General features: G+C 40.8%; 3 protein-coding genes across 7 annotated transcripts in view; 2 read left to right on the top strand and 1 right to left on the bottom strand.

Annotated features, from left to right (window-relative positions):
• Positions 1 to 5,803, top strand: part of LOC134224198 (fatty acid synthase) — a 7,937-nt gene extending 2,134 nt beyond the window's left edge. Inside the window, exons 2-5 of the mRNA XM_062703486.1 lie at positions 1 to 790; positions 856 to 1,276; positions 1,333 to 3,833; positions 3,892 to 5,803. The exon at positions 1 to 790 is cut by the window's left edge and continues 1,417 nt beyond it. Coding sequence (XP_062559470.1) covers positions 1 to 790; positions 856 to 1,276; positions 1,333 to 3,833; positions 3,892 to 5,650 — 5,471 coding nt within the window. The 3' untranslated portion in view covers positions 5,651 to 5,803. The remainder of the gene's footprint in view (positions 791 to 855; positions 1,277 to 1,332; positions 3,834 to 3,891) is intronic.
• Positions 5,804 to 21,294: 15,491 nt separating this feature from the next.
• LOC134227201 (arrestin domain-containing protein 17) lies at positions 21,295 to 40,555 on the top strand. Of its 3 annotated transcripts, none has more exons than XM_062708542.1 (4): positions 21,295 to 21,421; positions 21,510 to 21,702; positions 37,583 to 38,560; positions 39,136 to 40,555. In XM_062708542.1, the coding sequence occupies exons 2-4, from the start codon at positions 21,588 to 21,590 to the stop codon at positions 39,285 to 39,287; spliced, it is 1,245 nt and encodes a 414-aa protein (XP_062564526.1). In that variant the 5' UTR covers positions 21,295 to 21,421; positions 21,510 to 21,587; the 3' UTR covers positions 39,288 to 40,555. The 3 variants fall into 3 exon arrangements, with proteins under 3 accessions (XP_062564526.1, XP_062564527.1, XP_062564528.1); XM_062708543.1 differs by having other exon boundaries at positions 21,300 to 21,421; positions 21,492 to 21,702; XM_062708544.1 differs by having other exon boundaries at positions 21,318 to 21,338.
• Positions 40,556 to 58,629: 18,074 nt separating this feature from the next.
• Positions 58,630 to 139,582, bottom strand: LOC134221244 (jmjC domain-containing histone demethylation protein 1). Of its 3 annotated transcripts, none has more exons than XM_062700429.1 (5): positions 139,366 to 139,582; positions 137,435 to 138,073; positions 88,881 to 89,041; positions 72,864 to 74,799; positions 58,630 to 60,733 (listed from the first exon to the last, which is right to left on the bottom strand). In XM_062700429.1, the coding sequence occupies exons 2-5, from the start codon at positions 137,480 to 137,482 to the stop codon at positions 59,186 to 59,188; spliced, it is 3,693 nt and encodes a 1,230-aa protein (XP_062556413.1). In that variant the 5' UTR covers positions 137,483 to 138,073; positions 139,366 to 139,582; the 3' UTR covers positions 58,630 to 59,185. The 3 variants fall into 3 exon arrangements, with proteins under 3 accessions (XP_062556413.1, XP_062556414.1, XP_062556415.1); XM_062700430.1 differs by having other exon boundaries at positions 137,435 to 138,013; XM_062700431.1 differs by having other exon boundaries at positions 137,435 to 137,766.
• Positions 139,583 to 144,179: the final 4,597 nt, after the last annotated feature.

The raw sequence follows: 144,179 nt of genomic DNA, 5'->3' as shown, positions 1-144,179 counted from the left end.
TTCTTACATCCAAGGAGTGCAAATATGAGAACATTCTTCACTCGTTTGTGGGAATTGCAGCCGTACAAATCGGCATAGTAGATGTTCTTCGTTCCCTAGATATTGAACCTGACTTTGTCATTGGGCATTCAGTCGGAGAACTGGGTTGCGCCTACGCAGACGGATGCTTCACGGCTGAACAAATGATTCTATCTGCATATTCACGAGGTATGGCCAGTTTGGAGACAAAAACCGTATTTGGCTCAATGGCCGCTGTTGGAATGGGTTATCGCAAAATCCGTACAATGATTCCTCCGGGTATTGAAGTAGCCTGCCACAACGGACCGGACTCATGTACCATTTCTGGACCCAAAGAGAACGTAGAAGCCTTCGTGAAAGAATTGACCGGTAAGGGTATATTTGCGAAGGAGGTCCCATGCTCCAACATTCCTTATCACAGTAAATACATCGCTGAAATGGGGCCTAGGCTGTTGGCTCGACTCAATGAAGTTATTCCGGAACCGAAAAAGCGATCTGCTAAATGGTTGAGCTCTTCTGTACCCAAAATTCGTTGGGATCAAACGGAAAGCCAGTACTCCTCGGCTCACTATCATACAAATAATTTGCTAAGTTCGGTACTGTTTGAGGAAACTTCCGCACTATTACCAAATAATGCGATAACCATCGAAGTTGCGCCCCATGGATTGTTGCAAGCGATCTTGAAAAAATCTATGCCCAATGCTATTCACATTGGCTTGACCAAGCGTGGAAATAAGGACAACGTCCAATACATGTTCAACGCTCTAGGAAAGTAAGTTTTTTTTTCTAAAGGCTTTTACATTTCGCAAAAATAACCTCTTTCTCTAACCCGATCAGACTGTACGTGAACGGTTTGGACATCCCGGTATCCCGTCTTTATCCTCAGGTGGAATATCCCGTCTCACGAGGCACGCCACTTATTTCGCACTTGGTGCGTTGGGATCACAGCGAAGATTGGTTCGTAACGAAATTCGAAATGCAGAAGTCCTCGAAGAGTGGCGAACGTCGCGTGAAGATCAAGCTTAGCGATCAGGACTTCAGCTACATCTCCGGTCACGTAATCGATGGTCGCGTTTTATTCCCCGCTACGGCGTACCTTCATCTGGCTTGGGAAACTCTCGCCATGGTTAAGGGCCCAATGTACTTCGACTTGGAAGTTGAGTTTGAAGATGTGAAGTTCCTGCGAGCTACATCGATTGCCAAAGATCAGGAAATCGAGTTCACCGTCATGCTTCAACCAGGAACCGGACGATTTGAAGTAAGTTCATCATCTAATGTACCCTTTCTATGCCTAACCTTCATACTTATCAACAGATTACGGAAGGATCTGCCGCAGTCGTTACGGGTTACGTCAAGCACGTTGAAAACATCCAGCTGTCCGAGATTCCGGATCCACCGGAAAGTGATTTCCCTGTGTTAACCGCTCGTGATTTCTATAAGGAGCTGCGTCTGCGTGGTTACCACTACAACGGTGCCTTCCGAGCAGTGCAGGAAGCTCGAGCTGATGCTCGTTGCGGAAAGGTGAACTGGGATCTGAACTGGGTTTCGTTCCTCGATTGTTTACTTCAGTGCTGTATCGTCGGCAAGGATACCCGTTCTCTGATGATCCCAACTGGAATCGAGCGCTTACGCATCGATCCGAAAATGCATCTGGCTATTGCCAACACCATGGAGGAAGGAGAGCAAGTGTTCGATTTCAAATACTCGGACGTTCTGAACACGATTCGATGCGGTGGAATTGAAGTAATTGGACTGCAGGCCAGTACAGTCGGACGCAGGAAGCCTCCAGGTTATCCAGTGCTGGAATCGTATCAGTTTATTCCTCATCTCCCAGCACCGAAAATGTCCAAGGCCGATGCCGTACGGGTGTGTGTTCAACTTGCATTGGAAAATATTCCTGTACCGAAGGTGAAGGCAGTGGAAACGGACTTCCATAACGATGTGCCTATCACGCCACTGTTTGCTGAAGCCTTGGGAGATCTTCCATTGGTCACTGCCGATTTGATGTTCCTATCCCAACAGCAACTATCGTTGGCTGGAGTGCACGTAGAAGATGGTAAACTGTCAACTCAATCGAGCTGCCTGTTCTTGATATCAGTTAACTGTCTGGGTCGTCCAGAGTTGATCGAAGAAGCTGCAAACAGCTTGCACGACAGCGGTTTTATTCTATCTCGAGAAACGGCAAATCTTGCCTTAGATAGCGTTGTGGCTCCGGCTGGATACCAACTGATATCGCTGATTCCTGTTGAGGATGAAACTTTCGTCCTTCTACAACGCATTAAGCGCAAGTACATGGGAAGCCCGACTATTGTGTACATTCCTAATGATGATAAATTTGAATGGGTCGCACAGCTGCGTGAAGCGATGAAGCAAGGCTCTGTTATTGCGGTGGCTCAAGGCGACAGCATGTCAGGAATTCTTGGGCTTGTTAATTGTATTCGCAAGGAACCTGATGGTGGCATGATGAGCTGTGTGTTCGTCGATGACTCTAAGGCACCTGCGTTCGAGCTTGATCATCCCATTTATAAGTCACATTTGAAACTTGGCCTTGCGTTGAACGTCTATCGCAATGGTCGCTGGGGTTCGTATCGTCATCTGCAGCTGCTTCAACCAATTGTGACAAAACCGAGACGCGACCATTGCTATGCCAATGCTTTAACCAAGGGTGATTTGTCATCGATGACCTGGCTTGGTGGGGCTTACAATCAGCGCAGACCGACACGTGAACTGGTCAAGGTGTGCTACAGTTCGTTGAACTTCCGTGACGTGATGTTTGCTTCGGGAAAACTTACAGCAGACTTTGCCAATTTGTCGCGGCTTGAGCAGCAATGTGATCTAGGTTTCGAGTATTCTGGAGTCACCGAAAGCGGAAAACGTTTGATGGGTATGCTGACAACTGGTGCAATGGCAACTCATGTTGAAAATGATGAATCGTTGACGTGGATTGTTCCCGATAACTGGACTTTGGAGGAGGCGGCTACAGTTCCGGTAGTCTATGGTACCGTCTACACTGCATTGTTCCTGAACGCAAATATTCAGAAGGGGCAATCTATTTTGATCCACGCTGGCAGTGGAGGCGTAGGTCTGGCAGCCATCAATGTATGTCAAGCATATGGACTGGAAGTATACACAACAGTCGGTACGCAAGCGAAGCGAGACTTCCTGCTACAAACCTTCCCAAAATTGAAGCCAGAGAACATCGGAAACTCTCGTGATACCTCATTTGAGAAAATGATTATGCTTCGCACAAATGGCATGGGCGTAGACTACGTACTGAATTCACTGTCAGATGACAAACTGCAGGCTTCGTTGCGCTGCTTGGGAAAATACGGAAAATTCTTGGAAATCGGAAAATACGACATGGCCAATGACAGCAAATTGGGTCTGCACAGATTCCTGCGAGCTCTTTCGTTCACCGCAATTTTGGTAGATTTCCTGTTTACAGCTCCCTTGGAGGAAAAGCAAGTCCTCCGTGATCTGGTGGATAAGGATATCAAGGCCGGAGTCGTAAAGCCTCTGAAGACCAATGTTTTCCCTGCCAGTGAGATTGAGAACGCCTTCCGATATCTGGCAAGCGGAAAGCACGTCGGAAAGGTCCTGCTGAAAATACGAGAAAACCCCAGCGACGTAGATTCGGTGCCGATCGCCTATCTTCCACGAATGTACTGCAACCCGGACCATGCGTACATCATCGCCGGCGGCTTGGGTGGATTTGGGTTGGAGCTTGCTGATTGGCTCGTACTACGTGGATGCCGTAAGCTAGTGATGAGTTCAAGCCGGGGCATTACTAAGCCATACCAAGCATATAGGATTAAGTAAGTTAATTTGGAAAAAAGTTGGTGAGTAATAACTAATTTAAATTTCATTTCACAGAATGTGGGAGCAATACGGAGTTAAGGTACTAGTGAATACCGAGGACATTACAACCAAGAAGGGATGCGAGGCACTAATTTTGGCAGCCATCAAATTAGGCCCAGTCGGTGGTATCTACAACCTGGCAGTACAGTTGCGCGATGGCATCTTCGAAAACCAGAGTGTTCAAAAGTTCATCGAAAGTATGGGTCCGAAGGCAATGGCAACCAAGCACTTGGATGAGCTTAGTCGCAAACTTTGCCCCAGCCTTTCGTACTTCGTGGTATTCTCAAGTGTTTCTTGCGGTCGTGGAAATGCTGGCCAGAGCAATTACGGAATGGCAAACTCTGTAATGGAACGTATCATCGAACACCGACATGCTAACGGACTGCCGGCCAAGGCAGTTCAATGGGGAGCCGTTGGTGAAGTGGGTTTGGTGGCGGACATGCAGGAAGATAAACTTGACATGGAAATCGGTGGTACTCTACAGCAAAGAATATCTTCCTGTCTTCAGGAGTTAGACCCTCTGCTAACAACTCCGGACCCAATCGTTGCCAGTATGGTTGTCGCAGAGAAGCGTGTCAGAAGCACCGGAAAGGACAACATCATTGAATCTGTCATGAATATTATGAGCATCCGTGATATCAAATCCGTATCGATGGATACTACGCTGTCTGAGCTCGGAATGGACTCCCTGATGGCCGTGGAAATCAAACAGACCCTCGAACGCGAATATGAATTGTTCCTTACGCCCCAGGATCTACGGTCACTGACATTCTTGAAGCTTCAAGAGCTTACCGAAGCGAAAGCATCTTCCGATGACAACGTCAAACTCAAGTTGGCCAATGAAAAGACACCAACTGGTGTTGCCATGCTGTTACGTAACTTGGGCGATGAATTCAACAGTGAGCACACGATCTTGCGCCTACAGTCGGAGAACGATTCGAAGAAGTACAACGCCTGCGTGCTTCTAACGCCTGGAATTGAAGGCGTTGCTGGTAATGCCTGGCACAGCATCGCTTCACAGTTGACCCTGCCTACATTCATCACTCAATTAACCAAGACAATCAACATAGGCAGCATACCAGAAATTTGTCAATTTTTGGCGCAAGATGTTATTGAAAATGTATTCAAGGGTACTGAACACTTCTACCTTGTTGGTTATTCGTTCGGTGCATTCATCACTTTGGAGCTGGCACGATTGCTAGAAGAGTCAGGCAAACGAGGAAAGATTTTGCTGATTGATGGAGCACCCAAGTTCTTGCACAAATTGGCTTTGGATCAAATGTCTGATAACTGGACTGAAGAAACTGTGCAAATTGTATTGTTCGCTGGTATTCTGAACACCATATACCCCGACGAGACCACAGATGTGCTACCCATCATTAGCGGATGCCCCTCGTTCGAAGCGCGAATGGATAAACTTCTGGAGCTTACAAAGGATCAGAATATCTACTCCGAATCCTACCTGAGAATGATGACGAAAGCTTTGTTCAACCGTATAAAGATTACCCTGCTGTACGACGTCAACAAGATCACCCCACTGGAATCCCCAATCACCTTGGTGCGCCCAACGGAAGTGTCCGTCGTAGACATCGAAGAGGACTACGGGCTGTCCGAGTACACAAAGGGCACGGTCAGTCTCAAGTTCTTGGAGGGCAACCACATCACCATGCTGGAGAATCCCAAGCTGACGCAAATCATTACCGAGTCCGATCCGGTGCTTGAGTCGGATCGCTGCTTCCAGAAGTACCTTCAAAGCAATGTGATTGCCGAGTAAACACAGCCAGAAGACCAATACCAAAAAACACGACCACTTAACCCTTCCGATACGTTGTTGTTTGACAGCCCAGGCACATTAGAAAAGAAAACGATCACCATGTAATGAGCACAATCCGAGAAACGATAATAAAAGAAAACTTAATTTATAAAATGTTTAATGTTTGTAACTATAGATTTCCCATTTGCATTGATAAGATAGATTGACAATTAATTTGAAGTTATCATGCATAGATTTTTCCAATATTCAGAAAGCTCCATTCCAGTCATGGATATTTAAATTTGCAAAAAAATGTATTAAGTATTTCTCCAGGCATTCGCATCCCATCCATGTTAGGTCACTATCGAGGTTGACTATAATCGGAACACTTGACTTCGAGCCAACAAGCGTTACATGTATCAGCCCCATCAGTTTCGTCCGAAAACCATATTGGAAACCGGCTTTTAATCACTCGTCTCTCGAAGCTTAGGGGTAGTTCAGAAATGACATCCATAGTTTTAGGGAGGGAAGGGGTCCAAAATTTTGTGTTTCACATACAAAAAGCGCGACAGATGGGGGTCATATCTGTATCTTCCCCTTAGCGGTTAAACACCCTAGATACTAGGGGTTACCTCTAATACAGTTTTTTTTAAATAAAATCCTCAACATGTTATCGACTCCTGTTATTGAACGACGAGATACTCGAGATCTTTAAGCAATTTCTATGTAATAGCACGTAAAAGGCACACTCTCGTCTGCGTTTTTCTTGCAGATCAGCATAACCTTTTTAAGTAATGCGTACCATTGGTACTTCGCTATCTTCGTACTATCTGAAGGAAGAATATTTATCTCATCTCGTTGAGTGGCTTTTGTCCTGTAGCTCAGAGCAAATTCTATCCCTATATCTCCATGATACCAGCCGAGCGAGCTGCGCATTCTTCAAAAAGAGTTCAATACATATGTAACCAGGTAAAGGATTGAGGAGCGAAGAGTGTTGGAATATCAGGTAGTGTGCGACGCTTCGCTGTAGATCGAAGATGGATAAGAAGCGGGCGCCGGTTAGTTGTAGTTGCTCTTTGGTATAGATTAAGGAGGTTTGTTATGGATTATTGTATATACCTATTGCAGAATAAAGAGAACTGCAGCTGCTGGCAGAAGTATCAGTCAGTAGCCTGCCGTGGTGTAGAGAGGGAACTCTAGTTTTGTTTGTTCTTCGTGAGGGGGTTCCCTTGTCTTCGGCCAACAGGTTATGGGCCCAGGAACGATTCCCGTACTCCATCTTAGTGGGATGTTATTGCAGTCCACGTTATCGCAGTGGGATCATGGATCGGCCGCATAAGTCGCGTGGCGCAGTTGGATCATGGATCCCTCCGGATGGAATTCATCAGGAGGGTGGAACGTCCGGTAGGATGCTGGATGGTCAGCAGGAGGAGCTTTGGATCGGAACATTCAGGAGCTGGTCGGCAGAACATCGAGAAGCGCTGTGCAAGCTTCGGAGTCGGGCCACTTGTGCAGACGCATGTGCTGATGTACGATGGAGAGGTTGTCGTACAAATATCGGCCATTCGTACGGGCAACGGATTTGGACCAGGAGGAATTGTTCCGGCGAGGAGGAGCTCTGGACGGGAGGCTCGGTGTTAGAAAGAGCGAGGCGTGCACACTAAGGAGGAGTGTTGGAATATCAGGTAGTGTGCGACGCTTCGCTGTAGATCGAAAATGGATAAGAAGCGGGCGCCGGTTAGTTGTAGTTGCTCTTTGGTATAGATTAAGGAAGTTTGTTATGGATTATTGTATATACTTATTGCTGAATAAAGAGAACTGCAGCTGCTGGCAGAAGTATCAGTCAGTAGCCTGCCGTGGTGTAGAGAGGGGAACTCTAGTTGTTATTCTTTGTGAGGGGGTTCCCTTCTCATAGCCAACAAAGAGGATCAAAGGGCGTGATAGACAGGGCAAGAACCAGAGTAGCCAAGTACGAGCTCTGCTAACGGTATTCGGCTCTAAAGAAGAAAATTAAACGCTGCCGTAGAAGGGATAAGCGAGCGTCTGTGGACTCCCTGGGGACTCCTTACACCATGATATCTGCAAAAATCCCTTTTTCGGTCGACTGGGCGGAATGCATCTTCCATGTCAATGACGAATTAGTCTGCTAGATGCCTGGATGAACAATGTAACTATTTGACGATTAGCGAAAGAATGTACTGCGGGCTTTAGTGAAGGTCCCAAAAAAGGAGATCTGAACTGCATTGCACAGTGGTTCGCTCCAGAACAAAGGTTGGCCAAAACCTCAAAATGTCCCTAAAAATATTCCTTATGTTTATATTATGGTATTTAGATGGTTATTGTTACATACAAACTTGAACATGGGTGTTGGAAGCACTACTTTGGCAATATACAGCCGTTTTAGGCATCTCTGTGAATAGTAAATACTTTCATTTTACTGCTAAATTCGTATTTTGAAAACAGATTGACTTGCAACAAAGACGATCTCACTTGCCATAAAACTAGCTAATACTATTCCATTTAATTCTATTACTTGATTGTTACTTCATAGTTACGTATTTCGACTTCAACAGTAAGGCCGTCTTTGGTTTTCTTACTTGACTCAAGTGGTGGTATTAAATGGGATAGTACAAACTCGTCTTATGAAAAGTGAAAAAAGCTATAAATAATTTTCGTATCAAAAAACTTGCTTGCTAAATACTGGCTGTGCATGTACTAAGACAAATAAGTTTATTTGGAACATCCACAATTATGGAATATTTTTGACAATAAGTTGTATTTTGAAAAGAATCAATTAATTTAAATGACAAACGAACAACTTTTACTACAGCTGTGTACTTACATTTGTATTCTTCATAATCTTAGCTCGAAACAGGGTTTTCCTTGCTCATTAATCTGTCTTTTCTATAAGAGAATAGTTAGAATAATATATTTCCACAAATATGAGACAGTTCAGCTTTTCAGTTCAAATCTCAGTACCCACATTCACTATTGCTGGCAAGAAGAGTGTGTTACATTTTAGCTCGAGCTCAAACATTAGAACTTGAAACCTTTGATATATATTGTAGAATCATGTTGATGGCAAAGTATTGAACAATACCAATTTCCAATACTAAGAATAAGAAACTTTGTGTGTGGTATCTTCTAGTCGTTTGGGACTACCCAATAATTACACTTAAAACAGCAATAAAAATATTCAAATAAAGTATATCGATGACTCCGTCATTGAATAATTATGCTACGAGATCATTTCATTTTTCAGCATTCATATAATGCTTTCATTACATATGTTTTAAGTATTTTATAATTATATCGAACGTTTCAGCTTCAATCTTGTGGGAGGTTGGAATTCTGCTTGCAGCCGGAAGCTGCTGACTTGACACGTCGGTGTGCTTCGACCGTCGAGCGATGAGAGAGGAGGAGTCATGGCTTACTATTGGCTGATGGACGACCGTTGTTGAGTCCTTCATAATGCAGCCGTTCAACGGGAGGATGAACTCGTATGTATTCATTTATGAACATGCTGAGGGTTGAACCTATAAGCACATGCTAAATATAATTTACCTAAACCCCACATTCCCCTTCTTCTCCCATTAAAAAGGAAAAAAATACCTTCAGCACGGGTTCAGCTACCGGAAACAATGTGTCAATGTGCTTCTCATAGATGTCAACACGAACAACGCCTCCAACTTTACAGTAGCCGGACAAGCAGTGGAGAAGGTCAAAAACTTTAGATATCTTGGGAACCAGCTAGTGTCGTACGGCGGAATCAAGATCGAAATAGGATCATGGATCAAAGAGGCTAGGGTTGCTTTGGCGAGTTTTCGAAATATTTGAGTATTCAATCAGATAAGTCAACGCACCAAATATCGAAAATTCAACTCTAACGTGTAATCTTTGTTGTTACGCCAGTGAGACTTCATGTGTATCAGCAGAGATCACATAGCTTCAACAAATAAATAGGAAATCGAAAGCAATCTGACCTGGGCCCACAAAGAGGCTAAAGCGAATATCCGCTCATTACGGCCAAAATAATTTATTGGATTCATGCTGTATCCTTCTAGATTGAGCTTCACGCATGGTCATTGTGTACCACATGAAATTACATCCTTTTTTAACTATTTTGGCACATGTATCTGTCTAAGTTACTTAGTCCAAAACTCTTTAAATAGCATGCATTTCTCCATAAGCGGTTGTCCATTCGACAACCAACTGCGTCTTCTTGTAACCCAATTGTTCCAATACATGATCATTCTGAATTGCATGCAAATCGTTCAAGTCGAAGAAAACGCAAATTCCACTCCATACCAGACATCTTGCACGCGTGCAAAAAAAGAATGAGATTGAGCGAAGATTGCTACGCGCATATAAAATTTAGTGCATACGAGTCTCACGAAGCTTGTGCTCCTCACATTAACATTGGTGAGTCGCATTGAGACATCTCAATGCGATCAGCTCATGCGCTGTTTGCCATGGCAAACCTTTGCAAACAACGTCGAAGGTGCGTAAAACTACTTGAGCGGGAAATTTCCATTCAATAAAATCGACGCCTAAGTAACGCCAGCTATGCATTTCTAGCGCATGAAATGAGTCTCATGAGACATACATTGAGACACGCTCACTCAGTTATTTTTTTATTTTTGCGCGCGCAAGCTTCTCTCATCACACCGAATCGATACTACGTGAGCATCCGTTGCTCATGACATACTGTCTCAACGATGTATACACGAGAATTAAGCAACTCTACTCCATACAAGACCAAATCATTGCAATGCATATACACATTCGATTTTTTTGAAGAATAAATCACTTCAATTCATGGTTGACCCGAGCAACATGCAACCCGATCAAGCGTGATCATCTTCAAAAACACGCAAATTCGACTCTCTCCAGACCAAATAAGTTCAATGCACGTTCGTCCTGAACAATATTCAAACAGTTCATGCGTAGTCATTCCTAGTTACAAGCAAATTCGTCTTTCTAAAAGACCGAACCAGATGAATGCATGGTCGTCCCGAACAACATGCACATGTTTCAAGACCGGTCATACCGAAAAACATGCAAACTTGTCTTTATACAATATCTAATCACACCAAAGCATGGTCGTCCCGAACAACATGCTTGTGCTTCACGTGGTCATCCCAAACAACACGCAAATTCGTCTCCAGACCGAATTATTTCAACGCATGGTCGTCCCGAACAACATGCAAAGCTTCAGGCGTGGTTGTCCCGAACAACACGCAGATTTATCTCTCTTAAAGATCGAATCTTTTCAAAACATGATCATCCTGAACAACACGGAAACTTTCCACGCGTGGTCATCCCGAGCAACACGCAGACTTGTTTATGAAATCTGATTTCTGCAAAGCATGGTCGTCCCGAACATCATGCAAACCGTACAAGCGTGGTCATCGCGAGCATCACGCCGATTCGTCTCCCATGAAGACCCAATGATTTCATTGCATGGTCGTCCCGAACAACATGCGATTATTGTGCATTGCTTTCATCTCTTTTAAAATCCAGATGCCTCGATTCTCATTTTAATAGCCATTCATTTAATAGTCTTGCATTTTCAGAATCACCAAATAAATTATTAATAAATCACCTCTCAAACTGTTCTCACACATTTTTGAAACGCACAATGACAATAGCAATAGCAGTAAAACAACCATTTTATGACGTTACAAGTGCAACCTTTTCTTATTTCGCATTTAACATTTGAAGAAAGAAAATAAATTCAATCACTTTCAGTAGATTTAACTTAAATCCAAAACACTTCGTTCCCAATCTATTAAAAAAAAATTTCACTTACCATTGGGATTAGTGGCCAAGCGATTCCCATCAATTTTCTTTTGATCTGCTTTATTTTGTTGCACCTGATTGCAACAAAACCTGGCAGGATCGCCAATGTGGGAGGTTGGAATTCTGCTTGCAGCCGGAAGCTGCTGACTTGACACGTCGGTGTGCTTCGACCGTCGAGCGATGAGAGAGGAGGAGTCATGGCTTGCTATTGGCTGATGGACGACCGTTGTTGAGTCCTTCATAATGCAGCCGTTCAACGGGAGGATGAACTCGTATGTATTCATTTATGAACATGCTGAGGGTTGAACCTATAAGCACATGCTAAATATAATTTACCTAAACCCCACAAATCTAATAATTTAAAAAAAAAGGCATTTCTAAGGTTCTTGTGAAAAAAAATACGCATTTGTAAAGTTTCAGTTAAAAACAGATAAAAAAATACTATGCACATTTCAAACTAAAACGTTAAAAAACAGCTTATCGCAACTTTTCGCAAAACAAAATAGTGATTAAAAGAAAGCTATTGCTTTTAGCTTTGTAATGAGCATAGAATCATTACGGGCACTCAACGGCACCTATACTTCTGGAGCAGTTCAATCTCAAAATTGTTAGTATTTAAACTAATTTTGTATTCAAAGTTAACTAAAATTGAGTTCTGTCACCAATATTTGACATAGACATACTATTTAAGATCCTGACAATGCAGTATTGAAATAATATTGAAGTTAGCGATGTAATTGAAGACGTACGATGCTGATCTAAACGCCTTGCCAAACAGCGTTTTTATTCGAAAATCATCATTTATGTTCAATTCAAAATGACGTAACAAAGTCAAAACTCAACAGAACTACTTCAAATTTTGAATTTGAATCACGTAAGTATTCTATAAAATTAGAAAAATATAATTCTGACGGAAACACGAATTTTGATTTTTGAGGTTTTGGCTGCTCTCGAACCATTGTGCATTGTTCTCAAAATGTTGTCCAAAGTTATCCTAAATCGAATACAGGAGGAGATAGACACAACTCTCCAGCAGAAGCAGGCAAAATTCCGCTCCAACTCCAAGTGAACCATATTGTTACGCTCCGCATCATCCTGGAACAGGAATTTAAAGGGTCCTTCAATTTGGTATTCATTGATTACGAAGTAGTTTTCGTTAATCAGCGGGGGGTAATGGCGTATCACTGGAAAGCCTCATAGCAACTATCGACCTAATCCAGTCACCTAGCGGTGAGAGGTTGAACTAGGCACAGATGAGTCTTCCTGGTTGCACCAATCTGACTCTTAACACGCAAGTGTCCACTCTCAACCCTCGCATAGTCTCTCTCCATGCTTACATGTATAGATTACCATGGGATCACGTTCAGAATTTCGTGGATATGCTTGAATATTCTAGCACTTCAAACTATCGAGAGGTGTGTGGGGTTTGAGTAAAATGCATTCAGCGTGTGTTAATAGATTCACACATCAGCGTGTCAATCGGCGAGCAGCAAGCCATGGCTTGGCTTTTTCAGTCAGACCTCCGCAAAGCAGACACGCAACGTGAACAAGCAGACACGCACACACGCTCACAGCAACACGTACGGACGTGTTTTTTGCTCGCGCATTTTTTCGAAGTGTATTTTCTCGTTCTTTCGCTGTTTACGTTTTCGCCTGTCGCGTTGGCGTTATTTTCTCCCGGACCCGTCATGGGAGACTCGGTGGCCGATTCGGTCGCTGGAAAAGTGCCTAAGCGCACTGCTCTTGGAGGCGCGGGTAACCCCTCCAAGCAGCTTTTGCAGAGCAACGTGTTTTCGCCGTTGCCGCTTGATGACGCCGGCAATCCGCCGAAAAAGAGGAAGAAGCAGCAATCGCAGCTGCCGCAGGTGCAACCGGAGCGGAAGGAGAAGTGCCCGCCCGTGTTTGTGAAGGGCGATCCGCCGGATTTACGCCCAAAATTCGCCAGCTGATCGCTAAGGGGCTGAAATGTACTTTTCGGCTCTGCAGCGAGGGCGTGAAAGTGATGCCGGCCAACAGGGACCATCATCAATCCGTCGTGGAGTTCCTCGAGGTCCACAAGTATGAGTACTACACTCATGACCACCCCGGCACGAAGCCGCTCAAGGCTTTGCTGCGAGGACTTCACGACATGAAGGAGGAAGAGCTCCAAGCAGAGCTTGAAAGTTGCGGACTGAAGCCAGTAGCCGTCCACAAGATCGCTCGTCACGACAAGGCGAGGAAATATCGCGACCAGCTTTACCTGATCCATCTGGAGCACGGCTCCACTACCTGGAAGGACCTGAAGCTGGTTGGCGTTATAAATTACACCGTCGTTGACTGGGAGCGATATCGGCCAGTGCACCGCGATGTCACGCAATGCACCAACTGCTTCAATTTCGGGCACGGCACCAGGAACTGCCGCATGAAGCCGCGCTGCAACAAGTGTGGCGAACCCCATCCGACGGACGAGTGCGACAAAATGGAGGTGGCCGATCCCAAGTGCGCCAACTGTGGCGACAAACATCGGGCCACCACAAAGGGCTGCCCAAAGCGAGCCGAGTTCCTGGAAATCCGGAAGAAGGCTTCCACCAGGACCATTCCGAAGAAGAACCGTGTTCCTGTAATCAACGAGGTGAACTTTCCAGCCATCCCGGCTCCCCGTCGTGTGATTCCAATACTCCCACCGCTACAGCCGCACAAGCGACTGGCAGCGGCAGCTGCATCGGTCCAAGCTCCAGCATCGTCGGCACCATCCACCAGCGAATGGCCCCGCTTCCTCCTCCTGGGTTCCGTCGGCAGTCGGAGAACGAAGCCGTCCCACCGGAAGAATCTGCCCCGCTGTACACTCCGGAGCAACTGATGCCGATCTTCGCGCAGCTCGCCACTCGACTGCGCGGCTGCAAAACCCGATTCGACCAGGTCTTCACACTTGGCATGTTCATCATTGAAAATGGCTGCTAGGGTGGGCCTGGTCAACTGGAACGCTTGCTCGCTAAAGAGCAAATCAATCGAGCTGAAGGATTTCCTTGAGGAGAAGGAAATAGACGTGGCGTTCATCACCGAAACGCACCTAAAACCGGAGGTTAACGTCAACATCCCGGACTTCCGCATCGTGCGACTCGACCGGCCGACCAGGGAGGTGGTGTGGCCATCGCTCTTCGCTACAACATCAACTGTCGTCTGCTTCCAAGCTTCCAGCTCAGTGTCATCGAGGCCATCGGTGTCGAAATCACCACTTCGGTCGGCACAATCGCGCTCATCGCGGCGTACTGTCCAACGCAGGCCAAAGCCGGCGATGGATCATCGGCTGCCCTTCGGAGGGACATCGTCAAGCTGACGCGGAGGCAAGGCCAGTATATCATTGCCGGCGACTTGAATGCCAAACATCAAGCCTGGGGCAACAGTCGCGGAAATCGAAACGGCACCATCTGGAGCAACGACATGGAGGAAGGCCACTACACGATCCTGAGCCCGGATTCCCCCACTCGGCTGAGTCGGTCCGGTGCCCACGCAACGCTCGACCTCTACGTAACAAACCTGAGTGACCACGTCTCGCAGCCGGTTGTATACCAGGAGCTCAGTTCGGATCACTATCCGGTGGTGGCGGAACTGGGCTCCTCGGTCAATCGGCACCAGCAGTTACGGCGGAACTACCACCGAGTGAACTGGCAGCGTTACCAGCAGTGCGTCGATAACACCGTCGACTACGAGGTGCGTCCGTAGACGCCGGAAAGTATCGACCGCCAGCTGTGCGCTATCGAGGAGGCGATCACGGCGGCCCGAGAGCAACACGTACCGACGGCTCGGCAGGTAAGCAACTCCTTAAACATCGATACACTCACCAAAGATTTGATTCGATTGCGGAATGTCACTCGCAGGCAGTTTCAGCGTACTGGACTGCCTGAGCTTAAGGCACGCTGCAATCGAATCTCAAAAATTATCAAGGCCAGAATGGTGGACCTCAGAAATAACGACTTCTCGAATAAGATCCGCACTCTCCCAGATTATGCTAAGCCGTTCTGGAAAATGACCAAAATTCTAAAATCCAAGCCTCGGCCCATTCCACCTTTGATCCCACTAGACAATAATGGCTCTAAGGATCGCTTGATAACTCCTGCAGAGAAGGTCGCTGAAATAGGTCGTCACTTCGTCAGCTCACACAATCTTGGGCAGAACATCGTCAGTCCACACGAAGCAGCCGTCAACGAGCATGCTAACAACATCCATTTGATTCCCAACGACTTCTCGGAGGAGTTGGAGATCTCAGCTGACGAATTGACGGCCTATATCAAATCGTCGAAGAACATGAAGGCCCCAGGCTTCGACAGCATCCTGAATCTCGAGCTCAAACACATGAGTGCTCCGTTCTTTGAGCACCTCTCGCTTATCTTTAATCAGTGTCTCCGGCTTAGCTACTTCCCATCGTCCTGGAAGTCAGCGAAAGTCATCCCCATCCGGAAGCCTGGGAAGGATCCTTCCTCCCCAAAAGTTATCGACCCATCAGCCTTCTCTCAGGGTTATCCAAGCTATTCGAAAAGCTATTCATCATCGGTTACTTGAGTCTGCCGAAAATCTCAACATCTTGCTCGAGGAACAGTTTGGTTTCCGACGCGGTCGGTCAACTGTACACCAACTGACCCGAGTTACCAACGTCCTCAGACGGAACAAGTTTGTCTCGAAAACATCCGCCATGGCCTTACTCGATGTCGAGAAGGCATTTGACAATGTATGGCATGATGGCCTGGTGTACAAACTACAACGCTACAATCTTCCCAGCTACCTGATGAAAATCATCAACAATTACCTGTCGGTAAGGACATTCCGGGTCTTAATCAGCGGAGCGAGTTCCCATGCGCACAACATCGTCGCAGGCGTCCCCCACGGCAGTATCCTCAGGCCCCTGCTTTTCAACTTGCTCACCTCCGACATGTAAGAACCTCCAGAAGGCGGCATTTTGTCTCTGTTCGCAGATGACACCTCCATCGTCTACAACGGTAGAGTGATCAGAGCGCTAGTGGCAAAACTCCAACGAGGCCTGGATGCCCTGACAGAGTACCTCACCAGCTGGAAGATCTGTATCAACGCGGCGAAGACCCAGGTCATCATTTTCCCCCACTCCAAATCCCCTAAACTTGTTCCGCCTGGGGACTGTAAAATCATCCTCAATGGCACGACCGTGGAATGGGCCAACGAGGCCGGCTACCTTGGCTTGACCCTCGACAGCAAGCTTATTTTCAGGCAACAGGTTGACAAAACGGTGACAAAGTGTAACGTCTTGTTGAAACTACTGTACCCTTTGATCAACCGCCGGTCGTCATTGTCCCTGAAAAATAAGCTTGCTGTCTACAAGCAAATCATCCTCCCTGTGATCGAATATGGCATGCCGGTCTGGGAGAGCTGCGCTAAAACCCACCACCTCAAACTTCAACGGGTCCAAAACAAATTCCTGAGGATGATCCTCAACACCCCAGGACAAGAACATCCGAGGTCCACCGTCTGGCCGGAATAAAAACCTTACATGAACGCTTTGGTGAGTGTAAAGAAAAGTTTAGGGTCCGTTGCTTACATTCGGATCAGGCTCCAATTAGGGCGCTAGTTCCAATCTAGGTTATCAAATTTCTTATTGTAAATATTAGTGTACATAGTAGTTAGGTTATCAAATTTAAAAAAACACCTCAGCGCCTCCTAAAGGCCGTCATGATATATCATATTAACACTTAAATAACAATGTAAACATAAAAATTTAAAATTGAAGTTGGAGGGCCAAGCCGGCCGAGCACTGTACATGTAAAAAATAATTGTAGAACAGAAAATGAAACAATAAAGAAGAATTTTACTACTACTAGTCAGACCTCCGCGGCGTGCACACGCATCCACGGAGAGTCGCTGTCATAAGTTCGTTCCGGCCATTTAGGGCCACACATTTTGGCGATCCTGCCAGTCTATTTTTTGGATCCTGTAGCTGATTTTATTAGGTGAGTTGAATTCAAGTGGCTAAATTGTGACGAGTGATATATTTCTGTTCGCAAAATCACAAGGTGCGTCTCCAAGACCGTCGGAAAATGGTTTGTGGTTTGCTAAATCACAAGACGCGTCTCGAGAACCGTCGAAAAATGGTTTGTGGTTTGCTAAATCGCAAGACGCGTGTTGAAGACCGTCGGAAAATGGTTTGTGGTTTGCTAAATCACAAGACGCGTGTTGAAGACCGTCGGAAAATGGTTTGTGGTTTGCTGAATCACAACCCAACAAACAACGACAAGCTACAAATAAGCATCTAGGTTGAATTATTGTTTATTAGTGATCTTCATAGCTGAATAAAATGGATGCTGAATAATTTGCTAGACAGGTTTCATTTCAGCATTTAATCAAACTAATATTCGACATGGCCTATTTATTTGTTTACTACCTTTATTTGAAGTCGAACTTACGTTTTCGTTTTATCACATTTCAGCACATTGGGGAAGTTTAACAATGTACTGAACTAATGATTTTTAAAGTTCTCTGTTCGACTATGATGTGATGCTCTGAAAGGGTGGTCGAATTGAGTTTGAATAGTAAGTTAATAAGCAGGCATTAGACATCCTTCTTAACCTTTGTCCTTCTTAACCATTGGATTTCACATTTATCTGATCTATCGCACAGTGGGAAAAAAAACATGCTTTTTCAGTTTGAGAGAAAATCTGGATTCTAGATTTGGGAAATTTGATTTATAGAAAAATAAAGATTTATTTTCAAGACATGCTTTTTATTTTCGTGATTTATTAAAGTGTCGGAGATTATAACGAACAAAACTGCTGGAGCAATAAAAAAATCATGCTGAACTAATTTTTTACTAACTAACGAAATTTACTAAAAGCCGGACATAACGCCGTTGAATAACATCGGGAAATTATTGAATCTTTGATGTGTGGAATCCCAATATTATCGCATGGATGTTGATCTTTATTGCGGCGAAATTGGAATAATCTTAGCATTTGACAATCATATCGCAACCGATTATCAAGAGATTCTGAGGAAGGCCGAATATACATTGATTTTATTTTCATAAATTCATAAATAGCATTGGGGACGGATTTTATTTTATCGTTTATCGACATTATTTTTACGTATTTTCCCTAGTGTGCGATGGTTATGACTGGCTGAACAATGGTTAAAATAAAAATCTTGTACAGTTATTAACAAACTGTAGTTTGACAGATCGACTTATTGAATAAGAGTCCAATTATGATTCATATTCAGCAATAAGATTATTTATGTTATGCATTAATTGAGCCATATCTAACAAATCAAGGATGGCGCGGATGACAACGTTACCGGCGGATGATCAAATGACAGCAGTTCGAGACCCGATTTAGGAAAATTTTAAAATGATTATATGAAAATAACAATTGCTTCAAAATACGTTCATTGGAGTTCTTACTGATGTTACCTTCTATGCGTTATTATTTTCGAAGAATTCACATGTAGCTGAATTGAGGCTTAGTAAAATGCTTATTAAAGGTTTAACGAATCAGTTAATAAAGTTGTTTTTCAAAATGAGATGTTATAGTTGTATAACTTCGCCAAAATTGTGTGAACAAAGCTTGAACAGAAATTGTGATAAGAAATAGTACAGACATAATTCAACACTGAATTAAATCATCACACTGATGTTAGTTCAACTAGTGAATGTTTGTTGGGAAGACACATCTCGAAGACCGTCGGAAAATGGTTTGTAATTTGCTAAATCATAAGACGCGTCTCGAAGACCGTCGGAAAATGGTTTGTGGTTTGCTAAATCACAAGACGCGTCTCGAGGACCGTCGAAAAATGGTTTATGGTGGCGCCTCTGAAAGACTGCTGGAAGAATGGTTTGTGGTTTGAAGAACATCAAAGCCTCGCCTGGAACACCGTAAGAAATTGGTTTGCAAAATTACAATGCACGCCTGGAAGATCGGTGGAAATGGTTGTGGTTTAAAACTATAAGGCGTGTCTGAAAGGTGGCCGAAAAAATGTATTGTAGTGTGTGAAACTCCTCAAAAAGTGCATTTCGCAAAGATTTAGGCCCAAAAAATTGGAAAAATATTTGTAAGGCTGTAATACATTTGTTAAATTAAGTTGAAAAATGCAGTTGAGCTATGATATAACGGAATCTGAGAGAAATGGAGAAATATTAAGTGCTGTACTGTTTGAAACTGTTCGGAAAGCCAAAAATATTATCTAGAAATTTATCTTGGAATGTTCTGACTTGGCCTTCAAGACATCGGCATAGCTTTTATCGTCAGACTTGACAATGATCGCTTCGCCTCTGCCTTTCCGCTTACCATTGCCATTGGAAGGCGCACCCTTTGCAACACGGGCTCTACCCTTCTTAGCAGATGTGAGCTGTGTTCCAGCTGCCTCCTTGCCTGCGGCTTCTTTCGCTCGTCGCTTCGTCTTCTTAGGATTTACAACCACAGTCCAAAGTTGTTCACCGTCCCGGCGAACTTCAGTTGCCCTCCTAGGTGGAGGCACTGACTTCCTCTGTTTCTTAGGATCCGCAATTTGCACGATCCTCTCCCGGCGTGATACAGTTTCCACAGAGAACTCAAAAAAAATTTCGTTAAAAACGTGTGTAAAGATTTAAATCGCACCTCAGAGCCGCCAACGCAGCCTGCCCGACATAAAAACTCAATATCACTAAGTGATGGCGTTGGCCAGTGGCGTAGCCAGGAAATTGGTCTGGGGGGGGGGGGGGGGGTTTCTGAATATTTTTTTTAATTCGAGAATGTTCGGGAAAAAAAATTTCTTCTAAAAATGTTGTCTCTGGGGGGGGGGGTTATGTCCAAAACCACCCTCGCGGCTACGCCACTGGCGTTGGCATATACTACATAAATAATGCAGTGCTGCCACCTAGGAGTGAGCTTAGGAGCAATCCGGAATGAACTCTAGCGCTAAAAAGTAAAACACGGCAAATTTTAACCAAATTTATCAGCACACTAGCACCGCGCAACGGGGGCATAACGACATACTTAAAAATAACCAGTACAAACTTTTACACAAGCACGCGAATGAAGATGAACGTCTGTTCTCTGTGCAGTTTCCTTCCTTGGTGGAGGAACTGGTTTCGATTTAGCTTCATTCAGGTCGGCCTGCACGACCTTACTTAGCTTCGGAGTTGCTCCGCTAGCGGCCATGCGTTTTTAAAGTTCTGCGGTATGGCTCTCGGCCAACCGCTTTTCATCAGTGAGGCGACGAATCTTTGATTCAGTTTCCTCACTAACCTTCGCCGCCTGGCGTATCGCCAACTCCTTTTCCTCAGTAAGAAGGCGAATCTTCCGCCTGTGCCTCCTTACTGGCGTCTAGTAGGGACCTCCACTCCGACTTCGCCTCTACCACCACCGAGCAGAGGGTTAGTACGGCCTGTATGAAGTCCAGTACGGCCTGTTTGAAGTCCCTACTATATCTGCAACGGTTGTCCAGAAAAGACATAATCACGTCCGTAATCACCTCAATTTTCTGGTCACCGCCTTCCTCGTGGCTGGTCATCAACGACTTGATGACCCGGGTTAGAGTAGGGCCGTCCATTTTTACCTCAACCGGCACATCCCACCGTGACTCCCGCTTACCAACAGTCAAAATAAACTCCACAAATATATACCCGTTGGAAACAATAACGAGCTCTGCGGAGACGTTTTATTTTTATTCCATATATTCATACCCGAGTTCATACCGATTTACAAATAGGAGCGCTGTACGCATGTACATTGAATCACCACATGACGTCAAACAAACGATGAATACAAACAGCTCAGGGCTGCTCACCCTCACATTCTATAACGGTTCCGAAACTGTCTGTCTGATGATGAACGTGATGATGACAACAGCGCACAATGACGGTGGACTCGACTGCTCATCATCATCATGCTTCGTCAGTTCTGCTCAACCAGTCACACGGCAGGGAGTTTACGTACGGAAGACGATTCCGGGAACCATATTCTCCTATAAGAAACATAATTCGTTACCATTTGAGGAATTAAAGTGCTAAGAGAGGTATTTATCTGCCTTTTCGCTAGAAAAGTTATGATAAATGCCTGTAGACAGTGGTGCTACACGTGAATAGTGTCCTCTTGCTTTCTAGTCCGTAGAGAAGAATCTCAAGTGCTCAATTGCAATAAAGTTAAACTGGTGGTGAGAGAAAACCAAGTGCTACCGAAGGATGGGCCTGAAGGACTGTCAAATAGAACTGGATAATCCCTGGAATACATATTATGCCGGCCAGACGGTAAATGGGAAGGTCACATTTACATTCGACTCGCCGAAAAAGATTCGAGGTAAATTGGTGATGTACGCTATGAACTGCATTAGGTAGCCAGAGTGTGTACCATAAATAGCATGCTGATGACATCATCCGAATGCCGATGATGGAAATCTGATAGACAGATTCGCCACCGTCGTTATTCGGATTGATGTGCAACGATGCGAGGATCTGGTTGAGTGGGTTCATAAGATCCTTTGGTGGGCAATGAAGGATGTAGTCAGCAGACTTGCTATCGATAGTCGAATAGGCTGAGGATGGTTCGCAGTGTAAACCACAGGAACCTTTTTTATGTAGGACGCCTGTTTCAAAAATCAAATACCTGTTTGCATTTTAATGCGTAATTTACGCATTGAATAACATGTTACAAGGCTCTATTTTAAACATAGTAGAACCAACGAAACCTGCAAAAAAAAAATTAAAAACAGGGATTCAATATTATTGTAACAATATCCCTAAACATTAACCCATGTAGTGGGAGATCTAACTGTGTTGTGGTACTTAAGATCGCAAAATAGGGTGGTACTAAATTGATTTGAACCAGTATAAAACTTGTGCGAAATTCAACGCTTTCGTTCTAAGGAAAATTGAAGACTACAATGAATAACAGGTCCACGTATAGTTAATGAATTACAGTTACAATAAACAAAAGCTCATTTTTTTCTACTACTACATATGTCACCGTCAATCCAAACGCGAAGGAACATTCATCAGACTGGAACCTTTAGTTTGATAATTATTTCCGCTGTCCTCAGTACTACCCAAATTCATGCAATATGTTTCTGAAAATTGAAAAATCAAAGAGAAATTAATGGTAAACATTTTAAATGAGCTCAAAGCTGAGAAAATGTAAATCGGGTAAAAACAAAATTCTGTGTAGTCTGTTGCACCTGATTCTGCTTTTTACACGATTTTTTTTGCAATTTGAACTGGAAACTTTACGTATCCCCCGGGACCCGAGTTACTAAATATTATTGTGTTGGACAGTCGGACAACACGAATAATATTAATCTGTTGTGACTATGTTGAATCAGTTTATGTAATGATTGATAAAAGATATGGGGTTTTTATGCCTCATTCAGTACAGCACTTCGCTATCTTAAAGAAGCTTTTCCCCATCCTCATTTCATTAAAACAATTTCTGTCAGATGAAATTAAATAAACAAAATAAATAAATAAATATAAAATTAACATACACATGCTGCAGCACCAGCAAGAGTGAAAGTGATATGATTTTTTTTAAGTTTTACGAGAAAGGCAAAAATAAAAGAAAGATTGCTAAAATGTACAAATTTGTTTTTAGTGTTTCAAGAAAATGGAATAAACCATCACACTCAATGAAGACATTTCTTCATTGAACTTCGTTAAGTAACTACACAAAACCGAACCACCCTAAGGCCTAAACCTAATGGTGTATTTAATCAAAGCCGCATTGCCTATGAAGTGAATCAGCCCGTTGCAAAGCGTTGCGTGTTTGTGCTGATAATCAACCAAATAAAATAATAAATCTGTAAAACTGGTGTCCAAACTCAACAACTTGAGATGACACACCGTCCGATTGGCTGACCCACTCCCATAATTCGACAGTGCATAGGTTACGGAGATCAAATGAATCGATTTACAGCACTACTAACCAGTTGGGTGTGTGATTCAAGTGTTCACAACTCCCCTCAGCTCGCACACTTTGTGTTCAAAAGAAGCACGCTACACTAACTGTTGGCAGTCTTAGGTGACGAACGGAATGATAATTATTTTTATAAATAGGACCCGGCTACCCTCGCAGTAACGAAAAACAACAGCCAGCGCTGGCTCAAAACGCACTACAGATTTAGATGTTTTAGATAGATTGGTTATGTGCAATCGTAGACAGAGCGGGAGGTGCATTGTGGTGATGGCGCTAGCAATGGAATTCAAGCGTGGTGTGATTGCAGGTGGTTGAAACTAACGGTGCTGAAACCAACATGCATGACGGGGTCGGGAAGGATTTAATTTGAATCCTTTATCTACTCACACAGTAACACATTGTTCAAATCACCGTCCTTGCTGTGCCAATCTCGTTATAACAATATAAACCTAACCTCAGCTAAAGGAGGGAAGTTCCAAGTTAAATGAATACTTAGTGCTAGTAATGGACCCCGTGCGTATAATGAACCCCCTGAACAAATTGAACGATCATTTTCTGCAAACTTCCGACGGGTGGAGTTGCTTCATGTAACAGGACAGCAGTTCCATACATTTGTTATGGACAAGGAAGCAGGAATTTGGTTATACAGGCCGGACTCGATTATCCGGAGTGTTGAAAAAAATTTCACTCCGGATAATCGAACCCTCCGGATAATCGAGCCATTTTTTTGTTGTTGCTGAAAATTTAACTTTTGCTCAAATAATCTTTATTTTGGTTATATAACATCTAATAAAATATCCCGTTGGTCCGTTCATGGATTCTGACTACCGTTAGAGGTCAGCGCCGATCCGAAAATTGTCGGCGGCAACGTTTGTCATAATTTTGGTCCGCGATGGCTCGGCGATTTTTTATTACGTTCGTAACGTAAAGTTTTTTCTCAGGATATTTTAAGATATTAACGGGAGAATCCTTTTTAATTTCCCCGGAAAAATCTATTGAGCTGTCCCAGGAGATTCTTCCAAGTGTTTCGAATTTTCAACAGGAATTGCTCTAAAGTTTTCACGGGAAATTGTTTAGAAGTTTGCCTATGAAACCGGGCATGCATGCTTCGAATTTAACCGAATTTCCTTGTGTTTTTTTGAAGTTTCACAAAACTTGTTTCCAACAAAATTTCAACTGGATTTTTTACGGAATTGCTTTGGATTTCTACGTGAAATTCCTTATGTTGTCTATTAGTAATTCTTCGGAAATTCTACGAGAAAATTATCAAAAGACGAAGGGTCGTTTGATAGAAAGTCATTTGACCGAATACCACATGGCTGAATAATACGTTAGGCCGAAAGCTATCTAGCCAAATTCCATTTGTCCGATACGGTTATTATGTGGAAAATGGTTTAGCGGTACGACCAAACTAGTCATTTAGCCATTTGACCGAAACGGTAGTTTAGTAGGAATGGCAATTTACAGGGTGACCACTTATCTTCCATTTTAAAATTCCCGCATTTCCCGACTTTTTCCCGATATTTTTGAAAAATTCCCGATATAATTTTGAAGATTTAAAATAGAAATTTCTATTCTAATTTAAAAAAAAAATCGTGAGTGATTATATTTTATTTTAAAAGTGCTTTTAATTTCTTTTGATTCTTTTGATTCTTTGGCTAATTTAGGTAAATTTTTGAAACCTCTTACTATATTTAAAATTAATAGTTCTAGACCAACATTTGAAAAAGGTGTAACAGCCAAAGTTTATTCTTTACAGTTCTTTGTCCATGTATGTAGACGAGGAACCGGGAAGAATAAATTTTGGCTGTTACGCCCTTTTCAAGTGTTGGTCTTTAGCTAATTTTAAATATATTGAAGCATTCTTTGAGAGAATTTTGCGTCTGCCAATATTTTGACATCCATCTTCTCCAACACTTTCAAACTTCAGAGATGAGCCTACATGCCCGTTTCAAATCAATCAGAGACGTGTAGGGTTGCAAATCCTTTTTTTATCTTTATTATAGAGATTCATCTCTTAAACTGCTGCAAATCACTTTAATAAAAATAACCTTCATGTTCTTCATTCCTTGTTACCAATCTCTATTTTTTTCCTCAATCTATTTTCAGTTCATGAGAATTATTTTACCTTGACCAGTGATGTATTATTGATATGATTATTTCCACTATTGCTACACATCCCGATCTCATTGTGGCATCAGAATTTATTATTTATGCCAATCCTTCCATCATCCTTAAGCTGGTGTACGATCTAACACTGTTCATCGATCTAAAGCACTTCTTCTGTCAGTGTTGGTAGAATCATACTCAAATCTCAATCATCGAGGCTTCACGCACGAGTTAACCCGCTTGCGATTTTGTAGGGAGCGCATTGCGCTTGAGTTTCTCGGACAGAACCGCATCGCTCTAAAAAGCGTCAAAACGCAATCGAGGCGTATGTTTTGTTTACATAAGGATTTATTTGCCATTGTTGTAAGCGAAAATAAATAATTCAATACATTTAACAATGAAGAACACGTAAAAATCATGCAATGATGCAAATCGCGATTCGAATCATGAGCGATTCACTGGGCAATGATTCTGATGGGATTTGAGTCACGCATGATTCGAAATGTGGCAAAATTAAGATATTAACAAAGAATGACTAGAGATTCTTGAGATGTGTGGAATTGAACATAATTGGATATACTCGAAACTGTCGACAAGTCTCCCGACAAAACTCGAGTCGCTTTCAAGAGAATATCGATCAATCATCTTCTTTATGAATTCACAAGCTGCAACGAAATGCTAATAAGCTTTTTCATGGACTCTCGGAGATATCTTTGGTCTCATAAACCTGCCAAAGCGTAGGTGACATGTTGCTTTCCATCATCACTACACCCAACCAGAGAATGCATGATTTTATGACAATCGTGCATGAATTCCATGCACAGATTGCATGAGTCTGAGGCCCATGCACAGATTGCATTAAGTCAATATAGCAAGCCATTGCATTAGGTATCTGGTCACGAGAAAAAGGAACTAGGTTTGTGTTAGTGTCTACATAGAATCTATTTTAAAACTTCCGTCGAGGAACGAATTCTTTACACATACTTCGCTTACAAAAAAATTTGACCGAAATCGAGAATTGAACCTATGCCGTCCACCAAGCCTAGCGCTATCCGGCTGACGCGCTTGCCATCTGGGCTATACACTAGCTGAGAGAAGCAGTGATAGAAGACTATTATAATCCTCGTTCTATACTATGTGAATGAAGTAGAAGGGTAATAGAGATAGCAAAGGGCGATGAAAATGGAATTGGCTCTGCGTCCTTGTCCACCATCAAGTTGAACGGAGTCGGGAAGATTGTGTGAGTCGAAGCTATGCTGATGTACACGATGCATATATTTGTTGCTGGAGGAGCTAAAGAGAGTCGTTTAGATGTGTTGGTCGAAACCAAATAAACCGATTTAATGCAATGAGTTGACGTAACAAGTATAACATTCTGTGAGTGGTTTGCATGCGAGATTTGATACAAAATGATTAATGCAAAGAATGTCACAACTTTTTGTTTTGCGTGTACCAATAACAGCTCTAGATATTGAAGAATTCTGGTTTCAATATCATTTTCATTATACAATAGCAGACCCGACGAACTTTGTTTCGTCTAGAATTGATTTATTCTCTGATTAGTTCTCGAGTTATGCAGAAATTTCTGTTTCTGTTTTAAACCACCACCGAAACATATCTTCCCTTCCAAAACCAGCCAGATTTGCTTCCATTTGCTTGATTAATTCTTGAGTTATGAAGAAATTGGTGTTTCATTTGTATGGGAGCCTTCCTTTACAAAGGGGGCAGAGTCTCGAACCATCTTAAGAATCTTTCCCGACCCCAAAAACCTCTGCAGTCTGCATACAAATTTTCACGCCGATCGGTTCAGTAGTTTCCGAGTCTATAAGGGCCAGACAGAAAGAAATTCGTTTTTATGTAAATAGATTTGACAAAGCCGGATACCTCAAATTCTTTAATGTTTCAAACGTTACGTGGAAAAACATATGCATTTAAAACAGTAAATATTTTTTTTCATGTTTTACACTAGAATAGTTATACATGATTTAATGAAAAGAACAACTGATGACTTTTTTCCCGATTTTTTGTATAATTTCAAGAAATTCCCGACTTTTTCCCGCATTTCCCGCATGGACTTTCAATTCCCGCATATTTCCCGCATTTCCCGATTTCCCGACTCACTGGCCACCCTGAATTTAGCCGAAAATGTTATTCGGCAGATCGGATTATACGGCGAAAAACGTCGACCCGTTCAGCCAAACGCCATTTCCGATTAAATGAGCTATCGGAGCAAACGCCTTTTTCGGCTAAATTATCAATTCGGCCGTATGATCTTCACCCGTACGTCGCAAACCGTTTTCGACCTTATGTCACCTCGTCTGGCCAAGCAGCATTTTCGGTCAAACAATTTTTTTTCGGCAGCTTGAGCAAACAACACCATATGTTCATTTCGGCCAAATGGCCTTTTTCTACCAAACGACCATCTAGGCTTTTTTGGCTAAATGACCTATTCGATTAGACGACTTTTCAGTCAAATGACCTGTTCTTGCGATCGACATTATCGGCCATATGTTTATTACGGCCAAATGATTTTATGCCAGTCGAGTTTCGGATTTATGACATATTCGGCCAAACAACAAACGGCCCTTCCCCGTCGAGATTCCCAAATGAAATTCTTTATAACTTACCCGGGAAATTTCTGGAATTTGCATTGTTAGTGGCGTCCGTCGTCTAAGCGTATTTGCAAGCCATGGAGTGTGAGTTTGATTCCCGCCCTTGTAAGGAGAAAACATTTAGTGAAGCGGAAAAAGCTCCACTTGTTCACTAGGTGCTGTGTGAATATCCTGTCCGTTGTCTAATGCTAAGTGTTAGGTATTCAGTCTGTGCGAGCTCTGGTCAAAGATGGTGATCCTGTCTTTCTTTCTTTTAAATTCTACAAAAAGATCTTCCTAATTTTTAAGAAAGTTTATTCAGAATTTCAACGAAAATCAGAATTTCGAAAACAGATTTCGAAGAATATTCTTCAGAATTTTCATAAAAAGTTCTTAGTTTTTACGAAAAGCTTTTTCGATTTTTGAACGAAAAAATGTAAGGAATATTCAAGAAAAATAGCCTTTTCACGAAAAATCTTCTGAAGGTTCAACGGAATTGCTATAAACTGTCGGCGGCGACGGCGCACACCTCTAACCACCGTGTGGTCCTCCGGGAAATCTGGAGGATCCCAAAAAATGAAAACTTCTAAATTTTATCGTTGAGCACCAAGATTTTTCTGATGCATTTGTTTTGTTATTATGAGTATGCACTTAATGTTGTGGCTTATACAAGCTGTGGCCTTTCGAAAATTTCGGAACATCCGTGAAATAAAACAAAAAAAAAATGAATTTCATTGCATAGCACCATTTGACATTCTAACAACGGAATTTATTTCATTTGATTTATTCAAATTAAGGCCTCTGCAGTACATAAAATTCGTCTACATTCAGCTCGGTCCGTATTTGCACGTCGCCAACTTTGTAGACCTCGGAGGGACCTCAAACCGAACCACCTTGCTCTCTGCGCACCTCGCCTTCTTGTCCCCTGCGGATCCCTATCAGGAACCATTTTCACCATGACATTGTGTATGGATCACCTGTTTTTTGTATGGATTGTCACACTTCAGTGACCCCCCTTCCCCCTCTAAGCTTTACGTAATTAATGGATGTTCCCTAAACGTAAGGATTTTTTGGTGTTACTATGCGTACACCAGTTCCAGTGTTTGAATCTATACATGGACTACGTTGGCGAAATAACAAATTTTTCATATAAATATTAAGGCCGTTCACAAATTACGAAATGCTGGAAGGAGAGGTAGCCGGTCAGACTGTACGTTATGATTCATACAAACCAATTAAACCTTCCATACAAAAAGCGTTAGGAGGGGAAGGATGGAGGTTCAAAATCGTCAAATTTAGCGTTACGTAATTTGGATATTCCGGAGGACCATTTGGTAGCATGAGTCACAATGTCAATGCTGTACTCAGAATGTACATACGAATGCTTAAAAAAATAGCGGTGCTTTGAATTGAAATTCATAAATTGGCCATTTTTAAGAATGTTCTTGATTTACATTCCCTTAAGGTTCTTTCACAAAATACGTAACGCAGAATTTGATAAATTTGATACCCCACTCTTCCTCTCGCAACCCTTTTTTATGGAAGGTTTATTTTTTTTGTACGGACCGTAACGCTTGATCTGACTTCCTCCCTCCCCCTAAAGCGTTACGTAATTTATGACCAGTCCCTTAGGAAAGCGAGAAAGGCACTATCATTACTAGGTGTCTTGCATATATTGGATACGTTACGGATCTTTTTATTCTTCTTCTTATTGGCATTACGTCCCCACACACACTGTCCCCACAGCTTAGTGTTCATTAAGCACTTCCACAGTTATTAACTGCGAGGTTTCTAAGCCAGGTTACCATTTTTGCATTCGTATATCATGAGGCTAGCACGATGATACTTTTATGCCCAGGGAAGTCGAGACAATTTCCAATCCGAAAATTGCCTAGAACTGCACCGGAAATCGAACCCAGCCACCCTCAGCATGGTCTTGCTTTGTTGCCGCGCATTTTACCGCACGGCTAAGGAGGGCCCCGGATACGTTACGGATACATTATTGTAATACATATTTCTATTTTTGTAAGATGGGTAAAAATATTACTCCGGATAATCGAGCCATTTTCTCCGGATAATCGAGTCCGGCCTGTATTAACTAATTTGTAAATGTAAATATGGCAAAGGGTCCATTACTAGCACATTACAGGATCCATTATAGGCACAAGGAACATGTGGGAATGGAACATGTAAATCAAATGGGGGGACCATAATACGTATATGAACAAACTCGACGTTGCGTATTATGGACCCGGGGGTGACCATAATAGGCATGCTAGCTACATCATTTGAGGGGGTTAGAAGCAGAGGGGTGTAAGTGACATTTTGGTCAAAATTGAATTGACTACCTCAAAAAATCCTTTGGTTCTCGAGCTTTGCGGCAATATGTTGATATAGGTTGTACGATGTTTATAAAAAATGTGAAAAATCACAGAAAATTAGTAATTTTTTGAACTTCCATACAATTTGTATGAAGCGAAAAAATATTGAAAAACTTTGCACCTATTTTTCTCAAAACCAACTTTTTGTCACTTATACCCCTTTGCGTTTGACCCCCTCATTTTAAAATGCTTGCTTTAGCAGTAAAAATGAATGTTTTGGCTAGTTTTATGCACGAAAACGATGCTGATACCTGTTGCTTGTCATCTGGCCCAGCAGAACTACAATTTGTCAAGAGGCTCGTTCTAGCGGAGCGACTGAAGTAAATTTTAGTCGTTAGGGGGTCCATTACTAGTACTAACTCCCTATTCATATTCATTAAATAGAGGTGAGCCAGCCTAGGGCTTAAATAAAGACAATAATAATAATAATAATAATCATCCTTAACTGAGATTCCATAAAAATCTTCTACCTAACACCAAATAGTGAACAGATTTCAGTCAAAATTAATTAATCGACACTAACCAAGAAAAGTTTCTAATCCTTTTAGCTTAATCTTCTTCTTATTGGCATTACATACCCCCAAGCAGCAGTGTTCCTTTTGCACAGTGGTTCCTAACCTGGGACACTTGTACCCCTGGGGGTACTTATCCAGGTGTACCTCGGCCAATGCATAATGGCGGATTTATTACAATTCCAAAAAACTTGAGCTTGAGCTTGTTTGACTGCCCGTAGTTGCTACTCCATTATGACCAGATCAGCTATTCTTGCACAGAGAACCAACAGATGTTTGCTTGGGACTAGCACTCATCTTCAATGTACAAGTATTGGTGATCTCATTTGTTAGGTCACACTGGTGCCTGCCACGTCAGAATGCAAGTCAATGTAGGGAAGTGGGAGAAAATGATAATGCAATCACTCGCCCACTGCAAGCCCAAAGCTATAGGATCACTCCAAAACCGAATTTTTCAATCTAAAATCTTTGTATTTTAAATTATATGCATGGCGATCAGTAAATCGAAGTCTTTTGAATCCTACCAACCAGCATAGTGTATGAAGGGCTGTGGGACAAACGATCAAGAGGACAAAGCGTCGAATGAACATCTTCTTTTTCTTTAATGGTTCCACATTCCAACTGGAACTTTGCCGGCTTTTCAACTTAGTATTCTAATAGTATTTCCTATGTATCTTGTGTGGCAGTACAAAGGTACACAATGCCCAGAGTGTCGAGAAAGTTTCCAACCCGAATACATCCTAGAAATCTACTTGATCGAGACAAAATATTGAATAAGATGTTAAGAATATGCTTATGAACAAAAATCTATACTTAATCTAAAAGTTCAGAAGCCTTCATTTGAGAAAGGAAGGAAGGCCCTTTTCCGAAAGCACAGAGGCTTCCCGAGCAGTCTGATATCATAAATAGAGCAAATTGAAAACATGTTTCGAAGTCGACATCAAATTGAAATAATAATTTGCTTTCCATTCTAATTTTTCGTGATTTATTACATTTTTTTATTTAATTTTACTGTAGATTTCAAATTTGTTTGATATGGCATCAAACTTATTACTTATTTTGTTAAAAACAACCCTGTTTAACCCACCTAGCGTTGTTGGTGCCTTTCTCGTGCAAAAAAAATATGTGTTAACATTTTTTAGCGTGTTTGCGCATAGAAAATAGTATTTTGGCCATAACTTCGGATCCCATAGTCCGATCTGCCCGATCAGTAGCAAACAATGGGACAAGATTCCCCGTCAAATGGAACTTGTTGCGATCAATTCGACCAATGCTAAGTTCCAAAAAGCGTTTCTACAAAATTTTGTACACATACACACATACATACATACACACATACAGACATCACCTCAATTCGTCGAGCTGAGTCGTTTGGTATACAACACTATGGGTCTCCGAGCCTTCTATTAAAAGTTCGGTTTTGGAGTGATCATATAGCCTTTACGTATACTTTGTATACGATAAAGGCAAAAACAACATCAAAATAAGATTTCAATTTGCTTTCATTGACAGCAGGAATAGTTTTCGATTTGATGTCACAGTAAGATTTTTCTGCTACAGATTTTGATCTTTTAACTGTTAAAACGATCAAAAGGATATCAACCTGAGTTATCAAAATTAGGCGATTTCACAACAACAAAATAAGTTATCGACTTGCTCTCAAGCTTTGTCCGGGTTGGAAGACAAACGACTAAATTATGGACAATCCGGACACGAATAATAAAGAACGTGTTTCATTACGTGTTTTATTACTATAGCAGATCGAAACACATAACAAACGTAATTGAGTACATATTTATTTGTTTCTCTTCACAGGGGTGGATTCGTGTATGCGTCTAGCGATACATTGCAATATAGCGCAACACTCCTCCTCACGAATCTATCATCTAGTCTTCCCTTCCTGATTAATCGGCATAGTTGCCAATCCCATATCCGTTGCAAACTTTTTGACCTTAATTGACCCAAGCGGCTTGGTCAAGATGTCCGCAAGCATGAACTCCGAAGCACAGTACTGCAGCTCGATACCACCAAATGTGCAGCAGCTTTTAGTGTAGTGGAACCGCGTTTAGACCTCTTCTTCTGCTGATCCAAAGCACTATGGTCCAGGTCCAGGATACAGATTTACGCGGAAAGATGCATTTTACGCCAAAACTATATTTTTTAGAAAAAAACGGTTGTTCTACAAAATTGTTCGAAATAGTAAGGCCATCATTATGGTGCAACAAAGAAATAGGGTGGACCATCATATAAAAAAATATATAGAAAATATTGTTTTATTTCTTGGAATATTGACATGATATGTTCTACAAAGTTGTAGCGCAACTTATTCTGTAGCTTTTAAGCTGGATGATTTAGAGCAATTTTACTTAATTGGATTAGGGTGTACCTCACAAAAACAGTATTTTTGATCTACTTTTTTTGTTTTAGATTTCTCGAAAAAGTCGTCTTGAAGTGACTTTTAGAGCTTAAAAAATTACAACTTTTGATGGGTTAATATGCTCAATATCTTCTTCCGATCAAAAGTTATAATTGTTTTTCTGTCAAAATTACTTTTTTTTCATAAGTTGATATCTCCGGTGAGGGCAGACCAAAAAAATATGTTTACACGGCATTTGAAAGAGAAAATCATTTTCCTTATTATGTCAAAACGTTTCCTCGTTGAGCCTTTGAAAACAAAGGGAATCCCACTTCCAACTTCAGAGTCAGAGCTGCCTTGATCGTCCAGAGGAAGAGACGAATAGATGGTGTCAGAAACAACCGATGAAGCGGCCTTTCTCAGCATCTCGGCGTAGCTTCGACGAGAACGCTGCTGAAGAGACCGTTTCTGGTGAATTCGCATCTGTATGTACGTCGGGCAGGCTTCGAGAGCATGTGGTGGGCCTTCGTTGCAATAAACACATTTCGGCGCCGTCTTGCACGCGCCATCCACATGCTTCTCTCCACACGATGCAAAGCGATGTTTATTGCAGCAGTACTGAGCGGTGTGGCCCAGCTGCTTGCAATTAACACAATTCATCACCTTCGGTACATACAGCCGAACAGGTAAACGAAGTTTGCCAATCACCACATAGTCAGGCAGTGCGGACCCGGAGAATGTCACACAGAAGGAGTCTGAAGGCGAATAAACTCGCTTCTCCCCCTCCTGCGATACTGAATGCATTTGCTTACAGTCCAGAATCTCAACAGAAGGCAGCGAAGCATTTTTGAAACGGCCAGAACCTTGTTTCAAACTCTCGCATGTCATGCTCCCCCCCGTGATCACTCCCGCGATTTCACACACTGCTGACGGGAGATAGACCTTGTATTCAAGAGTGAAAAGCTCAAAGGAAGCAATCTCGTTGGCCTGTTTGCGATCAGTACAAGTGACGCGCAACTTACTAGACCCAACCATGTCAATGGTTGTGACAGACGAAAAACGCTTTTCCAGATCTTTGCTAATCTGACTGATATTTAACCGTTTGCCTTTGGGTCGGAAGAAAACAACGTAAGGCCCACTAGCGTCGGGAGGGTAGGTCTTGTGGCGGGGGTTCGTGGGGGAAACATCTATGTTGCTAGTGTCCATTAAGTTTTTTGTCGGTACACCAGATTGCAAAGATACATTAAACAGGGAATACGAAGTACCCCCGCCATCATCGCCTTCGTGCATTGCGGACACGGGGTGTGCCGCTGCAGCGAGGCACGCACAATAGGCCTTTTCATGTGACACTGCCGAGACTGCACTTGTTTACAACCGCTGAACAGGCCTGCAAGTCCGAAGCTGTCACTTTCATAGAAGAACTGTCAATTGACGATAAAATCAGCTGTTTTTAAACGTCTCGTGAAAAGGCCCATTCTAAACTAGACACTTATCACAGGGACAGAAAAAAAAAACACACACACGAAGGTAATGTTTGGAGACACGGGGGGAGGCGAGTGAAAAAGAATTAAAAAAAAACTAATCATATAAAACTGGGAGGATGGGGGAAACAACGAGAATGGAAGGATGAGTGTACTTAACTCTCTGGATGCTGCTTCACCAGACTCTGTTTCTGCAGCGCACACCGGACCGTCCGTCGCGTGTGTGTTGTGCCACTCTTCGATCTCGCACAGCAGCTGGATGGTACAAGCCGCGGGGGGCGATGGTACGGCGGCGATTGTTGTATTCGATGGTTGATGATGGTATTACACGGACAGATAAATCAACCCAAACTTTGAGTTCAATATACGCACTATTGAGAATATCGCAGAAAAAAATTACCCAAATTTGGGTAGTTTTCCCTTTCTTTCCCATGATTGCTATCAAAACTAGAGCAAGATGCAAACACCTCACCGAGGTTGCTCAGCCCAATAACCCAAATTTGAGTAAATTCAATATTCTCTATTTTGGGTTGATCAAGGTCCGCTTTGGATAAATTAAACTCAGCTTTGGGTAAATTGTTTACATGGGATTAAAGGCAAACTACCTAGTGCCAGAAAAGTCATTTTACTCAAATTTGGGTTATTGGCCCAAACCACGGTTTTGAGTGCAAACAACCCACTTTTGGGTAGTTTTGGTTTTCAGTGTAGATGACGAACGGAGCTCACCACCACAAGGGACTATCGGCGTGGGGCGATTATGTTTTTTCGCGCGTGACGATGGACGCCGAAAATATTCACTAATAAATCACGCTGATTTTCGCACTAACGGAATAACTTTCAAATTCACGCTAATAAGGAACCTTTCCTCTGATTTTCGGTAAAAACCTTAAATCGTAAGGAAAACCCGAAAAAGGAACGGACCGTACGCGGACTATCGTCTGTCTCGCACGGATGCTCGACGTGGAATGATCAGTACAATTGTTGATGAAGAATGTGTGTATCCGCCAGACATTCTAAATACTCACGCTCCTCTAATGTGAACGTGTACTATACACATGTGGAAGTGTTGGCTTGACAAATGGATTGTGAGTGATTCGACTATGCGTCCAATTTGGGAATCTCGAGCTCATTCAGTAGCCGCTAGGTTGCGAAGGCCGACGGAGGTCCTTCGTAGCTTAGTTGGTTAAAGCACCAGTCTAGCGTACTGAGGGTCGTGGGTTCGAGTCCCATCGAAGGGAAAGTGGTTACCTCCAATACATTTTTCAAATCAATATCTTCCACATAATGTACATATTCACATATGAGTTTTCAGAACATTGTAAATCGTTTTGAAGTTTAGCACTGGAATCTCAGGATTGGCAGTTCGATAACTGTAAAACTGTTGCAGTTATCGAATTGCAGCTATAACATATTGAGGTAGCATGCAACTTACCTTTAACCTCAGGGGCTGCCTACTCTGCCGTTCGAGAGTCGTCGATGGTTATGTTGGGCCCAGGCCGTCGCTAGCTGTGTTCACCGCCACCGTGTGGGGTATGGTGTATGAGCGTCGTTGGTCGGACGCCTGGAGATTACGTCCGGCTGTCACTATGCACTCGCGCCGAGAAAGGGGTATCCCCTTTTTGCCTTTCTCGTACAACTAAGTTGTACCGAAAGGCTATCATTTCACTCCGAAAACGAACTTTTTATAGAAGCCTCTGAGACCCATAGTATTATATACCAATCGACTCAGCTCGACGAGCTGAGCACATGTCTGTCTGTCCGTGTGTATGTGTGTGTATGTGTGTGCACAAAAGCTATAAAAAACATTAGACAACTTTTCGTATAGTAATCCTTAACCGATTTTCTCGCAACAAGTTTCATTCGACAGGGGACAAAGCCTTGTTGATCACTATTGAATTTCATAACGATCGGTCATTGCGTTTGAAAGTTATGAAGAAAATGGTACATCGGACCATATAAACCCCATATAAGGTTGATGTCTTAGCTAAATGCGAGAAAGGCACCACCAACGCTAGGTGGATTAATCTGGGTTTTTTATAGAAACTAGCTTACACGCGGCTAGCCACAAGCTCACTTTTCCTGTCCACGACTACGACTATTTTTCGGGGTTCGATTAGGGAATTCAATTATCTGGGGCACTGAGGTGGCCGTTCCAAAAGGCCAGTTACTCGGCACTACCCTGGACTGTCGCTTCTCCGCATACTCCACCATTGCTAGGCACACGCGATCGGCTTTTCAATTACCGAGTATTCACTTTCACTACGGCCGGTTGATTGGGACCAAACGATGTGACCATTAGGGTCCAACGTCACGGAATAACTTAAGTTTCCTGGCGGATTCCGGACTATTTCTCGGGATATCGACGCACAATTCGCGCACTATCGGTACTGGGCAATATTCTCGCCAACCGCACAACTTTGATATACTAAATCGCGGTATAGATCGTCTCGGAAAGCACACTCGACCGAACTCTTCACAAACTCTCGCAGCAATCGCTGGCTCAAGCCCAAAAGAGGACGAGCAATGGAGCTGAATCTCCAACGAACTCTCACTTTTTCCCCATTCTTTCTGTGTTTCCGTCCTCTCAACCGTATCGTGTGACTTTGGTAGCAGAAACTTGGATAGTTTTGGTAGCAGACTCCTAACACAAAACAAAATACATATATCACGTTTGTTGAATTTGGGACGTGATTTCATGTTACACAGTTGAAAAGTATTGCAGTTAAATTACTTGCAGTTGGCGAACCTATACTGTAAAATGAGTTTTAAAGATATTAAAGATCACAGATATTAAAGTATAATTCAACCGTATTGACCAAAAAGTCTTTCTATCATCCGGCAGGCATCGTGATCAAGTTCTCCGGAGAAGCGGAAACCAAATGGAGCCAAACCGAAACGAAAACCGATCAGGAAGGAAAGCAGTATGAATCGACGACGAACCTCACCGGTCAGGAGGAGTATTTCCAAATCCAGTACTACCTGCTGGGTGGCAAAAACAGCAAAGAAATTGATCTGGAGGCGGGAACTCACAGTTATCCCTTCACCTGTGCGCTGCCTCCCACTCTTCCTTCGTCGTTCGAAGGTGAATGGGGCTTCGTGCGTTACACGGTGAAAGTCACACTGGATCGACCGTGGAAGTTTGATCAAGATGTTAAGATGGCCTTCACGGTTATCTCACCGGTGGACCTCAACACGAATACTCGCGTTAAAGATCCCTTCAAGCTGGAGCTGGAGAAAACATTCTGCTGCTTTTGTTGCGCTTCCGGACCCCTGAGTATTATCGTGCACATTCCAGTGACTGGTTTTGTTTCCGGACAAACGATTCCATTGACAATCGAGTGCGACAACGCAAGCAACGTCGGAGTGGAATCGGTTAAGCTAGTGATGCGGAAATTGCTCGCTTTCCACGTGCATACTCCACGTCGTGAAACGAAGAAAAAGAAGGAAGTCATTTCTGAAGTGTCCGTGGGCCCTGTGGAGGCCGGTAACAGCCAAACGTGGAATCAGCACATCCAAATACCTCCCTTACCGCCATCGAATCTAGTCAACTGCGGTATTATTGACGTGGACTACGACATTAAGGTGGAAGCAGTCGTGTCCGGTCCACATGCCAACCTTGATGGCAACATCCCAATTGTGTTGGGAACGGTACCATTGAGCTCGTTCCAACCTCCACCCCCATACACGGACAATCCCGCGGAGGTGGACCCCTCGATGCTGCCAACGCAACCGGTTAGCCCGGCAAGTCCACCGAACGGAGCCGGTGGAGCATTAGGCTGGAATATCGCTGACGGAGGGGATAGTCTTTATCCCAATATACGTAAGTATTTTAAAACGTGATCGTAGGGATGGCCCTGATTTGAAGTTTTGGAAATTCACTTTGTTCAATTGGGAACTTCCGGCTGATCTCTTCGCGTAACTCTAACCGCGCGCGAGTATGATTTAATTACATCAGTAAGCATCGCTAACTAAAAACAATTCATTTATTGATCAATTGATAGTAGATCAAGGCAGCAACTGCTCTTGCACACTTCGCGTTTCTTACAGAAAACTCGGTCAACCGAACGATAACACGATCCAAAGCGCACTAATTAATTACCTCCTTTTTAAGCATTTTTTTTTCAATTTCGTGGACGATTGGGCGTACCGAACGATACCACGATGTATGGCGAACCAATAAATAAAAATAATTTCCAACGCCGATTCTTGAAAACTTTCTGGTTGTAATTTTTCTCAGATTTCCTAAGCATAAAATATTGACATGCTAACCTCATGATATCATAAATCACAAATGGTGACTCAATGAACACTAACACGGGATTAATTTCAAATTAATGTTTGATTGATTGATTCAATGTATATTGATACATATTGTTTTATTTTTTTTCTTTCTAGCGCCTCCTACTTTCGCGGAAGCTACATTCAAAGCACCCAACATCTCAAACAAAAATGATAGCGAATTTACTCGCTTTGTGGGACCATCAGAGTACGCTCCACGGTACCCAACGTACGCATTCACGCCATCGGCTCCACCAGCGGATTTGTAGACTTCTTTCATAGGGTGCGGCAATAACACAAAAGAGAAAGAAGGTCCTTTCTTTCCTGCGAAGCACAGTTTTGTTACTAAATATATTTTTAGACATAGCCACAATAAGTAAACAACGGTATTGAGTAAATTTCAATATACTTTGTCGCAACGTTATAAAATGAACAGGTCAAAACGCACATTGAAGCAAAAGATGAATCTGTCTAAACTAAGAACAAAACTACTAAATATATATTTTAGCTATGTAATATCTGCTCGCGATTGTGACCTAGTCATAGGGCGAATTGATCCTAAATAAAAAGCATACCTAACACACGACAACATTACCCTCATACTATTGCTACTAACCAACTTACATATTAGATGCATCATACCGTTTATAACACTAATACCTTCTAAGCCTTCTACTATGTTCAGACTACGAGCTTGTAACATGTTAGTCTGTTCATAGTATTACTAGTTTGAAAAGCTAGCATGTAGCCAAGCGCAACTCGAATTAACTCAGAATGAAACACAATCATTTACAACACAGTAACTAGCATCACATTTTTCGAAACAAGCTTGCTACATATCCGTCTCACATTATGGTTATAATTTTAAGCGAAAAAAACCCTACACATCATCTCAAACAACTTTGAAATGCCAAATCCACTAACGAACAAAACATGGACTGTGTTATAATGAAGAGCCGTTCTATATCAGAGTGCCTAGTTTATAGAGAGGTTTTAACAAAGATTAGAGAACAAACTATGGAAAGCCAAAAGAGTTAAACTGCCGTTCTACGCATAATTGTCCCATGTACATAGGAAATACCAGCAAACATGGGACAAATATACGTATGACGGCAGTAAAGTTCTTGCAAATAATATATGAAATCCGCTTCCAATGAACGAGAAAATTAAAAGGTCAATTTCGAGAAAAAAAAATGATTTCGATCAAAAACAAACAAAAATTAAGCCAAAAAGGCGAAATTGCTTTCCACATTTACAATATTACACTGTATGTGATGCCAGAATACCGTCATATTGTAGGAAACTTTTTTTCGGTAGTAAAATGTTAAAATATTATGTCATTATACAACTTCACTTCAAATCACCTCTGAGCAGTGAGCCGTGAATTCATGGAAGTAAGTTTGAGTAGGATGTAAGTAGTTGATGTAAATGCTTCCAATAGATTTTGATTTCTGCGCTTTTTTATTAACTTTTTAACATATTAACGTTTTTGTTTCAATTCAAAAATATAAAAGAAATATAGCATTTTCCTAATGTATTGTATTGTTTGTATTTTTATGATTGAATTTGATGGAAACAAAAGTCTCGTGATTAAAATCAACACCCTGGGATTTCTATTATAATTCTCCAGGAGGCGAATATAGTACTGATCATTCTACGAAAACCTGCCATAAGACTCGAGTCACGTACGAGACACTGAAGACGACCTTACAGTTTTTTTTTTTTTTTTTTTTTTTTTGTGGTGGTTACAATGGCAGCTGTCCCTTGCTATTAATCTACACTGTACCCCGCCCATATTGGCTTCTATGAGCCTCCCGTTTTTCATCATCACACAGACGTTCCTAAGCGATGTTGCTCATGTGGTCACTGTTATGGGCCGTGTTGATGAAAACAAGGATTTGTATAACAGCCCACCCCCATCATTATAAGCACTTAGTATTGTCAAACTACCATCACTAATATCAACATCACTCTTTTCTTCTTCTTTTTTACCTTTACAAAAGTATATAAGTTTTTCTGCCACTACGAATCATTTCACTCAGTATAAGCAATGAAATCACGCATCATATATACTATCATTACGTTAATGTTAACATAGTCATCATGATCACCGAAAATTATTGCGGTCACTATCACCGTATCGTTCTTTCTCCACATTCACAACTTCTCCACTATCTCAACTCCCTTAAGCAGGAAACCAGCCTCAGAAACGAGTCACCGAAAAATCACCAAACGGTCAAAACCAAATTACTAAATCGTCGGCACAATCTTTGTTCATAATTCCGTTCAACCTTTCCAAATTCACGTCACGACTTATACTATGTTCACACTAGGGCCTTGTAACATGTTATTCGGCTATCTTGATGAGCTTTCTTTTGCCGATAATTTGAATAACATGTTATTCAGGCCGTAGTGCAAACATAGTATTAATAAGTATATAAGTCACTGCTTACGATTTTGTGGAACATATATTACAGTCGTGTGTTTAATGATGAGTCGATTCACTTAATTCACTTCACCCATGACTGCCAACACCGCTACATCAATTTTTACATCAACTATATTTTGCACTTCTCAGTAACCATCCTAAACAACACTTCAGCATAATTTTCCACCTATTTCCTAAATCAATTTTTAGGTTATTATTTTGATATAATATGCACACACACTCACAGAAACATATATACGTTTTTCACGAATGTGCATATATATAAACAAAGTACGGTTATCATTTACAAAGTAAACACATATGATATATACATTTACGCAATGGAATAAAAATATGATAAATTTATAAGTTATTTGATTTCCACTTACCATGTATGTATTCTTTCTATCTACTTACCACTTATTAGCTTTAATAAGTGTTTACCAGATTTCAGATTCTTCCACTTCCTGACGATATTAGTAGGATCATGCTGCATTTGGTGTTGGCTCGGAGTCCTCTTAATTTCGAAGCTCCATCATAATTTATTATAGTTGAGATCGGGTTAGATAGTGAGGAAAATAATGAAAAGAATGGATATTAGTAAATGTCATTTTATTATTTATGAGGTTCTTTTAAATGGGATTCTCAAATTAGTGTAGTGTTATATTTAATATCAGTCGGATTTAATTAAGTAGCTTGTTTTTTTCTAATTTCAGTTAGAGATTTATATAATAAGTGATTAATTTGGTTACAGCATAGCTGGGCCTTTCGACGATAATATCGATTTATTGAATAATTTTTCCTCAATGTGGTCCACGTTGTCTTGTAACTGATCTAGCAGGAAATAATGAGCACTCCATTTTATAACTTATTTTTAACATAAACGTTGACTACGATAAAATTATGAGAAGTCTTTTCTAAGGTAACTCTCTAGTACAGGATGCTAGACTTGGATCAGCTAAATAGTATCTTCAAAACTATGTCGCATAGGACATTAAGCTACGGAGCCAATGTTGAATACATTCAAATGAATTATAGATTATTGTGAAAGGAGGTGTCTGTATCGATTATCTATTTTGACATTATTCAGTTACAACACAATAGGAGGCTAAGCACAATTGACTGACTATTAAAAGGCTCTTTATTCAATAAATTCAGTCGAATTATACCACACCTCCTTAGCTTCTATCCGCGACATGTAGCACGCACCCTGTCGGTCATTGAGGAAACCGAATAGGAGTATACGAACTTACAATTCAATTCCCATAATCTACACCACTTTCTTCATGTGTATTCAAATAGATTCCAACCCCCAGTTCGTAGACTCCTACCAGCACAGATTACAATTCTCCTAGAATATATCAATATTTGTGGAGAATTATAATCTAAAGCCCAGGAAAAACCTGCCATAAGACTCGAGTCACGTACGAGACACTGAAGACGACCTTGCAGTTGATATCAAAATACGTAGGTATCTGTAAAGATCTCAACGTGGTGGAATTAAATGAAATAGTACTAAACTCGTATTATAACAGGGGCTGTCCATATACCACGAGGACAGGTTTTGGTAAGTTTTGGATACCCCCTCCCCCGCGTGGACAATTGGTCATATAAATTATCAAAAAAAAAAAATGAATCATGGGCAGTCGCCATAGCCTCCATATTTCGTCGAAATCTTGACCATAGATTTGCCTGAAGCCCTGTGCTACAAGGAATCTATGACGGCTACACCCCACTACCCCGAATCTCTCTACCCCTAAGGCTACTACCCCGAAAACCATTATCCCGAATATGACACTACCCCGAAAGGCTAGTTTCCCAGAAACATTTCGAATCTGTTGCATTCCATTAAGTTTAACACCAACAGATATCGATGAATCGCAAAACGACAATATTTGCAAAATTAGAGTTACTTAGAGAAATGCATTAAAGAGTCTGTTTAAGGCCCGATGCCCACGTAGTGTCTTTTCAACGCTGCGTGCACACGGCGTTGAAAAAACGCTACGTGGGCATCGGCCCTAACAGTTTTGTCTTTTCGTCTAATTAATTTAAACTTTCATTCTAACCCATTATAACCTGGAAAAATACTATTTTACGAAATGAGTAAGAGAGCCTTCGTTTAATAGAACGCGTTTTCCCGGTAAAAGGCAGTCAGAGGAAATAATGCCTCCCTTAATGAACGCATTTGCCCGATATAGGGCACACAGAGGAGATAACGCCTGCCTGCTGAACGCGTCTGCTCGGTATAAGGCGAACAGAGGAGATGATGCCTTATTCAAATGGACGCGTTTGCCCGGTATAAGGCACATAGAGGAAATAATGACATGGGAAATAATGCCTTCTTCAAATGAATGCGTTTGTTCGGTATAAGGAACAAAGAGAGATGATGCATTTTTTTAATGGACGCATTTACCCGGTATAATGAACATAGGAGAAATATTGCCTACTTTAAATGAACGCGTTGGCCTGGTACAGGGCTGGTAGCGACCATTGCCGCTCAAAATAGAGACTTTAGTGACCAAAGCTAAAGAAAAAAGGGACCAAATAGTGACTTTCAGTTGCATGAAAAGTGACTTTCAGTTTCAGTTGCAATTTCGATGAGACGAAATTAAGCATTTCTGGGTCGAGGGAGAATTTTTTTAACAATTTTCGTAATTTTTCTCGTAATCTGCGAGCAAATCAAACGTTTGCGCCACTGGAATTTGGTTATTTATCATTCATAAGACCTGTTTTTCTTTCGAAAAATGATTTCTAGGCTAAAATCTGCGTGAATGAACATTCTCTTCTCGTGAGAATGAGTGAAAATAACAATCACCGGATTAGCTGAACACCTACTTAAGAAAGATGCAGATTTGCTATAGGCTTATGAAGGTTTTGGATTTTTTAGTGCGAAAGGAACATCAGTACGGATCGTTTTGGCAAAAAAACGAACAAAAATTATGAAAATTCAGTTACAACGAACCTGGGATTGAACGAATTGAAGAATCTTTCACATTTATGCTATTTCAAATGTATAAATTATCATCACAATATATTTAAAAATTCCAAAACATTAATCGAAGTGGATGTTGGGAGGGAAAAACGGCTTTTATTTTCTCATGTTCTTACAGCAAAATTACTTTGGGGATCCCTTACGTATTTAAAGTATTTGAAAATAAATATTTTTATTTTACCAAAATATCACGCGTTGAGAATCATAACTTCGTTAATAACTCAACAGTTACAATCATGATTTTTGCGTCGGGTACAAGATACAAACATCCTTTATCACACCATACCATTAAATCTTCTCAGTCACTGAGACTGAGAATTCGCACCCCTGGTTGACATGAATTGGAAATTACCTCACGATTTTCACAACACACTTTTATATATTGCTACCAGATGCACGTTTGATTTGGTTGATAAAAATAGTAGGTACAAATGATTTTAATTTTGAACTTTTTTACAACAGGCAATGCAAAAATAGTGTCTTTAGTGACCATTTTCCGAAAAATAATGACTTTAGTGACTTTTGGATGCAAATAGTTTCTAAATCAATATCTTCCACATGTAGAGGTCTAATGGAAGTAGACGTAACAAACAATCCTCTTTCAGAGAAATATATTAAGCTCGTTTAGTGGAATGTATTAAACCGTCTAAGACGAATTAAGTACTGTCCATTTAATTCCACCAGTTAATTTTCGTTATCTTTGCAGATACGTATTTCGACCACAACTGTGTGGTCGTCTTCAGTGTCTTGTACTTGACTCGACTTGAAGAAAACAATCGCAACTTACACTATTTATACTACGCTAGGTACCTAATCTAATCTTATTTGCCTATTTTATTTACCTATACAGTAAATTACTTTATTGTTTAGGTAGAAACTTGAAGAGCCAAGAGTTGCCATTTCCCTGATCCTTATTCAACAGCGCTGTTTGTACCTGTCGGTGGATTTCCAAACTCTCAGCTACATCGAGTTTCCATGGGGAAGAGACATTTCTTAAGATTTTAATATTTGATGCCGTAATTGGGTGATTTTCCTTATACACATGCTCTGCTACCTTAGATCTAAATTCGTAATGTAATCCCTTATCGTTTTCTCTTTTCGCCTTACTCACTTCCGCCATATGTTCCTTGAACTTTATATCTAATGATCTTTTTGTTTGGCCTACATAGATTTTTTCACATTGGGAACAACTTATCTTATAAACGCCTGCCTTATTCAACATTTCTACTTTATCCTTCGTTGAACCCAATAGATCTATCGCTACCAACCCTGTACCAGGCAAACGCGTTCATTTAAAGTAGGCAATATTTCTCCTATGTTCATTATACCGGGTAAATGCGTCCATTAAAAAAATGCATCATCTCTCTTTGTGCCTTATACCGAACAAACGCATTCATTTGAAGAAGGCATTATTTCCCATGTCATTATTTCCTCTATGTGCCTTATACCGGGCAAACGCGTCCATTTGAATAAGGCATCATCTCCTCTGTTCGCCTTATACCGAGCAGACGCGTTCAGCAGGCAGGCGTTATCTCCTCTGTGTGCCCTATATCGGGCAAATGCGTTCATTAAGGGAGGCATTATTTCCTCTGAATGCCTTTTACCGGGAAAACGCGTTCTATTAAACGAAGGCTCTCTTACTCATTTCGTAAAATAGTACTTTTCCAGGTTATAATGGGTTAGAATGACAGTTTAAGTTAATTAGACGAAAAGACAAAACTGTTAGGGCCGATGCCCACGTAGCGTTTTTTCAACGCCGTGTGCACGCAGCGTTGAAAAGACACTACGTGGGCATCGGGCCTTAAACAGACTCTTTAATGCATTTCTCTAACAAACTCTAATTTTGCAAATATTGTCGTTTTGCGATTCATTCTGTTGGTGTTAAACATAATGGAATAAAACAGATTCGAAATGTTTTAGGGAAACTAGCCTTTCGGGGTAGTGTCCTATTCGGGATAATGGTTTTCGGGGTAGTAGCCTTCGGGGTAATGAGATTCGGGGTAGTGGGGTGTAGCCGTCATAGATTCCTTGTAGCACAGGGCTTCAGGCGAATCTATGGTCAAGATTTCGACGAAATATGGAGGCTATGGCGACTGTCCATGATTCATTTTTTTTTTTGAAAATTTATATGACCAATTGTCCACGCGGGGGAGGGGGTATCCAAAACTGACCAAAACCTGTCCTCGTGGTATATGGACAGCCCCTGTTATAATACGAGTTTAGTACTATTTCATTTAATTCCACCACGTTGAGATCTTTACAGATACCTACGTATTTTGATATCAACTGTAAGGTCGTCTTCAGTGTCTCGTACGTGATTCGAGTCTTATGGCAGGTTTTTCCCTGGGCTTTGGATTATAATTCTCCACAAATATTGATATATTCTAGGAGAATTGTAATCTGTGCTGGTAGGAGTCTACGAACTGGGGGTTGGAATCTATTTGAATACACATGAAGAAAGTGGTGTAGATTATGGGAATTGAATTGTAAGTTCGTATACTCCTATTCGGTTTCCTCAATGACCGACAGGGTGCGTGCTACATGTCGCGGATAGAAGCTAAGGGAGGTGTGGTATAATTCGAATGAATTTATTGAATAAAGAGCCTTTTAATAGTCAGTCAATTGTGCTTAGCCTCCTATTGTGTTGTAACTGAATAATGTCAAAATAGATAATCGATACAGACACCTCCTTTCACAATAATCTATAATTCATTTGAATGTATTCAACATTGGCTCCGTAGCTTAATGTCCTATGCGACATAGTTTTGAAGATACTATTTAGCTGATCCAAGTCTAGCATCCTGTACTAGAGAGTTACCTTAGAAAAGACTTCTCATAATTTTGCCTTATTCAACATTTCTACTTTATCCTTCGTTGAACCCAATAGATCTATTGGGTTCAACGAAGGATAAAGTAGAAATGTTGAATAAGGCAGGCGTTTATAAGATAAGTTGTTCCCAATGTGAAAAAATCTATGTAGGCCAAACAAAAAGATCATTAGATATAAGGTTCAAGGAACATATGGCGGAAGTGAGTAAGGCGAAAAGAGAAAACGATAAGGGATTACATTACGAATTTAGATCTAAGGTAGCAGAGCATGTGTATAAGGAAAATCACCCAATTACGGCATCAAATATTAAAATCTTAAGAAATGTCTCTTCCCCATGGAAACTCGATGTAGCTGAGAGTTTGGAAATCCACCGACAGGTACAAACAGCGCTGTTGAATAAGGATCAGGGAAATGGCAACTCTTGGCTCTTCAAGTTTCTACCTAAACAATAAAGTAATTTACTGTATAGGTAAATAAAATAGGCAAATAAGATTAGATTAGGTACCTAGCGTAGTATAAATAGTGTAAGTTGCGATTGTTTTCTTCAAGTCGAGTCAAGTACAAGACACTGAAGACGACCACACAGTTGTGGTCGAAATACGTATCTGCAAAGATAACGAAAATTAACTGGTGGAATTAAATGGACAGTACTTAATTCGTCTTAGACGGTTTAATCCTCTTTCGTACACTCTAAAAAATCATCACGTCATATTCACGTGAAAAATCACGTAACTCGTCTGTCTTGAATAAACGACGATTGTTACGTGACGTTAGTAATGCTCACCTGAAATTCACGTAACTTTTACTAAAAATCTTGGCGAATATGACTGTATACCCACGTAAACAATTTAAGTGAGATTGTGTTAGTGTGATTGCAGCTTCGGCATTTGCGTAAGACCTGCATTGTAAACAAGAATGACAGATACATAACCTAAACATAATGAGGCTTCGCGGAGGTAAGTGATATTTCAGGTGCATCTTGGTGGATATTTTCCGTGCCTGCATTTTTCCTCCTTGGAAAAAAAAACAACGGAGGTTGGTTAAAATTTATTTGATTCGTTGAAAAATGATATGGAAGAAAAGGAAGCTGCATGGAAGTCTAGAGCTACAGTTTTTCGGTCGCGTTAGTATAAAATTTGTAGTCTTTGTTCCACTACTTTTTGGTTAATTAACAGCGGCAATATTAGCAATTTTCGAGCAAGAAACTGGTTTTAAAATTTGACGTCATTTCTCAACAAATCTGATAAATTCTATTCAACATCCGCCGATAACTTTTTTTTTCTTCAAAAGTGTTTCTGCGGTAACTCCAAAGCGCAATGACCAAATGACGGCATTTCAATGTTTCAATGGATCAACAACGCGAAAAAGATTCCCTTTTATGGGCATTCCCTTTTCATTTTTGTATTCATTCCAAAATCACTATATTGCAATACATTTCAAAACATGTAGTGGTTACCTGCTGTCTTGTAGCTTTCACTAAAATTTCACGTAACCAGTACGTACAAATCACGTCAGGTTCACCTGATCAAACACGTAACTACTTTCAAGCTTCACGTCATTAGTGCTGGAAGATCTAGTCAGAGTCACCGGATAAATCACGTAACTCAAGGAAACTAAAATTTGTTCAGGTTACTTGTCATTCAGGTCACTCTTACGTGAAAAGTATGGTGGATGAGAACCACATTCGTTTTCAGGTAAATATGACGTGAAGATTTTTCAGAGTGTACTGAGAAATGAGCAATAGAGATAAATAGAATAGAGAGAGGCGATATTGAGATAAATAAGTGGAATAAAGACTCATTCGTTGTATAACTAAAGACCGAACATAACGTGTTTATAGTTCCATCCCGAATACCCCGTACAGAAAATTAGTAATTATTACAACTGACGACGAGGATAGAATTTTCTAGTTTCACGTTGAATTTTATACTGTGCATACTGTGCTTTCAAGGGCAATACTGCCGATCTACACCATTCATTGAAGCTAACCTGTTTGAAAGGACGTCTCGGAGGCTACACTATTCATCGCTTTGCTGTTGGTTGGTGCTGCTGGGTTTATTGAAGTCGATTTATTTATATGCAAGAAGCCGAGTTTTTTTTGCAACAGGTATGTCATTTCGTTTTATTTATTTTTAGATTTTTGTGTTTTTTGGGTTTGTCTTTCTGAGAGTGAATTGTTTTGTATATAAATTTTGGTTCATTCTCTATCTTTATCAACTTGATTTTTAATTTTGTCGTTTGTTTTTTTTTTTTGTTTCATTTCATTCATCTCATTACAAGGATGTCTTTCGACGACATGTGATCCTTTTATCCCGGGTACCATTCCTTTTGGACAGTATGTCGAGCAGTTGGAGTGGTTATTTGTTCATAACAATTATACAGAGGATAGATACAAAGCATCATTTTTAGCAGTCTGTGGCACCGAGGTGTATTCACAGCTGAAACTTTTATTTCCCGGGCAGAATTTCAAGGATATAGCTTATAAAGACATGATTGAAGCGCTGAAAAAGAGATATGATAGGAAAGAATCAGAGGTTATTCATAGCTATAAATTTTGGACCAGGAAGCAGGGACAATATGAAAAATCCATTGATTTTGTTTTGGCCGTAAAACATTTGGCAGAGGACTGTGATTTTGGTGCATTTAAAGACCGTGCAATACGAGATGTGTTAGTTATCGGGATAAATGATAAACAGCTACAAAAACGATTGTTCGATGAGGACGACCTGACGAAAATAATAGTGAATCAAGAATGGGTTGCAGAAGGAACGAGTCAGATTAAAGACGATGACAGAAGAGTTAGTGTAGTTGCGCGGTTTGATCGGCGATCGGAGTATGCAACTCCGCCAAAATCGAACTACAGGCACAGAAGCAGAAGTAATAGCAGAGATTGGTCGGATTCTACAAGAGATAATTATAGAGGAACAGACAAAACAATAATTCCGGTACAAAATCATATATATATGCTCTTATTGTAAAAAACAAGGTCATATTAGGAAATATTGCTATAAACTCAGAAGAGATAGTCCTGGCAAATTCAAGCCTTCCGAAAAATCGAGTGTTAAATTTGTAGACTCTCCCAAGCGTACAGAGCAGGGTTCATTGTTTAAGAGATTACTTAAAGATTTTGACACTGATATTCCTTCGGACTCTGATGATAATATGCGTTGCATGTTGATTTCGGCCGTTAATAAAATAAATAAGCCATGCTTTGTAGAAATAGTAGTTGAGAAGAGAAGGCTTGCAATGGAAATAGATTGTGGCTCTGCTGAAAGCGTAATTTCTGAAGAATTCTTTACTAGAAATTTTAGTTATCTGCCCATTAGAACTTGTAGTCAGCGTTTAGTAGTTATTGACGGAAATAGGTTGACGATTGTCGGCAAAATAGAAGTCACAGTTAAACTAGGAACCATGCAGCAAAAGCTATTTTTGGTGATTTTGAAGTGCAATAGTGATTTTACGCCCCTAATGGGACGCACATGGTTGGACGTATTCTATTCGGGGTGGAGGAACACTTTTGCCAAGCCTTCGGTGTCTGCGGTCGGCGTCAACATGCTGAAGGAGGAAGAAACCATTTCGGATTTGAAAAGTAAGTTCCCAACAGTTTTCGACAGAGATTTCACCAGACCAATAACTGGGTATAAAGGTGATTTACTGTCCCTATTCGCATAAGCGTCCCATGTCAGTTTTCTTCAACTTGAGAAATATGCCGTTAAATATTTCAAACTCGTTTTACATGGAGAAATTAAAAAATTCTTTGCGCAGATAGCGCCTTATTAGAGCCCGGCGCGAAAATTATTTGCCTTAATATTTTCCCCGTGTCACACAAACAAGTGAATTAACACTATTTGCTGTTTGTTTGAGTAAAAAAACACGTGTGTTCATCCATAAAAACAACAAAAAAAAAACAATTACAAACATAATTTTAATGTATTAGTGTGAACGCTGAAAATTCAAAGCAAAACTAAATTGCGCCAGAGTCTAAAAATTGATGCAACGGGCAATAAATCTATAAAACCAGCGATCTTTCTGAAAATTTGGCATAATATTCTTTATCTGTATACTGTCTGTATCTGTTGCTATGGAATTATTACATGGATTCTAATTACATTGATCATTTGTGCGAGATTGTATCAAAATCTGGAATGTGACTGCTCTACGAATAAATAGCAAGATGGGGCAACACAAGTGGGTTTTGATATTCAAATTTCTGGAACAAAGCCTATTATTTTATGAGTTTTTCTTAAAGATAAGTTCATTTTAGGCTTATTTCTGAAAGAAAATCAAACTCATCAAAAATCGACATGGGACTCTTACGCGAATCGCGGCAGTTTAGTACTTAAAGAAAAAACGCCGATTTTCAAAAAAGCCTACCAAGTTCCGTTACGTTTAAAGCAAAAAGTTTTAGATTATCTTGATGGCCTGGAAAAAGATGGCATTATAACACCTGTAGAAACCAGTGAATGGGCCTCCCCAGTTGTGGCGGTTGTAAAAAAAAACCAAGATATACGATTAGTTATAGATTGTAAGGTTTCAATTAATAAAGTATTAGTGCCCAACACATACCCATTACCTTTGGCTCAAGATATTTTTGCTACGCTAGCGGGATCTAAGGTATTTTGTTGTTTGGATTTAGAAGGAGCCTATACTCAACTGTTGTTGACGGAGAGATCAAGGAAGTTTATGGTCATAAATACTATAAAAGGGTTATACGTATATAATAGATTGCCTCAGGGTGCCTCACCAAAAAGTTATGGACCAAATACTTCAAGGACTGGAAAACGTATCATGTTACCTAGACGATGTCTTGATTTCTGGGGAGAATTTTGAAGAGTGCAAGAAAAATCTTTATTTAGTATTGGAAAGATTAGCCAACGCTAATATTAAAGTAAATTTTAATAAATGTAAGTTTTTTGTTAACAATCTTCCTTATTTAGGCCATGTTCTTACGGAAAAAGGTTTGTTGCCTAGTCCAGAGAAAGTGGAAACAATTCGAGAAGCGAAAGCTCCACGAAATGTTTCAGAGCTGAAGGCGTTTTTAGGATTAATTACGTATTATGCGAAATTTATCCCCAATTTGTCTTCCCGGATTCAGTGTCTCTACGGTTTGTTAAAAAAGGACGTTCGATATGTTTGGACTGATGAATGCAATGACGTCTTCTTCTTCTTCTAATTGGCATTACATCCCCACACTGGGACAGAGCCGCCTCGCAGCTTAGTGTTCATTTAGCACTTCCACAGTTATTAACTGCGAGGTTTCTAAGCCAGGTTACCATTTTTGCATTCGTATATCATGAGGCTAACACGATGATACTTTTATGCCCAGGGAAGTCGAGACAATTTCCAATCCGAACATTGTCTAGACCGGCACCGGGAATCGAACCCAGCCACCCTCAGCATGGTCTTGCTTTGTAGCCGCGCGTCTTACCGCACGGCTAAAGAGGGCAATGACGTATTCAACGAATGTAAGCGTTATTTACTGAAGCCTAAACTGTTGGAATATTTTGACCCGGAAAAACCAGTAGTTATTATAACAGATGCATGTTCATACGGGTTCGGAGGAGTAATGGCCCATGAAATAGGAGGAAACGAGATACCTGTAAGCTTTACATCTTTTACATTGAACGAAGCACAGAAAAAATATCCTATTTTGCATCTGGAGGCTCTCGCAGTCGTATGCACGGTTAAAAAATTTCATAAATGTTTGTGTGGTAAAAAATTTACTATATATACTGACCATAAACCTCTCATAGCCATTCTGGGAAAAGAAGGAAACACGCAATAACGGTTACAAGGCTACAAAGATACATAATGGAACTCGCGATTTACGATTATGACATAATCTATAGACCATCGTCGCGAATGGGCAACGCAGACTTTTGCTCTAGATTCCCTCTGGCTCAACAGGTGCCTGAAAGTTTGGATCGTGAGTATGTAAAAAGCCTTAATTCTCATCGTCATCGGCCCGACCTCGGAGAGAGAAAATTTCCCCTCCCGAAAAGCCTTATCCCGTGTTTTCTTTCGAAAAATGCCATAAACAAAGGGTCTATGAATGGCAAGCAAATGCAGAATGACTTATCAAGAAGGCCTATTCCGGAGAAAAAAATGAAAATAGACTTAAAATTTTATTTTAACGATTTCGACACATTTTTGCATGTTTTCGATGCAATTAAGGTTATGGATGGATAGATAGTGTTGATTATGTGCTTTTAGGAGTTTTTGCTGCTTAAAATGTCATAAACATGAGAAATAGGAATAGAAATTCTGATGCATTTTTTTCGAACGGCATTTTCTCAATGTTTACGTTTTGGCTGTAGGTACTTTTCAAATGTTACACGAGAATTTCACTGATGAGTTCCCAATAAACTATAAAGAGGTAGCTACTGAAACAAAAAAAGACAAAATGCTAATCAAGATCATGGAGTATTCACAAAAAGGATGGCCAGATAGGGTCGAAAGAAGCTTATTGGACATATATTCACATCATCAGGACTTGGAGGTAATTGAAGGATGTCTTTTATTTCAAGATCGCGTCGTGATTCCAGAAACAATGAAACAAAAGGTTATGAGAATGCTCCACGTGAACCACGCAGGTATAAGCAAAATAAAACAGTTAGGGCGAAGAACCGTGTATTGGTTCGGCGTGAACAGCGATTTGGAAGAATATGTTAAATTTTGCAGGATATGCAATGAAACAACGCCTCTCTCAAAGAAACCTCCCTATTCAGAGTGGATACCAACCAACAAACCTTTTAGTCGGATTCACGCTGATTTTTTTTTATTTCGATAAGAAAACATTTTTGGTTGTTGTTGCCAGTTATACGAAGTGGATCGAAATAGAGTACATGAAACAAGGAACTGATCACAATAAAGTGATTAGGGGTTTCCTGAGCATTTTTGCGTGATATGGACTACCTGATGTAATGGTAACGGATGGATTTAATTCAGCATGTTTTATTTTTTTTTTTTGAAAAACAAGGGGTGAGAGTACTGAAAAGTCCACCGTACCATCCTGAAAGCAATGGTCAGGCGGAGAGAACTGTTCGCCTTGTTAAGGCAGTGTTCAAAAAATTTTAGTTGATCCTGATGTTAAATTTATTAATATAGAGGAACAAATAGCATTATTTTTGATAAATTACAGGAATACTTGTTTAGGAAAAAACAATAAGTTCCCATCTGAACTTTTACTATCATATAAACCAAACGTTTTATTGGATTTGATAAACCCTAAACACGATTTCATAAATAATATGAAAAAGAAAGATGATGACACACAAAACTATAGTGACAGGATTCCAAATGAATTGCCTGACAATTTTACTAATCTAACTAAAGGAGATTTAATATATTATAAAAACATAAACAAAACAGATGCCAGAACTTGGATACCTGCTATGTTTCTAAAACAAGTTTCTTCAAATATTTTACAGGTAACAATTGGAAGCAAGATCGTTTTGGCACATAAACGCCAGCTAAAAACTTTACCATTTTCTCGCAGGAAAACCTCAAGAACTTTGGTTTTCCAAGGAGAGAAAAATAACCAGCACAACCAACAGCAACAGCACAGCACTTTTGACTCTATTTACGGTAGAATCAACAATAATAAAACGAGCCAAAGTAGCAATCAACCTGGTTCAAGCACCAGAAATAATAAACGGAGACGACATGACAGCGAAGAAAATGTATCGGATTCGAGTTCTTATTTTTAAGGGTGATGATAATTCCCATTTGAATGATGAAGTGAATTCTAATGCACACGATCAAAAATACGAGCGAAAAAAAATCGTGTTAAAACAAAATCCTGAGTACACTATAATGTTATCTGGTATATGCTGTGTTTGAAATCCAGGGCAAATTTTCTCCTAAAAATGCTTAAATATTATGACAGACGTGTTGTGTTTAAATTTTTACTATTAATCGGTAAGATTGACGCTGCTTTTCATTTCATGCGTGCATAGCCATAGTGTTATTTTTAGACAAATATTCTTCATTATTTATTATTTTGTTTTGCGTGAATTAGGTGCTGATTGGAATATGGGCACAGCACGGTACCAAAATTTGGGTGGAGAAGGTCCTGCGGCAGGAGTGGATTGAAGATGGTGTGTGTTCCATCTACAAAAGGGGCTGGATTGTAACAACACATTGCTGAGCATCACCAACAAAATACACTCCCAAATTTATTACTGTCGACTAGTACTAAGTGCGAGGGAGTTCGTTGGGTAATCCCAAACGGGATTCATGTGCGAACGCTTTATCATGGACCGGTTGTTCGCCGTACGCCAGGTATTGCAGAAATGCTACGAATACAACGTGCCCACACATCATCTATTCATCGACCTCAAAGCCGCTTATGATACAATCGATTGAGACCAGCTATGGCAACAAATGCTTGAACTCGGATTTCCGGATAAATTGAAATAGTTGGACGATGAATCGAATGATCAGTTTTGAAGCGATTCTTGAATAATTTTGAAACGCGTAGAGGATTACGGTAAGGTGATGGTCTTTCGTGCCTGCTATTCAATCGCTTTAGAGGAGGTGATTCAACAAAGCGCAGGGATTGACATTTGTGGTACGATTTTCCGTTCTGCTATTTGGTTCTGCCGACGACATTGATATTATGGCCCGTAACTTTGAGAATTAAAACTGGAACTTACCGGCTAAACAGCATTTACCGTAGTCAAACAGTAGGTACATCCGAAATATTCATCAGGTTCCATGCACTAGAATAGCAAAAATGAATTTATATATTTCTGCTGATCTGAATGATCTTCACAACACTTACCCATACCAAAATTTGTTTAACCGTCGTGTATTATAGGCTTTCTCTGTACACTTCTTAACATGTCCAAGCAAGACTGACGCAACTATTATTCATCCAATTTATTTACAAATATTAGATTGAGTGCCTCCAGGGATTAACATCTTCTTGTTACTGTACTGGTACTGCTACACTACACAGAATGGTTGCTCCTCGTTTTACCTATCATAGATGTATGACGCTTAGATCCATCATGTTATTTTTGTTTTAACTATTCGGAGGGGGAGCTAAACTTTTTTTTTTTTCTAATCTGTGTTTGCTTATGCCTAAAGGGAATTAGATTTTTCTTAAATTTTCCTCGTATGTATAATAATAGCTGTGTGTTTGTGTGTGCATTCGGTATACTCATCTACGCTAAATATTCAATATAAACGCGCGGGAAACTGCCACGGCCACAACATGTGCAAACTATGTACCTTACTGTAAACACACATTCGAAATACGTTAAGATAAATTCGTCACAGGAAATAAGTTTTATTTTACTAAATGTTGTAAAAATGGCTCGTTTGTTGGTATAATTAAACATAATCTAAGGCTTCACTACTCATCTTCCATTAATACATTGGGACCACGTGCAACTAGACCTTTGTATCATTTTCTATCATAATATGCGTTTGAAACAATAATCACAATCAATCACAAAATACAAACGACAAACACTACCACGATTGTAGCTTAGATTAAAACCCTTAAATCGGATTTTAGACGTTATCAGACAAGTGAGAAAATTACCTTATTTCTGTTTCCAGTGAGTGAATTTTTTCACTGGATCTACGATCAAATTTCTATTCGTCCGTAAACAAGATAGAAGAAAATCAAAACGAGCTCAAGTTATGTACTATGCTGCGCATTTGCACAAAGTCTATCGGGTGACGTGTTTATCTACGAATACCATGGAAGCGTAACAGAAGTTTTATTTCACATGCATACATAGAAATTCTACATTTCCTTCTTTTTGCCTTTCTCGTACAACTAAGTTGTACCGAAAGGCTATCATTTCACTCCAAATTCGAACTTTTAATAGAAGTCCCGGAGACCCATAGTGTTATATACCATTCGACTCAGCTCGATGAGCTGAACAAATGTCTGTCTGTCCGTGTGTGCGTGTGTGTGTGTATGTGTGTGCGTGTGTGTGTGCACAAAATGCCATAAAAAACATTAGCCAAATTTTCACATAGAAACTCTTAACCGATTTTCTTGCAACAAGTTGCATCCGACAGAGACTAAAACGCTGTTGATCACTATTGAATTTCATAATAATTGCAAATTGCAAAAAATAGATAATATTAAAATAGTGATGAGACATAGTCACATAGAACAATAATGTGTTATGAAAAATGCCTTGCATCTATGAATATTTTATCCGTGGCTTCCCATTAAGAATTTCATCGCACTATAAAGATGCTCGTGTTGCACGCATTTAGGCGTAAGTATGCTCTTCGTTCAGTTTCATAGTACTATGAAATTGTCCGAAAGTCAAAATTCGAACATAGGAAATTCGAGAAACTTTTGACAGCGCCATCTGTCGTCTAGTAGTGTAAATTTTCTATCATAACATTAGACGGTGTAACTGTTTTGCCTTTCTTGTACATCATCGAGGTGTAAGCGTAAAGGCTACATTTATTAACTTTTTGCGCGAGAAAGGCGCCATCACCGTTAGGTGGATTAATCTGGGTTTTTAAAATAACTCTTACGCTACTTTATTTCCAATTGTCGGTCGCCAAGCCGAAGCTCTTCAAATGCGCCATGGTCTCAAACGCCATTTTTACGAAATATATTATATTGTACTACTATCAAGCTGAATGTATCTAACCCTGTTCGAAATTACCCGTTGAGTTTTGCGATTCAAATATCATATGGCAATTGGCGGGATATCTTTTGAGCTAACCTTTTTGATTGGGTGTTTTACAGACAAACAAAACTCTAATACATATAAGGATAGAATAGAGAGATGATAGAAGACATTCCTAAATTTGCATAATTATTTTCAAGAGTGTTGAATCGATTAATCGGTTTGATTATCTCAAGACGCCTGGATCAGTTGAATAGGATTTCTATTCAATCAAGTGGGTAGAAGTTAAAATTTCATCACATCTCCTAAGCACTTTACTATAGCCCAGGGAAAGAATACAACGCAATCTACTGGGACATAGAATATTCATAAAACTGGCGTTTGAGAAAATGTTATTGAAAGAAAGGTTTGGAAAGTTGACCCATTTAACTTGATGCGGCTTGTTCCACAAGTGCTGTTTTTCGCAGAAAAACTGATATCGCGGAAATCTCTATTTTGCTTTTGTCCTTCGAAATGGCTAACAAATGAACCTAAATCCTAAAAACAATACAAGGAAACTGAACGATTCCTTTATTTATAACTTAAAACATAGTCTTTGGTTTGAATTTTTGTGTTGGCGAGTGACGTTAGTGGGAGTGTGACTAAAAGATTCACCTGGCTTGACGGCATAACTCCAGAGGGATGGAAAGTTCAGGAAGATTTGAATTCTCATCATAAACTTGAGATTTAGACTGAAAATCATTTGAGCTAGTTCTGGTTGATTGAGTTTATTTCCAACGTAATTGATTAGTCACACCTCACTATGACGCTGCCATTAACCTTAAGTTCTAATAAAAATTAGAAGATAAACTGATCTGCGTTACATACAAACATCACATACAACCACACGAACATACAAACACACTTCCTCACATCAAAAGGTCTTTACTTGTACCTTATTTCAAACTAGTCTCAAGAATCTAAATATGTGTGTCCTTAATTCTTGTTTACAATTGCTTACAAACTACAGTATTGTGACCAAGAGAAAAAAATATGGGAAAATCACTAGCACACGATTTACGTTATGTAGGGCGCCCTCTTCCAAACTCTTGCCATCCACCACGGCAACCATCTACGCACATTTCTTCCACGATCATTGTGATGGATGCACATTGCACATGCACATTGGTAAATGATCAAATACTTAAACAGCTGCTTCCAACTATTTCCTCATTTCTCCTAAAATTCTCAACTAAGTTCTAAAGATGGCAGCGAGCGCGGTAAAGAAGCGTATTATTCATAGAAGTCCGATCATTTCCGACTTACTAAGCCGTTTTTCGTTTGTCCACCAGTTTAATGTCATGCAGTTGCAAATCGTTTTTCGACGTGGAAGCAAATTTAATGACCGCTTGGGTCGTCACCTGGGGCACGTGGCTCAGATCGAGTCTCGTCAGGGCGTCGCACTTGGTCAGATGATCGAGGGATGTTTCCGTAATGAGCTTGCAGCAGCTGAGATCAAGTTCAATCAGAGTTTTCACTGATGCCGGTGCGGTCCCGATCTGGAAAATTCCAGCATCGGTTATCCTCTGGCAGGAGGAAAGATCCAAATGTGTAAGGTTGGATAGACCTTGGGTGATGTAACGTAGAGCAACATCTGAAATGTCTGTTCCTGCCAGTTTGAGAATTTTGAGGTTACGCAAGCGCGACTTAGAATCTGCCAGGCCCGGGCGGGAATCTTTTGGCGGGGACAGAATTTCACGGATAGCGGAATCGTTTAAACCGGCTACAAAACTGAGATCGAGAATCTGCAACGGTGGACACATGCATGTGTGGAGACCCAGAACTGCCTGAATCGGTGTTCCTTGAAGTGATAAATGCTTTAGGCCAGGAATTCGCGATATCAACCAGGTTACTTGTCGTTTTCCCAAACTAATCCAATCCATTATAAGGTGCTCGGGCTGGCGTCTCACTATAGCCGTCAGTAGACTAGCAGTGAGTTTGTACTCGGCGCAGTTCATGCGTTTCCACAGTGCAGGATCTACCGAGATGTTGGACCAGGTTTTACACACCAACGAGCACGTCACCAATGTTTCAGGAGGCAAGTAGCGAAATACTGCCAACAAACAAGTCGGATCCAATGCGTAATTTCCTGGTTGCGACAATACTGGAGTGTGTACATGTGCCGGTCTTACCGGATACAGAGGTTTCTTCATAGTTTTAGCCGAAGAGCTATGAATCTGATGAGCCAATTGGGTCCTCAATGATGACTTTTTTCTTGGGAGACTGTGATTGTGTTCACTTATGTCCACTGAATCCTGCATACTGCTGCACATGCTGTTACCATCGTCACTCTTCCTGCGTTTCGGCATCACCATTCCACCTACAGGATGCACTCCAGTCGATCCCTCGCCATCTCTTTTCAAACATCCCACACCACTGCTGTGAGCTGCCTCCATTGGTTCTTCTTTGATCTCCATCTTCACAGGAACGTTCGCTGGCATTAACATTCCTCCCAGACCCATTTTCTGGCTGTGATCGGGTTCCGATCCACTGGACACATCCTCGTCTTTGATCTTTGGTTTTCGTTCAAGTAGAATGTTTCCTCCATTTCCACCAACGATCACCGCGTTCCCGGAAACAGCAAAGTCATACAACATATCATTTTGAAACCGCGGTGCCACCACCGGATTTCCAACTGACACATCGCCCATAGTACCGTGAACGCCTCCGCTCACAGTGCTACTCACGGCTTGCTGAATCACCGATGTTCCACCTATCCGTCCTAGGTCAGCATTGTGAACGGACGACGCATCACTGCTAACCGACATCCGACGAATCTCCGAGGACTTCTGGCGTGCTCGGAAGTGACGAGGCTGAAATGAGAAAGTGAAAAAAAAAATACAAATTGTTAGAAACTATTCGGAAACACTTTACGAAATGGAAGACCCTTCATAAGTTCTTCCACCTGTGGAGGACGAACAACATAAGTCAAAGTCAAGACTTAGCTGCTCAAAAAGCGCCACCACCACTTTCCCCCGCCCCACTCATTTAACAACAAGTAACACATGACTAGACTCCCTCCCCTTGAATCACGTACCCCTTCCTAATCGCCGAATTGTTGTTAAAACATCACAAAAAAACGTTATTGTTGTTTTTTGCCTTTCTCGTATACTGCCGTCATACGCATATTTGTCCCATGTTTGCTGGGATTTCCTATATACATGGGACAGTTATGCGTAGAACGGCAGTATACAAAGTATACGTAAAGGCTATATGTTCGCTCCAAAAACAAACTTTTTATAGGAGGCTCGGAGACCCATAGTGTTATATACCGATCGACTCAGCTCGACGAATCGAGGTGATGTCTGTGTGTATGTATGTGTTTTTTTCTATGTTTTATCCTCATTTTAAGCAGGACATTGTATTAATGCAAAATACGTAGGGGTGATCGGGGCAATATGGGCCACCTAAGGAAATCGTTCCGAAAAGCGCTGAAAAGCTCAAAAAAACATCATTCAAATGTAGTTGACTTATACTAGAGAATGTTACCTTTCATATAACGCCGATGAATGACGAAAAATGCGTTTGGAAATTGTTGGAATGCACTTTTGAAAATGTATTGATTTCAATGTGTGTTCCCGACTATACGGGGCAATATGAGCCACCATTTGGGGCAGTATGGGCCACCCATTCAAAACGTTTATTTAGGCGAAAAAAGTATCGTAATATGGAAGAATATGATATTCCTACAACAGTTGAGAGTATTCCATACCAAATAAAATTAAAAAACCGCACAACAGCGGACTGAACCGATTTGCCACTCTTCACCGTTTGAACAGCCACATTTCAATTGGCCAATGGTCATTTTTTCTGTTTCAATCGCAGTAATGCGCTGTTGTAATTTTTCCGTAATGAATCTTACATATATGATAATATTCTTGTATTGGACAACTGAAATTTGAACTTGTTCGTATTTTAAGGTCTGATATCTTGCTCTGTACAGGTATGCCCATATTGCCCCATAGAGACTGGTTTTGGGAAAAAAAAGTTTTATGTTAAATTCAGATTTGTATCAATACAAACATGTGTGTACAATATTCAATTTTAATATATCTTTTGATTGTGGTGTATCTTTGACCTGTATTTTAATCAGTTTTGTGTCAAAACCTTATTTATAAACTTCAAATCTTATAATAATTTTGCCTATGCAGCGGAAATATACATTTTCAAGTGTATTTTCATGTTTGAATTGAATTTTAATGCGGTTTTCACGTTGATGCATATGTGTAGCATCCTCTTAAAGATCATATAACTTTTACATGATAAAACTTGTCAATAAGTTCAAAATGAGGGTGGCTCATATTGCCCCGTATGTTCATATTGCCCCTACTACCCCTATCCGATTTTGATTTATTTCAAATTTGTTTTTTTTTTGTTACACAACAAGAAGTAACGATTTCTCCGACCATTCCCCCCTCTTCAATCAAGCGTTACGTTATTTATGGACAAAGCCCGAAGCCAAAGGATGAACTACACATTTGAAAGCGCATACAGAACTCTAGTGGAAGTGATGAAAAGTAAAAATATTGTCCAATACAAACAAATCTACGACTTCATGGAAAGCTACATATTGGATTTGTTACTCGAGAAAATGACAACTCAGCAGAAGCATATATAAGGGTGGCTCGCCACAAAAGAAGCATTTATACGAGATTGCACTTGTCTTAAACCAGAAAATCGACTTTTGATCTCTGACTGTACGGGGCTGGACTTAAACAAAAAAGATTATGAGGTACCTTAGTACCATAGTCTCCCGATGGGATCCAGAAATCTAACATCAATCGAATGTGCTTAGTTGATTAATGGTCGAGGCGACTTTGGATAAACGGCTGGTGATTCTGAACAACCTGACGAGAAATTAGGAAGCTAGGACAGTGGCACAGAAGTAAACCGTCTGCTGCTTCTTCGAGATCGGCGTTGTTGTTGTAGAGTGTTCACTACAATGCAGTCATCGTGCTGCTGGGTGATATTCTCGCCACGTCATTTTCCCACAACTGACATTTTGTTGTGGAAAAAGAATCGTGGCGAGGCGGGAATAAAATCCAGCAGTACGACGACTGCACTGTAGTGCTCTACACAGCATCAGCGCCGACCCAGAAGAAGGAGCAGACGATTGACTTCCGTGCCACTGTCCTAGCTTCCTGAAATCTCGTAAGGTGATTTCCAGCTACTCTCCATCGCTCTAGATGACAAAATTGGCGGTTGCATTACGGCCCATGAATATTTCGCAATACTATGAAGATGTATAGCATCGATGTCACCTTGAGCAAATTTCTGTGGACCCTCGACAAAGGACGAGGTATCTCAACAGGTCCAGATTCGATAGCGTACCCTGTACTGCAACTTCTTCGGATGTCTATGAAAACGACTGTTGAACAATATCTGGCGCATTAGTAAATTTCCCGTAAGTTGGCGGAATGCTAAAGTCGCTCAAATTCTGAAGCCTATATGCAACAATTCTGGATTCAATGTTGATCACTCTATAAGAGTAGAGTCTACGACTCTACGACTCGCACCTTCACGCTTTTTGTGCAGGACACACCACCGATACATATTTTACCGAACATGAAAGGTTCCACTGTCTGATAGCATCTTGACTTGAATGAGACTTTTAACGTATTGGCGTAAATTTACACTGGAGCAAATAGACGTATAAAGGCTAATAGGGGAATATTAGCACTGGAGGCTGTAGATAGTTGGGCAAAGAGCGTAAGATTCGGTATATATATAAGACGACCAAGAATGTCTGCGGATTCACGACTACGAGTCCTAAGGATCTTTTCTTTATAGACATTTCATAACCCACTGGGACATTGCCGCCTCGCAGTTTAGTTTTTATAAAACACTTCTAACGTTATAAACTGCGAGGTTTCTAAGCTAAGTCACCCATGTTTGCAATTGTATATCGATAAGGCTAATACGATACTTTCATGTCTTGCTTTATAGCAGCGAATCAAACTGCTGAGGTAAAGAATGCCCCAAATTAGGCAGATAGTCGATGTAAAACTCCATCGTGGTATCCGCAGGGAGCACTCTACCATTCGAACTGCTGGCAGTTCAATATATCGCACAACCGAGGTCTGGAACGCAAGTGGAGAATTTGTTTCGACCAGATTCGCCCACACACCCCCAAGTGGTGCACATGTGGTGCAAGCGAATGGGAGCTGGGGGTATTACTCTTAATACCCCCACAGAGAGAGGGACCGAGTGTATGGGTGAGCACACAAGTAAGCCTCGCATGGTCATGGTTGGTAGTGTTAAAATGACTGAAGTCTGGTGAGGTCTGGCAGCAGTGTCGGAGCAGATACCTCTGCGGCACCTCAGAATTAGGGGACACGAAAGTCTCGCTATGCCCGGCAGGAGTGTCGGGGGGTTAATGCTTCTGCGGCACCTCAGAAATTGGAGACGTGTAAGGTAAGTGGTGTCACTCTGTTGCAGGATGGGATGACCACCACACTAATGGAGGACTATCTGGGCTTCGAAATGCCAACAGGCTGGTACCGCCTGCAAGGTACCTGTCCGGAACCCTGTTGGCGGTATCAAAGTCCGGGTACGAGAGTGTTGGGCACGCGTAACGTGCCGGGTAATCCACGCCCAAACGATGCACAGGAGGTGCACAAAGTGGATACAAATGGGATATTGGGGTATTACAACCCCCACGGAGTGAGAGACTGAATGTCAGGAGAGTGGTGCAAGTGATAGGGACTGAATGTATGAGCGAGCGCACAAGTAAGCCTCGCATGGTACGTATGGTCAAAGTGACTGCTTAGGCAGTAGTGGGATCCGGCTGCCAGTGACGGATTGAGTGAAGTCTCGCTATTTCTGGCAGGAGTGCCGGGGGGCAGATACCTCTGCGGCACCTTAGAATTAGGGGACACGAAATTCTCGCTATGCCTGGCAGGAGTGTCGGGGGTTTGATGCTTCTGCGGCGCCTCAGAAATAGGATACATAAAAGGGTCTGCCTTGTAGCTGAGATAGGAGCCTACGGTAACCTACGGTCGCCTCCGGCTTGGCCGACAAGTAGTGCCACCCTGTTGCAGAACCGGGTGAACACCATACTGAATGAGAACTGTCTATGTTGTGAGATGGCAGCATGAGGTACCTCCTGCAGGGTACCTGTAGGACAATTGCAATCATTCGAGCGGCATGAGCAAGTGAGTGTTGGGGCACATGTGGTGCCGTGCCAGTATGTCTTGTGCGCATGTGGTGCATGGGGAGTGCTAGGAGGCGCATACGTGCACTTGTGTACGTCATGTAGGGGGCGCAATGCCCAATAATCATCTCCCGAAGTATTGCGGGCCGGGGGAATGACTGAAGAGGAAGGAGTTGGTTTTAGTGGGTTGGGAGTGGTGATCCCATCCCCGCACTACCTGGGTTCGCCACCCCAGGTGTCTGGTTGCAGATTTTCATCACCTCCATTAAAAAATCAAAATAAAGATTCGTCTGGTCAAGATTAGTTTAGTTTTTCTACAATTCCGGAAGTCTGAAAAAAGAGCGACAACATAACTACATCAGCACTACCAGCATGCGAGATGCACAGAGTAATGATGACGATATCAAAAAAATAATGATATTCTTACACCAAACGTGGTTGTACGAAAAAACTCTTTCAAAGAAATTATGAGAAAGAATGAAGGGAGGAAATTTTGAATCTGAGTAATTGTATTCCAAAGTCGTAGAAACATTTTCTCAGACACGAATGCGCCCCTGCATACACCAACAAACAAAGCGTTTAGCAGCTGAGTAACAGAACGGTAAATGAAGCGAACACACTTAAATCATTTCACAGATTTCGGTGAATTTCGCTTCAATTCACCGAAATCTCAACAGCAGAACTGTTCGGTAATTATTTCACCAAATTTTCGGCGTTTTTTCCTTTGTTTAACTGTCAAACCCACCGAAAATCTGTAAAATTATTCACCGAACAGTTCTGCTGTTGAGATTTCGGTGAAATTTCACAGAAATCTGCGATTTATTTTAAGTGTGAAGGATGATGGTGACCAACTTTCTTGGAAAAACCAATATCAGGCGGTTGCTGAATTCTGAATAATGGGATTCATCATTCGACAGCCAACGTTCGTTGCGATCGGTCGACTTTGTTCCTGTAACAAAGCTCAAACAATCCCTTTGTTCGTTCCGCTTTTGAAAGTGCTAGTGCTACGCCTTAGGAGAGATTTAGTGTTGACAATACCCCTTGCGTGTACATATTACCTGTAAGGTTAAGCAAACCACGTGGTGCAAAGAAAAGTGTTTTAATAGTTAACGAGTAGTGTACCGGGATAAATAGACTGTGTTTTTGCGAAATAAAGTTTTCACAGCAATTGTTGGATTGGGGATCAGCTTGAGCGGGGGTTACCCCCCACCCCTCCCCGTTTCACCAGCATGCCACTGGTAAACGGCAAGCTATCCCACTTAGGGGATCCTGGCCCCGGTGGTGGTGGTGAGAAGAATGGTGAGTACTGCGGAGCTCGTCTCCCATGGTACATGGACAAGGACGGGACTGCAGGACAACTGCAGTTCCTGAAAATGGAAGCAGTAAACGGCAGTTTACCGCAAGATTCTTTCTTGCTACGTGCATCTGTTGAGAAAGGTTGCGGGGGCCAAATCGAAGGTGCTTACAAAGAAAATCGCGGCTCCTCGTATGTTTTGAAAGTCCGAAGTCAAGAGCAGTTCAACAAACTGCTCAAGCTAAACAAACTCGCAGACGGCACCCAAATTTCAATAGCGGCACACCCAATTCTAAGCCAATCGAAGTGCGTCGTATCCAATTATGACTCGATTGGCTTAGACGACCAGTACCTGAAGAAACAACTGCTATCTCAAGGGGTAATGGATCTGCGACGTATCCAGCGCCGTCAACCCGATGGAAGTTTCGAGAACACATCTACCATAATCCTCACCATAAATGGAACTGTAATTCCCCCGCATATCGATTTTGGTTGGACAAGGTGCCGAACGCGCAATTTTTACCCTTCCCCTATGCAATGTTTTCGTTGCTGGGAATACGGGCACACGGGAAAGCGATGCACTACTCCAACGCGTGTGTGCGGTAAATGTAGCAAAATCCATGAAGACGAAAATCAACAACAACTTGGAGATAACTCGTCCGCCTCCAACACAGAAACCCCGTCATCCACCGCCTTTCGCCCCGAGAGAAGTTGTACAAACAGCACATATTGCAAATTCTGCAAGTCCGATGACCACGGTGTCTCCAATCGAAAATGTCCTGTATATGCTAAAGAAGTGGAAATTCAGCACCTACGCGTGGACCTGGGTATCACATACCCACAGGCCAAGCGGGAGTACGAAATCCAGCATGGAATAACCAACAACTCCACCTTCAATAAAGTTGCTAGTGCAAGCAAGGACAGTGAAATTGGAGAATTGAGACACACGATCAAACAACTACAAGCAGACTCAAAAGCTAAGGACCAGAAAATCGCCGAAATGGAGCGTGCCCTTCGGAAAGGCGGTGTCGAGGATCGAATGGAAAAGACTCAAAAACACGGTACCATTGAGGACCTCGTGAGCCAAGTGGCCGCGCTCTCCCGTACAGTAGGAAAAATGCAGTTAGCTCTAGTTGAAAAAGACAGAATCATCGCGGAACTTCAAACAATAAAATACGTTGGAAATATGACGGAAGTTGAAACTGATGTTTCCCTTGTTGTGGTCGAAGAAACCCAGCAGTCCGGCATTCCTCATACGCAAAACTCCGAAGTGTCATACATTGCCCCTATAATCGCGAATCCAACAATTACCGAGCAAGTTGCCACGTGGATAAACAACAGCACCAATATCGGGAAAAATAAAGCAGTCACTTTGAAAAAAACAGAACTGATCAAGAAAAATACAAAAAAAAGATCAACAAAAAACGAGTTAACCCTAGACGGATACTGCACGGACACCAGTATGAAATCACATCAGTCTAACCACACAATGGAGTCAGCTGAAACTCACATGTCGAGCCCACAAAAACGAAACCACGAGGATTTCTCCTCCGGTGGTGAATCCCCTACTTTTCCTCCAGAAGCCAAGCGAAGCAACAAACCTCGAAAGGCCAATGCTAAAGGGAACAATAAAAAGAAATAAAACCAGATATGCTCAGTCTCCAAATAAACTGTACAATAAGAAATGCAAACCCTACAATTAACAATCATCTTCGACTATGTCAAACACATCGATGATAACGAAGTTAATGAGTCAACTGAGCAAACCTGTATACTCACTACTCATCCCAGGATCGTAACAACACCTTACCCGGAAGACGACGCGGGAATCATAAATAATGCTTCCGCTGCATCTGAACCCCCACCTTCAACGCTACTACAGATGAAAATCGAGGCACATAACACCCCTAAAAACAACGAGGGAAATAATATGATCCTTCGGAAAAATCCAATACGTAGCTGCCATAAACCTACCGTTGCCAAATACGTAAGTAATATAATAGCACGGCCACCTCTCACGGAAGCCGAAGCCACTAATGCAGCCGTTTACGATGCCCTTCTCCGTGCACGTGACAAACAATCAGAACCCATCAGACCAGGTACATCAAATTTTATCCGGAGAAGCCTAAGCTCGTTTTCTTCTTTGCCTGCTGCGAGTTTCATGGCGGGACACGCAACGGATAGGGCTCCAGGGAAGGCTGCATCCCTCATTATTCCTGAAACTCCTTCATATGTGCCACCTGCTGATTTCGTAACGAGGCCTGTGCTTGACGAAGCTTGGTCGAAATCCGCAAACAATCAACGGCACACCCCAATCCCACGCAAAACAGATAATCGTAATCAGCAAGCCTTCGCCCTACAATGGAACATGAATGGGTTTCTTAACAACCTACTGGACCTAGAAATGCAGGTATATAATTCGTGGCCTACCATTTTGGCTCTTCAAGAAATTCACAAAGTGACAGCATCTGCAATGAACAATACCCTAGGAAAATCCTTCAGCTGGATAGCAAAACACGGGGAGAATCAATATCATTCAGTTGCTTTAGGCATCTCATCAGAGCTCACTTTCACAGAAATCCAGCTGGATACAGACCTTCCAATTGTTGCAGCTCGATTAACTTGGCCTTTTCCTGTAACAGTCGCATCTTTCTACCTACCGAATGGTAAAGTAATAAACCTAAAAAACCGCTTAAAGACAGTGATAGAATCGATGCCAGAACCGTTAATCATGTTAGGCGACTGTAATGGACATCACCCGGCATGGGGAAGCCCACGCTCCAATGCTCGTGGCTCTCTAGTAGCTGAACTGGTAAGTTCTTGTGGACTTACCATTCTTAACGATGGATCTCCTACATTCAACAGAGGACAAGTGGAAACTGCGATCGACATTACTTTCACTTCTCCCACATTACTTAATCGACTGTTTTGGTCAGCCGGTACAGACCTCTTGGAGAGTGACCACATCCCCATTACCGTACACTTGAACACAACACCTCCGGAAATATCTCGACGGCCCCGATGGTTATATGAGCAAGCCAATTGGGAGGTTTTCCAAAACACTCTTGACTGCGCGATTGAAAACACCCCACCTAGCTCGGTAAATGAGCTCACCGAAATGATTATTGAAGCTGCGTCATCTACAATACCAAGAACAAGTTGTATGCCTGGCCGCCGTGCTCTTTACTGGTGGTCGAAAGAAACCAAAATAGCAGTGAAAACGCGTAGAAAAGCCCTTAGAGCAGTCAAGAAATTACCAATCGACCACTCTGGGAGAGAAGCGGCGAAACAGGCATACTGCCTAGCCCGAAACGATTGCCGCCAAACGATAAGGGACGCAAAGGATAAAATGTGGACAGACTTTCTGAACGGCATTAATGAATTTCAATCTACGACAGAACTATGGAGCCGTATTAACAGGATTCTTGGAAAAAGACGCTTAAAGGGTATGGCAATCAAAACAAATGGAACAACAACAAGAGACCCAAACGTGATTGCAAACGCACTGGCAGACCATTTTGACGAAATCTCCTCCTATCAGCGATATTCCACAATGTTCTTACAAAAGCATCCTTCACCTGAAAAAGCTCTCGCGAACTTTTTGGTTCCACCAGGATCGGGACAAGATTTTAACATACCTTTCACAATGAGTGAACTAGAATTTGCGCTTCACAAAGCATCCGGGAAGTCAGCTGGTCCCGACGAAGTTGGATACCTAGATACAATTAACAAAGAGTGGATGGAAGGCACCATTCCAGACACGTGGAGACACGGTTTTGTGGTACCCATGCCAAAAAACGGAGGTTTAGCTAATGATGTCAAAAATTATCGTCCTATTGTTCTCACTAGCTGCTGCGCTAAACTTATGGAACGAATGGTAAACAGGCGGCTTATCGAACATTTAGAAGCAAACCGACGATTGGACCAAAGGCAACACGCCTTCAGACCAGGTCAAGGCACCGGCACTTACCTTGCCACTCTCGGACAGGTTCTGAACGACGCATACTCTAAGGGCGAACACATCGAGATAGCATCACTGGACCTGTCAAAAGCTTATAATCGAGCATGGACCCCCGAAGTGCTAAAACAGTTGATTAAATGGGGCATCACCGGCAACTTACTGACATTCGTTAAAAATGTCCTACAGAAGCGTACCTTCCAGGTAATGGTAGGAAACCATAAATCAAAAACAATTGCGGAGGAAACAGGAGTCCCTCAGGGCTCCGTTATAGCCGTTACCCTCTTTTTGGTGGCTATAAACGGCGTTTTTAGTGTACTCCCAAAAGGAATTTATATTTTCGTCTATGCAGATGACATTTTACTCGTTGTTTGTGGAACCAGTCCAAAAGCAGTAAAGAGAAAACTCCAAAGCGCTATAAACGCAACCAGCAAATGGGCCGATACTGCAGGCTTCGAAATTGCTTCTGAAAAATGTGCAAGAATCCACATCTGTTCCATTAGACACACACCCCCTGGAAACCCACTTACGGTACATGGTATCCCCATCCCCACTAAGAAAACGTTAAAAATTCTTGGCATTATTCTCGATCGTAATCTAAGTTTCAAACCCCATTTCGAACTTACCAAGAAAAACTGCAAAAATCGTGTAAATCTGCTAAAGGAAATTTCTAAAAAGTGCACATTAAACGATAGACAAACCCGAATTAGAGTGGCGAATACAATCATATGCAGCCGACTCTTTTACGGCATCGAAATTACTTGCCAAGCCTTCGATAATCTAGTCCAGCAGCTAGAACCAGTATACAACAATGCTATTAGAGCCATATCCGGTCTACTCCCATCAACACCGGCCATCTCAGCCGTTGTGGAGTCGGGTGTCCTCCCTTTCAAGTCTTTGAGTACCTCAGCGATTTGTAGTCGAGCAATAAGCTTTTTGGAATGCACTAGAGACGATGGGTCGGAGGCTTTCAGCGAAAATGAGGCCAATCGGATCCTAGCTTCCATAGCCGATGTCACACTCCCCCCGGTGGTTGGACCCCACCGCAATGGACCAAGGAGTTGGCGGGCTAGATCTCCTAATATCGACAACAAAATTAAAAACTGTCACCGAAAAAATAGCAACCCAAATATAACGCGAACGACCTTCCTCGAATATTTAAGAAAAGGATATGCAAACTCAGATGTACGATACTCGGACGGCTCGAAAGCCACAGCAGGAGTGGGAATCGGGGTACACGGGACGAAATTTCAGGATCACCGTAGTCTATCCGAACACTGCACTGTTTTTACAGCCGAGGCGGCGGCACTATTTACGGCAGCATCAAAACCGAGCAAGAAACCAATCGTAATTGTCGCGGACTCAGCTAGTATACTATTGGCGCTGGAATCTCCAAGAGCACGGCATCCTTGGATCCAGGCCACACAAAATCTAATTGACAACGAAACAAAAAACCTCTCTTTCATGTGGATTCCAGCTCACATAGGAATACCTGGTAATGAAAATGCCGACAAATTAGCCAACCTCGGACGAAAGGGCCGCCGCCTTACACGGAAAGTCCCCGGATCAGACGCCAAGTTATGGGTAAAAAATACTATCCGTAACGCTTGGGCAAAAGAGTGGAGGATCAGTCGACATCTCTTCATCCGAAAAGTGAAAGGTACTATCGCGACTTGGGAAGACAGACCAAATAGAAAGGAGCAGGTTGTGTTATCTAGACTCCGTACAGGACACACGAAGGTCTCACATGATTACTTCGGAGGCTCATCGTTCCGTAAAACTTGTGAAATATGTAAGGTCCTTAATACGGTGGAGCACTTTATTTGCGAATGTCCCGCACTGGAGAATTTAAGGCAACGCTATGATATAGGCAGCATCCGCAATGCTCTTAGCAACGACAAAGCAGGTGAGTCCGTTCTGATTTCTTATTTGAAAGACGCAGGGTTATTCACAAAAATCTAATTTCTATTTTTCATATGAACGGCCCTTCTAATTTGGGAACTACTCTCGGTGGAACTTTGTGGAGACGCCAAAATGACCCAGTGCTGTAACACACAGGATGAACGAAACGAACAAGGAATAAAGATATTCGACGTGCATCAGAATACCATTTCCGCCATCATGATAAACAAAAATTCCAAATCTGTAAAATAATTGAAACCATGAGGTTGAGCCCCTACGGTTCTCCTCTTTCCTTTTTTTCCAATATCTGTCTGAGGTGAACCAGCCAAGGGCTGAAAGCCTCTCAAATAAAGAAAAAAAAATGGGATTCGCATCGAATCCGACAGGCACGAGATGCAGATCAACTAATTGTGCAATTGACCTTGGGGGAGATAAATCTAAGGAAATGTGGGAAACAAAACGAAATGTGAAACAAAACTAAGCAAGGATATGCAGACCTTATCAACATATGAATAGGACCAATCAATTGAGTCAGTATACAAACGATAAATCATGTCTAGAAACCAGTTAGTATTATTCCAATCATACACCCCACTAAACAAGCATTTTATTTAAAAAAAAAAGTGAAACACTCACCCGATAATCGGTGTTCTTTCCCGACTTGCAGCAGCTGGGGCATTCCCAACTGTTGGGAAGATCCTCATTCACAATACCACCGATCTCCGGTGCCAACCGCTGGGCACAGTCCGGATGCGTTATTTCATAGCAAACCGAACATTCCATCAACGACGATGGCCCCTCCTGCATTTGTGCTTGAAGTTTCGCTTGTGCTGGTGCCGTTATCGGCGCTTGCCGCCAACCGTCCAGACGACAATGGATGCACTGTGCCGTCACCGGAAGCATCGGTTGCAAACACTGACGCATCATGCAGGTTTGCTTTGCCCTGCCCGGTCCACCGAACTTCACCATATCCAGACAGAAGCTGCATTCGCCGCAGTCCGATCGCTGACAGGCTTCGCAGTTCTTGCACCGTGTTCTTCTCCGCCTCGGTCCATTACCATCGCGTTTCTCGGCGCTAGATCTACCACCGCCACCTCCACTACTAGTGTTGCCACTGCCTTTCTTATACGGACCACGTATTCCTAGGCCACCTGGACGGGTTGGCTGCGGAGAGACAAAGTTTCGATCATCATCATGCTGCTGTAGATTAGGCGGAGCGGCCATAAGCGTTCCGTTGGTATTGATGTGATCGTCCTGCCCAAGAGGAACGTGTTGCCCAGGGGATGAATTTTGCACGGGCGAAGACAGTCGCTCTGAAGGTTGCTGGTGCGATGGCAACATATCGTGGGTATTCTCCTCCTGGCTCGCTTGGGAGCCCTCTCCCTCTTCTTCGTGTGAGAGCGGAGTTTTCATTCCGCCCTCTCCAGCGTAGTATTCGTATCGCTCTCGCAGGTACGAATTATTGCTCTTGTTGAGATCTGGGTGGAGTACGGGTACTCCAGTGATTGCCTGTTCGGGATTGTCCTTACAGTGGCGCTCTACCAATGTCCTTACGTCTTTGATTAGCGCAACCGGATCTTTGATCAAGTCTGGAACGTTTTTCTTCTGTGGTGGTAGATCATACAAATACATGACGATTTCTTTCAGTCCAAACAGTTCATAATGAGTTAAATGCACGTGTGGTTTCCCGACAAGTTCTGTCTCCCGACCTGGTTCACCTTCCAGATGAGAGTGCCCTAGCAACGTGTAGACATACTTGGCCAGGACATACCAAAGCATCTCTGTGAAAAATGGATACCGGAACTTTTGCGGTACCTTGGTGTTGTCTTCGACTTGTGCGATTTTCAGCTGTTTCACGATTCCAAATGAGTGGAGGAAGTTGCCCCCGAATACTAGCGAATCAGTCGGTGTGTAAACAGCATGGATCCACCCAGTTGGTATGAAGAACGTATTACCTGCCGTTAGGTACACTCTCGCACACTTTTCCACCGTATCACCGAAAAACACATCCGATTGCTTGCCGGATAACACCCACTTTTCATACAACTGCAAATTCTTCTCCGTCGGTGGAATCAACCAAAACACTTTACTTCCCTTAAGAATATGGTACCACACTGACGTCCCTCCGAAATCCACATGAAAGTCGGTGTAGCAATTTTTCACCGACATCAAACAATACTTTTGCACTTTGGGGTACATCATTTCGTTTAACACATTGGTCGCTTCGATTTGCGACTCTTTCAGCTGCTTCGGCCACACTACATCGACCCAGTCGATCTGGCGCACTATGTTCGGACTCTGCACGTAATTTTCCAGCTTGGTGTGGGAGAACTCCAGCGAAATCACATTCAGCAGTTTCTTCTTGTTGGTATCTTCGTAATAGCTTTCCCACTCCTTCATCGTCATTTCGACGTTTTTCTGCGTGTTGACGTCCATCACGTCCAGGACGCGCCGCGACCCGACGCACATCCGCACATCGTTGATCGTGAAGTTGGCTGATGGCACTTGCAGTCCAAGACCGGTCTTTTCTTTGAACAATAGTGGAATGTTGAATCCGTACTGCTGGAGAAAGCTGTAATGAATGGAAGAAAAAAAGTTGTAATTAGCACAGTAATATTATATTACATTGTACATATCTTGAGATTGTGTGTAATTATACGTCTAGGCTTATCAACAACTTTAGCTTGGCAGTGGCAATGTTATGCACACCATCACTTTTGGTAAACGTGGTATTCTTTTAAAAATCTAGATGGTTTGGTGTAGGTGAAATTAAAAAAAAATTCATCAGTACTGAAGAAGGCCCTGGCTGACTTATCACAGTCGAGTCAATCGAGCGCGACCCACAGCCATTATGGTCCTATGTTTGAGTTCAGTAAAGTGGTGTTACACAACCACGCCGCAGACAAGTACAGTGAACGTTCGCTAATTGGGTTTTCTTTAGTTAGGGCGCTTTTTATTTATGGATTTGAGGTGAATAACCCAATTAAAAAGCAGCTTATCCCCAATATGTGATGTCAAAACGTTACTGCACCATCCATAGCACTGTCAAGAATTACGAAGATCAGGTGCAACTCACGTGGCGTTTCCGCACCATACTATGGACAATCTTGACTTGTCGTGACTACTCCGCCGAATTGCTCTGTACATCTTGCTTCTTCTGGGTCCGTTTCCGATTCATTACCGCTAGTATTGAGGAAGCCCTTGATCCCCCAGCGCAGATGCAATTTTCCGTTGAAACTTCCAAAAGCTCTCCGTAAAAACCAGACATTGCAAACAATCCCATCATTTGATCTTCTTAGTAAAGATACTGATAAAATTATGTTATACTGATCTCAGTTATCTATCCGCTTAGTAAACAAAGTGCGATGTTCGTCATGGAGAAACATTATTTCCACAGCTTTTGTTGTAGCAAAGTGTTTTTTGAGGGTGAAGGCAAATCAGCATACAGACACCTGAAATTATCACTCAGGGAGTGGGGTTGGCGCGGAAGGCAGAAGGCCAGCCCGCCTGACCCACTAAACCTACCCAAGCAACAGAAGGTTACCCTCTCAGGTTACCCAGAAGTTACCCTCTCTACTAATACTCTGGTTCCCCCAGGAACTGCCTGCCAGCATTACTTCTGGAGTTGCAGCAACGTGTTTTTTTTTTGAGCAAGGGTAAACGGAAATCTTCATCCAGACACCTGAGGAGGTTAACTCAGGTAGTGTGGGGATGGGTATGTTACCCGACCCACTAAAACCAAAACCCTTCTGCCAGTCCGTACCCCCGGCCCGCAATTAAGCAATACATCAGGGGGGGGACTATTGAGAACGCTCACGCCAATGCTAACGCACTTGACGTTAATACACATCGACTTCAAGGGTGGTAACCTCACCACCCGTCGATCGCAAGCTATGATAGTAACCATAAACTCGCGTAGGAGACGAGCACCCCGACAACAACCACCGCGCATGAACCGCAATGATCTCTATATCTACATACGGAGGTCCCCGCAGCCCAACCGCGACATGTTGGTTGTCGGAGTGAGCAAAGTGTTCACTGCATCACAGGTGCCCTTACTGCATTCGTTGGTTTTGTTCAAGACGCCACCACCGCTGCAGTTTCGACATAATCTGTTGAGATGCTGTGTTCACCGCATTCCATATAACTTCCTCCCAGCACATCCTCTCGATGAGGTTGTCCGGGGTTGTATCCATACCGCTAACAAGCAGCATGGCATTGTGTTCTTCCTCGAATCGCGGGCATGCGAACATCACATGCTCTGCCGACTCTACCTCACCTACACATTCTGGACACTCCGCAGAATCTGCGAATCATTCCAGCTATAACGCACACCGCCTCATATGATATGGTGCGATATGCGCTCGCGACACGTAGGCACATCAGCCGTTGTACTCTGATCAGTTTCTTTACATTGTACTCGGCCTTTAGTGCTACGGCCCATGCCGGTACGCCATAGCGGATGATAGACAATGCTACGCCCGCTATCAACCTACGCACTTGACTATGCACCGCCGATCTGTTGGACATCATTCGTGATAAAGATTTTATCGCCAATGAAGCCCGCTGACATGCATAATCGACGTGGCTCGTAAAATTGAGCTTATCATCGATCATCACGCCCAGATGCTTAAGAGACCTCACGGAGTTAACTGTGCAGGTCCCTACTCTTATCCTCGCTTGCTGCAACCCATGACGGTTAAGCACCACCACGACTTCCGTCTTGTGGTGTGCAAGGGGCAACCGCCTCGAGTTGAGCCATTCCTCCACTCTGCCCATCGCGTATGAAGCCTTCAGTTCGACTTCGTCGAGAGTGTCTCCTGTTACCTCTAGCATTACGTCATCCGCGAAGCCTTCTATTTTCACACCGACCGGGAGACTTAAGCGTAATACTCCGTCGTACATAATATTCCACAGAACCGGTCCGAGGCTCGACCCCTGTGGAACACCCGCAGACACTACGATCGACTTTTGACCAGCATCCGTGTCGTATATCAGCACCCTATTCTGAAAACAACTTTTCAGTATCCTGCGCAGGTAATCCGGAACTCTCAATCGGTGCAGGGAGTCAGCAATAGCTACCCAGTTAGCATTGTTAAACGCATTTTTTACATCAAGTGTAATCAATGAGCAGTATCTAATACCTCGCCTGTTCAAACCTCTCGCTATCTTGGCCGTATCCGTTACCGATCGAATTGCTTCGACGGTGGAACGACCTTTACGGAAGCCATACTGGTTGTTTGATAGCCCACCAGTACGCTCGGTATAGGTCGACAATCTGTTCAGAATAACCCTCTCAAGCAGCTTACCAGCTCCGTCGAGGAGGCAAATCGGTCTGTATGCCGAAGGTTCTCCCAGGGATTTCCCAGGCTTGGGCAATAGCACCAATTTCTGTCGTTTCCAACGATCTGGAAAGTTTCCTTCATCCAGACAACGTTGGAGGCAGCTCCTGAACATATCTGGAGCGGCAAGAATCGCGTGTTTAAGGGAAAGGTTTGGAATACCATCCGGACTCGGCGCCTTATTGAGCTTAAAACCTCTTGCGGTTTCGATAAGCTCTTCGATAGTCACTAACGGGACCACGTCAACCGACCCATACGGTGTATCAGGCCAGTCTGGTGAATCATGCTTCGGAAACAGCCCTTCAACGATCCTAGCTAACATCTCCGGAGATCTTTCAGGAGGTGTGCTATTTGTTTTAGCCATCACTATCCTGTAAGCATCCCCCCATGGAGTGTTGTTTGCCATACTGCACAGCCTTTCAAAGCATGCTCTTTTACTACACTTTATTTCGTAGTTTACAGCTCTGCTTGCTGTCTGGAATGTCCGGCGTCTATCAAGTCGATCAACCTCGTTTCTTGCACGTCGTAGTCTTCTTTTGGCTTTAAGGCAAGATCTACGAAGTTCAGCTATCGCGTCAGTCCACCAGTACGCTGGTTTGCGGTTCCCATATGGCTTACAATTCCTTGGCATAGCCATGTCGCAAGCTCGGTCAACTCGTCACCATTAAGGTTCAAGGTCCGATCTTCCCACTGTAATGATTCAATCAGCAGTTCTCGATCGAACTGTGAGGTGCGCCATCCTTGGTCAGCGGGGGGGTGGGTTGTGGGGGTATAGCTAACCATAAAACGAAGTTCCTGATGGTCACTAGCTGTATACCCTTCATGTACTCTCCAATCCGGATTCAACGTCCATCCCGCGCTGCAGAAGGTCACGTCGATGCATGATTCACCGTTCGGTCCTCTGAATGTTGACACTTGGCCTTCATTCAGCAGGACTACATTAAGTCCCGCTAGACACTCTAGCAGACTATGACCTCTAGCGTTGGTGAACCGGGATCCCCAGTCCACCGCCCACGCGTTGAAGTCCCCTGCTACTACTAACGGTTTTAGACCAGTTAGTTTGACCGCAAGAGTGTCCACTACGCCACGGTTTTACGGGACGGATGACAGCCTGGCCATAAGCCCATTCGCCGTTTCAGGTCAGTGTCACCCGGCCTTACTAAGAGAATAGAATGACCCGACTACCAGCCCTCGCTTCACAGTATTACAATATCCAAAGACAAAGCCAGTAGACAGGGCCTGCTTACGGACTCATGCAGCTTTTTATAGAGATTTGGCAGAGCCCACTGCCAAACTCCACCACTACCTGGCAGGCCTCCTGACTCACAGATACCTAGGGGAAGGGTCGTCAGGCCCTTGGACATAGTCCCTGTTGCCCCGTGTAGCAACGTGTACAAACCCAGAACTGCGCTGGCTATCCGGGTAACTGCGAGTCTTTTAATAAAAAAATCGTAAAGAAAGAGCCTTGTTGCATGACATGTTTCGGAGCAAAAATATGTCACATTTACAAGTTCTTCGGAGGAATTCTGGATGTCACAAGAGCGATCAAAATAATTAATGATCAGTTTTATTACAATTGCGAGTCTAATTATAAAAAAATCGTAAAGAGACGTCGCACGGCATGTTTCGGAGCTAAATCAAAATTGTCCCTTTTACCGGTTCCTTGGGGGCATTGCTGGTGTTACAAAAGCAAATCGACCAATGACCACTTTTACGAAATCTCGGAGAAAGAGCCGTCGCATGACATGTTTCGGAGCAAAATCAAAATTGTCCCCTTTACAGATTCTTTGGCAGCATTCCTGGTGTCACAAGAGCGGCCAAACCGATCAATGAACAAAACATTCGCGAGTGTTTTCATGAAAAACCATGAAGAAAGAGCCGTCACACGACATGTTTCGAAGCAAAATCAAAATTGTCCTCTCTACAGGTTCCTTGGGGGCATTTCGTGTTTCACAAGAGCAGCCAAACTGACCAATGACCAGTCCAGTGCTGGTAGTTTTCGTGATCGTCATGTGAAAGCGAAAATAGTTGCATTTTCATTTTCAAAAGACCAAATGAAAATGTAGCGGGCTCCAGGTCAACTGTCACATTACAAGCAGTCATGATGGGAATGTTACTTTGTTTTGGAATCTAAATTTCTAAATAGTTTTAATAGATCTGTCCAAATAACAATGACTAGTCGTAGGCTGACCATACGTACCGTATTTAACAGGGCGGTCCCGTTTTTTAGATCTTATTGTGCTGTCCCGTCGTAATCTAAAAAATCCTCAATTTGTCCCGTTTTTTCATTGATTCTTCCGAAGATCTTCAAAATATTATTCAAATAAATTCAATAGGAATCAAACAAATTCAGCTGCAATCTAAAACCAAACACAAAGAAAGTGGACAAAACCCAGAAAAAAATGTGGGATGTATTTTGCATGGATCGACTTTTCTTATGGTTTTTTAACAGTTAATGACAACGGGAGCTGCAAAATGGTGGGTTGACATCAGGTAAGGAGCGCCCAACAGAGCTTCCACGGGTCAACACTTCCACGGGTCGTTCGATGACAAAAGACCGTTAGCTAAGGGTTGTGTACTCAGCTGCAGCCGGGGCACTGTTGTCCTTCTGACATCAGCTAGAGTGAGAAGGTACGCCTCGAGCGTCTGTTCACCGGGAGGTGCAGCTCAAAAAGCGTCTGCTTGGTACCCAGCGGCTGATTAACGAAATGCTGTATCGCGTCAGCTATACCTAAAGTGGCAGTCCCGTCAGCGCGATGTAGGTAACGCGACCCCGGTAAGTTAGCTTACTGAAGCCTCTCAAATACCACGAACAATGCGACACAGTTGTTTCATAAGGGCCAATGTCGCAATGAGCTCGAATGGAGAAAAATGGGTTGGAATGTTCCATGACATGTTTTCAATTATATTTCAAAGAGTAGATGTTATTTTAAATGTTAATAGTTTGCATGAAATTCATCCATATCTAATCATTGAATCCACATATAAATAAAATTTACTTCGGATTTATTTCGATTTGAAAATATGATCAAAGAATTAGTCGTCCTTTTTTTCTAACAGTGTACACTTGCGCCCTTCAGAAATGCGCCATAATGTTTTTGACAACATCCTTTTCGCCGAAATTCCACGCCCGGCTGTCAACCTGTTTGTCAGTATCGCCTGTTTGCATCGCCCCGTTGTGTTTTCAAAGTACCGTTTAGCCCTTTTGCTCACATGTGTTTTTGATGCAAGAACGAAGTGTCATAATGCAAAAATGAAACACAGTTTAGCCCTTTTGCTGCCATGGAGAAAACGGGGCGCAATCGTACCGAGAAAAAAATTCCAACGGAAATGTAATATCGCCCTTCTGTATTTCTCTGTTTTTACAGCAAAAAAACAACATTTTGTACCATTTTGCATATGCTACATATAGTACATTTCCAGGAGGTTCGATTTATGACATAAACTCGATTTGTTTACATTTGCGACTTCGGCCCTTATGAAACAACTATGTCGAATGGAGATAGAAGAAACAGAGAACGTTATTTTTGGCAACCGACCCGGCACCGAAATAAAGACTATGATTGGAAACTCGGTACCTGGAATGTCAGGACCCTAAATGAATCTGAACGAGTGAGCCTTCTGGCTCGTGAACTGCATAAGGTTGGAGTGAACGTGGCCGCTATTCAAGAAGTCCGATGGCTCAGATCCGGAGAACGTGGATTCTGGAATGAGTTATTGACAAACTACTAAATTATCGAACGCAGATTACTAAAGGATCGACGATAACATCCTTGGTGAGGATACGGGGCAAATTCTTCATTTACAGTCTTATCAACGTTTACGCACCGACAAACCATAAATCCGAAGACGCGAAGGACACGTTTTATGAATGTTTGGATAAAGTCTATGGAGAGTGCCCAAAGCATGACATAAAAATTGTTATCGGAGACGCTAACGCTCAGGTCGGTAGTGAGGACTTTTTCCGTCCCATAATCGGTAGGGAGAGCCTTCACTCCGCTACCAATGACAACGACCTACGGCTAGTAAATTTCGCTGCTGCCAGAGGGATGGCCATCAGTAGCACCTACTTTGCACGAAAGAATATCCGGATGCACACCTGGAGACACCCAAATAATGAAAATTGCAACCAGATAGACCATGTTCTGGTAAATGGGCACCATTTCTCGGATGTTATCGATGTGCGAACATTCAGAGGTCCGAACATTGACTCTGATCACTACCTCGTTGTCAGTAAAATTCGATCACGGTTGTCAACTGTATCGGACGGAAGATCACAACGAACGATGCGTTACAATATCCAGCGATTGTCGGCGGAAGGAGTATCGGCTGAGTACCGCCAGAAGCTCGACGAACGGATAAGTACAATCAACGTTAGAGACAACATCAACGATCTATGGGAGTCGATCCATGGAGCGGTGAGCACAAGAGGCACTGCGCAGAGGGGACCCAGGACGGGTTGGGGTTGGTTCGATGTGGAGTGTCAGAGAGTGACAGACGAGAAGAACGTTGCTAGAAGCCGGATGTTGGTGTCTGGTACCCGATCGAATAGAGATCGATACAAGAAATCAAAAGCAGCCGCAAAACGAACCCACCGTAGGAAGAAGTTTTCTTCTTTGAAGAACAAGTGATTAGCGAGTCGCAGGAAAAATGGAGCAGAACGATATGCGGAGGTTCTATGAGTCTGTCAATGGCGTGCGTAGAAAGACAGCGCCATCTCCCGTCATGTGCAACGACCAACAAGGGACAGATAAAACCGAAGTGGCTGTCAGGTGGAAGCAACGCTTCGAGACATTGTTGAATAGTAGAAGTGACGGTGCATCGGTGAACAGAATAAATATTAGCGACGATGGACAAGCTGTGGAGTCGCCTTCACTAGATGAGGTTAAAAAACCTGGTAAAGAGCTGAAAAATAATAAGGCTGCGGAGAAGGACCAGCTTCTCAAACATGACAGTGAGCAGCTTTATGAAGTTCTGCACCATATTATGTCGAAAATATGGGAAGACGAGGAAATGCCTGCTAGCTGGTTGGACGGCCTCATTTGCTCTCTCTTTAAGAAAGGGCACAGACTGGAGTGCGCCAATTACCGAGGAATAATCCTCCTTTATTCGGCGTACAAAATTATGTCCCGTATTCTGTTCAACAGATTCAGACCGCTTGAAGAGTCCTTCGTCGGCGAATACCAAGCAGGTTTTCGTGAGGGCCGATCAACGGCAGATCAAATGTTTACCCTGAGACAAATCCTTGATAAATTCCGGGAGTTTATTGATCGTAAGGCGGCGTACGATTCAGTGAAACGGAATGAATTATGGTAAATTATGCTTGAACATGGTTTTCCGGCGAAACTGATACGGCTGATTCGTATAACGTTGGACGGATCGAAATCAAGTGTAAGGGTTGCGGATGAAATATCGACGTCATTTGTTACCTTAAATGGATTAACCTTCCTAATGCATTAGAAAAAAGTTACACATTGTGCATTGGGGTCCATTTGGACCCAAGATTTCATCTCGATCACAAAAACTCAAATTTCAACCGATTTTCGATCTTTAGGCACCAGCGAAAGCTGTAGGTTCCAATAACAAGCCCACGGGGTGATTCATCGTAATTGGCCACTCTAGTCCTCGGGGAACCTGTGCTTAAGAGGTACTGTTTGAGCTTCTCAATTTGGCTCCAAATTTCCGAGTTTCGTGTTATGAAACATAAAATTGTCTGCAAATATATGCTCTGATGATCCCAACTGTATTTGCTATATTGCATATGCCATTTCTGGCCAAATTTATCCTTCGAACGGTCATCAGAAAGCCCTCTGGAAGATCCGGAAATCGCGTTTGTTTATTTATTTTTGGTTGTGATACATCGGAAATCAGAAAAAGGGATCAAGTCAACCCAGTCTCCCCTAGTTGGAGTTTTCTAGGACGTCTGAATGTGCACAAAACCGTCCTCCGGGAGATCAGGAATATCAGTGAAAATGGTCAATTCCAAAAGTTCATCCCACAGCTTTGCTAATTTTCGCTTTCATTCATATGGGTGAATGTACGCAATCAATAGTGAAAATCCTCCGTGATATGCAATGACAATAATAAAAGTCGAGTCAAGACACTGAAGACGGCCTTACTGTTAAGGTCGAAATACGTATCTGTCAAATAACATGATGAAATCAAATCAATTGGTGGAATCAAATGGAATTGCATAAACTCGTCTGATGACAAGTAATGACATTCCACTGATAGCTCAAAATAATTTTCTTATCAATAATAAAAATTCCTTCGTAAAATCCGGAACATCCGTAAAAGAGGCCAAATCTAACGGGTATACCCCGATAGGCACTACGTTAGGCATAATGGACGCTAGGCATAACGGACGTTAGGCGTAATGTACGTTAGGCATAATGGACGTTAGGCATAAAATGACCCAAAGAACCGCCTATGACATAAAGAAGGCAGAATTATGCCAAACGTCCATTATGCCTAACGTCTTTATGCCTAACGTCGCGGACCCAAATCTAACAGTTAAACAGATCATCATTAGCCAGCGACGGTGGCGTGGCGGTGTTCCTCCTTGAATTCCTCCGAAGCTTCTCCAGAAGCTCCTCTGGAAGTTATTCAAGAACTTCCTCCAGGAGTTCGTTCAGAAGTTCCTCCGGTAATCCCTTCGGAAGTTTATCAAGTAATATCTCGGAAAGGTCCTAAAGACATTCCTCTAGAAGTTCTCCTGAGAATTCTGAGAGTTCTTCCGCAAATCTCTCCCGAAGTTCATCAAGTAATTCCTCGGGGAGCTGTTCCGGGAGCTCTGAGCTCTGAGCTCTTCTTCCTGAAATTCCTCTCGAAATTCTCAACGAAGTATGAATCCGGAAGTTCCTCCGTGAATTCTTTTTCGAATTGACCACATTCACGGATGTTCCGGATCTTCCGGAGTACCATTGCCGTACAGTACCGAAAACTTTTATTATTGATTGCAAACACAATTCGCCAGGACAGGTGGTTACGAAAAAATTGCGATGCTCTGAGATATTCTTTCGGATTTGAGCACTTTTACGAATGAACTGGATCTTCCGGAGTCTTTCCCTATTAATTTGCCAGAATGAAAGGTTGCGCAAAAAATCACTGTGCTGAAGTTTTGGAATTGACCAATTTACGGATGTTTCAGATCTTCCGAAGGATTGTTTCTGCGACATTTGTAGACCACAGAATACTTTCACTATTGATTGCACCCACAATTCACCAGAATGGATAGTTACGGAAAATTGCTATGCTCTGGGGTGAACTTTTGGAATGGCCACTTTCACGGATGATCCGTATCTTCTGGAGGACCGTTTTTGTGGCATTTTGGAGGTCACAGAAGATTTTCATTATTGATTGCATCCATAATTCGCTAGAATATATTATTATGAAAAAATACAAAGCTCTGGGACGAACCTTTGGAATTGTCCATTTTACGGATGTTCCAAATCTACCGAAGGACCGTTTCTGGGACATTTAGGGGTCACTGAAGAATTTCACTATTTATACAATTTGTCAGAATGAATGGTTTTAAAAACATCGCGAAGCTCTGGGATGAACTTTTAGAATTGGCCATTTTATGGGTATTCCGGATCTTCCGGAGAACCATTTCTGGGGCATTTGTAGGTCACAGAAGGCTTTAACTATTGATTGCACCCACAATTTGCTAGAATGAATGGTTACGAAAAAATCGCGGAGCTCTGAGATTAATTTTTAAAATTGGCCACTTTTACGGATGTTCCGGATCCTCCGGAGGACCGTTTCTGGGATATTTAGGGGTCACAGAAATCTTTACCTATTGATTGCACCCACAATTTGCCAGAATAAATGGTTTTAAAAAAATCGCGAAACTCTAGGATGAACTTTTGGAATTGGCCATTTTACGGATGTTCATGATCTTCTAGAGGACTGTTTCTGGGACATTTGTAGGTCACAGAAGGCTTTAAATATTGATTGCACCCACAATTTGCCAGAATGAATGGTTACGAAAAAATTGCGGAGCACTGGGATTAACTTTTAGAATTGGCCACTTTTACGGATGTTCCGGACCGTTTCTGGGACATTTGTAGGTCACTGAAGGCTCATCCTATTGATTGCACCCAAAATTTGCCAGAAAGAATGGTTACGAAAAAATCGCGGAGCTCTGGGATTAACTTTTAGAATTGGCCACTTTTACGGAAGCTCCGGATCTTCCAGAGGGCTTTCCGATGACCGCTCGAGGGATAAATTTGCCCAGAAATGGCACATACAATATAGCAAATACAGTTGGGATCATCAGAGCCCATATTTGAAAGCAATTTTATGTTTCATAACACGAAACTCGAAAATTTGGTGCCAAATTGAGAAGCTCAAACAGTACCTCTTAAGCACAGGTTCCCCGAGGACTAGAGTGGTCAATTAGGATGAATCACCCCGTGGGCTTGTTATTGGAACCTACAGCTTTCGCTGGTGCTACAGCTGGTGCCCATAGATCGAAAATCGGTTGAAATTTGAGTTTTTGTGATCGTGATGAAATCTTGGGTCCAAATGGACCCCAATGCACAATGTGTCACTTTTTTTGTGGCGCCTCTCCTAGATGTCGCTGGAAGCTGATTTTCTCAGGGAATCTTAGTTTCCGAAAGTTAGGAAAAGTCAGAATTTTTCAGATTTTTATCTCGTTGCGTTACAAAGTTACAGCGGTGTTTTGGGTGTGCTTGGGTCGAAATGGACCCCAATGCACTAGGAAGGTTAAAGCAGGGTGATGCATTCTCGAATCTAAAAAAAGACAGGAACAACGTCTTCGACCAGAGGTCGTACAGACTGAATACTTAACACCTAGACAACGGACAGGACACATAACACCCAGTGGACCGGTGGAGGATTTTTCGATCACGAAAAGTTTCCTTCTTACCGGAGCGGGAATCGAACCCTCGCCCCATAGCCCATGCGTCTAGGCGATTGACGTCGCTAACCGCACGGCCACGAAGCCCACATACTGTTCAATATAGCGCTCGAGGGAGCGATTAGGAGAGCTGGTGTGCAAAGAAGCGGTACCTTTATCACAAAATCGCATATGCTCCTGGGATTTGCGGACAATATCGATATTATCGGCATTGATCGCCGTGCCGTGAAGGCTTTTGTGCCTTTTAAGAGGGAGACAGCGAAGATTTGACTCACGATCAATACCAGCAAAACGAAATATATGATCGCTGGCAATCAACGTGGGTTCATTAGTGGTGGTGGTAGCGATATGGTGTTGGATGGTGAAAAGTTTGAAGTGGTAGAATTTGTGTATCTTGGAACATTAGAACATTGGAACATCATCATCATCATCATCATCTTGGAACATTAGGGACGTGCGATAATGATGTTACCCGCAAGGTGAAAAGGCGTATTGCAGCTGCAAATAGGGCTTATTATGGACTTCGTAGCCAGCTTAAGTCCCGTAGTCTGCAAACGAAAACAAAACACGCGCTGTATACTACTCTGATCCTTCCGATGGCTTTGTACGGACATGCAACATGGACGTTAAAGGAGGCTGATCGGAGAGCTTTCGGAGTGTTTGAGCGTAAGGTGCTGCGGACAATACTCGGCGGTAAACAGGGTAACGGTATCTGGCGGCGCCGCTTGAATCACGTATTGTACCAGGTGTATAAAGGGCTAGATATTATTAAGCTTATTCAACACGGCAGACTACGGTGGGCTGGTCACGTTATTCGTATGCCGGATTAACGTCAACCGGAGATAATATTTAGTAGAGAACCCGGAAGAGGCCGCAGGCTTCGTGGAAGGCCGCGTACACGATGGCTTTTTGCAGTTGAAGAAGACCTGAGGGCGCTCAATGTTCAGGGCGACTGGAAGCGATTGGCTCAGGATCGAGTCCAGTGGAGAAGGACACTCCATTCGGCGTAGGTTCATCGAAGAGCTTTAGCCCATCAAGTATTAAGTATCAAGTAAGTTTAATTCGAATAAAATCCTTTCATTGGTGGCCGGTATGTTGCAATTAAATTAGAAAATATTACTACACTAAATTGTTAGTTTATGGCGCACTTTGTATCGTACACTCTATTTTCACGCTCCACACAATATTCTCATACGACACACAATAGCCAATAGTCAATAGATGAACCTAAAAATAGCCACCTCCGCAGTCCGCACAACACACATTTCTTTTGACCAGTCAGTATGTAACCGTTTTTCCACACCGGAATACACGCGAATGTTTGAATAGTATCGAGTGAGGTGTTCCATTTTTCCCCGACCGAAATCCCCCAGTAAAGTGACTTTACCAGTGGTCTAAATCCAGATTAGTCCGTTCATCCGTTGTAGGCATAGAGCCGTCGGAGAGGATTCCGTGGCGCGGACAGAAAGGAAAGTGATGCGTACCATCTATCGTGAAGTGCAGATGGCTGACGGTACGTAGAGGAGGTGAATAAACAAAGAGTTGCATCAGCTGTTGGGAGAACTATCCGTCGTTCACACCGCACAAATAAATCAGACGACTACGTTGGGCCGGGCAAGTCGAGTCAAGTACGAGTCACTGCAGACGATCTTACTGTTGAGGTCGAAATACGTATCTGTGAAGTTACAAGTGGTGGGATTAAATGGGAAAGTTCTAACTCGTCTTATGACAAGAGACGACATTCCACTAAAAAGCTCAAAATAATATTCTATATAATTTGTCTGGGCTTAAGTGAGATTTTGATGTATACATACACTCCCCCATAAGCTGATAGTTAAGTGTGTACGCCCATTTCTCTGATAGCATGTATTGAAAAGCATTTATAGCGTTCTGCGTTGAAAATATCACTAGAAACAAGAAAATGTGAGAATCCACGACAAGCGAACAATTATACGCAGCAATCATCCTTCACCTTCAGAGATGTTTTTGGTACTTCAGAAATATAGATACCTATGAAAAGTAGACTCGTTCGCGCTCCATCTAAACTATGGGCAAGAAAACATGTTTATGATTATATATGCCATTACAGAAGAACTATCTCCGACGAACGTTTGTTATGGCTACAATGAGATATTTTTAAGACTCCAAGTAAATCCTTATAGTAATAATGGACACTGCTCGGAATCAGAGCTACCCCCTTATAATGACATAAACAACTATAATAAATTTCTCACACCCACACTTCGCGAACGTATCAATACAACTTGTAATGCTTCTAGAATAGGTGCAAAACATCTCCCACCCAAACTCGCCTCGTTTCCCATCCAAACCGACGGATGGGTTGGTTGAGACTGTTTTACGTGCGAAAGCAAAACATCGACAGTGGCTACTACTCTATACGTGTTGTGAGCATGGTTTGACTCTTACCCGACGGTGAGATCCGTTCCCTTCATCTCGCGCACCATCCCGGACTGCGCAAAACGGGCCGATTCCAGCTTCTCGGCAACGCTGAAGCCGCGCGCTCCCTCGTAGTCATCATCGCCGAGCGCCCAGTCGTCCGAGTATAACTTGCGTTGCTTCCGTTCACGCTGTTGGTGTGATGATGCATTTGATCGTTGTTCAGGATTGTCAGGACCAAGTATGAAATGAAACAAAAGCACATTTGGGTGATTTAGTGTGAGTTCGACAATCGTGGATGCAATGAAATGGGCCGCCAGAGCGGTAATTTTGGCGGGAAAAGGGGGTAGGGGGGATATGTTGAAGACAAACAGTGGGATGCGAATCAATGAAGATTTTATATCCATTGGATAGTGATAAGTGCTGTATTACACTTTTGAAACCCTTAAAACTTTTTAATTTATAAAATCAAATCGGTCCACAAAAATTCACATCCATATGTTAACAAATGCCACCGTCAATATTTATTGAACAATGTATCACTTGACATGTGAAATGAATAGCACATGATTCTGCTCTCTGATCACAGCAAAAATTAGGCTAACGTTTAGAACAAAACTTTTCCAGCAACACGTGACCGAGGTCTAACGAGTATTTCACACTTAGCATACAAATATGCATTGCATGACCTCCAGCGTCTCTAGTCTTTATGTGTCTAGAAAACTCATCAAAACTTCCAATGTGACGGGGCTCGATGAATACGCTAAGAGAAGAATGAATTCTGTCATCAAAAGAAAAAGTAGAATCATGAAAAAAATTTCACAGCGAGGTATGGAATGCAGCTTTCAAAATAATTTTCAAAATTTCAAAATAAAATTTATTTATAAATAATTTATAGCATGAGGTTAGAATTTTTATTATCTACATTATACATATATTAATTTGATTGTTAATGACAATGAAGTTTTTTCTTGAAATTATTCCGAAGATGGTACTACTTTTAATCTTAATTGAAATTCTAATCCCGCCTAATAAATCATTTTCAAAAAAATCTCTGTTTGTAATTTTTAAAATAATTTTCAATTCCATTGGCTATACCTTGCCGTGTTAAATTTCAGTGATTCTACTTTTCCTCTGATGACAGCGTTCATCCACTTCTCCTCGCGTATGTTATTGTTGTGGGCGATAGTGTGATGCAGCAATAAACAAAGCTAACAACAGATGTTCTCAATTAAAAAAATTAAGCCAAAATATGGAAAAAATATTTTCGCGATTTGTTTGTTCGAAACACCTGTCAGTGGACAAGCTTGCACCAAAACCGCACGTAAAAAACAAACTTATTCAAATACAGGCATACCTTAATAGCACGTACTACGCATATATACTGGCGTTCGTTTAGTGTACGTACTTCTTATTGGAATTACTTTCCACACTGGGACATTGCCGTATCGCAGCTTGTTGTTCATTGAACACTTCCATATTTATTAACTGCGTGGTTTCTAAGCCAAATTACCATTTTTACCATGTATATCATCCTGAGCAAAGTCGGTTAACAAAATGAGAGCAAATTGATATTAAGCACTGCTGTTGAGATCTTATTGAAAACGAAATTTGATGTTAATTATTATTTAATAAAAATTGAGATCAAAACATGTTTCCAATGTATTGCATAAATGCTTTCCCCAGCTATCATAACGATAGCAGCTTTACATCAAATTATGCTGTCGATTATCTAAAGCAGCGGGTCTCAACCTGTGGTACATGTACACCTTGGGGTACCTTCGCTGGTCTCAGGGGATACCTGAGACAAAAGTGCATAATGGCGGATATTGTATGATGAAAAAAAATCTTGATTTTCAATCATATACAATTGAGGGGGTTAGAAGCAGAGGGGTGTAAGTGACATTTTGGTCAAAATTGAGTTAAGTACAGCAAAAACGCTTTGGTTCTCGAGCTTTGCGGCAATATGTTGATATAGTTTGTACGATGTTCATGGAAAATGTGAAAATTCGCTGAAAAATAATAATTTTTTGAACTTTCATACAATTTGTATGGAGCGAAAAATTATTGAAAAACTTTGCACTTAATTTTCTCAAAACTAACTTTTTGTCACTTACACCCCTCTGCATTTGACCCCCTCAATTGCACTTGATTGCATATATGAGCTTGTTGAATAATTCACAGTGTCTACTTCTAAAAGGAATTAGCGTCCGACGAGGTTTGTTTGAGTACTTTCAGAGTTTCTCTGCGATCAATGCAGTTACATCACTATGATTCTAAGCGCGAGATATGTACATTATAATAAAGAGTGTTTGAAGTAATTAGTTGATAAATAACTCATTTTATCTTGTACAAAGTAAACTTTTTGGTCATTGAAGTAAAAAGTAGGCTAATCGACAACCAGTAAACGCAAAGTTCTATGTTTGTGTGTTGACCATAATTGTATCATAGTAACTAGCATTAGCATTGAGCATTTCGCAGAAATTCGTAGGTGGTACAAGCCTCGACTATCGTATGAGAGTAGCATACTTTTCATCCGTTACCACAGATATTGATTTGGGACTAATCACTATCTCCTAGATGGAAGCAATGCACTCTCCAATAGTCGAGATCTGTCCTGGCCACGTCCTTGCGAATGCTGAGGAAGGGGAAGGATGGTTAGTTGGACACCTACTTAAGAAAGATACAGAGAACTCTACGACCTCTCATAAGTGCCACGGGAGGTTTTGGGTTTGTTAGTGTGGAAGATTATAATAGTAGGAATCGTTTTGGTAGAACGTGAAACACAGAAAAAACTAAGATAGAAATACAAAGTAGGAAAGGGACGAGCCTGGACTTGAACCCACGACCTCCTGCTGATGAAGCAGAAGCGGTAGCCACTAGGCCACCGAGCTCGTCACATACCATAATTGTATCATAGTAACTGTGCTTAAACTGAAAATCGAAATGAATAAACTAAGATCAGCGCAATATAAATCAAATGGATCTCTTTTAAACATTCAGCCTAATAATAGCTGTATGACTTTTGATATTTTGATTCGAAATCCACGAGACACGAATTTTGATTCAGGAGGTGTTGATTTTGTTCATAATTTCGAAAAATAATGAGATAAGAAATAGAGTCCCTTTCCTTATACACCTTTATCAACGACGAATGTTCAGCACGAGCACGCCTCAGAGTCCCAAATGCTACCTCTCTTGTGCTATGAACATCAATCCAGGATTTTTCAACAATGCTGTATTTGAAAAAAAAAAAAGATATTAAAGTGCACTAATTAATTATTTGAGTGTATTACTCCTACGTAAAGTTAAACGATTTACAATGATATGGAAATGCTAGTATCATCTTCCAAACTATGACATACATGTTCATGATAGAATTAGAGGCGAAAGTATAGAATTGATAGTTTCGTTAGGATACGGAAAGAATGTTTTTATAGAAGTCGATTTGAAAGTAAGCGGAGGGCAATATTTGTGATGGTATATAGGGGGAGATCCCCCAATGCCGGACACATAAGTCATTTATCAGAAAACTCTCTAATTATCCAGATGTTGTTTACTTGTATACCGTATACACAAAATATGATCACTGATGATTCATACAAACTATATTTGATCATTTGAAAACATTTTTGGACGATTTATTTTGATGATGAATTTTGGTGCACATTTTCACAGTTCAGAAAAGTTTTTGACCCTTCCTTCGGAAGTGTCTATAATTTCACTTTATATGCGTTACGCAGGCGTGTTATGTATTAATCTATCAATAAACCTCTTGAATTATGAAATAAAACGTATGGCAATTGAAACAAATTCACTTTAATATTGAAAATATAATTACAACAAGTGATATGATATGAAAATATGCTTATTTTTCGGATTTGTTTCAAAGAAACATTTGATTATAATTGAGGAACAGATGTACCACAAAACCTTCTCAGAAAAGCAAAAACGAAAAAATTTGAAGGGATTTCAAAAATTTCTTTAGTGAAAGCTAGATAACAAATCTGAGCATGTTTTGAGATACTAATAGACCACTTATATGCATGTATGTGTGCGTATGTGTGCAAATTCCAAAATTTACTACCTTATCTCGCTAATCTCGCTCATTTTTAAGGTATTAAACATCATTAGTTTTACAAAATTAGGCAGCCATAAGGCAAAATATATGTTATTATTGAACGCTATTGAGTTTCGTTCAGATCAATGACTGATTAAGTTAGTTCTGGATTAATTAATATCAAGGTCTTTGGAAATTACGAGTATACATGCTGCCACCGTTACGATAGTATCTAACCAACCATGTTACCAACTGTTACAGTAGCTATTCAATCCGACGAGCGCCTGATAGATAAGCAACCTGACGTACAGTGCGGAAACATTCGTTTTGTTGTCACTCAACCCATGGAATCCGCCTTTTGGTAGGCAATTAATTTGTCATACACTTTCAATCGCCGTGGGAGGTTGAGTAGTTTTATCTCGTTTTAAATACTGGAGTCTAAAAATATTTCCTTTTAATTAAGGAAGGGTCAAAATCTCACTGTAGGTGGATTAATCTAGGTTTTTTTTTTATTATTATTTCTTTATGAAAGAGGCTTGCAGCCCAAGGCTGGCTCACCTCTAATTCAGAAAAGTGTCCCTGAGTACCGGACACTATTGCATCATGTTCAAATATGACCAAGTTCCTATTACATGAGTAAAGACATCATTTAGAATAGCAATATTTTTACTTTCTCCACGTTGTAGATATTAACACGTGTTAGTAAAGCTTATTTGGCTCTCCAGCTCAATTTCTTACATCCTACTCAAAATTCCCTCCATTTTCAATGACATCTTCAATTTTTGTTTATTTTTCAGTTGTGATTCTGCTTTCGTCAATCGTGGAGCCTAGCAGCAGATTGGTTTCGGACTACGGCAACTGTTGAAGGTATCGATCAGTTTAGGTTTTTTTTTTGCTTTGTCTGCTTGTCGCCCTGCTTTATTTGTCGCGGTAGATAATAGAGTGTGAAATGATAGAGAATACGGTTCAATTTCGTTTCCCTGTTTCTGCTCCCCGGCCGAGCTGGGTTGAGATCGCCGGGTTTGTGCGGCAATTAGATGTGGATGTATCGTCTATGGAAACTGTTTACAAAACAGCAATGGACAGATCACTGTTTGTTAAATTTGTTTCACTGGATGCAATGCAGGATGCATTGAAGAAAAATGTGGAACCAAGAAAGTTTCAATATTCTAGTGGAAAGACAGTTGAAGTAAATATGGTGATTGCAGGCAGTAATGTCCACTACATCCGTGTATTTGACTTACCACCTGAATTACCGGATAGTGAGTTATTGTCGCGTCTGGTGGAATACGGAAAAGCAGAGCGCGTGATCCGGGAAAGATTTCCGCCCAACTTAGGATTGGATCATATGTTTACTGGTGTGCGAGGGGTATATCTGTATGTTCAGAAGGAAGTTCCACCGTCGCTTGAAGTACTAAATTGGACCGGCTTTGTGTGTCGAGAGAAAGGCCATCGGAAGGACTTGTGCCCACAATGGAAGAATAGGAGTAGGGAAAACCACGATCATGGCAAGCAAGTAGTGAAAAGCAGAGATGTACAAAACCGAATATACTCAGGAGTGGTTATCGGATTTGAACGGACAGCACCGGAGCAATCGTCAGTAGAAATAATGGAAAATGAGATAATCGAAGAGGATGCAGTTGAGTTAGACACTGAATCGACGGCAATAAAACAAGCGGAAACTGTGTCCATCCCGGATTCTATGATCGAATGCGAGAAGATGGCGGAAACAATGAGTTTCAAAAATAAAACTGATCGGATCTGGTTTGTGAAGAAAGGAGTAATGGGCTACACAGACTGTGTAAGCGCATTGAGGAAGGAGGAGGAGAAAAAACAATCACGATTGGCGAATCAGCGACTAGATCTAACTACGGCAGGTTCCATAGACCGGTCGCCACCGAAGAAAACCTCTCGCAGGAATGCTTCTCACAGCACATCAGAAACAACTTCAGATTAAAATTGAATTGTTTAGAAGCTTTTGGCTCCGTAGAGTTTTATTGTAAACATCTGAGCCTGTAAAATAAACGAAATGAGTAAAAAAAATGTTTTTGTTTTTGCTTATTTATGTGGCTTTCTGATAGGTACATCAGTAAGAAAAAACAATTGAATTGGAGTAAGTTTAACAAAATATGTGCAGGGAATGGCTATTTGATCACATGAAAAAACTCACTGTCCGGACCCGGGGGACAGCTACCGAATAAGAAAATTGATTTTGCACCATAGATACATTGTATATCTAACAAATCATGATCGCTATTTGAAATATGACTAATATTGGCTATCTCGACATAATCAGAATGCATTCGATTGATTTTAATATTGTTGATTCAAACGTTCTAAAATAAGGCGAAACATAAAAATGTTTGACATTTTTGTCCAATTTAAAATTTTGTACTAAGTTTACAACATGGGGATCTGATATTCCGTGCAGGTAAAGGACTTTTCAATAGCTTTCTTTTGTGCTACATAAGATGATGGTGGGATCTCTGCAAGTGCCGTTTTCAGAAGTGTCCGGTATTGGGAGGTGTCCGGCGCTGGGGGATCTCCCCCTATCGAACGACCTTCTTTCTGCCAAACTCCCATATGAAGGGGGAGGGAAGAATATCGGTCTGGAAGCTGATATTCTTCTTCTTCTTATTGGCATTACATCCCCACACTGGGACAGAGCCGCCTCGCAGCTTGATGTTCATTTAGCACTTCCACAGTTATTAACTGCGAGGTTTCTTAGCCAGGTTACCATTTTTGCATTCGTATATCATGAGGCTAGCACGATGATACTTTTATGCCCAGGGAAGTCGAGACAATTTCCAATCCGAAAATTGCCTAGACCGGCACCGGGAATCGAACCCAGCCAACCTCAGCATGGTCTTGCTTTGCAGCCGCGCGTCTTACCGCACGGCTAAGGAGGGCCCACAGCTGATATATCTCCACTATATAGCCAGTGTTCGGAATATGAGTCATTTTCGGAATATAAGTCAAAACGGTATTACAATTTCAGATTCCCAATCAAGAACCCAAGATTGTTTGAATTAAAAAAGTATCAAAAACATAAAACTTCTACCGTGGGACACCGAAAGCCGTACACCTAAGCACTTCAATATATTTTTGTAGTTGCGCCTAGAAAGTACAAAAATCTGAAGCAAATAAATCATTCGTTGTTTGTAAACCTCCTGAATCCAAATAACTCAACAACCGTGGACAAATGTTGAAGCAAGATATCAAAAGCCGTACCGCTATTTTTTGACTGAATGAATCAATTAAACCAGACTGATGGACTTAAATGATTTTGTAAACAGTTTCACCATATTGTGGAACGTACACTTCGATTTGTTCTACGTTGGTTGAACTTTATTTAATGTAATAAACACGATACATTTAATACATTCAAAATCCGTTCGTTGGTTGTCGATTTATTTTTAATATTTTTTTTTAATAACGCATAATTGGTGGAATTAAATGGAGAGTACTCAACTCGTCTTAGACGGTTGAATACATTCCACTAAAAGAGCTTAATATATTTTTCTTATTTTTAATGTTTGTTGTTTTAATTTTAAAGCCTACGAGAACGATAAGATAAATTATTCATAAATTGTTTACATCAAATTCTTCTAATGAGGTGGGCGGATTTTCCCCTTCTTAATATTAAATTCGGGAATAGTTTTTTTTTTTCAGTAACGAAAACCAAGGCCCAATAAATTCTAGATATTTTAATTTGTTTCCCAAATGATTTCCGAGGATTCCTAAAGATCAATCTATTCTATTTTTTATATTTACCGATGTTTTTTTCAGATTTTCCTTTTGCCTTTCTCGTATACTAAGTATACGTAAAGGCTATGTGATCACTCCATAACCAAACTTTTGATAGAAGGTTGTCTAGGGTGGTTCAAAAAATCGATTTGCTCCACAGTGCTCATCTAATTCTTTACCATGTTCTGAGTATCCTCTGAAAATTTGAGCGCATTTGGATTAAAACTGATTTAGCACAAGCCGTTTCAAGTTTGCATGCAAATTAGTATGGGGAAATTTATTTTTTCATTATACTGTTAATGACGTTTCCCCATTAAGCGCAGGCTAAAAGGAATACTCAACAGCTTTCACCCAACGAAAACCGCATGTTGATTAATCGTCCCAATAATTAGTAATCGATTTTGAGACAGGTTGCGAATCTTTAGTCATGATCGTGAAACTTCTTTGAGGGCATCACTGAAATGTGCAGTGCAACATAGTAGCCTGAATTTGTGGATGCTATCTTTCGCGCCACGAGCAGCAATGTTGCCTGTTGATGAGTTATGCAATTAGCTCCAGAAAACCACGGTATAGATTAAATTCGATTACTAATTATTAGAACGATTAATAAAGATGCGGTTTTCACTGAGTGAAAGGTGTTGAGTATTCCTTTCAGCTATGTAGGTTTTCTTTTAACATGCGATTGATGGGGAAGCGTCATTAACAGCATAATGAAAAAATAAATTTACCCATACTAATTTGCATGCAAACTTGAAACGGCTTGTGCTAAATCAGTTTCAATCCAAATGAGCTCAAATTTTCAGAGGACACTCAGAACATGGTAAAGAATCAGATGAGCACTGTGGAGCAAAATCGATTTTTTGAACCACCCTATGTATACCAATCGACTCAGTTCGACGAATTGAAGTAATGTTTGTTATGTGTGTGTAAAAAATTTTGTAGAAGAAAAGCATTAACACCGCTAGGTGGTTTAATCAGGGTTTTTTTGTCAAAATCATCAAAAAATAATCGAAAAATAATTTACAAATTTCAAGAGCTCTATCGAAACAAAATTGTAAAAAATTTCACAACGGTGCGAGGTTCCTCAAGGGTAAATTTATTTGTATTGTTGACATGATTTATTTTCCTGACTTTCAAAGCGATCGTATTTTTCATTTTATGCAATCGACCTTTCCCGTCGAAAAATTGTATTAGTTCAGTCGCTTCTTTATTTTATTTAGGGTCAACTTTCCCTAAGAACCCATACTTTTAGACATCTCTAATATTTTTTTAAAATTTAAAACAAAAAATAACAAAGTGCTGTTTTTCAATATTGGCATAACATTCGCCCGATTTTGAACGAACATCGGGTGAATTTTTCGGGCCGATTCACACGTGCAGGACATTTTCGGTTTTTGTTTTTGATTTTTAAATTAAATGGTGTACATTCCATTGTAAGAGATATTGAATCCGACTTAACGGTACTTTTAGAATATTTTAATGGAAACAAACTTTCTTTGAATGTAGATAAAACAAAGTATATGGTTTTCCACTCGTCGCGAAAAAAAATTCCGCAGCACGCCGATCCATGTATCAGTAGTCTGCACATTGAAAATGTTACGTCCTTCAAATACTTAGGTTTGCACTTAGATTCCTGTTTAACATGGGACACTCACGTAAAACATGTTTCTAATAAAATTTCCTCACTGTGTGGTCTAATGAAAAGAGTTCGCTCTTTTGTGCCTAATGGAGCACTACATAAATTTTACCATGCTTGTATTCATTCCATACTCCAATATTTAGTCATTGTTTGGGGTCATGCCGCTAGATCAAAACTTCTAAAAATCCAGGTACTATAAAATAGATGTTTGAAAGTAATATTCAATCTACCTCCTTTGTTTTCAACAGTTTCACTTTATACTAATCTTAACCATAAAGTTATTCCTATACTAGGACTGCGAGATTCTCAAACAGTTGTATTTATGCATAATATATTACATAACCGAAAATTCCATCATAACATAATTTTTCCCACTAGAGTTATTTATCGAAACACATGCAAATGACTTGCTGAGAAGCAGAGCATATACGAACTTAGGCCAAGGTCGAATATCTTTCTATGGTCCAAATAAGTATAATAATATTCCTTGTAACTTAAAAGTAATAAATAACAGCGATCTATTCAAAAGCAGGCTGAAGAAGCATTTGTTAATGAATGTAAACGAATATATTCTTTGAACGTGTCAACTATTTGATTATGTAGGTTTTTTGTGGCTCCTGCCATTTTTCCTGCATTTGTAACTGTACTTAATTAATTAATTCCAAAGCCACAAACGTTATCACTGTAGTTTCTCAATCTTAGTTTTAGTATTCGTGAAACCCTTCAAAGGAACTAAGTTCCACTGGGTTTTCACTTACTTTATCTTGTATTGAAATTGTATCCCCGCGCTTTTTTGTGATTTTATTAGTAAGTGTCCACTACCAGTGGGCTCTCTGTGTGAGCTCTTTGGTGTGGGGCTCAGTGGAGGGCATAAAAAAATTAGTTAGAGGCTTAAAAAAAAATATGGGTTCTTCAGGAAAGTTGATTTCAATTAAGTCAAAGAATCGACAAAGAAAATAAAACGAGACATAGTTTTTTCAATCGATTCATTGGCTTATTTAAGGTCAACTTTACCAAAGCACCCATATTTTTTGATGCCTATGTTTTTTGCTCTATCAAGCTGATTAAGCGTAAAACGTACTTTTAAAGTAACTTTTGGTTACTTGGGATGGCTTTTATGATCATCCTATGAATTACTAAGCAATGAAACGTATGTTTTTCATTTTGTTTCACGATAAGGTGAATGTATTACAGTGGGATAAACAAGGGGTCGTTCAATAATGACGTCAGAGGTTTCAAAGTGTCATTCTATGTTTTGAATAAACATGCGATGTTTGTCAAAATTCGAACCGAAATTGCTTCATGAAGATGAATATTTTAAGTTCTGCTAGAAACCAAAATTATTAGAACTTTTTTTTTTCATTCACTTCCACTATAATTATTTGTATTCGCATACAACGTTCCAAAAACACTACAGTTTTCAAGTAGGAAATAAAATCGTATCTTTTGGTACGTCTAACTGAAGTGATGATAAATGGAAGGAAATAATGTAATTAAATCACATTAAAAGTTTATACTTTATTTTATGAGAAATATTAGACAATATTTTTCATACAATTGTCAATGTCAATTGATTTATAACTGAAACGTTCAGAACATCTGCTCTAATCAAATATGCATAGACACCGCTCCGGTCATCCCTCCCTATCTACAAATAATCGCTTAGTATCGCCTTGCGTTGCACTCTGTGATCTACTCCCCCGGCATTGTCAGCAGCGAGCAGCATTACAACTTTTCTGCTGCACATGTTCACAAACACGTAATCGCGCTGTTTACATTTCACTTTTCTCCTCTTCAGAATCGCCTTCGAACGAGTCAGCATTAAACGCCAGTACGCCGGCTCGAAGCTGTACCGCGAATAGTCATCGTAGCGAACTCTCGCAGACAAAAACAAATCCAAATAGTGCGCTGTTTGAATCGTCTCCACTTGAGCACCATGACCATCATCGACACACACGTTCAGCTTGCTTAAGCTGGAACATGACCGGATCTCCATTGGACGCCATATTTACTTTGCCGTCGCAAATTTTTAGTAGGCATGACACCCATTTCTTGAGTCAGACCACGGGTTCAGAAAACACATAAAGTAGTGTGGCCACTTATGGTTTACCTACATTCACATTCTCGATCACGTCAGACTTCTTAAACACTATGAGGTACAAAAAGTAAACGAAGGCATTGGATTGAATCAGCTTTTACCTTAAAAAATGCGATCATCTCTAATGTGAGCTGGTGTTTTTTTCTTTGCTTCGTGTTGTGTATCCATCGAAATGCGTTAAACGTAAATCGGGTAAATCGGCATTCTTCTCACATCGTCATGCCTTGACCAACCAATCCATATCCCATTCTCCGAAAAAGACAGTGATTTACCTCGACTTTTAAACACTGGGTTTCGTCGAAGAAACCAAACAAGATGGTACTATCTACCTGAGAACAAGTCCCATCGCTGCTGTTTTCTCGATCCCCAATTGAGGGGTATCTGTTTTTACGTAGATTCTTTCTGTCTGTTTATTAGCGCTACATTTTCGGCACGATTCGGTTTTTTGCTTGGTTGCACTCGGGCTCCACAATCGACCGCGCTCTGCTCCAAAGATTCTCCACAGTCCGGCGCAAACGGAACGAACATCACCACGACAAGAGGAACGAACCAGGGGTGCCAGATGCTCTTGAACATTTCATGAATCATGTTACATTCGTATTGCATATTTAGTGGAATGATTGTTTTTTTTTTACTAAATTACATAACCCACTGGGACATTACTACCTCACAGTTCATTAAGCACTTCCACAGTGGTAAGGTATTGGTGTGCGGGAATGCTTGAGCTTGAGCTTGATTGACTGCCCGTAGTTGCTACTCCATTTTGACCAGATCAGCTGTTCTTGCACAAAGAACCAACAGATGTTTGCTTGGGACTAGCACTCATCTTTAATGTACAAGTACTGGTGATCTCTTTTGTTAAGTCACGCTGGTGTCTGTCACGTCAGAATGCAATGTAGGGAAGGGGGAGGAAATGATGATATAATCACTCGCCCACTGCCAGCCGAATATACCTCTGCACTTGCCACGAGTTTATACGAAATTTATCGGAAATTTTGGGTTAGGTTCGAGAGGCAGAGGTTCGTCTTGCTTATCGTGCTGCCAATGTTATAGATAGAAGAAAGCAACTGATGGAATTTCTAGTTGGATGTAGGAAACGAGCTTTTTAGTTCATTTCCAATGCTATCAGCACTTACTGGCTAGAATAATCAAGTTGAATGTATAGTATAGAAATGGAAACGGTATGGAAATCCATTTCCAGTTCTAGCGTTTGCTAGAACATGACAAATATAGATAAAGATACAAAGTAGGAGAATGGAACGGACCTGGGATTGAACCCATGACCTCCTGCGTATGAGGCAGAAGCAGTAGCCATATGACTACCAAGCCCGTCAAATGTAAGGTATTGGTGTGCGGGAATGCATAGATTAACTAGATGTTTTCATTAGTTTAAGGTGGCGGCAGCACTACGAAGAACACCTGAATGGCGATGTGGCAGACGAAGATGGCGGTATGGTGATGGTCCTGGGAGAACGCGCGCAAGACATAATTTTACCGGCTCCGGATCTCCAGGAAATCTAGGAGGAGATTGGCCGGCTGAAGAACAACAAAGCCCCTGGGGTTGACCAACTACCAGGAGAACTCTTTAAACACGGTGGTGAGGCACTGGCTAGAGCGCTGCACTAGGTCATAACCAAGATTCGGGAGGAGGAAGTTTTGCCGCAGGAGTGGATGGAAGGTGTCGTGTCCCATCTACAAAAAGGGTGATAAGCTGGATTGTAGCAACTACCGCGCAAACACATTTCTGAACGCCACCTACAAGGTACTCTCCCAAATTTTATGCCGTCGACTAGCACCAATTGCAAGGGAGTTCGTGGGGCAGTACTAGGCGGGTTTTATGGGCAAACGCTCCATCACGGACCAGGTGTTCGTCATTCGCCAAGTACTGCAGAAATGCCGCGAATACAACGTACCCACACATCATCTATTCATCGACTTCGCAGCCGCATATGATACAATCGATCGGGACCAGCTATGGCAGCTAATGCACGAACACGGATTTCCGGATAAACTGATACGGTTGATAAAGGCGACGATGGATCGGGTGATGTGCGTAGTTCGAGTTTCAGGGGCATTCTCGAGTCCCTTCGAAACCCGCAGAGGGTTACGGCAAGGTGATGGTCTTTCGTGTCTGCTATTCAACATCGCTTTGGAAGGGGTAATACGAAGAGCAGGGATTAACACGAGTGGTACAATTTTCAATAAGACCGTCCAGCTATTTGGCTTCGCCGACGACATAGATATTATGGCACGTAACTTTGAGAAGATGGAGGAAGCCTACATTAGACTGAAGAGGGAAGCTAAGCGGATCGGACTAGTCATCAATACGTCGAAGACAAAGTACATGATAGGAAGAGGTTCAAGAGACGACAATGTGAGCCACCCACCGCGAGTTTGCATCGGTGGTGACGAAATCGAGGTGGTTGAAGAATTTGTGTACTTGGGCTCACTGGTGACTGTCGAAAATGATACCAGCAGAGAAATTCTAAGACGCATAGTGGCTGGAAATCGTACATACTTTGGACTCCGCAAGACGCTCCGATCGAATAGAGTTCGCCGCCGTACCAAACTGACAATCTACAAAACGCTCATTAGACCGGTAGTCCTCTACGGACACGAGACCTGGACGATGCTCGTGGAGGACCAACGCGCACTTGAAGTTTTAGAAAGGAAAGTGCTGCGTACCACCTATGGTGGGGTGCAGATGGCGAACGGTACATGGAGGAGGCGAATGAACCACGAGTTGCATGAGCTGCTGGGAGAACCATCCATCGTTCACACCGCGAAAATCGGACGACTACGGTGGGCCGGGCACGTAGCCAGAATGTCGGACAATAACCCGGTGAAAATGGTTCTCGACAACGATCTTACGGGCACAAGTAAGCTAGGTGCGCAGTGGGCAAGGTGGATCGATCAGGTGGAAGATGACTTGCGGATCCTCCGTAGACTGCGTGATAGGCGACGTGTAGCCATGGACCGAGCCGAATGGAGAAGACTCTTATATACCGCACAGGCCACTTCGGCCTTAGTCTGAATAAATAATAATCATTAGTTTAAACGACTCTGATGATTTTACAACAGGTTAAAGCAATACCTGGACAACGCTCAGGATGGAAATCTTTCAAGTCGGCCCTTTGGACCACCGGAGGTGGTCTCCGGTTTGGCTGTCAACATTTCAGAACCAGTACACTACAACCAAATCAACAGACTGGCGGTCTCTGGCAAGCAAAAAAGCGAGCAAATGAGTCCGTCCAACATTTTTAAATTAATGTTTTGTTAATAAGTTAATAAATTTCAAGCACTTTTTCAAAATGGCGTGAGTCGCTTTTGTAAACAATCTCAATAATATGCTACTGAAAACGTTTTGCCTTTCTCGTATACTAAGTATACGGTAAAGGCTATATGATCGCTCCAAAAACAAACTTTTTATAGAAGGCCCGGAGACCCATAGTGTTATATACCAATCGACTCAGTTCGACGAATCGAGGTGATGTCTGTGTGTGTGTGTGTGTGTGTGTGTGTGTGTGTATGTATGTATGTGTGTGTGTGTGTGCAAAACTACTCAAAAATGTCACTCATTTTCGGGCACTTATCCTCAACTGATTTGCTCGCAACAAGTTGCAGACGACGCGGAATTCAGTCCCATTGTTTCCTATTTGAAATTGGTCAGATCGGACTATGGGATCAGAAGTTATGGCCAAAATACAAATTCATACGAAAAAATCGCGTAAAAAATGTCACTCATTTTTCGGGCACTTATCCTTAACCGATTTGCTCGCAACAAGTTGCATTCGACGCAGAATCCTGTCCCATTGTTTCCTATTTGAAATTGGTCAGATCGGACTATGGGATCAGAAGTTATGACCAAAATACAAATTCATACGAATAAATCGCGTAAAAAATGTCACTCATTTTTCGGGCACTTATCCTCAACCGATTTGCTCGCAACAAGTTGCATTCGACGCAGAATCCTGTCCCATTGTTTCCTATTTGAAATTGGCCAGATCGAACTATGGATTCGAAAGTTATGGCCAAAATACAAATTCATACGAAAAAATCGCGTAAAAAATGTCACTCATTTTTCGGGCACTTATCCTTAACCGATTTGCTCGCAACAAGTTTCATTCGACGCAGAATCCTGTCCCATTGTTTCCTATTTGAAATTGGTCAGATCGGACTATGGGATCAGAAGTTATGGCCAAAATACAAATTCATACGAAAAAATCGCGTAAAAAATGTCACTCATTTTTCGGGCACTTATCCTTAACCGATTTGCTCGCAACAAGTTGCATTCGACGCAGAATCCTGTCCCATTGTTTCCTATTTGAAATTGGTCAGATCGGACTATGGGATCGAAAATTATACCATTTTTTATGGAAAAATCGCTAAAAAAACTCACTCATTTTTCAGGCACTTTTCCTCAACCGATTTACTCGCATTAAATTGCATTCGACGCAGAGTGTCTCATATTTTCTTATTAAAATTGGCCAGATCGGACTATGGGCTTAGATGTTATGGTCAAATTACTATTTATTGCGAAAAAGAGTTCAAAAAAGTCTAGCTCACTTTTTTAGTACTTAGACTTCATATATTCCCCAAGCAACACAAGTTTAACAAATCTGGTTGCAGTAACCATATTGTGATTGAATCCGGTCATATATAAGTTACTGTGATTGATGTGCAATAGGGTAAGACACCCAGAAATCGCCCTCCCCCCAGTTTTCGCCCACCCATTTTAAAATCTTCATTTCTCGTAAACTAGTTGTTGAAAACAGTTACAGTTAAGGGTTTTCCATACAAGCATCAATCAATCATGAAAAAACCTGAACTTTAACTGTTTCCAACAACTAGTTTTCGAGAAATGAAGATTTTAAAATAGGTGGGCGAAAACTGGGGGGAGGGCGATTTCTGGGTGTCTTACCCTATGTGTGCTTCTCAGGTCGCTCGCAACAGATTGCATTCGACGCAGAATCTTGTCCCATTGTTTCCTATAGAAACTTGGCCGGATCGTACAATTGGGTCAAAAGTTATGGCGAAAATACTAATTTTAAAACTACAAAATAAAATGCCATTTTTTGCTCTTATGCTCATCCGATTTGTTTGCAACAAATTGCGTTTGGCGAGAATTTTTTTATGCATATAAACAAATATGAAAAAAAAACACTCGGCATTGTCTTGTTCAAATTTTGAAAATTGTTGGTGTACAAATATTAACTTCCGCGGGTAAGAATTAACCTACACCCCCGAGGGAGACCATACGGCCCTGAAGGCGTGCTCAAGTGCTCAAGTGAAAATGGTAGCAGCTCACTGGTCGGTGGAAAACTGGTAACCAGTGCCACCGGCATCGCTGGAGATCTTTCAGGATTACCACCTCTCGGAAGCGAAGAGCTGCCAAGTCTTTAAATTGTGGGTAAAGTAGTCAGCCTGAGAAACTTATTTTGAGCTTTTTAGTGGAATATTTTCACTTGTCATAAGACGATTTTGTACGGTCCCATTTGGTTCCAACACTTGATTGTGCCTTGACAGATGCGTGTTTCGACCTCAGCGGTGGGGTCGTCTTCGGCGTCTCGAAGTCGAGTCAAGTACGAGACACTGAAGGCGGCTTTACTGTTGGGGTCGAGGTACGTATCTGTCGGGGTACAGTTGAGTGGTGGAATTGAGTGGGATTGTGCAGACTCGTCTTATGACAAGTGAAGTTTTTATTGTTAATTCATTACCTTATTATAATTAATATTTTCAGAATATTTATTGATTTTATTATTCTTATCATATTCTTTACATTTGTTTCATTCCTATTTTTTTAACACATAATGTCCATCACCTCTAATATAGTCATTTCAATTTTATTAAATTTCTTTTAAGTGTATATGAATTAAACTCTTTGAGCTCAAATAGCAAATTATATGGAATATTTTCATCATATGGCAGTGTATTCAACAGTATTTTCATAAAATAAAATGTATATTGTGTACATCAGCTAAAGGGTTATTTTTTACCAACGGAAATATCCAAACTCATTGTCTCCGTATTGGTTATCATATATTACATACATCGTAACGTTTTATTCAATTATTTTACTTTTTATAATCGTTTTACACCTTCTAAACATGTTTATAATATTCGTAATACTTATTACGAGACTCCCAATGAATAAATATTCTGTTGTTATAGGAATACATTTAATTTGTGATTATTAAATTACATTTATGAAATCGAATCCTACCATACAAAATAACTTGTTTTCGGGTTTCCGTTTTGACTAATGGAGGTTCGACTACTTTGTCGGGCCGGTTGACACCAATAAAAATATTCAATGATTACGATACCAGAGCCACCATTTTTCAGAACCTACTTTTTTTCTAGTGATCCCATAGTAGAATTACCTTTTTTCAGAACCAGGTGAACAAAATGTTCGATCAGATGACAGCAAGCTTCGGTATCAATCGGTTGTGCTTCATTCATTGTTTTCAATAATTTACTACGTTCATAAAATTTATAGAAATAAATGTTTATATTTCATCATATAATATTTTATCATGTTATATTATATATCATGATATTAATTTCATTAATCTAAACAACCTGGATCGAACCAAAATCAAATTCATCTTCTTCGGATTGGTATTTCTGAACCATTTCTCTCAAGGTCGACTAATGCTTAACAAAGCAAACCCTGCCGTACAAAACATGTAAAGTAAATAATATATGGTATGGGTTCTTTGACACTGTAGCAAAGGGTTTGTAGTATGTAGTAAACGTAGTATGATTCACCTGTGATTTTTAGCTCGTAATTTATTGATATTTTTTAATGTATTAATCTATTACAGATTAAATGTCTTCTGTTATAGCCTATTCAGAGCACGATTTTACTCACATGATGAAGAGTAGCTTGATATCAAGGATTGCTCATCGTATTTTCATTTCATATGAAATTTATCACTCTAAATGCCTCGTAAATGCTTGTAATATGAATATGCCATTATTGAGTTGAAAAACATTTGTGATCAATAAGAATCACTATATGAAAATTTTCGTTGCATTTCATCAGTGCTTAATAAAACTTAGCAAAACTCCGACCATATTACCTCGATTTAATTGATCATTTCTAACTTTCAAATACATTTCTGACATAAAAAAGACAGGAAGAAAACAAACAAATAAAAACAAATAATGTAATAATGTTTCATCATATACATATTTATTTTGCTTCATCAAATGATTTGTAACATTCATATATTTTTTTTCATGCCATATATTTTATTGTGAAATCAAATATATGGCCAACAATCAAACTCATTCGAATGGCTATATGATATTTTGTTCGCAAATCTATTGAGAACATTATATTGTAAATATGTATTATCATTATTTTATACTCATTACATTGGTTATTATCATGTATATATTTCATTTTAGTTTTAATACATATGCTATATTATTTTTATGCCATCAGGGATATTTTTTTCAGATCAGGCCCAAGGTCCAGGGATAACGGTATTCATCAGCCGAAACACCACCTTATTTCCTCTACAATATTACTGATTTGACTGTAAATATATGAAATGGGACTGGGAGGGTGCATCAGGGCATCAATGAAGTTACAATTGGACAATGAAGTGGTAGCCAATCGGAGTCAAGGAAAGAAAGTATCAGTCGTTCGCATCTATTACTTTTATCTCCAACAGTTGATAAACAGTTGACGCGCCCTTCTTCAAACAAACCATCCCGTGGAAAGCTTAACAAGAATTGCAAATTTCATTACTATTTTTGTTGGATCATTTTGCTGGAAGGAGATTCTTATTTTCCCGTGGGTTTAGTATAAGTGTCTCTGCTTACAGGTCCACCACCCCCATTTTTGGCCTTTCATACAGCAATATGTTGAATTTAAAATTATATTGAAATTTGACCTTACTGTTAAGTGGAACCGCATGCAGAGCAAGACTCCAGCCAGGATGGTGGCTAACTACATACATACATACATACATAAACAAATATGAAAAATAAGACCAATCCACATATTTCTTCCAGATTTTTCCAAACCTTTTGAACGAACGAGAAAGGCACCATCACCGCTAGGTGGATTAATCTGGGTTTTTTTTTTGACAATACGGTGTAACATCAAACATACTGCTTAGCATAAAATGAACGTTAAAATCTATTTTAGAGCAACTAGATAGTATAAATCCGTTAGAAAATTCTTCCTTGAATAATCTGATTTTCGACGAGAAAAACATTTTACGTTGTTTTCTTACAGCAAATATTGCTATGTCGTGTGTGCTCCTCCAAAAATTCCTTCAGAGACTCACCCAAGAATTCTACCGACGATTCCCCTAGGAATTCTTAGGGAAATGTTCCAAGGAATATTTCCGAAAGCTCACTCACAAATTTCTTCAAGAAATCCCAGTGTTGGGAAAAATTCAAAATCTCAAAACTCACAAACGATTCAAATCACTCGCACCTAAAAAAAATCATGGCTGAGTTAAATCATCCATTTGAATCATCGTAGGTTTTCTTTTGTTCTCCTTCGTACACTAATAAAATTTCAAACTTACAATCTATTTGGTCAAAATTTATACTTTTTATAAACAAACTTACAATATTTATATTACAATAATAATCAATATTATTTGGTAAAAAAGAAAAAAATGTTACACCTCTTACCTATAATTGGGTAGAATATAAATGATATTAGCGTAACGTATTTTATTAATGTATGCGCAAACATAACATTTATGTCGGATTTCAAATAGTTGAAAATTATAAATTTTCACATATAGTTCCTATGTTTCAGAGGTCGATGAACAACATTAGGTTGACAAAAAGAAAACCAAGTCCACGAGTGTTCGCCGAGTACCAGCTTGGTAAGATATTTAATTTTTGTCTCACTTGATTTACGACTTCAGTTCATTTTGTTTTTTATTAGATAATGATAAATATGCTGCTTAGGAATGAGACGTTGACTACCGACGTGGGAGTTGGACACAAGGCTGCCTTCTTCAACGTGAACCCTTCCACAACTTCCATCAGCATCGAAACGACGACGCTTCCACGATTATGAAGACATGAAAATGTGCATTACGGCTGAGCTGCTGTTGTCCCGGCAGCTGCGAGTAAATCAATTGTTCCGGTATACGATGTTAGAGGAAGGCAGATCGTCAAATATCCAGGTAGTATACGTCCTAATTCCACACCGGAAGATCAACACGGAAGGGCCTGAAACCTCTCCAGCTTCAAATTCAACCCCGTTCCCCATAAAAAAGGAATGAAAGAGTGGTCTTCCGTTCCACATGCGAAACACGAGTCAAATAGTGACATTAAAGATCATCCATTGAAACTCATTGAAAATGTTCGTATATGTGCACAATGAATTAATAAATTATACATCATTTTGTTTGAAATTGTTTTTTCATTATTATTATTAATTATTATCAGTAGAAAGAAACCCATATGTAACTCACACATCAATAATATGTGGAAACAGGAATATAAAGATTAAAAACTTCGAACATAAAATTTATATCTCTGCCGTGACATAAAATTAATAAACCCACACATAAAATTTATTTAAGGCAAATCTTATAAATATTATGTTTCGCAAACATGTTACTTATTACGAATCACAAATTGCAAAAATCTATATGGTTTGAAACATAATGGTTATGCGGAAAATTTCCTCAGTGTAAAATAACAGTAAATTAACGTTCAACACATAGAACAACGGATACTCTTGCGTGTGTAAACAAGAAATTGCCCCCGAATTGATTATAAACGCTTTTTAGAGCGAAATTTTTTTTCGGGAAATGAGTGAAATAATGATTTTACCAACTTTAAGAAATCCTCCTAAAACTTCCTCGGGGAATCCGTCGGAAATTTACCACTGAATTCTTCTTAAAATTCCTCCAAAAGATTCCCTCATGAGTTGTTTCGGAAATTCTCCCAGGAATTCATCCGGAGAATTCTCCAGAAATTCTTCGGGATATTATCTCAGGAAATCGTCCGTGAATTCTCCCAACAGTACCTTCAAAATTTCTACAGAAATTCCTTCAGGAGTTCCTTCGAAAACTCACCTCAACTCACTCTCTCCGGTAATTATCCCAGGAATCCCTCCAAAAATTCGCCCTGGAATTTAACCGGAAGTTCACTCAAAAATGCTTCCATGAAATCTTCCCCGAAAATCCTTTGGAAATTTCCCCAGGAATTTCTCCCAAGATTAGAGTTTATTAGACAAAGATATTAGTATTTTACTGGAGTGTTGTAGGGGTGAATTTATTTCTTTTCAAAGGTAAAAGAAACGAAATTTGCTCAAACCCCACTTCAGAGAAATGCTAATAACTTAGCCGGGAAAACTCTAATCTTCTCGCGTTTTCTGCATAACATTCTGTATTAAATTCTTCAAGATGTGAACTGCCGTCATACGCATATTTGTCCCATGTTTGCTGGGATTCCCTATATACATGGGACAGTTATGCGTATAACGGCAGTGAATGAGTATCATAGTTCTTCATCGCAAGTTGTGCCGTCCAACTGCAATTCACTGTTTTTTGATGTTTCTGCATACATTTTTCAGGGTGTCTACTCATCTACAAAAACAAATTTCCCTGATTTTTCCAGGTTTTTTCCAGGTGTTTTACATTAATTTCCAGGTAAAAACAAACTTGCCATATATAGATTTTAGCAGCAAAATAATTGTTTCGAACAAAACTATTTAAAAAACTATTTTAAAAAAAATGGTTGCCTCACAAAAACAATATTGTAAATTACTTAAGAAATTCGTCCGTTCGTAAATTACTTAAGAAATTCCTTCGCAAGTTCACCCAGAAATTACTTCAGCATTCAATCAAAAATTTCTCCAGGAATCGCATAGGAAATTCCTCCAGGATTCCTTTGAAAATTTCTCCATAATTTTCGTCGGAAAATCTTCTGGAAATGATTACAGAAATTCCTTCAAAGAGGGAATTCCTTCTTTGGAAATTTGGTTGAAAACTCTTTCGGAAATTTCTTTGAATTTTATTTCAGCTTTTTTTTTAAGAAACTTGAGGAATCCTCTTAAGGAATTCTTCCGGAAATATATTTGGGAACTTCCTCAGGAATTCCTTCAGAACTTCTGGCGAAAACTCCTTCAGGAAATGTGTTGATGCAAAAATATGAGATCGCTGGGTCCCTGACGTTAGGCGTAATACTACCTTTTTTATGTCGTGGGCTATTTTTTGGCATTTTATGCGGGATATACCCGAGATTACTATTGTTGCTCTTGTTCGCGTGACCAACATCTAGTTTGTTCTAGTTTGTGACCAACATCTGTTTTTTTAGACCTAGCAGCCAAGGTACCGGTACTATAAGTATCAAGCGGTCAATTTATAGCCTATTCAGATAACGCCATTTATGATCATAAATATCATGATAAACAACAACCTGATGCCATCCCCATACATTCAATTCTCTTTCTCCACTTTAACACGATATTTATTACGATAAATAATCTAATCGTAATCTGAGTAAGTTATTAAGCTTATTGAAGCATATTTTGGCAGAATAATTTAAATGGTTACAACGCCACTAGCGTTCTATTGCTTATGGCTTTACTGTAAAAACCTTCGGAAAATGCTTCGGGTATTCTTTTGAAATTTTTTGGATTTTTTGGGAACTCATGCAGAAGTATCTTTAGGAAAACTTTAGAAAACAGGAGGAGTTGGATTGGAGGAGTTTTTCCGGATATTTTGCTTTTAAGAAGTCTTTGGAAATTCGTCGAGAATACCTTTAGAAACTCCTTTGAAAATTTCATTCGGGATTCCTTCGGCTATTCTATCAAGAATTCCTTTAGCAAAAATTCTTCACAAATCACTTACACTTTTTTCAAAAATCCCTTCAGATGATTTCTTTGAAAAATCCTCCGGATATTCCTTGAAAACTGATCTTGAAATTCCTTCGGATGTTCCTCCAGGAATTGCTTTGAAAAATCCTAACTAATTTAGTATTTTTTAATATATTCCTAAAGAATTTCCGAAGGAATACTCAAAAGAATTTACAAAGCAATCCCTAATTGATTTCCCGAATAAATTCCTAGATTTCACCAAGAACAACGATCCACAAATGTTTGCTACATTTTTAATAGAATTTTTTAGAATTAATAGAATCAATTCAAAAATTTTTTTACATTTTTAATAGATTTTTTTAGAATTAATAGAATCAATTCCCAAATTTTTTCATCTTTTGAGAGAATTTCACCCATGATCACCGGATATTGAAATTTCCCTGATCATGTCAGGAATTCCCTGATAATTCCAGGTTTTTTCCAGGTGGGAAGAAATTCCCTGATAATTCCAGGTTTTCCAGGTTTTTCCAGGTAGTAGACACCCTGTTTTTGCATATAAACTTCCAACGAGTTTAGCACCGCCCAAACGTTGACCGATTTGGCTGAAATTTTGTCTAGAGCACCAGGGCATCAAATAGAGCCGAATCGCCCTCTTATTCAAAAACCCAGATTAATCCACCTAGCGGTGATGGTGCCTTTCTCGTTCGTTCAAAAGGTTTGGAAAAATCTAAAATAACACCAATATGTGAATTGGTCTTATTTTTCATATTTGTTTATATGCATAAAAAAAAATCTCGCCAAACGCAATTTGTTGCAAAAAAATCGGATGAGCATAAGAGCAAAAAATGGATTTTTATTTTGTAGTTTTAAAATTAGTATTTTCGCCATAACTTTTGACCCAATTGTACGATCCGGCCAAGTTTCTATAGAAAACAATGGGACAAGATTCTGCGTCGAGTGCAATCTATTGCGAGCGTCCTGAGAAGCACACATATTACACATCAATCACAGTAACTTATATATGACTGGATTCAGTCACAATATGGTTTACTGCAATCAGATTTGTTGAACTTGCTTGGGGAATAGATGAAGTTTAAGTGCTAAAAAAGTGAGCTAGACTTTTTTGAACTCTTTTTCACAATAAATAGTGATTTTACCATAACTTCTAAGCCCATAGTCCGATCTGGCCAATTTTCAATAAGAAACAATGAGACATTCTGCGTCGAATGCAATTTAGGGCCAATGTCCACGTAGCGGTTATTTACGCTGCGTGGACGCTGCATTCACGCAAGGTACCCAGCATCAAATGGAGTAATGCACTCGTAAACGTGCGCACGACTACATTTGATGCTGGGTACCTTGCGTGGACCCGGCGTTCAGGCAGCTTGAAAAAACGCTACGTGGGCATCGGCCCTTAATGCGAGCAAATCGGTTAAGAATAAGTGCCCGAAAAATGAGTGACATTTTTTACGCGATTTTTTCGTATGAATTTGTATTTTGGCCATAACTTTCGATCCCATAGTTCGATCTGGCCAATTTCAAATAGGAAACAATGAGACAGGATTCTGCGTCGAATGCAACTTGTTGCGAGCAAATCGGTTAAGGATAAACACCCGAAAAATGAGTGACATTTTTCACGCGATTTTTTCGTATGAATTGGTATTTTGGCCATAACTTTCGATCCCATAGTCCGATCTGGCCAATTTCGAATAGGAAATAATGGGACAGGATTCTGCGTCGAATGCAACTTGTTGCGAGCAAATCGGTTGAGGATAAGTGCCCGAAAAATGAGTGACATTTTTTACGCGATTTTTTCGTATGAATTTGTATTTTGGTCCTAACTTTCGATCCCATAGTCCGATATGGCCAATTTCAAATAGGAAACAATGGGACAGGATTCTGCGTCGAATGCAACTTGTTGCGAGCAAATCGGTTGAGGATAAGTGCCCGAAAAATGAGTGACATTTTTTACGAGTTTTTTTTCGTATGAATTGGTATTTTGGCCATAACTTTCGATCCCATAGTCCGATCTGGCCAATTTCAAATAGGAAACAATGGGACAGGATTCTGCGTCGAAAGCAATTTGTTGCGAGCAAATCGGTTGAGGATAAGTGCTCAAAAAATGAGTGACATTTTTTGCGAGATTTTTTTGTATGAATTTGTATTTTGGTCATAACTTTTGATTCCATAGTCCGATCTGGCCAATTTCAGATGGGAAACAATGGGACAGGATTCTGCGTCGAATACAACTTGTTGCGAGCAAATCGGTTGAGAATAAGTGCCCGAAAAATGAGTGACATTTTTTACGCGATTTTTTTGTATGAATTTGTATTTTGGCCATAACTCTTGATCCCATAGTCCGATCTAGCCAATTTCAAATAGGAAACAATGGGACAGGATTCTGCGTCGAATGCAATTTGTTGCGAGCAAATCGGTTAAGGATAAGTGCCCGAAAAATGAGTGACATTTTTTACGCGATTTTTTTGTATGAATTTGTATTTTGGCCATAACTTCTGATCCCATAGTCCGATCTAGCCAATTTTAAATAGGAAACAATGGGACAGGATTCTGCGTCGAATGCAACTTGTTGCGAGCAAATCGGTTGAGGATAAGTGCCCGAAAAATGAGTGACATTTTTTACGCGATTTTTTTGTATGAATTTGTATTTTGGCCATAACTCCTGATCCCATAGTCCGATCTAGCCAATTTCGAATAGGAAACAATGGGACAAGATTCTGCGTCGAATGCAACTTGTTGCGAGCAAATCGGTTAAGGATAAGTACCCGAAAAATGAGTGACATTTTTTACGCGATTTTTTTGTATGAATTTGTATTTTGGCCATAACTCTTGATCCCATAGTCCGATCTAGCCAATTTCAAATAGGAAACAATGGGACAGGATTCTGCGTCGAATGCAATTTGTTGCGAGCAAATCGGTTAAGGATAAGTGCCCGAAAAATGAGTGACATTTTTTACGCGATTTTTTTGTATGAATTTGTATTTTGGCCATAACTTCTGATCCCATAGTCCGATCTAGCCAATTTCAAATAGGAAACAATGGGACAGGATTTTGCGTCGAATGCAACTTGTTGCGAGTAAATCGGTTGAGGATAAGTGCCCGAAAAATGAGTGACATTTTTTGAGTAGTTTTGCGCACACACACACACACACACACACACACACACACACACACACACACACACACACACACACACACACACACACACACACACACACACACACACACACACACACAGACATCACCTCAATTCGTCGAACTGAGTCGATTGGTATATAACACTATGGGTCTCCGGGCCTTCTATAAAAAGTTTGTTTTTGGAGCGATCATATAGCCTTTACCGTATACTTAGAATACGAGAAAGGCAAAAATTGAAAAAGTTTTTCCCATACTAATTTGAGCCACCCTAATAGTCAGACATGTTTTTATTTGTGCTTCTAAATATTTTTCCTGTTAAATATCAAGAAGATACGTTACTCAAGAATAGTTTGGAGGGCAAAGGACAACTAAACAAATATATATTTCAATTTGTTATTTGCTAGGTATACCATTTGTTATTTTTTTGTCTACACGTAATAAAGTCGTTCTAAAAATGTTGAGTGCAATGTCCATTTGTTAAAAATAAATGCAATTATGATAATGTTAAATTTGTAATTTTTTTTCACTTCATTTGTTCTGTTATGCATCATTCTTCTTAGGCAATAAAGTAATCATCACACTAGAAAAAGTGGAAACACTGGATAGAATTCATATGTTCGTATCGGTGTCGATGTAGGAGCGACAACTTCGGTAACCTTCGGCATTTGTCTGCTTTTCGAACGTTTTCTCGCTCATTCGCAGATTCGCTCTTTAGTCCACCGGAGCCGGAGGAGCTCCTTTTGCTGGCCTGACACCACGACGCAGCCCAAATTCAATCAGCGGTTTCAGTGTTCGCTCGACCCAGCATGCCATCGGACGTGTGAATTTCAGAATGTGTCACCGAATGGTGGCCGCTATATTTCTGCCTGCGTAGTCTTCGTCGTCGTCGTTGTCATTATTTGCCAGCCTCAGCAGTGCTCATTTTCGTATGTGTATACGAACGAGTGAGCATTAGCAGCAGGGCTTGGCGTTTTTTTTCTTTCGTGTTTTGCCTGCGCTCTGCTGGTTCCCACTGCCTCGGACCACGACTGCCTGCCAGTTGCCAATCCAGCCTGCTTCTGGTAGCTTGCTCTTGGGCAGCTCCAAGCGAACGAATTCAGCGCTGCTAGGCTCGTCCCGTATTCGCCTGCTCGAACGTAGGCATCACAGTCGAAGCATGATGAAAAATGAATGAAATCATTCTCTCGGAAATGCCGCAATGCATGTGATGGCGGATCGTGGTCGTTTTTGCTGCGTTTGCTGATCTGGTGGGCTTCGCCATACTATTGGGGTACTTCACGGCATTGATCCTGCGAAATTCGGTTTCCGGGGGATCCGGGTCCGACGTGTCTATTTTCGTGTGGTTCAATTGTGGTGTGCTTCATTTGAGATGCGTTTTGCGGCTTGTTCGAGGAGCATTCTCTCCACTGTGGTTACCCTTTCACAAGTCATCTTGTGTACTAAAACGACTTTTGCCTCCTCCGAGACTAATCAGCATGCACTTGATAATCGGTTGTTCCTTCTTGGTCCAACCAAACAACACCCCGCCCGCAGCAGCAAAACAGCCAGCAAGTGCCATACCGTCTCTATTTTGGATTGGTGCTACGCAACACGACACAACCGTGTCAAAAAGGAACTTGCCTTAGGGATGTCCAAAATTTGATATGCTTTGTAGGACATAGAATTTGATGCAAATATTGTATGCTGTACACATGAAAAGGTCCAATGTATGAACAGGTGAACCTCCAGGAACCTGCAGGTGAACCTCCATCATGCAAAAGGAGCTTCTGCTGTTATGAGTAGGAGATTCAAAAAGGAAGAATTTGGCGTGGCACTAATTCAAGAGCCATGGTCTAATAAAGGGAAAATACATGGTATAGACATACAGAATTGTAAGTTGTTTTATGACGAAAAACACAGTTCGCTAAGAACTGCTATTTTAGTCGATAAAACATTGAAATGTTACCCCATTACAAGCTTTTTAAAACGGGACGTGGTTGCGATCATGGTTGAGGTGCCAACCACCAATGGAAAAGCTGAGGTTGCTGTAGCTTCGGCCTATTTTCCGGGTGATGATCCTGAGGCCCCTCCTCCTGAGGTCGAATCATTTATCCAATACTGCAGAGAGAATAACAAGTCATTCATCATTGGCTGTGATGCTAATGCGCATCATACCGTGTGGGGTAGAACGGATATCAACAGTAGAGGTGAATGCTTACTTGAATATCTCTCATCCAATAATATTGATATTTGCAATAGGGGACATGATCCAACATTTTCTAATGCAATTAGACAAGAGGTCTTAGGTCTGACACTGTGCAACGGTGCGATTTATGAAAGAATTGCAAACTGGCATGTCTCCAAGGAAACATCATTGTCAGATCATAGACATATTGTGTTTGAATGGAGTTGGGGAAAACGATTATCAACTTCATTTAGAAACGCTAGAAAAACGAACTGGGAACAATATGAGCAATATTTAAATTCAGACCCATTTACAAAAGGTGGAAAGATTGATTTAGTTCTAGAACTGGAATATTTTTCCCAAAAGGTAAATGATAAGATTTTAAATGCTTTCTACAACAGTTGTCCTACGAAACAGTCGTCCTCTAGCAGGGACGTTCCGTGATGGAACTCAAAATTGGAGAAACTACGGAAGACTTCTCGTAAACTTTTTAATAAAGCAAAAAGAACCTCGAATTGAACTCCGTATAGGAGTGCACTTACTGAGTACAATAACGAAATAAAAAAGTCTAAAAGAAGATCGTGGGTTCAAACGTGTGAAAATATTAGCAATACTCCAGAAGTCGCGAGACTTCAGAGGGCACTTGCGAAAGATCATACTAATGAACTAGGGAATCTGAAAAAAAGGATGGATTTTCCACACAAACTTACGGTGAAACATTAAAGTTGATTATGGAAACCCATTTTCCTGGATCGATTATGTGTGTAGACCCAACAACAAGTGGTTCGTTTGAAAGTCAAAGATGTTCAGCAAGAACGACTAAAATGTCTGATGATGCGAAAAATGTTGCACAAGCCTTGGCTGACGATATCTTTACGAAAGTCAGGGTAGAGAATGCAGTGAGATCTTTTGAGCCTTATAAATCTGCCGGACCGTACGGAATAATTCCAGCAATGCTTCAAAACGGAGAATCAGAGCTGATTCCGCCGTTAATTGAGATTTTCAAGGCAAGTCTAAGACTCAATTATATTCCATCTTCATGGAGGAAAGTAAAAGTTATTTTCATACCAAAAGTAGGAAAGCGAGATAAGACGCATCCTAAATCATTCAGGCCCATTAGTCTTTCATCAGTTGTTGAAAACTATGGAAAAAGTGTTGAGTGATTATATCAACTCAAATTACATGATTAAACATCCACTGTCTAAGTTCCAGTTTGCTTACCAGTCCGGTAAGTCAACAGTTACGGCACTTCATACATTGGTATCTAAGGTAGAAAAAGCGCTTTCGGTAAAAGAAATAGCACTTTGTTCTTTCTTGGACATTGAAGGAGCTTTCGATAACGCTTCTTATTCGTCAATGGATCGTGCCATGAAGAAAAGAAACTTCGACACGAACATCATCAAATGGATTCACACCATGCTTGCAAAAAGAGAAATCTCTTCAGAGCTGGGAAATTCGTCTCTTACAGTATGTGCAACAAAAAGTTGCCCTCAAGGAGGGGTCCTCTCACCACTAATGTGGTCCTTAGTTGTAGACGATCTTCTAGGAAGCTTAGAAGAAAAAGGTTTCGAGGTTGTAGGCTTTGCTGACGATATTGTCATCATAGTGAGGGGGAAATTCGACAATATCATTTCTGAAAGAATGCAATGGGCTCTAAATATTACCCAAACGTGGTGTATTCAGGAAGGCCTTAGCATTAATCCGTTAAAAATTGAAATTGTACCATTTACTAGGAAAAGGAAACTTGATTTAAAAGCTCTAAAGCTTGGAGGACTAGAAATTCAGCTTAGTGAACAAGTCAAATACCTGGGAGTCATTCTGGATTCTAAACTAAACTGGAATGCTCATATTGAGTGTGCGATCGGAAAGGCAACTAGTGCCTTCTGGATATGCTCTAAAACATTTGGAAGAAAATGGGGCTTAAGACCAAAAATGACAAAGTGGATTTATACTTCCATTATTCGTCCAAAACTGACATATGCTGCTCTTGTATGGTGGCCAAAAACAAAAGAGGCTACTGCACAGAAGAAGCTGACAAAACTGCAAAGGTTAGTGTCCATTGCTAAAACGGGAGCGATGCGTAGCACTCCTTCAAAATCGTTAGATGCAATTCTAAATCTGCTACCATTGTATGAATTCGTGCAGTTAGAAGCGGAAAAGAATATGCAAAAACTTAAACGATTGAAGTTATTCAAGTCAGGCAATTAAGTGGGCCACTTGAGTATCTCACAAAATTTTCAATATGGGCCAGTGATGAATATGAGTGGAGATTGGATGAAACCTGTGGAGAACTATGACATTCCTTATAACATACGTGAGCCATCACGTATGGACTGGGAAGTCGGAGGTCCCACTGTTCGGGACGGTTCCATAAAATTCTACACAGATGGCTCAAAAATAGGAACAAAAACGGAAGCAGGAATCTTCGGCCCTGGGATATCGATCTCAGTGGCAATGGGAAACTATCCAACGGTGTTCCAAGCGGAGATTTTTGCTATAATGAAATGTGCTAATATCTGTGTAGAGAAGAAATATAGATATGCAAATATTTGTATCTTCACAGATAGTCAAGCGGCACTCAAAGCATTGAGTAGCTTTAAATGTACATCAAAACTTGTCTGGGACTGCATTCTTTCATTGCGAAAAGTGTGCCAAGAAAACTCCGTAAATCTTTACTGGGTTCCAGGACACTGTGGCATTGAAGGTAATGAAAAGGCAGACGAGCTTGCAAAACGAGGTTCAAACACACAGTTCATTGGCCCAGAACCTTTCTGCGGTATATCATACTGTACTATAAAAATGGAATCGAAATCTTGGGAAGCACAAAGGTTGATGACCAACTAGTTGGTTGCCGAAAAGTGTGCTCAATCAAAGAGATTTATAATTCCCAATGTTAAAGTAACCGAAAAGCTCTTGGAGCTCAGCAAGAGAGCTCTTTGCACCTTCACTGGCCTAATAACCGGACACTGCCCGAGCAGATATCACTTGAAAAATATTGGCCACATTCAGAATGATATATGTCGTTTCTGTACCATGGAACGTGAAACCTCGGAACATCTGCTTTGCAGTTGTGATGCATTGTACAAGGGTAGATCTAAATTTCTAAATAGTGGCTATATGCAACCAGGAGATATTTGGACTGCAAATTCTGGAAAGGTAGTGGGTCTTATTAACTCAATTATACCGGACTGGGAAAAGACGCGTCTTAGGTTGTTTACTTGACAAATGGTGATCAACCTACAAGATGCGAATACATAGTTAAGAGTAATCAGGGGTATACTACAAAAGTTCAACTCAATGGACGCAGTGGTTCTACGCGAAAAAAAAATGATGATGAAAGATTGTCTTTAACGCGGTTGAATTTCATTCGTTTTTCAAGGGAGTTTGAAAAAAAAGTTTTTTCTTCATGACTCTGGGACGCGATAAAAAAGAAACAATTGGACCAAAATTTTCAACTTTTTTTGGCCGTATAAAACTACCAGAGGAATCAGGAAAGTGTGCAGAAAATAATCAAGTTGTTTTCTCCAGTTCGGGCAGGAATGTATTTATTTTAGATTTTTACCAAGACTAACGTGCTGCTCCTGCTATAAATAAATATCGCTACCTGCAGGTGCTTCAGATATCGCTCCAAAAGTTTAGGGTATTCGTGTTGCTGAACTAAGGGACCATCCACAAAGTACGTCACACTTCTATGGGGGCAGGGGGTTCTGAGCAGCGTGATGATCCATACAAAAATGTTAGTGGTTTGTTACAAAAAGCGAGACAAAGGGGGAGGGGGGGGGTTGAACATCGCAAATTTTTTCGTACTTTGTGAATTGTGAATTTAACATGAAATCTAATAAGGCGGTAACAAATATTTATCATTTTTGTCCTACTGGTTTCCGATAGGTCGAGGAGGGGGGAAGGGATGATAAAAAATAAATATTAAATATAAAGAACGTTTTGGAAATCCTCAAAATTATCCGAATTTTATTTAGGGTGGGGAGACAAAATAGTTTTTAAATATTTGTATCGGCTTAAAGGCAAAGAAAAAAACACTTGTACAGTCTGCCTGCTTAACCTTCCTAACATGTTCGGGTCGATATGACCCGAATCGCACTTTCAAAATGTAATAACTTTTCAACGCAACAATGAAAACGTCTGAAGCTCCTTGACTTTCCTATTTCGTGGAAAACTATGTTCCTGTACGTTGATCTACTTTGTACGACGTTCCTGACCGGCTCAAAAAACCTAAACTTACGGTGTTCGGGCCATATTGACCCGAATTTGACTTAGCAATATCTCAGGCAAACTCACATGTTTAAATACCCAAAATAATCGTCAGCTCATGAATTGTCCCAAACGCACACAGACTGGTCATCGGCCACACCTACATCCTGTAAACGTCGGAGAAAGGGTCATCAGTTGACCATTTTTATATGAACAAAAAATTGCACAATAATACGGCGCATTAACGATTTCATTCCTGTTTGTTTTCTCAAAAATGTGCCAATACTATTTTAGAAATGACGAATACCGAATGCATATAATTATTCTACAGATCAAGCTCTATCTGGAATAAGGGCGAATGTCGCAAGACAGAATTCTCTTTGCCAACTTCCCCTCTTTTAAATTAAAGTGACAAGCAGATGATTTCGTTGCGGTTTTTCCCCTCAGAACGAAAGAAAACAATGAAAACTTGCATTCTGAGGTGATAAACCGCGATCAAATCCTCTGCTTGTCACTTTTATTTAAAAGAGGGGAAGTCGACGAAGAGAATCCTCTCTTGCGACATTCGCCCTTTTACCAGATAGAGCTTGAGATGTTCTAGATTCTTCAAAGTATTCTGGAGTTCAGAACCTTGTTCTACCAGGTCAGTTACGCTTGGTACAAAACCAATGGGATGATGATGGGAAATTAACTAGAATGTGCTTTGTATTCAGCCCAGCTGACTTGGTAGATCAATTGGTCTGAAATCCAGAATGGTTTGGAGAACTGAATCGTAGAGCATATGAATAGTTTCTAAGGGCCAGTATGGACAGCAGCAACCCATCCCGAGCAGGTGAAATCGGCTCAATAATACCTAATTCTGTTATTGATACCATACTCCGTTATGAACTAGCCCTGCATAAGAGGTAAAACACCAGAGGAATAATACCAAAAATTAATATGCATAGTACTTGACTGCCGTTCTACGCATAATTGTCCCATGTTACCTGTGATGAAAAAATCCAAACTCGAGTCAATTTGTCCCACTAATTTCAGAATCGATTGGATCTCGAAATTTAACAAATATTTTTGGGATGTTATGTGCGCAGTCAACACTTTTCCAGGACATAAAACAAATCACTACTTATTTAAACGGTTTTCATTCTCATTATCCTCAAACAACAACTTCATTTTTTCAGTGGGACAAATTGACACGAGTTTGCGTTTTTTCATCAAAGGTAACATGGGACAATTATGCGTAGAACGGCAGTTGAGTCATAACATACTCTGTTACAAAATTCTATTTGAATACCAAATACATAAAAAAATATTATTCGTTTGGTATTGAAATTTCTAAGCATGTTATGTCTCAAGGATTCTGCATATAAGTTTTTGGTATTTTACCTCTTAAGCAAGGCTAGTTCATACCAACTTCTGTTATCGAGGTCGTCGCTTGCTCGGGATGGCTTTGTTCTGACCCCAGTTGACTTGACAGATCATTTAGATTGAACTACAAAATATTTCGAGAACTTAGATCATTCCATTTGGTCATATCTAAATTATAAATCATGGGCATGTTCTCTAAGGGCATGTATGTTCACCAAAATGATTTGGAGAACCATACCAAATTCCTTTCGATACCAAAAGTAATATTGATAAAAGTTATTTGACGAGATTTTCAAAATGTAATTAAAAAAAACAGATAAATCCACCTAGCGTTGGTGATGCCTTTCTCAGCAGTTTGAGAGTCTATTGAGGATCAGTCACGTGGGACTTCGAAGACATTCTCAATGAAGAGAATGTTTTTGACCCCTTGTAGTGAACTAATTTGGAAGAAGTGCGATCTATCACAAAAAAAATCATATCAAAGCCCCGGGTGATGATAGTATTCTCTAAACACTTAGAATATTTTACGGTATACGGTAATTTTTTACCGAACTTTCAACAGCTGAACGTACGGTAATTAGTTCGGTAATTAAAAAAATAATTACAGATCGTTCGGTAATTTCATCTTGTGATGATCTGTCAAAAAGTACCGTACAGTTCGGTAATTTGAATATCAAAATTTCCGAACGTTTCGGTACTTTTTTAATGTTTTCAATGAGAAACAGAAATTTGTTTTGTATTTCTTTCATTAATTTTCAAATGCACATGCTGTGTTGTAATGTATTTTTTTATTAATGCACACCAACTCTGTCAGCAGTCTACACTTTGGACAACTGAGATTTACTCCGAGAGGAATAACACAATTTGAAAAATCCCGAAAAGGCAGCACATCCAGCTCGATAAGAAGTTGTTCCATTCCCCTGGATTCAGCCAAATATTTGCTTAGGATAAGTTTAGTACACTAAAATGTTATACGAGCATTGATATGAGCATATTTTCTGCTTGCGAAAAGTTTTGAAGAAGTTTTCAACAGGTCGCGTGTGCACTTTCATAGCATAAAACCACAAGAAGAAGCTGAAAATAGTTTGAATAACGATGGAATATTAAATGGTTATAATTTGAATGCAGATTTACAATACCTGTTTATGCTGGACGCTGGTAATCCGTAGATAATTCCGATTTAATATTGTTAACTTTTCTTTAAACAAAGACAAACAACACCAAACACATTCTGGTTCAAACGAAAGTGGATTAAGAGTTTGACAGTTCAAGTTAGTTTACCGAAATACTGTAATATAGAAAATAATTAGCAGTTCGTTCGGTTTTATTTTTACAATGTACGGTAAAAAATAAGTATTACAGTATGAATTCGGTGAAATAATTCATGTTTACCGAATTAACTGTAATTTTCCACGTTTACCGAAGTTTTTCGTCAAAAAAAGTACCGAACAGCAAAATCTGTTTTAAGTGTGTACGTATGTACTTATCAGAAAACTTCCTGAGAGCTCTTTATCCTGTTTGGTTAATTTATTTAACAAATGTTTTTAATTGGCATACTTCCCAGATAAATGAAAAAATGCCAAAATTGTTCCAATTTTGAAGCCGGACAAAAATTCGGCTGAGGCTTCTAGTTATCGCCCAATCAGTTTACTTTCTTCAATAAACAACCTGTTTGAAAAGATTATTTCAAATAGAATGATGATTTATATTGATGACAATTCTATTTTTGCTGATAAGCAATTTGGTTTTCGCCATGGGCATTCAACCACTCACCAGTCAAGAGTTACGAATTTAATTCGACTTCACAAATTTGAAGGATATTCGACTGGAGTTGTTCTCCTTCGTATAGAGAAATCATTTGACACTGTTTGACATGGAGGTTTTTTTTGTAAAATTGATGACACGGGTCTTTCCGCCAAAGGGCAAAAGTAGATTGTAAAAAAGTTTGTTACTGTGATCAAGCCCTATTACTTCCGAATTACTTTCAGATTGATCTTTTAACGCAAAAATGGTTCGAGACAAATAGGTAACAGTCGCTATTTCTAATTGGTGTTCTCTCAGTTGCGGACAGAAAACCTTGTAAGTTTCTAGACCTCGTCGTATAAGATAAAGTTCAAAAAGTAGGAATAATTATTCAGTCAAATGTTTCATTTAATTAAAAATTCTAGATTTTTTATATCGCTTCAGGACTAAGCCAGCTTTCCCATCTGCGATAATTGCGCACGATTGTGGAATGTTCAACGTTTAACGAATCATCCTCACTTCAACGAATTAGAGAAATTAAAAAAAACTCCGTACATTGAAATCGAAAAAAAAAATCACGGACAGGAACATGATCCTGTGAATCTCAACATTTACTCAATCAAATTAGCAGGTGAACGGCAAAAAAAAAGCTCAACGTTGGTAAATGACTTGCCGGGCAATTTTTTGTCAATTTTGTTTGAAATGAGCGCAGAAATTTTATTTGCTACGAGTGTACTAAATGTATAAATATTAAAATAAATAAAAAAATAAATAAACTGTCTTTCATTTCCAATAATCATAGCTTCTTATTTAAAATAGTTGCATCTGTTTTCTTGCTGGTAAAATATCGTATCAAACATTCAAGAATCAATAAAATACACGACCTTCGTTAAATATATCCGTTGCACTCGACATCTGAATTGAACTTTTATTTTTACTGTCAGGTTCTATCAGTTTTAAATTACTTTCTTCCGGATGGTCATTATTCGATTGAATCCAATCGTAGGATTGCCATCCGGGTTTCGACTGCATATCATTGGAGGGTGCATGCGAATCAATATTCGGAGAGGGGTGGTGACAGAGGAAGATATTAAAATTTGTTCCCGCCTAATAAAGAAATTTAAAAAATAAGATTTGGTTTAATAACAAATTTAAATGCCAACAAAATGTTTTTGACAAGAAGTTTAGTACTTTTCAATCAATTCCACTACGTTTTGGGACATAGTGAAATAAATTAGAAAGTACTAAACTCGTCTTAGACAGCCATTCCTTAAATAAATTTTCCACAAATTTAAATGTTGTTTTTGAGATATTAAACTGAGGAAAATTTTGAAAATCTAATAAAACCATGGTCTCTTAGAAATCCAGAAATTCTCATAAACTATAATTTATAAATCGGAGATTTTAGTCGAGCTATATAAGTGCCATATAAGGTTGGTGTCTTGGCTAAATGCGAGAAAGGCAGTATCACCACTAGGTGAATTAAGTTGGGTTTTTATTTTATTATTAATTTAAAAAATCCGACCATTCACCTCCACCGTAGTTTTTGGGTATCTACTCTTAATAGTTAATAAACAGAATCTTTTTGATAAGAAAATTATTTTGAGATTTTAGTAGAATGTCTTTACTTGTCATAAGACGAGTTTGTACAACTCCATTTAATTCCACAACTTGATTGTACCTTTGACATATGTATAGATATTTCGACCTCACAGTAAGGCCGTCTTCAGTGTCTCGTACTTGACTCGAGTCTTGACTTAAGTTGATTCAAGTACGAGACACTGAAGATGGCCTTGCTCTTGAGGTCTAAATACGTATCGTATCTATCAAAGGTACAATCAAGTGGTGGAATTAAATGGAATTGTACAAACTTGTCTTATGACAAGTGACTTGTCAGAGACTGATATTAGAATTTGAAGAAACTGAACTAATAATATAATTAGGAGTTATTCAAATAGCGGTTGGGGATTGATTGGATTGGATTGAAGTGCCTGACACTGAAGACGACCTTACTGTTGAGGTAGAAATCCGTATCTGTCAAGGTAAAATTAAGTGGTGGAATTTAATGGGATTGTACTATACTCGTCTTATGACAAGTGAAGACATTCCACTAAAAAGCTCAAAATAATTTTCTTAACGCTGACAAGTGTTATCAGTGTTGTGCTGAATCATTATCAGACGATAATGATTGCAATTTTCATGTGAAAACTTTCCACGTGAAAACAGTAGGCGAGTTGTCGCCGGCGACAACTTCTCAAATTGTGTACTCAAACGATGATAAACACAGAATTTTCATTTAAACTTTAATCTTTACTATGATCTGCTAATTGTCAACAGTCCCGTTGTATACTCTATTTGGTGTTATCGTTTCTAATAGTGAGGAAAAAGTGTTCAAAATGTAACGGTAAGTGCTTCAAATCAAGATACGATTTTCAAACGATTCTTAATCGCTGGCGAGTTTTTATCACTTGATAATTTAAAAGTAAGATCGCGGGTGAGTTTGATCAACCTCGATTTTTTGAAAATTTGATTTTTCCCAACCCTGAGTGTTATTTTGAAAGAAGGCTTCCAAGCATGTTGAGAGAAGGCTTACGAGTCTCTTGAAAGGAGGTGTGTGAGGATGTTAACGGCAAAATCTCGAGTTGCTTCGCTTGATAACCTGAAAAAAGGAAACATACGGTTGTCCACTCCAAGGATGGAACTTTCTGCTGCGCTATTGTTAGCTCACTTGTTCGAAAAGGTTGCGAGTAGTATAATCATTTACGCAAAGTTCTTTTTTTGGACGGATTCTACCATCGTTAAATACTGGCTCTCATCGTCACTGTCAAGACGGAAGCAGTTTGTGGCGAATAGAGTTTCGCAGACTCAGCACATCACGAAGAATAGCATTTGAAACCACGTACAAGGACTGGAAAACCCAGCGGATATTATCTCAAGAGGAATGATTCCATCACTTTGGTTCAGTGGGCCACATTGGCTCAGATTCGAAGAGTGCAATTGGCCTTCAACCAATCAAATCAGTGAAGATGAAATGGACCCAGTGGATCTCGAGGCCAGGAACGCCAGGCTCATACAACGACCTACAACGTCTTACTGCTTGGGTGCTCAGATTTCGGCACAATGCGCGTCAGGCCAACCGTAGCAACCGAACGAACCAAGGAACTCTTTCGAGTTGTTGATTAGGCTCTTTCAGCGTGAAAGCTTTCCCCACGAACTAACGGGATCTTTCGAACGGTCATGATGTACGACAATCATCGAGACTCAAAGCCCTGTATCCACAACTTGGAGAGGGAATACTGGTCAGCAGGTGACCATTGCGTCCATTCGAGAACGTTTCTGGCCCCCCAACATTCGCAATCTCGTGTGGAAAATGATTCACGAATGTGTACTCTGTTTTAGAGCAAAACCACGGATTCAAGATCAACTTATGGCTGACCTCCCAACGGAGAGAGTTACTCCTTGTCCACCATTTCTACGTGTTGGAGTTGACTATTGCGGACCCTTCAGTCACAGACAAACAGACATAACACTCGTCACTGGTCAATTCAAATATTCATTAGTTGGCCAATCGATCACTAGTGGCGCGCGCATCGGATTTGCTCGAGTTTGACGTTTGCTCACTACCGCCATCTGGCTCGCGATCCGCCCAACTAATTGAAATCAACAGATGTCGTTAGTTGGGGGGTCCCGTAGCGTAGTTGGCTACACGTTCGCCTTACAAGCGAATGGTCATGGGTTCGATTCCCAGCCCCTCCACCAAACCCTCGTCAGTCGCCGGATGCGCAGCCCATCCGGTAGCGTATTGGGGAACGCGTCTTACCGTCACGGTTGCCTGATGACGACTGACAACTTGTTCTTCTCGGAGGCATTCCTCCAACAGACCCGGCTTAATGGCAACCGAAGAATGCAACGAACATTGGATGTACGACATGGACAAACGGACACAATAGAGACTCACGATGAGATGGACTTGGCAACGACAACAATAATGGTAATGGAAATCTAAAAATAGATTCTGTGTGGATTCTGTTCAGCAGAATACCACAGTAGATCTCGGCACAGTAGCGGTTAAGTAACACAGAGTGTCTAACAAATAAAGAAAGGAATAAAAAAAAAAGATGTCGTTAGTGTTCAAACGACGATGAATTTGATGAGTGAATGTTCAATGTGTTATGTCTGATTGTCTGTGCTTCAATGTTGCATACCATCACCGCCGCAATCCATCCCACAAAGGTCTTCGTTGTCGTTTACATTTGCTTAGTGACCAAGGCTGTGCACTTGGTGCTAGCCGCAGATCTCTCCGCTCAAGGCTCCACGCAACATTGAAGCGATTTATTGCACGGCGTGACAAACCGAAAATAATTATGGTGGATTGGTGGATTGTGGGAGTCGGTGGTCAAGCCTTTCCAACAACTTCTTAATAACGAGATGAATACAATACTGGCACAAGCAGAAGCCATTTTAAACTCGAGACTTCTGACTGCGCTCAGTAATGATCCGGACGACTTCGAAACAATAACTCCAAGTCACTTTCTAATTCAGCGAACCCTCGAGGCTATTCCGGAGCCTGATCTAGATGGTATTCCCGAGAATCGCCTAACAGCCTAATCACAACCGGACAAGGTGGACTATTAGACGGAATAACATCGTTGTAGGGACTATGGTGGTCCTGAAAGAAGAAGAACAACCACCTTTGAAGTGGAAACTGGGTCGTGTGATTGATATTCACAGTGGTGGAGACGGGCGCGAACCGGAGGCTTCCGAACCTTTTGAAAGGAAGCTTTCGAGCCTCTTGAAATAAGACTTACGAGCTTCTTAAGAGCAGGCTCCGGAGCTTTTTAAAAATAAGTTTCCGAGCCTTTTCAAGTAGGCTTCCGAGCCTCTTGAAGGAAGGCTTCGGAGCTATTTAAATGGAGACTTCGGGGCTTTTTAAAAAGAGGCTTCGGAGCCTCTTGAAAGAAAACTTCCGATCCTCTTGAAAGGAGACCTTCAAGACTCTTGATAGAACACTTTTGAGCCTATTGAAAGGAGGCTTCCAAGCTTCTTGATAGAACACTTCTAAGACTATTGAAAGGAGTCTTTGGAGCTTCTTTCAAGGAGGCTTCCGGGCCTCTTGAAAGAAGACTTCCGATGTGAATTTAGTTTGCCTTCATTAGTTCATATTATACAGAGACACTTGACGACTCAACGTCGACCCCATCATCCGTGGCTTTTTAAGAGAGTTGTGTCAAAACGAAATAGATTCACGAGTGAATTCCAAACAATTTCCCGTGGAAATCCCAAAAGCATTTTTCAAAACATTTTTTCGTGAAATCCCAAAGCATTTTTTGTGAAAATTTTATAAGAAATTTTAGCATTTGTAATTCGGAAAAAAATCGTTGGTCGTAAAAACCTGTCTTTAGACAACTGTATGTGAGTAGTAGTCCATCGGTTACAACAAATACAGTTATAGGCTTCGTGGCCGTGCGGTTAGCGACGTCAATCGTCTAAACCCATGTGCTATGTGTACCGAGGATATATTCATCAGTCGGTGTAACACTGGTCGGTGTAATGAGCGAAGACCACATGTAGCCCTTGAAGACAAAGTCGTAGAGCGAGGGAGGGAGTCTATGTTCGGACGCGAAGAACGACGGTCGATGTGCGAGAGTTGAGTCGGATTGTGAAGTGCGAACTAGTGATCGATACAAATGGCGACGAGGATGAAAATCGGTAAGCGAAGGAAGTCGGAATAATAATTTAGATAATTTAAAGAAAATAATAGTTTAGTTTATAAGAGATGAAATCGTGTATGCAATTTTGAAATCCGATGTAATGAAGTTTAAAAAGGAAGCTCCGGTGTTTACGGATAACTGAAAATAAAAAAGAAATGTGTGATAAAAGAGACGCTGTTACTTTTTACAAAATGGCGGCTTCGTGGCAAGCGTCAATCAACATGGTATGAGTGTGACAAAAAAATGGCGGAACCTTAGTGTTAGTGATACAACCTACCTGATATACATGTAACACTTACTACGAACTGCCACGAAACATGTTCGCAAATGAGAATATCGATGCGCTGCCAAGAGGAATAATATTGCATGTTTGATATCTTGTTTTGGAGGGCATCAACGGAAACTTGCATTTCAAGCAAAAAGGGAAAATATACAGTGAAGCTGCGTGCTTTTAAGTGGTAGTAGTGAAAGCGTGCATAATGTGAGATTTTGTAAGAAAAGTAGTCTATTTGAAAAAATGGTATGCAGCTACGTGCTACGGAAATTATTGATTGAAAAGTAATGGATATGCTTGTGTTAGTGGAATGATATGATACGAACAAAATATCCATGTTATGGTAGAATGGTATCTTCCAAGGTATTGGAGTGAAAATTGGTATGGAAAAATGTTTTTAAAAGTTCACGCGATAGTATGTATTGTCAAGGAGATTAGCTTCGTGCTAATGCATTGATAGTATATGTGAGTAGCTGCGTGCTAAATCGGATTGATGAAAAGGCATTGTTGGATACACGAATGAATAAACGCAAATGGCTCCGTGCTACGGAGGTGATTTTGAAAAGAGATAGCATGCTGGGAATGAGAGTATAGAGATGAGTGACGTTTAACGCTCGCACACTGATGTGCAGTTCGGCATGTGTAAATACATGTTTGTTTTCCTTCTGCTCGTAACCTCAAAATTGATCGAGTCATCACAATGGTTGCGAAGGAGTCAAAAAATATATGGAAATATACTTATTTTTACCCAAACTTTGCTGAGTAGCACCATCTAGGAGTGTTTGTTTTCCTTTTATCGCCACTCACACATTCGGACGTGAGAATCTCAATATATACGCTCAAAAAAAAGGAGCCTTTATGTTTATGTTATTGATGGTTTTCATTATGGACGTGTATAGCGATTTTGTTTTGTTGGTTATTGGATGTGATACGTTGCGTGAGGTCAGAATGCAAAGTAGGTTATATACATGGTAAACCGACCAATTGGATTAAGGTAAGGATTTCACTTTTTTAATTTCATGATACATGGGAATGATTACAAAAAAACGTAACGAGGAATTTGAGAAACATTTACGGTAGTATAAGGTGAAATGAAGATGTATGCTGTTCATCAAAATATTGTTCTAATGCCGACCTGCATGACGTATTGTAGCGTTATATAGTCAGTAATGAGATTAGGATAATTCCATTAAGGAACATTCAACTTCTGCCTACTACCGTTTGTTTTATTTTTCTACAGATGCATCAGTAATGCCACCGTTTAAAGTAGGATCAGATCCTAGAAACGACTGGCTAAAATGGAAAAGAGCTTTTGGTCGATTTATTGCGGCAAATGAAATAATTGATGACGAAGAAAAAGTTAATCTGCTATTGGTTCTTGGGGGAATTGAGTTACAGACATATTTCGATAAAGTTGATAAAGTTCAAGTCGGCATTCTTATTGGTGATGGGTCTGAGCTTCGAATTATGAAATATGACTCTGCGATAGTCGCGCTGGACAATTACTTCGCTCCACAATTGAATAAAAGGTTTGAGCGACATCAGTTCAGAGCCATGAAGCAAGACCAGAACGAGAATTTTGAAGAATTTGTTTTCCGTTTGAAAGACCAAGCAAATCGATGTCTGTTCCCAGATGATGATGATATGATCGTGGATCAAATAATTGAGGGTTGTTCTTCAACAGAGCTAAGAAAGAAACTTCTCATGGAGGAAAAAAGCCTGACAGACGTCCTACAAATAGGGAAAACTATGGAAGAAGTTCAAAAACAGTTTCGGCATTATGGAAGATCATCTATTCATACAGAAGATCATGCAATTCCAATAATTAATCAGTTGTCAAATGTACGTCAAACAGAGAGAAATTTTCCCACACAGAGTTCACGTAAATGCTATAATTGTAATCGCCCTGGTCACATAGCGAAGGATTTGCAAAAATGTCCTGCTAGGAATGTCACTTGTTTCAATTGTAGTATGAAAGGTCATTTCAAGGCTTGTTGTAGGAAAAGGAAACATGAAGATAACAAACGCCAAACAGGTTTCAAGAAAAAGTGTATGCAATTCTCGAGAACCGACAAGACGATGTAGATAACCCAAGAGATAAACCGTCCGATAAAGCAGTTTTCTACGTTGATGAGGGTGGAGATTCAGAAAAACTATGTTTTTACATTGGAGGAGTTTTGACTACGATGGTTGTAGACTCGGGATCCCCAGCAAACATCATCAGAGAGGAGACGTATGCAAAATTAAAGAAACTGGGAGCAAAAATCATTAATGAACGCGATGCAGATCAAATGGAGACTCAATACGAATCGTTTGCTTCGAAAGACAAAATATTGTTTACGAAGGCGTTCGAGGTTGAAATCAGTGTACCGGGTGATGATAGCGGATGTTGGACACATATGCTGGTAGCACCCCATGGACAAACTGATCTTCTCAGTAAATCGACAGCTTTTGCACTCGGTGTATTAAAAATTGGATACAACGTCAACAATGTCGTCCAGAAAAACAATTTGGAGGACGGACACGTTAAGGAATTCCCAAAGGTACCGGACATGTTGGTGAGAATACAGATTGATGAAACAGTTAGATCAGTGATTCAACCGGTTCGTAGACTTCCAATTGCGATGGAAGCAGATGTAGAGAAGGTGAGTTATCAGCTAGGTTGTTAGGTAGAGGAGGTAGAAGTAGAGTAAGTTTTCAACATAATGTTCTATTTTCAATTAAAGGTTATTCAGGATCTGCTAGAGAAGAAGATAATTGAAATTGCAGATGGTCCACTTTCATGGGTATCACCATTAGTACCCATACGAAAAAGCGACGGTCAGATCAGGCTGTGTGTAGACATGAGAGTTGCTAATCAGGCTGTTATGCGAGAAAATTATCCTGTGCCTAATATAGACGTTGCTATAGCGTCCATTCCAAGTGTTATCAAATTGTCAAAAATTGATTTGGAATCCGCATACTACCATTTTGAGCTCGATCCGGGCAGCCGACACATAACTACATTTGTATCTCGTAGTGGAACATACCGATTTCGTAGATTAATGTTTGGTATCAAATCTGCTCCAGAATTGTTTCAACGAGCTATGGAAACTCTATTCAGAGGCATAGATGGTCTCATAATCTTCATGGATGACTTTTTTATTCATGGTAGCACAGAAGAAGAACACGATGTTAGGCTAAAGCAGGTTATGAAACGCATAGAAGAATTGAACATGAAAATTAATACAACGAAATCGGTATTCGGAGTTACAGAAGCTGAATTCTTAGGCCACACGATATCAACAACAGGTATCAAGCCGACACATGACAAAGTGCAAGCCATCTTGGATCTGCGATCTCCACGAACGGTTACCGAATTAAAGTCGTTGTTAGGTATGATTAACTTTGTTGGCAAGTTCATACCTAACCTATCAACGCTGACGTTTAACATGAGAAGTTTGTTAAGAAAAGAATGTTTATTTGAATGGAAACAAACGCATAACGAGGAACTGGAAAAAATAAAGCGTGTTTTGGGAAACGTGCATTCGTTGGGATTTTATGATCCAGCCGACGAAACACTGTTGATTACAGATGCCAGTCCGGTTGGATTGGGAGCAATACTTGTTCAGAAAAAAGCAGGATTATCCAGAGCTATTTATTGTGCATCGCGTAGTCTTGCTGCTCATGAGAGGAAGTATTGCCAAACCGAGAAGGAGTGCTATGTGATCGTGTGGGCAATGGAGAAGCTATACATTTACCTCTATGGTAAGAAGTTTACTCTGGTAACCGACTGCAAACCTCTTCAATACCTTTTAATCGGGTGCAGTCTAAACCATCTGCAAGGATCGAGAGATGGATATTGAGATTACAAGCGTTTGATTTCGATGTGAGGTAACATTAGCCAATTTCTCAGATTTTTAGGTAAATAAAAAAAAATATAATTTGTTAGGTACGAACCGGGAGATCAGAATCTAGCCGACTCTTTTTCGCGATTATCCGTAGCAGAGACAAGTTTTACAGGGGAATGTGATGTCATCAAATGGATAATAGAAGAGGCAAAACTGTCAACTATACACTTCCAAGAGTTACAGAACGCTACAATGAAAGACGAGGAACTATCTTTAGTTAAAGAAGCTATTGAGACAGGAGTTTGGGACGACGTACCAATCCAATATCGTGCATTAACTATCAGGAACGACTTGACACATTATGATGGCCTTATTTTGAGAGCGGATAGGATTGTCGTACCACGGGATCTTCGGTAGAGAATTGTTGAGCTGGCCCACATTGGTCACCAAGGAAGTACGGGAATCAAAGCACACCTCCGTTCAAAAGTGTGGTTTCCGGCTATGGACAAAATGATTGATCAGGTGGTGAGAGGCTGTAAGCCTTGTCAAATGACCGGACTCCCAGATAAACCGAATCCTATAACACGACGCATTCCTACGGAACCATGGCAGGATTTAGCGATGGATTTCAAAGAAGGTTTACCTTCAGGCGAATCACTTTTCGTAGTAGTTTGCTATACCAGCCGATTTATCCAAATCGAACCGATGAGTCCTGCAACATCTCAAAAGTAATAAAAGCATTACTGAAAATGTTTGCGTCATTTGGTGTCCCTAGCTCTATTACTGCAGATAATGGGCCGCAGTTTCGATCGGCAGAGTTAAAACATTTCTGTACAAGTTTCGGCATTCACTTGAATTTGTCTACCCCGTATTGGCCAGAACAAAACGGTGCCGTAGAAAGGCAAATGAGGAATCTTGGACGCCGCATCAAGATAAGCACAATCCAAGAATCTGACTGGAAGTCAGATTTATTGGAGTATCTTCTGATGTACCATTCAACTCCACAAGAGACAACAGGTGTCTCCCCAGCACAAATGATGTTCGGAAGAGATATGAGAAACAAAATTCCGTCACTTCAGAAGAACCCAAGTCGGTTCTTAGAAGCTTCGAGAGATCGCGACATGATAATGAAAGAGAGACACAAGTTGAGAGCAGATTCTAATCGTCAAGCTACACCACACACCCTACAGGTAGGAGATGCTGTAATTATGAAAAATTTGAAACGCGGATCGCTTCAACCTGCTTTCACCGCTGAGGAATTCATAGTGACTAGTGTTAGAGGAGGTGAAGTTACAGCAGAATCACTAGAGTCTGGTAAGGTATACACGCGGAACAGTACACATTTTAAATTATTAAAAAAGGGGAAAGGAGAGAATGAACTGAAAGATTCTGACAAAGTAGAGGAAGAAGGACCAATAGAGATGCAAGAAGATCAGGGTGCTAATGTACACATCACACACGAACAACGAAGGACAGTTAACCTACCAGGAAGATTTAAAGATTTTGTATTAGATAACCCTTAATTATCCCGTCTAAGACGAATTAAGTACTGTCCATTTAATTCCACTAGTTAATTTTCGTAATCTTTGCAGATACGTATTTCGACCACAACTGTGTGGTCGTCTTCAGTGTCTTGTACTTGACTCGACTTGACTCGTACAAGACACTGAAGACGACCACACAGTTGTGGTCGAAATACGTATCTGCAAAGATTACGAAAATTAACTAGTGGAATTAAATGGACAGTACTTAATTCGTCTTAGACGGTTTAATACATTCCACTAAAAGAGCTTAATATATTTTTCCCCTTAATTATGTTGTTTCACTAGAGGTGACTTACGGGATGAAAATAAAGATTCTGAAGTAAATAGTGTTGTTACTGAAATAAAATACACAACTGACACATAGCATCTTAGATACTAAAGTTGGGAGGGATGTACCGAGGATATATTCATCAGTCGGTGTAACACTGGTCGGTGTAATGAGCGAAGACCACATGTAGCCCTTGAAGACAAAGTCGTAGAGCGAGGGAGGGAGTCTATGTTCGGACGCGAAGAACGACGGTCGATGTGCGAGAGTTGAGTCGGATTGTGAAGTGCGAACTAGTGATCGATACACTATGGAGTGTAGGTTCGATTCCCACCCGGTAAAGAGAAAACTTTTCATGATTTGGTTTCTAAGCTCGACCGTTCGTCGCAACAATACTCAGCAAACTGAACTCTGTTGTCGATTCATTCTGACACGATCGAAAACCCGAAAACACTTTTGCGTTACCATGGAGCGGATTTAAAACTGATTTAAAACAATCAATAAATGAGTACATATCGTTACAAGGTAATAATTTTAGGGGAATTTTGAAGTAATTATTTTGTAATAACTTCTCATTTCAATCTTCTTATCCACTACAAAAACTAATCACTAATCACAAGGAAACAATCCACACTCCAACAGTCGAATTCACAACAATATTCTGTAAAAGCTCAATCAAGTCTCAACAATTTATAACAACTTAATTGACAATATAACTTTTTAATTGGTTGTAATCAAAGTTTTTACTAAACACTAGTAACGTACTAAAAAGTAAAAAGCTTTGAAAACAATTTCGAACATCCCTACGGCGGAATCAGTCTTTTTTCGTTCCTTCTTCAAAACGTGCAATCGCATGGGGCATCGCGGAGAAGAAACTGATGAGACGGAATGGAACTGTGAGGAATGGCGTGGAAGAGGTAGTGAAGGGGAGAGGTGAATGTGAAAAAGAAGAACAACCATCACTTACTAATTGCCTCCGACTTTTGGATGGCGATATCGACACTTTATCAGACATCGTCCTCGTCGTCGTTTGATTTTCCTCCGTTGATCTATTTTCGATCCCCACGGCACCTGGGCCGGCACCACTCTCCGGAACTGTCGCTTCGGAGTCCGGAATCACTCCGACCGTAGCCGATCGAACGCAATTTTTTCGGACCACCGATATTTTTTCTACACTTTTTCACTCGCTGTATGATTTAGCACAACTCACATTACGCACAATATTCAGCACCGAGAGGCTTCGCCACCCAGCAGGGCTTGCCAGGAGAGCACCTCCAGATCTCCACCGTAAAAACCACACTGGAATTAAGAACTTTAAAGACTTCCACCGTGTGACTATCAATTTTCCACTCCTTTTTTCCTCGCGTTTTTTTTTTCTGGTCTCGATTAATTTCTTCCACTAGGGCTGGCAGCAAACAGCAGCGAAAAATCACCAACCTATCACTCGGGCTAACGTTCTCTCACTGATTCAGTCGTCGCTTTTGCCAGGCTGCCAATGTCGGACGGAGCCTCTTTTGCTTGCCGACCGTCGCACATAGGTGGGTCACTTGGACAAAATATTGGTCAAAGAAGCTAGATCTAGATTCTGTATTTAATTCTGCAATAACTGATTAAGGAGCTTATTGTAGTACTACATCGTAAATGATATAATCTAACTTCAAGCTACTGAATTTTGGTGTTTCTCCATGCTTAACCGGCAAGGTAATTATTATTATTTTACTGAAGTGTTGTAAGAGTGAATAAATTTCTTTTCTAGTGTTAAGAAACGAAAATTGCCCAAACTTCTCTTCAGAAAAATGCTAATAACTTCGCCGATTAAACACTAATCTTCTTCCGTTTTGAGGATAACATTCTGTATTAAATTCTGCAAAAAAACTGAAAAAGTGTCATGGTTCTTATATCGCAGATGGTGCCATCTAACTAAATCATAAACTTCCAACGAGTTTAGCATCGCCCAAACGTTAACCGATTTGACTGACATTTTGTCCAGAGCATCAAGGCTTCAATCAAATCCGAATATGAGGACGGCCCATCAAAACATTGAAATAATTTGACATCCCCCACATTTTTATAATTTGTTTGAAGCAAATGATTGATAGACAGAATGTCACCATTTTTAACTTTCAAAGTGACAGTTCTATGCAGTTGAATTGACCATTTTCGCTTTAAACATAAAAGCTGAGGAAGTAAAGTAATTTCAAAATTCACAGAAATAAAGAAAAAAAAAATGAGGCAAGAACGAGATTGTCTAAAATGTTCTTTTTTTCAGAATATTTTAATCCTCACGCCCTAAATTATTAATAATTCAAGCTCTATCTGGTAAAAGGGCGAATGTCGCAAGAGAGAATTCTCTTCGTCGACTTCCCCTCTTTTAAATAAAAGTGACAAGCAGATGATTTCTTTGCAGTTTATCACCTCAGAATGCAAGTTCGCATTGTTTTCTATCGTGCTGTAGTGATAAACCACAAAGAAATCTACTGCTTGTCACTTTTATCAAAAAGAGGGGAAGTCGGTGAAGAGAATCCTCTCTTGCGACATTCGCCCTTATTCCAGATAGAGCTTGAATTAATTAATTATTATTTATAGTTTAACACTGGCCTAAAACAAAGTTAAAGAATCATTTAAAGGCTAGAAGTTTATCATACTTTATGAAATGCTATCAAGCTTCTGAAAAGCTCTCCGAAAATTACTTAAATCCCAGATATTTTACCACAATGCTGCAACATCCCAATCTCAATTTTTGACCATGAATATGAACCATTTACTCCTATGTGCATCGAATCGGACCAACCACCTCTCGCTTCGCCTCCTACTATCCACTTCACAACACACGCGTCCAGAGCACCGCACGACGGCCCCTCGGCGGAGGCACAAAATTTTTCGGTTCTTCTCTCATACCTTTCTCACCAACCAGCAGCAGCTCGGCAGTCTTGAACATTTACGTACAGAAATCCCGCAGAACACGCGCGGCGCGGCATTTATTTCGCCGTTCCCTTTTCACTGGCAGATCGGCGGGCCGGGGTTTTCGATTTCGACGCAGAGAAGAAAAACAGAATCGCCATTTATGAAGCAGACCGCAAAAATACGTCCGTACGGGTGGAACGCTCGTCGCGTAATGACGATGACTGGAAGAGTGGAAGATGACATGACTCGAACGAGACGAGTGGGAGTGGAGTGACGGACGGGACGAGACGACGAGGTTTTTCGACGCTGAACTGCTGAACAAAATACATATGTACACGGGTAGATCAAACAACCCAAATTTTGAGTTGTTCTCGATCTGGCATCTCTTTCGTTCCATCCTTTGATGTCAAAAACAGAGAAAGAAAACCACCCAACGATAGCGGTTCGATGGGGGAAGCCAACGCTAGGTTAAAGGGGTTGAACTCAAATTTAGGTTGTTTAAACCTATTTGAACTTAACTTTAGGTGGAAACAACTTAATATTTAGGTACTTTTTCACACGGGATCAAACGGAAACTACTCAAATCCGAGTTGGGCCATACAACTCAAAATTGGCTTCCCCCACCAACGGTCCAAATTAAGTGAAATGAACATAATTTTGAGTTGTCTGAACTTCATTTTGGGTTGTCTGATCTAACCGTGTATATATATAACGAGAAGTGTTGCCATTCTCGAACTTCAGCATGGTGAAAGAAAATGAATCGCCTGCTTTGAGCGTGCTTACAGCGGCACACTAGGAGTTAACTTTCTGAAATCAGTATGGCGAAAGGCATCTAAGGTTCGATTTCTCAAAATTAAGCACCTTAATCGAAAAAATATTTGGTAGGCGTAGTAGCGGACACCATCCTTCATAACCGGTACCAAATAGTTTTTCATGAAAAGTTCCTAATTTTGAGAAAACCCGCGTTAGATGGCTTTCGCCATACAAATTTCTGGTGGTTAACTCTTGCTGGCTATTTGCGCATATACGATAGCGCCTGGACGCAAACGTACCAATGAATTATTGGCAGTGGCTGATTTTCTACTCGCCGCAGCCACATCCAGGCGCTATAGTATATGCACTATAGATAGTGGAATATATAGATGAGCGAAGATAAATCCACTGTCTCCAAACGAACTGTCAAACGTGTCTCCAAACGAGCATGACGTCACGATTTCAATGGAAACGTTAACGTTGACGTCATATACGCGTGTGCACGGGCAAAAAAATCGACTCAGCCATGCTTTCGCTCATCTATAGATTCTACTATCTATAATATGCACAAAATAGCCAGCAAGAGTTAACCGCCAGAAATTTGTATGGCGAAAGACATCTAACGCTGGTTTTCTCAAAATTAGGAACTTTTCATGAAAAACTATTTGGTACCGGTTATGAGGGATGGTATCCGCTACTACGCCTACCAAATATTTTTTCGATTAAAGTGCTTAATTTTGAGAAATCGAACATTAGATGCCTTTCGCCATACTGATTTCAGAAAGTTAACTCCTAGTGTGCCGCTGTAAGCACGCTCAAAGCAGTCGATTCATTAGGAACTTTTCATGAAAAACTATTTGGTACCGGTTATGAGGGATGGTGTCCGCTACTACGCCTACCAAATATTTTTTCGATTAAAGTGCTTAATTTTGAGAAATCGAACCTTAGATGCCTTTCGCCATACTGATTTCAGAAAGTTAACTCCTAGTGTGCCGCTGTAAGCACGCTCAAAGCAGTCGATTCATTGTATTTGGCCCACACTGAAAACCAAAACTACGCAAAAGTGGGTTGTTTGCACTCAAAACCGTGGTTTGGACCAATTACCCAAATTTGAGTAAAATGACTTTTCTGGCACTAGGTAATTTGCCTTTAATCCCATGTAAACAATTTACCCAAAGCTGAGTTTAATGAATTATTGGCAGTGGCTGATTTTCTACCCGCCGCTGTCACATCCAGGCGCTATAGTATATGCGCAAAATAGCCAGCAAGAGTTAACCGCCAGAAATTTGTACGGCGAAAGACATCTAACGCGGGTTTTCTCTAAATAAGAAACTTTTCATGAAAAACTATTTGGTACCGATTATGAAGGATGGTGTCCGCTACTACGCCTACCAAATATTTTTTCGATTAAGCTGCTTAATTTTGAGAAATCGAACCTTAGATGCCTTTCGCCATACTGATTTCAGAAAGTTAACTCCTAGTGTGCCGCTGTAAGCACGCTCAAAGCAGGCGATTCATTTATCCAAAGCGGACCTTGATCAACCCAAAATAGAGAATATTGAATTTACTCAAACTTGGGTTATTGGGCTGAGCAACCTCGGTGAGGTGTTTGCATCTTGCTCTAGTTTTGATAGCAGTCATGGGAAAGAAAGGGAAAACTACCCAAATTTGGGTAAATTTTTTCTGCGATATTCTTAATAGTGCGTTTATTGAACTCAAAGTTTGGGTTGATTTATCTGTCCGTGCATAAGGCTTATTAGGGTCTGTTCAAATATTACGTAACGCGAAAAACGTTGTTTTTTAGTACCCCCCACCCCTTCGTAACGATCCATAACAATTTTCAGAACTACCCCCACCTCTATTCGCGAAGTCGAAGCAAATGAATCGAATGCTTTGAGCGTGCTTACAGCGGCACACTAGGAGTTAACTTTCTGAAATCAGTATGGCGAAAGGCATCTAAGGTTCGATTTCTCCAAATTAAGCACTTTAATCGAAAAAATATTTGGTAGGCGTAGTAGCGGACACCATCCCTCATAACCGGTACCAAATAGTTTTTCATGAAAAGTTCCTAATTTTGAGAAAACCAGCATTAGATGTCTTTCGCCATACAAATTTCTGGCGGTTAACTCTTGCTGGCTATTTTCGCATATACGATAGCGCCTGGAAGTGGAAGCGGCGAGTAGCAAATCAGCCACTGCCAATAATTCATTCTGCTCTTCCCTCCTATGGGAAATACTAGCCACCCTATAACCAGAGACCGGCGGAGTGAAAAACTGTCGAAATGGCAACGTATGAAAATGCATGAAATCGTGAAAATAATACTGGCATTAGACGATCCCCACCAGTGCGTAAATAAAGCCAAAATAGCAACCTCTATCATGACGCGAACTCGCACCGGTCGTTGGTAAACGGGTTTGGGAAATGTAAACGCAACCTTCGGTGAATAGCGAGTTGGCAAATTTGGCGACCCGCTCCAACCGTTGCCAAACCATCACACGGAAATATAACGTAACCCATAAATAAAAAATATGCCGTCTGCTGAAAAATTGTTCGGGTACTCATCATCAAAACCATTGTGATGGAGGTCAGTTTAGTTTGGATTTCAACTGGTTGGCGGCGCTAGTGCATATATGCATATATATAGTGCATATATGAAATAACCTGATAGGTTAGATATCTCGAAATCTGGAATTTTTAGAATATTGGCGTCTTCTACAAAGTTGTTCGGGTGGTCAAAACCATCATGACGAAAACAAGTTTAATTTGAAATACAACCGCTTGGCTGCGCTAGTGAATTGGAAATAACCTAAAAGGTTAGATATTTCGATAGTTGAAATCTTAAGAATATTGCCGTCTTCTACAAAATTGTTCGGATGATTAAAATCATCATGACGAAAGCAAGTTTAGTTAATAATACAACCGCTTGGCGGCGCTAGTGTATTGGAAATAACCTGAAATGTCAGGTATCTCAATATATAATTTTTAGAATATTGCCGCCTTCTACAAAGTTGTTCGGGTGGTCAAAACCATTATGATCAACGCAGGTTTAGATTAAGATATAACCGCTTGGTGGCGCTAGTGTATAAGAAATAAACTGATAGGTTAAATATCTCAAAATCTGGAATTTTCAGAATATTGACGTATTCTACAAAGTAACTTGGCATAAGACGAGTTCGTACAATTCCATTTAATTCCACCACTTGGTTGTACCTTTGACAGATACTACAGTAAGACCATCTTCAGTGTCTCGTATTTGACTCGATTCGACTCAACTCGAGCGCCAATTAGTATTGCGGTTTCAAACTAAACTTCTGGTTTTGATTGTTAAATCTTACATAATAACCAACCTAACAGATAATTCGGATAACTTTGTAGAAGATGGCCACTACGGATTTAGAAATATTTAACCTAACAGGTTATTTCTCATACACTAGCGCCGCTATGCGTATGAATTCCAAACTAAACTAGTCTCCATCATAAATGTTATGGCTACCCGAACAACTTTGTAGAAGACAAAATCTTTCTAAGTCTTATAGATCTCGAGATATCCACCTCACTATATTATTGCATATAAGCTAGCGCCACCTAGCAGATGTGTGTCTAGCTAATCGGATAATCACAAAATGCATTACGCACATATTTATATTACAAAAGTTGGAGCGCGTTCTGAAAGATTTGAAAATAAATAATATTTGTTTCCTGATTTTATTTATTTCCGTGTTTGCCTCAATAGCAACCGGATATTCACCACCGGTGCGAAGCATGATTGCACTTCAACAACCTTGATAGAAACAACCGGTGCGAGAACAAGTGCATAAATAAAATATGAACGCATTTCGTTCCTATACTAGACACTCATTTGGATACGCATCGGTGGGGATCGTCTTACTTGAACTTTTTGCTTGCTTCTTATGTATGCAAAAAGTAAACAAATCGAGTTGGAACCGCTTTTGACGGTTCGATTGGAAACAAGATGGCGTCTTCGCCGATCTCTTATTGTAGTATTTCTAGGAAATACCATTGCTATCTGTCAGAGTTTGAGTGAAACATGGCCG

Source organism: Armigeres subalbatus, chromosome 3 (assembly GCF_024139115.2).
Source record: "Armigeres subalbatus isolate Guangzhou_Male chromosome 3, GZ_Asu_2, whole genome shotgun sequence".
Taxonomy (NCBI): domain Eukaryota; kingdom Metazoa; phylum Arthropoda; class Insecta; order Diptera; family Culicidae; genus Armigeres; species Armigeres subalbatus.
The sequence above is the reverse complement of the archived record's forward strand: the minus strand, read 5'-3'. Positions and strand labels throughout refer to the sequence as shown.

Coding starts and splice junctions, on each gene's coding strand:
- LOC134227201 (XM_062708542.1), top strand. CDS start 21,588: ATGGGCCTGAAGGACTGTCAAATAGAACTGGATAATCCCTGGAATACA. Junction 21,703..37,582: donor CTCGCCGAAAAAGATTCGAG/GTAAATTGGTGA, acceptor ATCATCCGGCAG/GCATCGTGATCAAGTTCTCC. Junction 38,561..39,135: donor TAGTCTTTATCCCAATATAC/GTAAGTATTTTA, acceptor TTTTCTTTCTAG/CGCCTCCTACTTTCGCGGAA.
- LOC134221244 (XM_062700429.1), bottom strand. CDS start 137,482: ATGTCTGATAAAGTGTCGATATCGCCATCCAAAAGTCGGAGGCAATTA. Junction 89,042..137,434: donor CCAAAAGTCGGAGGCAATTA/GTAAGTGATGGT, acceptor TCACACCAACAG/CGTGAACGGAAGCAACGCAA. Junction 60,734..72,863: donor GAAAGAACACCGATTATCGG/GTGAGTGTTTCA, acceptor TTCTCATTTCAG/CCTCGTCACTTCCGAGCACG.